The sequence below is a fragment of the Lathyrus oleraceus genome, chromosome 2 (assembly GCF_024323335.1).
Source record: "Lathyrus oleraceus cultivar Zhongwan6 chromosome 2, CAAS_Psat_ZW6_1.0, whole genome shotgun sequence".
In the NCBI taxonomy this organism is placed as follows: domain Eukaryota; kingdom Viridiplantae; phylum Streptophyta; class Magnoliopsida; order Fabales; family Fabaceae; genus Lathyrus; species Lathyrus oleraceus.
Window position 1 is genome coordinate 2,457,442 of NC_066580.1, and position 108,829 is coordinate 2,566,270.

A 108,829-nucleotide genomic window follows, 5' to 3' on the forward strand; every position below is an offset into this window, starting at 1 on the left:
CGAGTCAAATGCTCTGGTCATGTGACACCGGGGTTATGGGATTCGATAGATAATTATATTTTATTTACGTTGTTCATGAGGATTAAAATGTTGAGATGTTTTGTCGAGACAATGTTGAAACATTTTTATGAATTATTATATGATGAAAAATAATAATTATGTTGTTGTCCGCTGCGAAGTTTTAAATATAATAAATAATGTGTTATGTGTTGTGATGCGATAAGTGTATGTTGTAAGAAATGTAAACTCTTCTACATGTGGTACTCTGATAACTTATTTAAATATGTCGATTGGGTAGAAGGGTGTTACAATTACCATCAACTACCTTCAACGAGCGGGCAATTACTATAGTCACTAAGCAGTTAAAGAATGTGGGATAATGATTTTAGTACTTTCAAATCCCTAACGACGTGGCAATACGTTGGGGCAGGAGTTGCATGTATTCGAAGACGTGTCAATTATTTAGGTGTAAATTGTCGAAGACAGTTATTCTTAGTTTAGAATATATAACAGGCTCATATGTTGTAATCAAGATCACAAATCTCTTATACATTCTCTGTAGAACTTGAGTACCCAAGTCAAAGAATGAAACAGTTTGTGAACAATATGTGAGTCTGTGTCCTCTTTTCTTTGTACCTTTTATGTTTTCTTAATTAAAACATCATTTTATTTGGTCTTTTACTACATTTATTTAATGTTGTTCATTCTAAATTTTTGCTCTTTAATTCAAGTTTGATTGTCTTTAAAGTTTACTTTTGCATTGTCTGCATTCAGACATTTATAGTCACATCCTACACGTATGTTCTTGTAAAAGTTTTTGCACAAAACCAATCCCAAATTTTTTTCTAGTTAATCTCAAAGAATTTCAAACTCGTTATAGTTCGCTAAAAACACTTGCGAACAATAAGAAACAAAATAAAAATAGGAAAATATAGAGAAACAACAAATAACAATGTTGTCAAGTCAACAGTGGCGCAATTGAACCCAACAGTTGATAGAGGTGCTGAAGGAGTAAGAGTGACACTATTTTGAGCTATTGTCAAATGAAATACTAGCACTTCCCAAAGATGTTGCAACTCAATTTCCATGATTGCAAATTGCTGAGTTAGTAAAATTACAAAATAGCAGTGCGACTAGGGTTGATAGCGACACAATTTAATGGTTTCGGGATTTTTCTGTATACTATTGAACATATTTAGTCCTCAGGGTTATGAATTTTCATGAGAAAAAGACATATTTTATAGAAAGAGAATGGAGTATGAGAAACAAAATTCATCAAAATCATCCACTATTGTTCTAAGTTAATTCTTTATTTTTATTGTAATATCCAAGGATCCGCTAAGAATTAGTGAGTAGTTATCCAAGATTAGGTCCCCTTAGATTAATTTTCTCCTATAGTATGAACCATGTGATTCACTTGGTTTTGTTCTCTCTAAATGAATCTTATGTTATAATTGTTCAACTTTTTTTTTTGTTTAATACTTTTCTTACGTCTACAAAATTGGTAGAAATTATCCAAGTAACAATAAGAACTAGTTGTAGATTTGCATACCATTATTAAATAGGATTGTGGGATTGTTTGTGATTTCTAGAAATAAGGCATATTCAGTTGTGACATTAGATGTTTTATGTGGGATAAACCTTCTTGCGATTTTGTTAGTGTCATTATGGTAGTGGCAATAACGAAGAGGGTTACACACTAATTAAATCATTGGTAACTATTTTGTAACTTAGTCATGATTTAAGAAGAACCATTATAAGTTCAGTCGAGGATATACTACAGGTAGGGGTGAGAATAGGCTGGGTCAAGTTAGGCTTTGCCAAGCCTAAGTATAAGCTATTAAAAAATTCAAAGCATAAGCCTAACTTGTAACCTATCATAGGCTTATTCTTTGGCCTGAGTATGGCCTTTTCAAATGCCTGATTAGTCTATTAGCTCGCTTAAAAAGCCTATATCATTTAACATTTATAAAAAAGCAATTCAACTAATATTTAAATATACTAGAGAATCAAAAGTGTTATGAGACTAAATGTTTGTTTACATTGACTTATTTGAGCTTACACAATAGCATAAATTCGTGAGATTATTTGTTTGGGAGAACTTATGAAAACAACTTATGACATTATTCATAAGATTTTTTCAACTTATTTTCACAAGTTCTTCATGATAACTAAACCTTACTTTTGTATTTTAATATAAAGTGCACAATACAATATAAAAAATAATAAATTTATTCATATTTATTAAAATAGATCAATCTGATAGGCTTAAAAGACTTTTTTTAAAAGGCTTTTTTATATGGTTTGTGGCTTAGCCTATTTAACTTAATAGACTTATAAAGAAACCTATGAATTTTCTACTTAAAAAAATATGGTCTGTGTAGGCTAGGCCGTAGGCCCTATTAATTGGTTTGACCTATCCAACCCTAACAAAAGGAAAGGGATTGGTTTGACCTATCCAACCCTAACAAAAGGAAAGGGATAGAGGATTCAAAGGTGGAGTTAATCATTTCCATCATATAATATTTCAATTGGTAGTTTAGTCTAGATATTTTCATAGTTATAGCATAACCAAAACAATCACACTTTGCGTACCCTCCATTACGATTACGTCTTTTATGATTATGATAATAAGTAAACTCTCCCTAGCCTTATTGAATTAAGACAATCACTATAGATAAGATTTAAATATACTTACACTTTGTGATTTTTATTGGTCCAAAACTATACTATAATTGACATTATTTTTTTTCATAAACAAGCCTCTCCCGAGCTTCTACGCTTTATCAAACGAGAGTCATAGACATCGGTTGAAGAAAAACCATAACCCTTTCCAAGCTCTTACACTTGAATGAGAAAGAATCCCGACATTCTCTAACACACCCACTTCTTTCCTAGCAATCAGGCCGTGAAGGCTAAGACGCCATGTCCACGTCAGCCAATAACTACTCCTCGCGTCAGAGAAGTTTACATGGCTAAGACGCCATGTCCACGTCAGCCAATAACTACTCCTCGCGTCAGAGAAGTTTACATTTACGATCTTCATGATGATTTATTATTAAAGAAACTAAATTTATATATATTATTATTAAAATACAAAATAACATGAACTGATTTACTTTTCAAAGTATGAAATAATTCTTAAAAAGGATAAAATTAAATTTATAAATATTATTAGAAAAAAAACTAACAAAAAAATAAACCGTTGCATTACATCATATTAACAATATATTGCCTCAAAAAATCATAGTAATAAATCAAGGTTGATGGGTGGTGGAGCTTGGTTGGCTGGCCTAAAATAGTACAATTTGGAACAAACTATAAGCTCCACCCACAAATTTAGAGGGAAAAAATTAAAATGGCATTGTGATTCTATTCAAGTTAAACAATACATCTTTCTCTTCTTCTGCCGGATTTGTCATTGTTATTTTGACAAATCCATGGCGGTATGTTAGCATTTGCAATTTCATCCCTTTCCTTTACATACATGTATGAATCTATTAATGATTATTTTGAATGTGAATATGGTTTTGTACAGGAAAAGGGTGTGCCATTGCCAAAGTTTGGAGAATGGGATCTAAACGATCCAGCATCAGCTGAGGGATATACTGTGATATTCAACAAAGCCAGGAATGAGAAGAAGACTGGTGTTAAGATTGATTCACCATCCAAGGATTATCACAAAACCAAATATAAACAAGTTGTTCTTGGCAAACCTCAATCTGTATGTTCTTTCTTTTTCGACAATTTCACTTATATACGCGTACTTTGTAGGTTAAAAAACATAGATATAAACATAATTTTTCTGTATTGCAGAAAAAATGGTTTTGCTGCGTAAGTCCGTCTGGCAGAGAATCATAAGGCTTTCGAAATCAACATAATTTCCAGAAATCTAGAGCTCAATTAAAGCTAGGATGGTGTACTTCTGGAATCTTTGAGCTTGGAATAATAATAATAATAATTAGTAGATAATACATTATATATATATATATATTTATGATTTCTGGTGAATGAATTATCACAGGCATTTTTACCTCAATACTTGTTGGATTCAAACTTTTTATGAGCTGTATTCTCTATATTGTTTAACACTGCTGCTTGTGTATCTATCTACCTAATTTTGAAGCCTTATAATTTACATTTCATGTTGGTATAATTGTTTTATAATGAAGGCTCTTTCACATGCGCTATTCGACACATACAATGTGCTCCGATTAATCAGACCGATCCGCGCAATCTGTTTTAACGTCCCTCGTATGAAGGGAGGAAATAATCTAATGATATATAAACGTGCTCCGTTTTTTAATCGGAAATAAACTGTAATTAACAATAAATAGCATTTTTCCAGAAATATATTGTGAGTAAAGTAAACCAGAAGTATAAATATGAATGTCATGACAGTGAATAAACAAAAAGTTTAAAATAACATTGGGATTCATAATGTTACAGATTCTCAGAACATGTTCTAACTCTAAACTCTAGAGTTTCCCAACTTTCGCTCAAATAAACGTCGGAGAAGAAAGACTTGCAATGCACTAGCTCCAATCAGTGCCGCCGATTCAAAGATTGCCTTGTGTACTGCTCTTCGGCTCATCCCATCGTTCACTGCATTTCACACGAGACACGTGATATTATTGCTTTTGCATTCACACAAAAAAATGTTAACCGATCGGTCTTGATTAAAACCAGGTCGCATACACAAAACTACGGGTTTATCTTAGAATGAGCAAAATAAATAAGGACACAACTCGGATGCATTACTATAAGCACTATTTTTTCCATTCTTCTTACTGAGACACATTTTCACGACTTTTGGTGACAGTTATATTGTTTTTTAGTAGAGAAAAGAAGGAAAAATGCCTACGAAACTATACCAAAGTTTTGTCCTAATAATAATTGGTATGTAGAGAGGATTTTATGTACAGAAAAATGTAAATTTTTAGATAAACAGAAAGTAAACTTCATGTAATACCTATTGCTTGGCGATCAGTCTGCGCTTCTAACCAATGTTGTTCGAACTGAATATTGTAAAGAGCTTCTTCCAACTTCGCTATTTGCTCTAACAAAGGGTTGAAATGCTCTGCATTCAATCACAAAAGTTTCAATGACTGTTATTTCATGCAACTCGAAGAGCTTTATAGTAGACAACAAAAGTAAGAAGAAATGACAAGAGACATTACCGTCTTTTGCGTGTTGCTCGAAGTAAGAGAAGTGGCCAACGTGCACATCAAAATCGATAGTCTCATGATAAGGAGATTTGTTAGTGAAACAGAACTTATGCACCCCTGATTTGTGAGCCACAAACTCAAACTTTTCACTGGTCTTGTCGCGGAAATCTTGAATTTGATCACCAACAGGTCCTTTTACCTGAAATTCCCACATTTTCATGAAATGAGATTCAAAATCCAACATGATCGGAGATATTAAGGAAAAAGATAAACTCTAAGAAAGATTATTAATTCTAGCATTGTTTGGTAGAGATGTGGATTTGTATGTATGTCAAAAGATTTGAAAAGTAGCACACAATTACATAAATTGATACCTAAATGTAAAGATAGTATGCAACATATAAACTTTTAGACATACAAGCACTCTCTTCCTAAAAACAACGTTAATTGTTCTAAACCATGAAGTTATCTCCTAACTATCAATAATAACATTGGCATGATAATGGTTAGAAAGACAAGCAATAGTTTCTTCTGTCCCTCTTAGGTTTGATTTACTAGCAGTTCATACTTCATAGTAGGGAGCTTCCAGATTTCGAGTATCGGTGGGATTCAAGTAAAGTGGTCAAACACGAGAAAATGTGTTCGGACAATCATCGTACTTTCATAGCATTTGCATTTGACACTTTTGGTTTCCGAGAGTTCAAAGACTCATTCATAAAATAACTTAGAATTTTAGTCAATTATATCACATAGGGTTGAATTCATACTTTTATCATAATCACTTCTAAACTCTATGATGTGAACAGTGCTAAATGGAATGAAATTGAGAATTCAGAAAACATAACATACCACAAGATCAACACCTTCATCACCATAATGCCAAGGAGAATCAGCCTTAATAACAACGAAAGAAACATGAACAGTGTCACCCTCGTACTTAACCTCATGTGAGAAACACTCATCTCTATCTATCACAAATCTGATCCCTTCTGTTACTTTCAACAACGCCACTATCAAAACAAACACCAACATATTTTCCCCCAATCCCATCTACAAAAAAAAAACAATTATTAATTCAAATTAAATCTCATCGCTTCTCTAAAAGCTTCTCTAAAACCCTAAAAAAAAAACAATTTCAAGAAAAAAATCAAGAAAAAGATTCTACCTTTCTTTCTTGGATTCACTTCTCTGAGATTAATTAGAAGAAGAAAAAGAAGAAGAATTCGGAAAGAAGGAGAGACAGAACAACGATGAAGAGGTGAACGGAGAGTTTTTTATTTCAACGAAAGTGTTGTGTTTTTTTTGTTTTTGTTTATTATGGTTTTCTGATTTTTTGTAAACTGGAAACGGCGTCGTTGGCAATAGTTATATGTCGATGTGTGATTGGACTGGGCAGCTCATTCAACCAATTAAAAGTTGACACGTAGGATCAGGTTTTGAAACACCGTTGTAATTCATGTGCAAGTGCAAACTACAAATAACTGTTATGGAGTTGTCTTTGGATTGTGGATAACCCGGTTTCATGATTTATTTTTGGAAAATTTTCATATATTTTTTTAATATAAATATATATATTTAATCAATTTATATATATGATAATGTATGTAATTTACTATATTACATTGAATATTCAACAAAAGTATAATATTTCAAAAATAATAGTAATATTTTATTATATCATGTTAATTTAATATATAACAAAAGTATGATATAATTAAATTTATAAGATTAAAAATCATTAAAAAAAATTTGACCAAAATATCTATAAATGGACATGGTTTATTTTGCGGGATATATATAGATATGATTGTATAGTATAATTATATTTTAATTGTATTTTTAATCTTTTAGTAAACACTTTTAAAATATATTGTACTATAATATTTTAACCATAAATAAATTATTGATAGTCATAAATCAATACTTTTAAAAATAACAATTTTAAAATTTATTTTATATGTGTTACTTTGCTTCGAATGTGAAATTATTGATTTTAAAATTTATTTTTAAATTTATTTTTATAAATCTTTGAGTTGGGAGGTTCCATAGAATTATAATTGATGGCAAAATTTTCTTAAAAAGTTTAACACTTGATGCATGTTGAGAAATCTTTTTGAAGTTAAAAGAGACTTAAGATTGTTTCAGCCCAATTTTTTTATTGACTTATCTTTTACTTGTGAGATCAAATAATATTTAAAAAAAACTCTTATAAAAAAGTGACTTTTCTTTTAAAAATAAAAATACAATTTAAAAAACTTATACTAAAATAATATAAAATAAAATTTATAAAAAACTTCAAACATCTACGTATACATAACTATATATGTCTTTGAATTCCCGTAAACACAATTTATATTATCAAGTCATTATAAATTATTTTTCAATTCTTTACTGCAGCATACATTTTCATAGTTCTTCTTATATTACTTTATTTTATCTAATTTTAAAAAAAATAATTCATTCATGAATCATGTGTCAATATTATCGTTATTGTTTATGCAGTATTTATCTACGATTGATTATTATAGAATTTGTTGAAAAAAATTATTTTAAAAATGTAAACTTTTTCCATAATGTCATTTTTTTTAATTAGTGATTTATTCATTCACATAGACATTTTTAAATATTTATATAAAAAAATATTTATTTAATTTTTTTATAACATATTTCATATCTTTTAATAAGATAGTAGTATTTTATATTAATTTGTATTTATTTTTGTGTAAAAAAATTCTACATCTATATCTAATATTTTATTATTTTTATAAGTATGAATCAAAGTCATTACTTTCACTCGCAAATATTATACATCAAACACTTACACTAAATTTAGAGAAAAATCATATTTTATCATTTTCTCACTTTCTTACGTTAATTCATCCATATATCAAATAATTTTTTTTAGATATATATCAAACGATTTTTAGTTTAGATTTCTTTTTAAAGATAAAAAAATATTAGTATTATCAATCGGTTTAACTTTATTTATAAAACTCTTATTTTCAATTTTAACTTAAAAGTAACTTTTACAATTGAAAAAAACTCGGCAAAATGATATCTTAAAAAAAGTAATAATAGTATTTATTAGGCTTTTAAAAAAAATGATTTTTCAAATTATTTTTAAATTCGGCCCAAAGTTATACAGTTTAAATAAAAGCATATATAAAAAATATTAAAAAAAAGTATGAAAATATCACACATAATAGTGAATTTGATCTAAGGTAATAAATAAAATCAACCAAAATAAAAAGGATTTATGGTAATATAAATTAATTTCATTATGATTGATTTTATAATCAATAATAACATTAATTAGTTAATTGTACTCAATATCGATTCAATTTCAATTGTAAAATCTATAACCTGTTAAGTATAAAAATTGAGGAGATTGAAATTGCTCTACCTTATAAAACTTACTTTGATTTATGTTAAAGTTGGTCTTTTAGTTTGTTGGTTGTAAATGAGCTTCTTGAAATACTCGTGCATACTATGATTAAGTGCTAAATCCTTTTTCCGCATGTATAAATCGGACTATTTGCTTAAAATCGACAAAATATAGTTCTAGTTAATTAGTAAGAGATTTGAATCACGAAACACATTAAAGCATGATTTAAATCGTACCAAGTCTCTATTCTAATAAGCACTTTATATTTCTTAAAATTTGAACATTTTGAAGTGTGATTCTTCTGAGAATTGACTTACTCAAATCAAAAATTGATAATGTATTTCAGATTCGCATCATGAAAAAGCTTGACTCGAATCAAAAATTGAATATGAAAATAGGATTTTGCGTATGTAGTTCTGATTCAAATCATACAAAAGTTTGACTCGAATTATGGAGATCTTGATTTAAATCACATAATAACATGCAAATTTTGGATTTTAGTTATATATTTCTGATTTAAATCATGGACTTGTATGACTCGAATCATGGATTTATACGATTTGTATCAAACATGCAAATCTCTATGTTTTTATGTCTTGATTCAAGTCATCCATTCACTCGACTTTAACCATACCATTTGCTCTTGACTCAAATTAAATGAGTATTTTATCTCATTTTTGTGAATTATATCCAACACATATATAAATCATTTTCTCTCCGTCTTTCTCATAACATAACATACATGTGATTTTAGAATCATAGATCATACAACACATTTTTCTCTAAAACTTTTAATCATTTTGACTTTTTATTTTAAGAATAAATCTGAAATTTCACTTCATCTTCAACCTCTAGCGTATACCATTTTCATTTAGGTTTAACTTTTAGACCGATCTTGTGCATGTGATGATTATAATAAATTCAAATGCCTTAATTTGATTGTCTAAATGAAAAGGGAAGGAAAAATTGGAAAATGAGACTTAAGTACAAAACTTAGTTGAAGCGATATCTGAAAGGGAGACTTGGATCCATAGTCTCACTATGGTTAGTATCCTTGTAAATACCTTTGGTGTCAAATGATTACCGAGAGAACTGAATCTTAGCTAATTTGAATGAAAATTCACGTATGAGTATCACGGGCTATGTACGGGTCTTTCTTGGTTGAATTACAAAAATAGAGCTTTTTATGTCATGAGTTGATGTTGATTTGAAATCACGGGCTAGGTAGATGTCACAGATGATGAATTGTTTTCTTACTTATGTAACTCTATTTTTCTTTTTGTCCGTCCATAATAATTGATTCATGAATCAATTGTTTTCAATTGTATCTTTCAAGTGGTATTTTTGTGTGCTTATTTTCCTATTTTTATCTAAAAAAATGGAAACTTAGGAAAGTGCTTTATAAACATATGTATAGAAAGAATATATTTCATCTAGCTTCCTTATGCCCACTATAACCAGTTATTTCGATTTTCTACTGACAGTTTTAACTATAACCGCATGTATTTTTATCAATCTGAATAAGATACAACTTATTTGATTTGAAGTTTTGAGATGAATTGGAAATTTTAGAATATTTTGGATATTCTCCTTATCATATTTCCAATTCTTGGTCATTGAGATTCATGGTCAATATAAATTCATATTTTAGGATCGATATTATCACCAACTTTTTTACTTTCAACCAAACTCAAATGATTGAAGTTTTTCTATTTGGAATCGTGTTAGGTCTAATTCCTATTACTTTGGCTGAATTATTTGTAAGAGCCTATTTACAATACCGATGTGGCGATCAGTTGGATATTTGATTTAGTACAGTCTCTTTTGTTTATTGACCTCTTTTTTTTTTAAAATCCTAATTGCCAGGAGATCAAATTAACACTTTGGATTAGACTTAGACTATTATCCCATTATTTTAGCCTCAATTTTAGAAGAATGATATCACTCTATGTAGGATTTGAACCTACGACATCAGGTTTTGGAGACCCACGTTCTACTGAACTAAATTGCTCACAATTGATCTCTTGTTACTGCTGATACAATAACTAATAGTTAGGGATAGGGATGACATGATTTGAATCTGTGACATTTTATACCCAAAATAAACACGCTACCAAGCTGCGCTACACCCATTTACATCAGTTTCCAGTGTCATTCTAAAAAAATTTGTTCTTGTTTTCCACATTCTTCCATTATATATAGAATATATCCTACCATTTTATCTCGTTTGTTTTTTACTTTCTTATATCGATCGTATAAAAAACAAATATTCTTATAGAATATTTATAGTCAATTAATTAAAAACAGAGAATAGATAACATCTATAAATAATAAGATACAAAGAGTCTAATAACAAGAACAAAGAACATACAAATAATAATAATATATATATATATAATAGAATTTATATATGAAAAATAGAATAGTTAAAAATATTATTTTAATATTTAATTATAATATAATTATTTGAATAAAAGAAATAAAATAATAGTATTTAAATATTAAAATAGTACTCTATAAAAAAATATCTAGATAATTGTTGTACAATTCAATTTGGATTCAGGCTTCCCCCGACAAATCCAAATGGTTTTATTAATAAAAAAACATTGAATCATATTCTTATATTCTATATTATTATGTATTACAAATTACAAGAAAAAACGAAGGAGGATTTGAAATGCAAGATCTAAAAAATATCTCTCTGTGGCACCGGTGGCAAGTACTTTATGGTTTGCGGCTCTAGCAGGTCTCTTGATCGAAATCAATCGTTTATTCCCATATGCATTGACATTCCCTTTTTTTTTTTATTCTAGTTATTGGCACGTGAAAGGGTGACGGAGATTAGAGATCCAATAAAATATATGTGATTCAATCCCTCTTCGTTAGTTTTTTCTAATTATACTAGAATAAAAAAAGGAAATTAAAAAGGTGAATTTGGCCTCAGTGGAATTTGGAATTTCCTCCGGTTTCGTTTCAATGCAATTGAAGTAATACTTTGATTCCATTGCTATTAATAATTATTATTAATAGTCAGACCATAAATTGTCTTGTTAGGGTAGCTAGGGACAGTAATATCATACATAATATTTTAATAAAAACTGAAATACTATAATGTGATTCGAAATCTATTTCGAAAGCATTGTAGTAGTGAATTATTACTCTACTATATAAAATTAATTGGAACAAAATATTTCAGAATTTGATTTTGAATTATCAACTTATATTTTTTTTCGTTCCTTGTTTCTTCTTCCCTTCAAATCTTAAAATCGAAGAGTTAAGTGAATAAAAAAAACCAAAGGAGGTTCATGGCTAAGGGTAAAGATATCTGAATAACTGGTATTTTAGAATGTACTAGTTGTGATAAAAAGAGTGTTAATAAGGAATTTAGAGGAATTTCTCGATATATTACTCAAAAAAATCGACACAATCCGCCAAATCGATTGAAATTGAGAAAATTATCTCCCTTTTATTGCAAACATACGATTCATGCATAGATAAAAATATAGAGAAAATAGATTACTTGTGTGTCACCTTTAGGAGGTAAATTAATTTTTTTTATAAATAACATAGAAATAAATTATATAGATACCAGAGAAATTATCTTTTATATATATATATATATATATATATATATATATATATATATATATATATATATATATATATATATATATATATATATATATATATATATTTATATATATATATATATATATCATCGAATTTCTTACATAACAAATATATTTTAAAAAAAGAATATAACTAAAACAAATCTTTTTTTATAACAAACGGGATTTTCGGTATAAGAGTAAACAAACCATGGATAAATCTAAGCGATTGTTTGTTAAATCAAGCAATTAATTCGTAGGAGTTCGACAACCTTAATACATTATCATGTGGAGCTTCATGCTCTGGCAACCCCCTTTCTTGTAGGTCTTGATCTCCCGGATCTAGGCAAAACCCTACAACTCTGCATAGGCCACACCATCTATTGGATAACGCCACACACTCTTTGGTTCAGATACACCTACCTGTGAATCCAACAACACAATCTTTGGTCCAAACAATATTTTCAACATCCAAACAACACTTTTCTCATTCCCCAATTTCTTTAGCTTCAAGTAATTCTTTTTTCATTCAAACAAGTCTTTATTTTTTATTTCAATTCAATCAGCTTTTTCTTTTTCTTTTATCACACAAATATTTTTCAAAATAATTTTCTTTCTTTTCATAAAAGAACTGTCATAATTCGTTCCTTAGTAATTAGACTAAAAACTTAGAGCACCCGGACGATGGTCAGAATCAGCTAACGTCTACACACTTCTAAGATAGGATTATAATTGTTCCTAAAATTAACCAACAAATATGTATTCTCTACCATGAACTAAGAAGCTCTGATTTTCTCATTGCACTATGAGAATACGTAGGTATGAGGGTTCGAATCCTTTGCAAACACACTAATTAATAAACTTTCTCCCCTTTTACTATTTGCAGGTAACCTTTAAATAATAACATTTATTTACGCAAAGAAGAATCAAAATGGTTCTTGATAAGCACAACCAATGTGATTTTATAAACAATGTAATTTGATATTCTATGTATATTTGATTATGTTCTATTATAAAATAAAATATTCTTATTTTATCACAAAATTTGTATATAAAAAATACAGGTCAAATTAAAATTTAAAGTAAATTATAATTGAAAAAAAATATATTTTATCCTTATCCTTATTTTAAAAATTTACTTTTTTTCTTAAATAATAATTGAAACGAAGAAATATGTAGCGTGTATTTTTTAGTTTTAAAAATACGAAAATAAGAATCAAACTAATAATTAATATAATTTTTTCGTCAATCAATTTACAAGTAAAAGAAAAAGTGACAAATTTTTATAATACTGTATTATCTTTCATGTGAAACCAAGATAAAATATCTTAGGTTTACAAAATTTGTTTTATTACTTCTCTCAAATATTCAATCCAACATGTAATATATACATGCGTCAGAGAAAAAAAGACACATGTATACCTAATATGAAGTGGTGTTTGGGAGAGAAAGAGACACATGCATGATACTATTGGGATATGCACCTGTATGAAGTGGTGTTTATGGATCATAATGTTTTATAAAAAATCGTTAACTTCTCTAACTCGGCACCGTCAGATTATTTATCATGGTGTTTAATTTTATACGTCTAAATTTTGAAAGATGAACCTCACTATCATTTATATATATGGAAGCAAAAGGAAAGCACATCATCATAATATTATATGATATTGAGAAAATGGAGAAAGTATCAGATGAAGAAGCTTTCCTTTTTGCTATGGAACTAGCATGTGCTTCTTCTGTTCCAATGGTTCTAAAAACAGCTTTGGAACTTGGCATCATTGAAATTATAGCCAAATCTGGTCCTAATGCATACCTTTCATCTTCTCAAATTGCTTCTCAAATTTCTGGTATAAAAAATCCAGATGCACCTTCTATGTTGGATAGATTGTTGCGTCTTTTGTCTAGCTACAAAATTCTGACATGTTCCATTGAACAAGTTGATGGAGATTGTAATGAAGAAAGATTGTATGGTGTTCACCCTTTAGCTAAATACTTTGTCGAAAATAATAATGAAGATGAAGATGGTGCCTCCATGATTTCTTTCTTTCTCATGCTACACGACAAAGTTCTCAAAGATGTGTGGTATGTACTACTTTCATGTTTCATTTCCTAACACAAGTTAATTTTTTATTATTTTTTAGTAACATTTCATAAATATATATAAAAAAATTATGTTAGAAGTTTGAACATTTAGTTTTTTTAAAATTATGGAAATTACATTTTAAAGTGACTTGTAATATATCTCATGAAATATGACATATTTTTGTAATAATAGGTACCACAAAATAGTATTTGATATGAGATATAAATTTTTCATATGATTATATTTTGTAATTATAGGTACCACGTAACAGATTCCATTAAAGAGGGTGGTCTTCCATTTAACAATGCTTTTGGAATGACTGTTTTCGAGTTTAATGGCACAAATCCAAGGTTTAACAGCCTTTTCAATAAGGGCATGTCTGATTCCTCTAATATCATAATGAAGAAAATTCTTGAGACATATTCAGGTTTCGAGGGTGTTAGTTCATTTGTTGATGTTGGTGGTGGCATTGGAACTGTTACTAACATGATTGTCTCTAAATATCCCAACATTAAAGCCATTAACTTTGACTTGCCACATGTCATTAAGGAAGCTCCATCTTATCCAGGTGCATTTTTTATTTACTAACAAATGTGAGCAATAACAGTTTAGTAATTTAAATTGAATAATGCTTGTAGGTGTGGAACATGTTGGTGGAGACATGTTTGTGAGTGTTCCAAAAGGTGATGCCATTTTCATGAAGGTGATAATGATGTTATTGATTTGAAGTTCATTACTTTGTTTTCCATCATGTTTCCAAGATATAATATATATTTTGAGAACAAAAAATTGAAAATATATTTTGAATGCAGTGGTTATGTCATGATTGGAATGATGAGCAATGCTTGAAAATATTGAAGAATTGTTATGATTCACTTCCTGTCACTGGGAAGGTGATAGTATTTGAATCCATAGTTCCAGTAGTTCCAAATTCAAGTTTGGCCTCAAAACATGTCCTTCAAATGGATGTTATGATGTTATGTCATAGTTCAGGTGGAAAAGAGAGAACACAGAAAGAATTTGAGGTTTTGGCTAAGGGAGCTGGATTTCAAAGTTTCCAAATTGCATGTCGTGCTTTCAATATGCATGTTATGGAATTTTTTAAGAATGCTTAACACTATTATTTTCTGACATTTGTATCTTATATCAATTAATAAATTATTTGTATTGACTTTTTGTCTAAAAATAAAATTTCTAGTATTTATTGAGCTCTACTTCCATTCAACTAAGCATATTATATTTGTAGAGTGTAATTTTATTTTCGCAAGTTTGTCTTTACAAACATTGGTTATGAATTTTGTTGGTTGAGTTGGGTAGAGTAAGTTTTTTTTTTTTTTTTACTTTGTTAAGAAATTATTCTGTATAATTAGTTTAGTTATTATTGTGAAGATTTCAAGTCGAAGATATAATATTAAAAGAGTTTATACCCTTCCTCTTTTATGGTATCATAGTCTATTGATCGAACCATGGGTCTCTCGCCGTTTAAATTTACGTACCAAGTTTAAAAAAGTGTTGGGTGTGAAGGGATGCATTAGAAAGATTTCAAGTCCTTCATTGGTTCTTCATTGGTTGGAGATAGAGTATTGAAATAGTTTATATAGAGTGACACCTTTCATTTTATAAGTTGGATTTTGTATGGATGAATTAGGGTAAACTCCTAAATCATAGTCCTGAGTATTAGACTCAGCCGTAATAGATTGCAAGTCACAAATACTAATCTTCAAACCCTAAAACTTACTCAACATATCAAACTTATTTTCTAACCCCCGTGCAATCAAAAATCTTTTAAAAATGAATATCGTTTAGTCCGTTCTACCACGATACAAATAAGCGCTTAAGCCTCTTCCGTGAACTTACAAGCCAACGTTTAACCGCTCGAGCATGATCTAAACACTTATTCGATAAAACAAACCAACCAAGACGTAGTTTTTTATGCAGAACTATGTAGTTTTAAATTTCTCATTGTAATACGTAGGAGAGAGACCCGCAATCTCGTCAAGCACCCTAATAAAAACCTTTTTGCGACCCATTTTTCTTTTCCTCTTCAATCTTTTATCACATGAAGAAAACAATTGAAATAATCTAACATTCAATCAAAAATATAACTAAAAAGTTCTCATTTAGTACAACGAACAAGAGGGATGTTAATACATTCCCCTTGCATAATCGACTTCTGAACTCTAATTTGGTTGCGACGACCATTTTCTCTTTATTTTAAGGGTTCTATCGATATTTTCCATTTTCTTATTTGGAATAAATAAATTTTGGTGGAAAATATGTTCAATCATTTATGCTAGCGCACGAATTCTCGTGAGATCATATTTTTCGAGATGCGACACATGTCACACTCTATCTAGAAAAGAAAAAAATGTTTTTGTGAGTGTTTGGATGGTTACAAAGTTTCCAATGATACTCATCAAATAGCAAAAAACTTGTATTAATGAAATATATCAAGTTAAATAGCTTATAATCTAATGATTGTCATGTATTGATGCAATAACTTCCACCAATGACTATCTGTTGCATCTTAACAAAAAAAATATAAGGGTAACTATAAGTATTTTTTTGACATTATAGTTCACTTAATTATTCATCTAGTTATGGAAATCAAATTTTGTGGTCCCATTTATTTAAGATGGATATATTCAATAGATAGATACATGTAGATCTTTAAAGGGTATACGAAAAATCATAATTGTCCAAAAGCTTCAATCATTGAATGATACATCATAGAAGAAGCTGTTGAGTTATGTTCAAACTAGTATTTATTAAAAGGAGAATCTATAGAAATTCCAAAGACTCGTCATGATGGAAAATATGAAGGCAGAGGTACTCAGGATTTAAATGTTAAGTCAATGGCTAGAGATGTAGTTTTTCAAGAATATTTGTATATATTTCATAATTTTGATGAAGTTCAACCTTACCCATCTTCTAATAAAATACTTATAAAGGAAAAGTTTCCCCAAATGAGTGACAAGTGATTACTCAAAAAGTATAACAAGAGTTTTATAAATTGGTTTAATAAAAGAATTTCTAATGATGGAAGTGTATCTGAGACAATTAAATGAGTGTAATACATGCCTAAATTTAATATAGTAACAGACTTCATACAACATTAGTAAATTATTCTTTTATACAAAATCAAAGGATGATTATATTAAAATGCAAAATAGTGGAGTTTATACGAAGGAACCATTCGTCATGGCATCCCAAGTAAAATAAGTATTTTATGTCACTCACATTTCTGATAAAAGATGGTCGATTATTCTCCAAGAAAAACACATTCTTCATAGTGATAAAAATCAAGATTTAAAGTTTGATATTCCTGAGATCCCTTCTTTCGGAACACATGTGCCTCTTCATATGAAGACGTTGATACATATGATGTCATGTTATTCGTTATGGTAATGATCATCATAGTTGTCATTTTGGTTTAAATTCTCATATGTTATGTTGTTGTGTTTCTATATATCTGTTTTGATTCATAAAAATACAAGTTATAATGAGATTTATGTAAAATAAAAATATATATATTTAAAAAATATATATTTCACCACGGTTTTTTTTTCTAACTAACATCTAAAAAACGTCATATAAAAAAACGCTAAAATGATGTTGTTGGATATCGAACATGACCTTTCCACATTTCACTACTTTCAACAACGCCACTATCAAAATAAAGACCAACATATTTTTTCCTAATCCCATCTACATAAAAAAAACAATTATTAATTCAAATTAAATCTCATCGATTCTCTAAAACTCTAAAAAAACCCAAAGGATTCTACCTTTCTTTCTCTAATTCACTTCTTTGAGATTAATTAGATGAAGAAAAAGAAGAAGAATTCTGAAAGAAAGAGAGACCGAACAACGATGAAGAGGTGAACGGAGAGTTTTTTTTATTTCAACGAAAGTGTTGTTTTATTTTATTTTATTATGTTTTTGTGATTTTTTGTAAACTGGAAACGGCGTCGTTAGTAATAGTTATATGTCAATGTGTGATTGGACTGGGCAGCTCATTCAACCAATAAAAGGTTGACATGTAGGATGAGGTTTTGAAACACCGTTGTAATTCGTGTGTAAGTGCAAACTACAACTAACTGTTATGGGGTTGTCTTGACTGTGGATAACCTGGTTTGATGATTTATTTTTGAAAGTTTTTTATATACTTTTTTATGATAAAATATGCATATTTTAAATCTTTATATTCAACCAATTTCAAAAAAGAAATTATATATATGATAATGTATGTAATTGACTATATTGCATTGAATATTAAAAAAGATATAATATTTCAAAAATAATAGTAATATTTTACTATAGCATGTTGATTAAAAATATATAACAAAAATATGATATTACTAAATTTATAAAATTAAAAATCATAAAAAAAATTTGACCAAAATATCTATAAATGGACATGGTTTATTTTGAAGGATTAGATATAAGTATGATTGTATAATATAATTTTATTTTAATTGTATTCTTAATCGTTTAGCAAACACTTCTAAAATATATTATACATTATTTATAATATTTTAATAATAAATAAATTATTGATAGTCATAAATTAATAATTTTGAAAATAACAATTTAAATTTGTTTTATATGTGTCAACTTTGCTTCGAATGTGAAATTATTAATTTTAAAATTTATTTTTATAAATCTTTGAGCACAGAGGTTGCAGAGAATTATAATTGATGATAAAAAAAATTCAGAATATTTAACCATTGATGCATTTTAGAAAAAATTTAAACTCAGGGTTTATGTTAAGGAGAAAATTTATATACAATTTTTTAGGTGTGATTTTTATTATTTTTTAAATAAAAATATGATAAATGTATAAGTTTATCTTACACAAATATAATTTTCTCTTATTTTTACTCTTTAAATGTACACGTAACATTTTTATTAAAAAAATAATAAAAAACACACTTAAGAAATTGTAGGTAAATTTTTTCTTTCCGTTAAAGTTAAAAGAGACTCAGAAAAAGTAATAATAGTATTTGTTAGGCTTTTAAAAAAATTGAATTTTTAAATTATTTTTAAATTCAACATGAGTCCAAAGTTATAAACTTTTAATAAAAGCATATAAAAAAAAAGATAAAAAAAGTATGAAAATATCACACATACTAAAAACACTCTAGAATGAATTTGATCTAACATAATAAATAAAATCAACCAAATTAAAAAGGATTTACGGTAATATGAATTAATTTCATTATAATTGATTTTATAATCAATAATAGTAAGTTAATTGTTGCTCAATATCGATTCAATTTCTATTGCAAATTTGTAACTTGTCATGTAACACCCACATATAATATATGTCTAGAATACATATTATACATAGTGTAATACTGGTACTGAAATACATAAGCGTCTAGCGGCAACAGTGTACATATTACATGCCCAAAAGAAAACACTACATGACACTAAATATACACAAAGGTGCCCAAAATAAAACTAGGAACTAGATCATTGTAGAATGATCTCAAAAAATATCTACACAGCGGAGAAGCCATCCAAAACATCAGGTAAGCAAAACATCACTCTATCTTGTCCTTACCCTTCGCCTGCTCGGAACTACCTTAAAAATAATCAACAACATGGGGCGAGATAATAATCCCAGTGGATTCCCTATCTTATGGGTCCACTCGGCTCTACAGGGTTTTCTAATCAATATCCAACTTAAGTCGACAAAGGGAGGAAGACTTAAGCGATGGGGAAAAGTCTCGCAATGTATGACAACATGCTCCTGAGTTCTCAAAACTCAAATAAGTCACTATTCAGATTCATGAAACATCAATCCCTGAGTGGACCTACGTTTAGGGAAAGCTCAATTCATGCATGCTCGTATGATTCTACTTTCGCGGTGGATATCAGGTCCTCTATGAGTTCCACACTCAATCCAAGCGACCGTCACCCGTATGGGACTCTAACCCACTTAGGGAATCTTTCACCGTATAGGCCTCTAACCCACTTCGGTGTCCACCATGGTTGGGGCTCAAACCCAATTGAGGCACGAATCATTGGAGTCACATCCCATTGCTTACTCATCTAAGCATCTCAAATAGGGATGTACACCATCAAGGATAAAATATTATGAATACGTGATTAGTTCCATAAAGCATAACTAGATTCATCAATCACTGGTGACTTCATTCACCAACATCATACAACCGCAACACATATTCCATACAAAGTGTCTCACTCTCAAGTATATCAATCATTCATTCACGACCTTCACATAGACAACGTACAAACAAATGTCACTTTCTAACGTTATCTAAGTTGTGAGTCTAACTTATAGCCTAAAATGATCACTAGGTTAACTCACTTGAATCAACATGTAATTCTCGCATTTAATATTGATTCAATACAAGTATAACATGACAAATAATTAATAGTTGATGCAATACATTTAGGAACGTCAAAGAAATGAAATTTGAAGGTTTAGGCATGAGCCAATGATTGGTTAGGGAGGCCTAATCGATTGGTCTATCTCACATTTCTGTTTTTCAAAGAATGCAAATGATCAATTGACTGATGTTGTGTGTCAATCGATTGACAGCTGAACGAATTTCCAATTTCAAAGTCAGTAAATTCATGCAATCGATTGGTCTCCACTATCAATCGATTGTCCCTGCAAAAATTTCATTTTCTTCAAAATAGAAAAACCATACAATCAATTATTACTAAGGACCAATCGATTGGTCCCAAACATTTTCACTTCTCCATGACTCAGAAACTCCATTCAATCGATTGGTCTGGAAAGGAATCCAGAACCAATCGATTGGTCCCTGCACAAAACACAGTTTCTTCTGCACAACAACATAGTTTTCAACCTGCATAACATTTGTTTCATTTCTAGCAACCAATCTCTTGGTCTGGAAAGGGATCTGGGATGTGTTGAAGCATACCGAACTACAATTTAACACGAACACTATTGTGCATCTCCATAGTGGTGAATCTTATGATCGGTGTGCATGCAGTCCAAACGGCTGCCTCTTGTTCGTTGATTTCATGGTCATGATCCAAACGGTTGCGTCTTGTATATATTAGATTATAAATTTGTTAGAAGAAATTATAAAATTAATACGAATTAATTAGGTTAATGACAATACATCTGTCGGTCGAAGGTGATCCAAGAGATTGCGATACTGGGTAATACAATATCTAGGACATCTCTTATAACTCATACCACGTATCGACCATCTGCACCATAAAAGTAAAAATATTATTTAGAGATAATAATCGGTAAAGTAAGTAAATATAGTCCATTTTTAAGAACTTACTTTTGTGCATACGGGAATGTGAACGGGTTGTTATTGACAGGCACTAGGGACGGTAGTCTGGACCAACCCCATGTTTGGAACAAAACAGCACATCCAGAAAATTTATATATGTCTTTGTGTGTATTTTTACACAAAGAGCTATAAAGATAAGCCAAACAAGCGGGCCCATAACTGTAACTTCTTATTCTATCTACATGTCTTAGTAAAGGTAAATACGTAACATGCATACTAGAACCACTACATTCGGGAAATAAAAATAAACCAATTAAAAGCATAATATAACACCTAGTTTTTATTATTCGAGCGTCTTTGGTAGAATTTTCATCTAACTGTAAGTTGTTGTAATATGCCTTAAGGCGTGAAAGGAGTATACCTTGACCTCTCGAGTTATCATCTAACAAGTCAGCATCCAAGAGGTCCATGCAAATTGAACTCGCATAGTTGGTTTTACCATTTACCGTCTTACCTTCGATAGGCAGTCCCAATAACATCTAGACATCTTCTAACGTCACGGTACATTCACCGGTTGGAAACCAGAATGCGTGTGTCTCAGGACGCCATATTTCACATAATGCAAGAATAAATTTAGTATCAACCAACCAAGACATTATTTTGCTTACATGTTTAAAACCGACGAGTTCGACATAAGGTTGAATCATCGCGTCCATGTGAACAAATTCGTGGACACGAGTTCGAAACCTAGAAACATCCTAAAAAATAAACAACAAAATAAGTTACTTTATAAAAAATTGTGTTAGAAAAATAATACAAGAAGTAAACGCTTACATAAGTTGCTATGTTTGCAACTATGCCTCTATGCGATTCACCCATAGTGATCAGAGATATCTTGTCGTAGTGTTGCAGATGAAACAGTGGTTATTGTAGATGAAATAGTGGTTGTTGCAAATGTAGAAGTGATTGTTGGTGATGAAGAAGTGATTATTGAATGACTATTTATAATGAGAGACATGCAAAAGTTTGCATGCATGGAGAAATGGGTTTGCAAGCTAGCGCCAATTGGTTTGGCGTGCACATGCAAAATTTCAATGCTAGCGCCATATGGACTGACTCCTCCTAGGTCGTGGCAGTTGGCATGCATGGTCTTGACATAGGTTGCATGGCTATTTGTATGCAATGCAAAATCTCGAGGTCTTCAAGGCGCCATATAGACTGGTGCCCATGTACAGATGAAAATACTTAACCACAATATTTAAAAATAACATTTCTAACTGATTACATTAATCAAATTGATGTCATCTGGTCCAAACATCATTTCTTAGCATCCTTATCAGTTTTTACTCGCACCCAACCAAATATACTATCGAGTCTCTCAATACTTCTAATTTTTCCCCTTCTGGTATTTTTCCATCTAACCAACGAACCAACTCCCTCTTTAGTTGATCGAAATGACAGATGTTCCAGAAGAGCATCAATATTGGAGGCTTGTCTCTCGAATAAATCACTATTCCATAGCGGCGACGAACACCAAACATGTTTGCAATATGGCAAAAAGAGATGTGGAAAAATGAATCACACAACACCTTTATTTATTAAAAAAAACTGCACATTACACTGAGGCGCTAGACCAATTGGCGTCTCCTCTCACTTTATACACATGAGAACCAATTGGATTGGCAACACCATGTGTTGTTGCCAATTCAATTGACGCTCCCTCTTTAAAATTAAGGATAGGTGTCAATTGATCTGACGCTTATGCTTTAAGATTTTTTTTTTTGAAACTAGGGTAGATTGAGAATTTGTTTGAAAACTGAGTTATTTTGGAAAATTTTATAAAATTGTGAGATATTTGAGTAAAAAATTCTGTATTTTTTAATTTTGAAAATAAAAAAATATTGTTGTTAAGAATCGAACCAATAACTAATATAATTTTTTCTTTAATGAATTTACAACCTAAAAGAAAAAATGACAAGTTTTTAAAACATCATTTATTATTTTTCATGTGAAACCGAAATAAAATATATTTTTAAGGATTCAATTAAAATATACTAACAATGTAAAAGGATTTTACATCGTTAGTTAATCTTAGACGTTGGATATTGAAATAAATTTGACTTTTATTTTAAAAACCTATAAAATAATGCAAACAGATGATAGAAATGAATCGACAGTGTAAATTTTTTTACACTGGCAGTGTATAATAATTAATCCCTACTTTTAATTGTTGGAAAAAACCAGAAATGGAGTGGTGAAAAATAGTGTGTTTGGGAAAGATGAAGATGATAATGTGAATAGAGAGAGATAGAGAAATAGAGAAAGATTGAGAGAATTAAATCATATGGCATTAACCTTTCAACTATGACATACAATGTCTATTTATAGGGTACAAATTGGAACCACAAACAGGCCCAAGAATAACAGAAAAAAAACAGAATTGCAAAAACAACTTATTTCCAAAACAACTTATCCAATAAGCTGTTTTCACTGCAGTGCTTTTTAAAGCTTCTATCAAGCATTTGAATTATTAAGGACTTCCAATACACCACCTTAATTCAAATGCTCCACACTTATCATGCTCAACTTCTTCACAAGTCTCTTGAACACATCACTTGTCACGCCTTTCATTAACAAGTCCGCGACTTGTTCTTCGCTTCTGCAGTACCCTAAACGCAACTGTCCGGAGCTCACCAATTCTCTCAAATAGTGGAATCGCATTTCAATATGCTTGCTCCTCCCATGTGCTATGGGATTCTTAGCAAGGTTTATCGCTGAAATGTTGTCCACAAGTAGCAAAACAACCCCATTTCTACTGCTGTCCAACTCCTTACATAGATTCACCAGCCACACAGCTTGGCATGCACACATCGACGCTGCTATATACTCGGCCTCGCAAGAAGAGAGGGCTACAACCGGTTCCTTTTTCGAACACCAAGAGATTGGTGCCTTACCGAACATAAAGAGATACCCCGCCGTAGACTTTCGATCATCCTTATCTCCGCACCAATTGGAATCGGTGTATCCGAGTAACTCATAACTTCTGCCCATGTCGCTTGCCGGAAACAAAATTCCACAACCAAGAGTACCTTTCACATATCTAAGGATCCTCTTAACTGCTGCCAAGTGTGATACCTTCGGCCTCTCCATGAATCTACTCGCAATACCGACACTAAACGCCAAATCTGGCCGCGTATTGCACAAGTAACGCAATGATCCTATCAATCTCCGGTATTGAGTAGAATCCACATCTTGTTCTTCTTCACTCTTGGACAGCTGTAATCGTGTCTTGGCTGGTGTTGTGGCAGCATTGCAATGCTCCATATCACACCTCTTCAGAATTTCCATGGCATACCTTCTTTGGTGCATGAGCAGTCCCAATTTTGTCCTTTGGAACTCTATGCCTAAGAAGTATTTCATGATACCAAGATCACTCATTTCAAATTCCTTCATAAGCTCTCCTTTGAACTTTGAAATGTTCTTTTCACAGTTGTCGGTAATCAACAAATCGTCCACATAAAGACAAAGAATGATTACTCCCTCACTTGCATCCGGTTTCACATAAACTCCATGTTCGGATACGCATTTCTTGAAACCAACATCGCTAAGAAATCCATCTATGCGTTTGTTCCAAGCTCTTGGAGCTTGTTTCAAACCATAAAGTGCCTTCCTCAACTTATAGACCTTTGCCTCTTGATTTTTGATCACAAAACCAGGTGGCTGTCTCACATATACCTCCTCATCAAGTGGACCATTCAAAAACGCAGATTTGACGTCCATTTGATACAACGGCCAGCTGTTGTTATTTGCCATCGCAACAACTAACCGAATGGTTTCATGCCTTGCAACTGGAGCAAACACTTCATCGAAGTCTATCCCTTCCTTTTGCAAAAATCCCTTCGCTACTAATCGAGCTTTATGCTTGATTATCTCGCCTTTCGGATTCGCTTTCACTTTGTAGACCCACTTCACACCTATCGCCTTTTTACCTTTCAGTAAATCAACCAACATCCAAGTACTGTTCTTCTCAATCGAATTCAGTTCTTCTTTCATCGCACACATCCACTTTGGATCGCTTAATGCCTCCTCCGTATTCACCGGTTCGGATTCGGCCATTAGAGCGAAGTGAATAAGATCACCCTCATTGTTGATCTCGCTATCTCGGAATAATTCACAATCACTGAGTCTTTGAGGCAATCCTCTTTGCCTTGTTGGTCGTCTACTTGATTCACCTGTTTCGGTTACAAAAGGTTGTTGTACAGTACCTTCAGCAGGCTGAGAATTCAAATTTTCCTGCATGAAATCGATTTCACCTTGAGGCAAATCGATTTCAACCTCACCAGAACCAGTTCCAGCAGCTCCAGAATGCTGATTTTCCTGCATGAAATCGATTTCATCTTGAGGCAAATCGATTTCCTGAATTGATATGGCAGATTTTCTGCTGTCAAACTGTCGAAACTCGTCCACGATCACATCTCGACTTATCACAATCTTCTTGTTACTCATATCAAACAGCTTGTAGCCTTCGGTAGGATGATAACCAACCAACAACATCATTTCACCCTTGTCATCTAATTTCTTTCGAATCTGACCCGGAATATGTCGAAACGCTACCGAACCGAAAACACGCAAGTGACTCAAACTTGGCTTGTGTCCACACCATACCTCTTCTGGAGTAACCTTGTCCAGCTTCTTTGTAGGACACCTGTTTATCAAATAGGCAGTTGTAGAAACAGCTTCTCCCCACAACTCTTTCGGAAGATTTTTCGCTTTCAACATGCTACGCACCATGTTCATAATCGTCCGATTTTTTCTCTCGGCAACACCATTTTGCTGAGGCGTATAGGGTGGTACAACCTCACGCACAATACCCTCATCGTCACAATAACTCCCAAATTCCCTCGAAGTAAATTCTCCTCCTCCATCGGTTTTGAGAATTTTGAGTTTGTGACTACTTTGTCGCTCAACCATGGATTTAAATCGTTTGAACATATCAAACACCTCATCCTTCCTCTTGATTAGATAAATCCACAACTTCCTACTGAAATCATCAATAAACGTGACAAAGTATCGGTTACCTCCATACGAATTGACTTGCATCGGCCCACACACGTCCGAATACACCACCTCAAGAAGATGCTTGGTCCTATGACCTGTATCCTTGCTGAAAACACTCTTGTGTTGCTTCCCTTGAACACATTCAACATACAACTCAGCTGGAACCACGATTCTTGGCAGCCCGGTCACCATACCATGTCTATGCAACGCGTCGAGGTCTCGAAAATTGAGATGACCAAGACGGTAATGCCACAACCACTCCTCACGACTTGCCGCTGTAGCTAAACATCGATGCTCCATTACTTTCAATGCTATCTTGAAAGTTCGATTGACAGCCATCGGTGCTTTAAGTACCAAAACTCCCTTTCGGTCCAAAACGCGCAATACCTTGTTTTCCATGCGATTAATGTAATCTTTCTCGAGTAGTTAGCCAATGCTCAAGAGATTACATTTGATTCCTGGAATGTACAACACATCCTTGATCAATGAACGACCACCATCTTTCTTCACGATCAAGACATCTCCAACGCCATCGGCGGATAACGTCGTATCATCGATAAATCTCACTTTATTCTTCGTGGCTTGATTGATCTTGACAAACCAATCCTTTCTTCCCGTCATATGAGTCGAACAACCAGAATCCAAGTACCACTCATCGCTACTTTGAATTCCATCTCGAACCGTTACCATTGCGTTTTTCTCCGAACGCGTTTCTGCAGAATTGTCTGCACTGCTGCCACTGCTGTCCAGCCCTTCTCTCATGCCATAATTCTCTTCCGTGATCATCACAAGAAGCGTATTATCGTCATTCGCTTCTTCCCTAGCAAACTTCGCCTCATCCGCGCGATTTTCTCTTCGTTTCGCGTGGCAATACTTTGCGAAATGCCCAAGCTTTTGACAATTGTAACACTTCACGTTACTTTTGTTGAATGGCTTGTGGGTTCCTTGATCACCCTCCTTGGAGCTTCCCTCACCTTTTTCCCCTTTGAATTTTGTGAATCTCTACCACCAAAATTCTGGAAATTGGACTTCCCTCTCGGATGCTCTTTCCTCTCCGATCGTTTACTCTTCTCATGAAGTCGCGCTTGCAATGCTATTTCTGACTTCGCTTTATCGTTTCCCCTCTCATCCGTTCGTTGTTCATGAGCTTCTAGTGAGCTTTGAAGCTCCTCCTTCGACAACGATGATAAATCCTTAGATTCTTCAAGCGCAACGACAATGTTGTCGAATCTTGGCGTTAAAGAACGCAAGATCTTCGACACAACATTCTGCTCTACCGTAGTTTCCCCGCACGACTTGATTTGATTCACCACACGCGTAATACGCGTCACATAATCGTTTATCGACTCCTTATCCTCCATTTGCATTAACTCGAACTGTCGCTTGTGAGTTTGTAACCTCACCACTTTGGCTTTGGCAGCCCCTGTGTAACACCCCGATAAAATATGATAATTATTTAAATTAAGTTAATAGTATATTTATTAATTTAATTAAATAATTGGATTATTATTGGAATATTATTTGGAATTATTATTATTGGAATAATAAGTTGGAATATATATAAAGAGTTCCATTTGGTAAAGAGGGGTTTTCACGTGAAAAACAAAAAAGCGATTGAGAAGTGGAGAAAAGGCAAAAGAGGAAGAGCAAGAGAGCAAAGGTTGAAGAAGGGAAAAGCTTGAAGCTTTAGGATTGCCGGATTAACTCAGGTAAGGGGGGTTTATCGTCGTTTAATGTGTATTATGGGTTAACATGTAATGGGTAGTAATAAGCCATTGATTTGACCCTAATTGGGATGTTGAACGCTGAAAAATTGAGATGAATAAGTTATGTTAAAGCTGTAATTGAATCTATAATTGGATGAGTCTTGATTTTCCGAAAGTGTAGCTTTTTACGGAATTGGAATCGGAGGTCCGGAAGCCCTCCAACGGCGGAAAATGCGGAGAATTCTGCATTCTGCTTCGTGTTAGCGCAGGAACAGCTTTCTGTCTTGAGTTAACCGGTTAACCCAGGGTGTTAACCGGTTAACACTGTTATGAATTGTGAAATATGGCTGTTTGTCTTGCGTTAACCGGTTAACCCAGGGCGTCAACCGGTTAACACTGTTAAAATGTGCCAGGAAGCGTGTTCTGTTTGCGTTAACCGGTTAACCCAGGGCGTTAACCGGTTAACACTGTTGGAAAAGTGGAAATTTGATATTTAATTATTGTGGACATATTTGATGATTGGCCTATGTTGGTGTATGATATAGTAGGGATAATTTCCCATTGTTTTGAGCTGTATAGGTATTAGTAGAGTGTGCTAATACTGTGATTTATGATTTGGCATAACATGATATGATTTTGTGATAAATATGCATAATGCTGTGAATGTGTATGTTATGTATGCAATTGTGGATGGACTGTTTATGGCTTAGAGTGTGAGCATATGTTCATTGTGAGTTGTTGTTGATGTTTGCATTGCTAGATGATTTAGCGTGCGTAATGTGGCCTTTATGGTGGTAGCTAATTCCCATGGTGAGGAATTAGTGAGTGAATTATGGTGGATTGTTGTTGATGTTTGCATGCTAGGTGATTAGCGTGCATAGCATAGCCCTTGGGGTGGTAGCTAATTCCCATGGTGAGGAATTAGTGAGTGAGTCACTAGGTCTCAAATGAGTGGGACTAGTGAGCTTGGTAGCCGTATCTGGGTTTGATCGGTGAGGTTGAACTATATGTTCACGAATAGTCGGTACCGCATGCATGGAGTCTCATCGCATAATGTATGTATGGCGTATAATATGAATGGATGTATTCCAATATTATACGTGTGTTTTATGGTTATGTTGAGTATGAGTATGAGTATGAGTATGAGTATGAGTATGAGTATGAGTATGAGTATGAGTATGAGTATGAGTATGAGTATGATTATGAGTTGATGTTGCCGTTGCTGAATGTGTGATCTGATTAGGGTGATGAAATGTGTTAATTTACTTAGCATTACATGATATTTTATAATGCTTATTATATCGATTGAGGAACTCACCCTTACAACTATGTTTTCAGGTAACGAGCAGTGATTGAGTAGAAGCTAGTCCTTGGAGTCTAGTGTAGTTCCTTAGTGGGTCATGCTCTGGTAGATGTAACATCGGGACGGGATGTTTTACTTGTTTTTCATTGATGATTGTTGAATAAGTTTACATGTAATGTGTTACATGTTTTGCATGTTGTTGTTAATTTCTATCCGCTGCGAATTATGAAAAATGTTTATTTTGATGAATAAATGAGCATGACGAGTTAAATTGGAACATGGTGTGAAGTGTCAAGTGTGACACCCTTAAATTGCATATATACTCTGATTTATGTTTGGTTGAATTAATTATGTATTGGGGGTATTTTAGAAGGGTGTTACATTAGTGGTATCAGAGCATAGTCGGTCGAGTCGAGTCGTAATTATTCTGTTTCCCTGTACGGGATAGGTGTTGTGTAACCCTATCAGTACTTATTGTTTAGCTTGTTGGGCTTTCAGAATAGAGATGGCTGGAAGAGGTAGAGACGATGCTGCGATTGCTGAGGCTCTGGGTATGCTAGCTGGAGTACTTGGAGGGAATCCGAATGTTGTGGGAATGGGAGCTGCTCGTCAACTGAGTGAGTTCCAGAAGAACAATCCTCCAATGTTCAAGGGAGCATACGATCCAGATGGCGCTCAGAAGTGGTTGAAGGAGATCGAGAGGATCTTCCGAGTGACTGAGTGTGCCGATAACCAGAAGGTCAGGTTCGGTACGCATATGCTGTCAGAGGAAGCAGATGATTGGTGGGTTGCTACCCGCACTGAGTTGGAAACTGTTGGGAGTGCTGAGATCACTTGGGCGGTGTTCAGAGAAAGATTCCTGAGGAAGTACTTTCCAGAGGATGTCAGAGGAAAGAAAGAGATAGAGTTCTTAGAATTGAAGCAGGGCAATCGGTCTGTTACTGAGTATGCTGCTAAGTTCACAGAGCTGTCGAAGTATTACACTCCCTATGATGAGGCTACTGGGGAATTTTCAAAATGTGTGAAGTTTGAGAACGGGTTACGTCCCGAGATCAAGCAGGCTATTGGGTATCAGCGGATTAGAGTGTTTTCTGACTTGGTTGACTGTTGCAGGATTTTTGAACAAGATACCAAGGCCAGAGCGGAGAGCTATCAGCAGAGGGTTGATAGGAAAGGCAAGAATCAGAATGATCGTGGGAAGCCGTATGCAGTTGGCAAAAGTTTCCAGAGACAGAGTGGGATGAGGAGACCTAGTGGGGGAGACTCCAGTGCCCCTGCTAAGTGTTACAGATATGGTCAGGCTGGACATCGTATCCATGAGTGTACCAGTACTGAGAAGAAGTGTTTCAAGTGTGGAAAAGGTGGTCACTTGGCTGCAGAGTGCCGGTTGAAGACTGTGACTTGTTTCAACTGTGGAGAGGTGGGTCATATCAGTCCACAGTGTCCTAAGCCGAAGAAAGAGAACCAGTCGGGAGGCAAGGTCTTTGCTTTATCGGGTTCTGAGACTTCTGCAGATGATCGTTTGATCTGAGGTATGTGTTATATTAATGGCTTTCCTCTTGTAGCTATTATTGACACAGGTGCGACTCATTCCTTTATATCTTTGGATTGTGCTGTGAAACTTAAATTAGAGATATCTGAGATGCATGGGAGTATGGTGATTGATACTCCTGCGAAGGGTTCAGTGACTACTACTTCAGTTTGTTTAAATTGTCCTTTGAGTATTTTTGGTAGAGACTTTGGGATGGACCTCGTGTGTCTTCCACTAGTGCAGATTGATGTTATCCTGGGTATGAACTGGTTGGTGTTTAACCGAGTTTATATCAACTGTTTTGATAAGACTGTGATCTTTCCTGAGATTGAGGAAGGAAAGAGTTTGTTCCTATCAGCAAAGCAGGTGAATGAGGCAGTAGCAGATGGGGCAGAGTTGTTTATGTTGTTAGCGACTTTGGAGGCTAAAGATAAACTGGTGATTTGCGATCTAGCCGTGGTGTGTGATTTTCCTGATGTGTTTCCTGAAGAAGTGAATGAATTACCGCCAGAGCGTGAAGTTGAGTTCTCGATTGATTTAGTACCTGGTACTAGGCCGATATCGATGGCTCCGTACCGTATGTCTGCTGTTGAGTTAACTGAATTGAAGAGTCAGCTGGAAGATCTGTTGGATAAGGAATTTATTCGTCCGAGTGTGTCACCGTGGGGCGCACCAGTGTTATTGGTTAAGAAGAAAGAAGGTACTATGAGGTTGTGTGTGGACTACAGGCAACTGAATAAAGTGACGATCAAGAATCGGTATCCTTTGCCGAGGATTGATGATTTGATGGATCAGTTGGTTGGTGCGAGTGTGTTCAGCAAAATAGATTTGAGATCGGGGTATCATCAGATACGTGTGAAAACTGAGGATATTCAGAAGACTACTTTCAGAACAAGGTATGGACATTATGAGTATTCTGTAATGCCTTTTGGTGTGACTAATGCGCCTGGGGTATTTATGGAGTATATGAATAGGATTTTCCATCCGTACCTAGACAAGTTTGTTGTGGTGTTTATTGACGATATTTTGGTGTATTCGAAATCGGAAGAAGAGCATGCTGAGCATTTGAGAGTGGTTTTAGGAGTTCTACGAGAAAAGAAGTTATTTGCTAAGCTGTCTAAGTGTGAATTTTGGTTAGAAGAGGTTAGTTTTCTTGGTCATGTAATTTCAAGAGGTGGTGTTGCTGTTGATCCTTCTAAGATAGAAGCGGCATCTAAGTGGGAAGCTCCGAAGTCAGTTTCTGAGATAAGGAGTTTTCTTGGACTTGCAGGTTATTATAGGAAATTCATTGAGGGATTTTCTAAGTTGGCGTTACCGTTGACGATGTTGACTAGAAAGGGGCAAGCGTTTGTTTGGGACTCAAAATGTGAAGAAGGTTTCCAAGAGTTAAAAAGAAGGTTAACTACTGCTCCTATTCTGATATTACCGAGTCCGTCGGAACCATTTGAGGTTTACTGTGATGCTTCATTGTTGGGTTTGGGTGGTGTTTTGATGCAGAATAAGCAGGTTGTAGCTTATGCTTCGAGACAACTGAAGGTTTATGAGAGGAACTATCCGACGCACGATTTAGAGTTGGCAGCTGTGGTGTTTGTCCTGAAGTTATGGAGGCATTACTTGTACGGTTCAAGATTTGAGGTTTTCAGTGACCATAAAAGTTTAAAGTATTTGTTTGATCAGAAAGAGCTGAATATGAGACATAGGAGATGGTTAGAGTTTCTGAAGGATTATGACTTTGGTTTGAATTACCATCCGGGTAAAGCAAACGTAGTGGCTGATGCATTGAGTCGGAAATCATTGCATATGTCTATGTTAATGGTTAAGGAATTGGATTTAATTGAGCAGTTTAGAGACTTGAGTTTGGTGTGTGAGAGTACTCACAATAGTGTTAAATTGGGAATGTTGAAGTTAACGAGTGGTATTCTGGATGAGATTAGAGAAGGTCAGAAATCCGATGTGCTTTTGGTTGATAAGTTAACTCTAGTGAATCAAGGTCAAGGTGGTGAATTCAGAGTTGATGAGAATGGTGTTTTGAAATTTGGTAATCGGGTGTGTATTCCGGATGTTACCGAGCTTAAGAAGAGTATTCTTGAGGAAGGACATCGTAGTGGCTTGAGTATTCATCCTGGAGCTACGAAGATGTATCATGATTTGAAAAAGTTATTTTGGTGGCCGGGAATGAAAAGAGAAATTGCGAGTTTTGTTTATTCTTGTTTGACTTGTCAGAAGTCAAAGATTGAGCATCAGAAGTCGTCTGGGCTAATGCAACCGTTGGCTATTCCAGAGTGGAAGTGGGATAGTATTAGTATGGATTTTGTTTCTGGTTTACCAAGGACAATTAAGAATTTTGAAGCTATTTGGGTGATTGTTGACAGATTGACAAAATCGGCTCATTTCATTCCGATCAGAATGGATTATCCGTTAGAGAGATTAGCTGAGTTGTATATTGAGAAAATTGTAAGTTTGCATGGTATTCCGTCGAGTATTGTTTCGGACAGAGATCCTAGATTTACATCGAAGTTCTGGGAAGGTTTGCAGAGGGCTTTGGGAACTAAGCTGAGATTGAGTTCTGCATATCATCCGCAGACTGATGGTCAGACTGAGAGGACGATTCAGTCACTGGAGGATCTTTTGAGGGCTTGTGTTTTGGAAAAGGGAGGTGCTTGGGATTGTTATTTACCTTTGATTGAGTTTACCTACAACAATAGTTTTCATTCGAGCATTGGTATGGCACCGTTTGAAGCTTTGTATGGTAGGAGATGTCGGACACCTTTATGTTGGTATGAGTCCGGTGAGAGTGTTGTGGTTGGACCGGAGATTGTTCAACAAACTACGGAAAAGATTAAGATGATTCAGGAGAAGATGAGGATTGCTCAGAGTCGTCAGAAGAGTTATCACGACAAGAGGAGGAAGTCACTTGAGTTTCAAGAGGGAGATCATGTGTTTCTTCGTGTTACTCCGATAACTGGGGTTGGTCGAGCTTTGAAGTCGAAGAAGTTGACACCTCGATTTATTGGTCCTTATCAGATTTTGGAGAGGATAGGGGAGGTAGCCTATCGTATCGCTTTACCGCCGTCACTTGCGAATTTGCATGAGGTTTTTCATGTGTCTCAGTTGAGGAGGTACATTCCTGATCCGTCGCATGTGGTCCAAGTAGATGATGTACAGGTGAGAGATAACCTGACTGTTGAAACATCACCTATGAGGATCGAGGATCGAGAGTTGAAGCAGTTGTGGGGTAAAGATATTGCTTTGGTAAAGGTAGCTTGGGGAGGACCAGCAGGTGGCAATGTGACTTGGGAACTTGAGAGTCAGATGAAGGAGTTTTATCCGGAGTTATTCCCTTGAGGTATGTTTTCGAGGACGAAAACTCTTTTAGTGGGGGAGAGTTGTAACACCCCGATAAAATATGATAATTATTTAAATTAAGTTAATAGTATATTTATTAATTTAATTAAATAATTGGATTATTATTGGAATATTATTTGGAATTATTATTATTGGAATAATAAGTTGGAATATATATAAAGAGTTCCATTTGGTAAAGAGGGGTTTTCACGTGAAAAACAGAAAAGCGATTGAGAAGTGGAGAAAAGGCAAAAGAGGAAGAGCAAGAGAGCAAAGGTTGAAGAAGGGAAAAGCTTGAAGCTTTAGGATTGCCGGATTAACTCAGGTAAGGGGGTTTATCGTCGTTTAATGGGTATTATGGGTTAACATGTAATGGGTAGTAATAAGCCATTGATTTGACCCTAATTGGGATGTTGAACGCTGAAAAATTGAGATGAATAAGTTATGTTAAAGCTGTAATTGAATCTATAATTGGATGAGTCTTGATTTTCCGAAAGTGTAGCTTTTTACGGAATTGGAATCGGAGGTCCGGAAGCCCTCCAACGGCGGAAAATGCGGAGAATTCTGCATTCTGCTTCGTGTTAGCGCAGGAACAGCTTTCTGTCTTGCGTTAACCGGTTAACCCAGGGTGTTAACCGGTTAACACTGTTATGAATTATGAAATATGGCTGTTTGTCTTGCGTTAACCGGTTAACCCAGGGCGTCAACCGGTTAACACTGTTAAAATGTGCCAGGAAGCGTGTTCTGTTTGCGTTAACCGGTTAACCCAGGGCGTTAACCGGTTAACACTGTTGGAAAAGTGAAAATTTGATATTTAATTATTGTGGACATATTTGATGATTGGCCTATGTTGGTGTATGATATAGTAGGGATAATTTCCCATTGTTTTGAGCTGTATAGGTATTAGTAGAGTGTGCTAATACTGTGATTTATGATTTGGCATGACATGATATGATTTTGTGATAAATATGCATAATGCTGTGAATGTATATGTTATGTATGCAATTGTGGATGGACTGTTTATGGCTTAGAGTGTGAGCATATGTCCATTGTGAGTTGTTGTTGATGTTTGCATTGCTAGGTGATTTAGCGCGCGTAATGTGGCCTTTATGGTGGTAGCTAATTCCCATGGTGAGGAATTAGTGAGTTAATTATGGTGGATTGTTGTTGATGTTTGCATGCTAGGTGATTAGCGTGCATAACATAGCCCTTGGGGTGGTAGCTAATTCCCATGGTGAGGAATTAGTGAGTGAGTCACTAGGTCTCAAATGAGTGGGACTAGTGAGCTTGGTAGCCGTATCTGGGTTTGATCGGTGAGGTTGAACTATATGTTCACGAATAGTCGGTACCGCATGCATGGAGTCTCATCGCATAATGTATGTATGACGTATAATATGAATGGATGTATTCCAATATTATACGTGTGTTTTGTGGTTGTGTTGAGTATGAGTATGAGTATGAGTATGAGTATGAGTATGAGTATGAGTATGATTATGAGTTGATGTTGCCGTTGCTGAATGTGTGATCTGATTAGGGTGATGAAATGTGTTAATTTACTTAGCATTACATGATATTTTATAATGCTTATTATATCGATTGAGGAACTCACCCTTACAACTATGTTTTCAGGTAACGAGCAGTGATTGAGTAGAAGTTAGTCCTTGGAGTCTAGTGTAGTTCCTTAGTGGGTCATGCTCTGGTAGATGTAACATCGGGACGGGATGTTTTACTTGTTTTTCATTGATGATTGTTGAATAAGTTTACATGTAATGTGTTACATGTTTTGCATGTTGTTGTTAATTTCTATCCGCTGCGAATTATGCAAAATGTTTATTTTGATGAATAAATGAGCATGACGAGTTAAATTGGAATATGGTGTGAAGTGTCAAGTGTGACACCCTTAAATTGCATATATACTCTGATTTATGTTTGGTTGAATTAATTATGTATTGGGGGTATTTTAGAAGGGTGTTACACCCTGCATAAGCCTTCTCAAGAATCTCCCACGCTTGCTTTGCGGAATCGCAATCGCCTACTTTTTCAAAGTTGTCACCATCGACACAAGAATGGATCAAGAACATCGCTTTGTAATCCTTCTTCTTCTCTTCTTTGAACGTAGCCTTTTGAGCATCCGTAGCTCCTTCGACGAGAGACGTAACACCATCTTTGATCACCTCAAGAACGTCTTGATAGCCGAACAAAACCTTCATTTGCTTCGCCTATTTGTCGTAGTTTTTCGAGTCAAGGATTGGAAGATTGGTAGGTATTTTATCGTTTGAAACGGACATGATTGCAGCGGAATTGGATCAGAACCAGGCTCTGATACCAAATGTTGGAAAAAACCAGAAATGGAGTGGTGAAAAACAGTGTGTTTGGGAAAGATGAAGATGATAATGTGAATAGAGAGAGATAGAGAAATAGAGAAAGATTGAGAGAATTGAATCATATGGCATTAACCTTTCAACTATGACATACAATGTCTATTTATATGGTACAAATTGGAACCACAAACAGGCCCAAGAATAACAGAAAAAAAAACAGAATTACAAAAACAGCTTATTTCCAAAACAACTTATCCAATAAATTGTTTTCACTGCAGTGCTTTTTAAAGCTTCTATCAAACATTTGAATTATTAAGGACTTCCAATATTAATGAGGTAAAAGATATCTTTTTAACCGTGTATGATTTTGAATTCCGATCATAAATGTTAAAGATATTTTAAAATTTGTTTGATTACATCTCTCAAATATTCAAATCCAACATGTAATATATACCTGCGTCAGAGAGAAAGAGACACATGTATGACAATTTGGATATGTACCTAATATGAAGAGGTGTTTGTGGCTCATAATGTACACCTAACCAACGCTTTGATACGCCAAAGATTATCCCAACTGCTATCACCAATGAAGAGGAGTATATATTTGATTCTAATTTTGTTTTGAATTCTTGCAAGAGTGTTATTATTAAAATTTCTTCCGGTTAGAAATTTAGAAATGATGATATATTGACAAATTGTGATTTGTAAATAGTGTATCATCCTATGCAAGTTGTCACCATGTCATATGCATTATTCTTATCCTGAAACCAACTGCCATGGTATTAATCATTCATCCAACTGCCATGGTCCTAAAAGTAAATGGAAAAAAGTTGTTGAGTGCTAGGAAACATGCATGCAACTTTAATATCTGAGTTTTCAACAAAAAGCAAAAGCCATGTTAAAGCAAAAGTAATATCGATCCACTTCCCCAAAGTATTAATTGAAAAAAAAAATTCAAAGAGCAAACAAATTTGAATTCAAGATAATTTCAATTATCAAGCTTATATTTCTGAACCTTTTGATTTTGATCGAATGGTTAATATTATATGCCTCTTTCAAATCTTACATTTTAAAGTTTTTTTTTCTTTAACTCAAATTATAACAAAACTAAATGAACAATCACAGTCATGTCCTCAATATTATTGGACTAGGTGAATTTTTTTTATCAAAAAGATGAAAATGATAAAAAAAATATCATCTCTCACTTTGCAGATAGTCTATACAAAATTTAAATGCAGATATGCATTTAAGCAAAATTTAAAAAATAAATTAGAAAAAAGTCCAAGTTGTATATGTATGAACCTTGTTGAATTCAAGTTAAACAATTTCAATTTTTCGCATTACAAATCAATATTGTAGCAGTTGTAACTTATAAGAGTTGATTATGTAAATATGATAGATATTGCTGTCAAATATAACAAAGTTTAATTTAATATAAATAAAAAATAATTTAATATCTTAATAAAATATATAAAAATTAACTTTTTACAAAACTAAAATATTTATTAATGAAAATTTAAGTGTATCATATGGAAGTTAGAATATATTTTGTGATATATATAACATTGCCAGTGGGGAGATGGAGAAAATGACTTTCTTGATTTATTTCTAAAGTGGCAAATATGTCGGCTAGTCATAAAGTGGCAAATACGAGACTCTGATTTAAAAATCCAATAAAATATACATGTTTTGAATGAATAACCAAGTGGCAACAAAAGGGTAAAATCCAATAAAATTCCTATAAATGGTAAATATAAGGAAGCGGAAAGCACATCATCATAGCATATGCATATAATTGAGAAAATGGAGAAAGTATCAGATGAAGAAGCATTCCTTTTTGCTATGGAACTATCATTTGCTTCTTCTGTTCCAATGGTTCTAAAAACAGCTTTGGAACTTGGAATCATTGAAATTATAGCGAAAGCTGGTCCTAATGCTTACCTTTCATCTTCTCAAATTGCTACTCAAATTCCTGGTATAAAAAATCCAGACGCAGCTTCTATGTTGGATAGATTGTTGCGTCTTTTGGCTAGCTACAAAATTCTGACATGTTCCATTGAACAAGTTGATGGAGATTGTAATGAAGAAAGATTGTATGGTGTTCACCCTTTAGCTAAATACTTTGTCGAAAATAATAATGAAGATGGCGCCTCCATGGTTTCCTTCTTTCTCATGCAGCACGACCAGATCCTCCAAGACATGTGGTATGTCTATACTACTTTCTGTTTCATTTTCCTAACCCAAGTTAATAGGATTACATTCAAATTTTTTAAAGTATTTTTAAGGTATATTTAGTTTTTTTAAAGGACATGATTAAAAGAAATGAAGTTTTTTTAAAACCCTTGTGCCTTTATGCTACTCTCTATCTACTATGAAAGGTATTTTCTCGTGACAAAGAATCAATTTTAAATAAGTTATCTAAAAATAAATTAAATATAAAGTTTTATATTTAATGTTGTCGGCTTTTTTAAAAGAAGATCGTTGATGGATGGAGTTGTCGCCATTATGAGGTGATTGATTTGGTGAGGAGCACCAAAAGGTTTATATGATTTTTAAAATTGATTTTGATAAAGTTTAAGACTTGGTTAGTTGAAGTTTCCTTAATTATATGTTGGTCAGATTCGACCTTAATGCGAAGTGGTGCTTCTGGATTCATGTATGTGTGACTTTGGGCAGTAAGGCTATGTTGGTCAATGGCTCCTCAACGCAAGAGTTTAAGATGAAAAGTGGGTTAAAGCAAGGAGATCCCATGGACCTCTTTCTCTTTCTTCTGCAAGGAGATCCCATGGACCTCTTTCTCTTTCTTCTAGTTGCTAAAGGTATTAGTGGGCTAGTTAAGAGGCTTTCTGATCTTAGTTTTTTTTCTGGATTTAATGTTGGTTCATCTCGTTTGGAGATTTTCTACTTATAGAGAGACACATACCTTTCTCCCCTTTCTGAGGGTCAGTTATCTAGGGAGACCTTACGTATTGCGTTCATTTGGGATAGTTGGATTTCTCCTAAAATGGTGGCTTTTTTTTACAAATATTATGAGATACGTTCTCATCTAAAGAGAATTTATTCAAGTAGAAGGTCATTGTTATTCAATTGGTTGAATTTTCCTCACATATATTTGTTACTTGTAATCTAGCCTCTAGTGTTTGATATAACATTTTTAAGTGGTTGGGGGTGCAGTCAGCTCTTCCTAAGGATCCTAATTTGCTTTGAGTTTTTCTTATCTTTAGAAGGGAATTTTAAGTTAAGGAGAGGTTTCATTATGATTTGGCATGTGATAGCGTGGTCTAATTGGTCAATGTATAATGATAAGCTATTTTTTACGGTGTCAACAATAGTGAAAGAAGTGGAGAGTATTTTTTGGTTTGGAAACGGGTTCTTAACCAGACATCATTGAACTTCTCTCCCTCACCGATTGATTTCAGAATCCTACCCAATGTCTAAATCTTTAGTGAATCAAGAGTTCTAATATTCTCTGAAGATATTAAATGCTTTTGGTTTTGCTTACGATTATCTGGTCCGTTAGAGGTAGGTTTGGTGGTCTAAGTTCTAGTTGGGTCTTCGGTCGGGCAGTGCATCGTAGAGTGAGTGTCTGTTTCTAAAGTTTGTTCTCCTCTTCAGGAGTTTCCTGACCGTTGAGTTTTGGTGTTTGCTTCATTTGTTTTTTATTATTGTAGTTGGGTTTTTACATGTCTATCATTGTTGTTATTGTCGATTGTTTTTTGGAATTTCTTGTGTCAGTATGACTTTGTGTTTTCTTGTTGCAGGATCAATCACTCTTTATATATATATTGAAATTCTTTAACTAGTAAGTAAATATATGAAAATGTGTTATTCGACTCAAAACGGATCGATTTCCATATACTTCCGACTTTTTAGAGTTAAGTGAAAAATCTCTCTTGTAAGATGAGCTCCAAATATTCTACTTAAGTATAAAGCTAGACAGATTGCGGAAATTGATCTAAGTGGACAATTTATTTATATTTTCATAAAAAGAAGTAAAATAAAAAATCGTAAAATATCTATTCTATAAAGTATATTACTTAAATTATAATATATTTTTAAATAGTATATTAAATTTAAAAAATAATCTAATGTCCTTTTAAATAGAATACAAGTTTTAAATTGTTTAAAATTATACACAATTATCCAACATAAAATACAAGTTTTAAATTGTTCAAAATTATATATAAATATTCAAACATAACACAAATTAATAAAATAAAAAAATTGTAAAATAAAATATGAAATACTTATATATTAATTTAATTATATTAATATACAATATTTAATATTAAAAGATTGAATATTATATATGAGATAAGTTTAATAGAGCGTGGCAACTCCTATATTTTTTATGATTGAAAAACATAAAATATAATGTTTAAATTTTTTTAATTATGCAGGTTAAAAAGACTATTCGTCGTCAATATAAAATAACAGACTTTTTAGGGTCGACTTAAAAAAATTCTTATGAAATTTAGGCACTAATTTTAAAATCAAATTCTATCTTTTATTGGTTTTTTTGGAACGACTCGTATGAATTAGTCTATTTTAACGAGTCTATTTATAAGTTTGTTAGCGATATTCTTTTAAAGACAATATATAAAAAAAATCATGTTGAAGTTTGAACATTTAATTTTTTTAAAAATATGAAAACTACATTTTTAAAGTGACTTATAATATATCTCATGTAATATGACATGTTTTTGTAATAGTAGGTACCACAAAAGAGTATTTGATATGAGATATAGATTTTTCATATGACTATATTTTGTAATTATAGGTACCACATAACAAATTCCATTAAAGAGGGTGGACTTCCATTTAACAATGCTTTTGGAATGACTGTTTTTGAGTTTCATGGCACAAATCCAAGGTTTAACAACCTTTTCAACAAGGGCATGTCTGATTCCTCTAGTATCATAATGAAGAAAATTCTTGAGACATATTCAGGTTTTGAGGGTGTTAGTTCTTTTGTTGATGTTGGTGGTGGTATTGGAACTGTTACTAACATGATTGTCTCTAAATATCCCAACATTAAAGCCATTAACTTTGACTTGCCACATGTCATTAGTGAAGCTCCATCTTATTCAGGTGCATTTTTTATTTACCGATAAATTTGAGCAATAACAATTTAGTAATTTAAATTGAATAATGCTTGTAGGTGTGGAACATGTTGGTGGAGACATGTTTGTGAGTGTTCCAAAAGGTGATGCTATTTTCATGAAGGTGATAATGATGTTATTGATTTGAAGTTCATTACTTTGTTTTCTATCATGTTTCCAAGATATAATATATATTTTGAGAACAAAAAATTGAAAATATGTTTTGAATGCAGTGGTTATGTCATGATTGGAATGATGAGCAATGCTTGAAAATATTGAAGAATTGTTATGATTCACTTCCTGTCATTGGGAAGGTGATAGTATTTGAATCCATAGTTCCAGTAGTTCCAAACTCAAACTTGGCCTCAAAACATGTCCTTCAAATGGATGTTATAATGTTGTGTCATAGTTCAGGTGGAAAAGAGAGAACACAGAAAGAGTTTGAGGCTTTGGCTAAGGGAGCTGGATTTCAAGGTTTTCAAATTGCATGTTGTGTTTTCAATATGTATGTTATGGAATTTCTTAAGAATGCTTAACACTATTATTTTTTGACATTTGTATATTATGTCAATTAGTAAATTGCTTAAAAATAAAATGGTTTGTATTTATTGAGCTCTACTTCCATTCAACTAAGCATATTATATTTATAGAGTTGTAATTTTGTTTTCGCAAGTTTGTCTTTACAAACATTGGTTATGAATTCTGTTGGTTGAGTTGGTTAGAGTAAGTTATGTTTGGTTTGAGTTTGTTAAGAAATTATTTGTGTATAATCAATTTAGTTATTATCGGAAAGATTTCAAGTGGAAGATAAAATATTGAAAATGTTTATATATAGTGGTATCCTTATTCTTTTATGGTATCATAGCCTGTTGATCGAACCATGGGTCACGCATCGTTTAAATCTACAAACCAAACTTAAAAAAGTGTTGGGTGTGAAGGGATGTATTAGAAAAATTTCAAGTCCTACATTGATTGGAAATGGAGCATTGAAATAGTTTATATAGAGTGACACCTCTCACCTTAGAAGTTGGGTTTTGTAAGGATGAATTAGGGTAAACTCCTAGATCATAGTCTCGGGTATTAGATCCAGCCGTAATAGGTTGCAAGTCACAAATATTAATCTTCCAACCCTAAAACATACTCAACATATCAAACTTATTTTCTAACCCCTGCACAATCGAAAATATTTTGAAAATGAACATTGTTTAGTCCATTCCACCGCAATACAAGCAAGCGCTTAAGCCTCCCCCGTGAGCATACAAGCCATGTTTAACCGCTAGAGCATGATCTAAATACTTGTTCGATAAAACAAAATAACCAATACGTAGTTTTTTATGCAGAACTACATAGCTTTGAATTCCTCGTTGTACCTGAGGATACGTAGGAGAGAGATCCACAATCTCGTCAAACACCTTAATAAAAAGTTTTTTGCGAACCCTTTTCTTTCCCTCTTTAATATTTTATCACTAGAAGAAAACAATTGAAATAAGCTAACATTCAATCGCAAATATAACTAAAAAGTTCTCATTTAGTACAACGGACGAGAGGGGTGCTAATACATTCCCTTTGCATAATCGACTCCCAAACTCGAATTTGGTTGCGACAACCATTTTCTCTTTATTTTAAGGGTTCTATCGAAACTTTCCATTTCCTTATTTTGAATAAATAAAGTTCGGTGACAACTATATTCAATCATTTTTACGAGTGCGCGAGCACTCGTGAGCTCGTATTTTTCGAGATTCGACACATATCACACTCTATCTAGAAAAAAAACGTTTTTTGAATGTTTGTATGGTTATAAAGTTTCCAGTGATACTCATCAAATACCAAGAATCTTGTATCAATGAAATATATCAAGTAAAATGACTTATAATCTAATGATTGTCATGTATTGATGCAATAACTCCACCAATGACTATTCGTGACATCTTAACAAAAAAATGTAAGGATAACTATAACCAGATTATACTTATTCTTTAATATTATATGTAATGAAGTATTTGATCCAAAAAAATAGATGAGTTGGAATATGATGTTACAATAATATCGTGTCAATTGGAGATATATTTCCCTCCATCATATTTTGACATTATAGTTCACTTAATTATTCATCTAGTTATGGAAATCAGATTTTGTGGTCCCGTTTATTTAAGATGGATATATCCAATAGAGAGATACTTGAAGATCTTTAAAGGGTATACGAAGAATCATCATTGTCCAGAAGTTCCAATCACTGAACGATACATCATAGAAGAAGCTGTTGAGATATGTTCAAACTATTTATTAAAAATAGACTCTATAGAAATTTCAAAGTCTCGTCATGATGGAAAATATGAAGGCAGAAGTACTCAGTGTTTAAATGTTAAGTCAATGGCAAACTATGTAGTTCTTCAAGAACATTTGTATATATTTAATAATTTTGATGAAGTTCAACTTTACTCATCTTCTCACAAAAGACTTATAAAGGAAAAGTTTTCCCAAATGAGTGACAAGTGGTTACTGAAAGAGCATAACAAGAGTTTTATAAATTGGTTCAGTAAAAGAATTTATAATGATGGAAGTGCATCTGAGACAATTAAATGGATTTATACATGCCTAAATTTAATGTAGTAACAGACTTCATACGACATTAGTAAAATTTTATTTTATACAAAATCAAAGGATGATTATAGTGCAATGCAAAATAATGGAGTTATGGTTGAGACTGAATTAATGTATTTCTCTAGTTTCAAAGTTGATAATCCTATAATGACATCTAAACCGTGCTTTGGGGTCATTTAGGAGATTTGAGAGATTGGTTATGTTCTATTCAAAGTGCCTTTGTTTAAACGCAAGTGGATTGACAGTAACACTGGTGTAAAAAGTGACGAGTTAAGATTCACATGAGTTAATCTTCGTAAGACAGTTTATACGAAGGAACCATTCATCATGGCATCCCAAGTAAAACAAGTATTTTATGTCACTGAAATTTCTAACAAAAGATGGTCAACTATTCTCTAAGGAAAATACATTCCTCATAGTGATGAAAATCAAGATTTAAATTTTGATATTTCTGATACCCCTTCTTTCACACACATGTACCTCTTCATATGAAGAAATTGATACATATGATGGACATGTTATTCATTATGGTAATGATCATAATAATTGTCATTTTGGTTTTGATTCTATATGTTATGTTGTTGTGTTTCTATATATCTGTTTTTATTCATAAAAATATAGGTTATAATGAGATTTATGTAAAATAAAATAAAAAATTTAAAAACAATATATTTCACCACAGTTTTTTCTTCCACTGCGGAGAAACATCTAAAAAGCACCATTTAAAAAAAATGTAAAAATTATGGTGTTGGGTATCGAACATGACCTTTCCATATTTCACTACGGTTGGGTAATCCAACTGTCGTGTAAAGCGGCTTGCTATCGAGTTTTTTTTACCACGGTTAATGGTGGAAATTAATTCACTTTCTATGACACCCTTCGTTATCATAGACCATCAACCATTGTGAAATCATTATTAGTATTGATCTAATCTTACTCTGAGATAGCATCTTCAACTACAAGCAAGGAGTTCACATTAGCTTTGATCCTAAGAACATACTCAGTAATGGGTCTAATTGCCTTTCTTCATCAATTTCAACTCAACTCTAAGTTGTCTAACTTACGCGCATTAAAGTATCTGTCAATTTTGTTCCATACATCAAAGATATACTTGCATGACAAGAATCTAGCTAGCATTGATTCTGAAATTATAGAAAGAAACCATATGAACACAACTTCATCCTGCATTATTCAAGACTTGTACTTCTTAGAGCTTTTACTTCGTATTGATCTTGATTTTTGTTGAACTTTTCTAGAATTTAAGGATTCAAAACCTTACACCTCATGCTCATTTCTTACACAAGATGTACTCTAACCAACAAGCTTCCTAACCAATATATGCTAAGACAAAAAATTTAAAACAAAGTTACAATTCAAAAAACATGACATACTTAGTAAAAATGATATAAGAGTTCTACAAACACTGGCAATTTTATTTTTGAGAAAACATAAATACAAACAATTTATTCATTGACATAAAGTACAAATGACAGAACATGATAACATGTTAAGCATTCTTTAAGAATTCCATAACATACACGTTGAACACACAACATGCAATTTGGAATCCTTGAAATCCTGCCCCCTTAGCCAAAGCCTCATACTCTTTCTTTGTTTTCTCTTTTCCACCAGAGGTATAAGATAACATGGTAACATCCATTTGAAGCACAGATTTTGAGGATAAGTTTGAGTTTGGAACTATTGGAACTATGGATTCAACTACTATCACCTTCCCAATGACCGGAAGTGAATCATAACAATTCTTCAAAATTTTCAAACATTGCTCTTCATTCCAATCATGACAAATCGACTGCATTCCAAACATATTTTTAGTTTTTTTCTTCTCAAGATACTTATATCTTAGAAACATGATAGAAAACAAAATAACAAGCTTTAAAATAATAAGATCATCACCTTCATGAAAATGGCATCAGCTTTTGGAACACTCACAAACATGTCTCCACTAACATGCTCCACACCTTCATTAAACACCCATCACTTATTAACTATAATAGAGACATGAATTAAAATGCTAAAGAGAAAAAAATATTGTTGGTGAATTTCCAAAAATCTCATTAACTCAGTACTTTTTTTATCTCAATCTCTTTATATTTTGTTGAGATCTTTATTCTCCTTGTTGTCATGATTCATGAAAAAAAAATTATATCAAAATTATTCTTTTATTTTCTAATGGACGAGAATAAATAAAAGAATTGTATTCTATAAATTATAGTTGATCAATATGATCAGGGACGAAGATAGATATATAGAAATATGGGTAAATGCCTCCACTAAAAGTTTAACTATATCCATATATATAATATATTATTAGGCTTGCTATTTAAATAATATGGTATCTTTCTTTAAATTAAATCAAGATATATTAAGTAATTTTCACCTCAACATCATATGGCAGGATATATAATATATTATTTTATAATATAATAAATTATTAATGAAGATTTATTTTATAAAAAGTTTCATAATATTTTTTTATTATATAACTATTATCATTTTTTTAATATATATAAAAAGTTTAAAAAACTTATATTAAAAACAAAAGGGAATATAATATATAATTAAAATATAATAGATTGTTTATATCGGTAAGAGTATAATTGGTTAATATGGTGTAAAAATATTATACTATATATATAAAATAGTATAATATTTAAATATAATTTCAATTATACGTAAAATTATTGGGAAAAATTCAGATTTCACATTCGATTTAAAGTCAGTTTCGGAGGGATGACTTAGGATAAAATTCTAATTCTATAAGAAATTATAAAATGACAACGTATATTAATTAATTTAATTTTTAATATTATTTATACTGTACGCACGGTAAAAAAAATTTCGCTCCGTCCCTGAATATAATTAAATATGGTTGTATGATTTATATCAATATTTTCAAAGTATTCTTAATGGAATTCGCAAATTTACTCATTTTGCATCCAATATATGCAAGTTAGAGGAGAAGAACTGAACCTAAAACTTTTTATTACCTTACCTTTTTCATATATTTTCTAAACACCTAGTGCTTGCAATCATGATTTTAAATTGCAGTCTGCGACTGTAATATTGTTGATTCAGAAGCTTCAAGTAGTTTCCGCAATTGCATGTTTGGACCATTATTAGAAATCACATCAGAAACTTTATTCATGTTTCTTTAAATATTTTTGTTAAAACTCAAAATTTCAGAATTCAAAATTCAATTTTCTTCCTATATAATAAAATATCTTAACATCAATAATTTTTAACGATGTATTTCAAATATCTTTTAATAAAAACTTCACACATGTGCTTTTCAATAACCACAATCACAATATTTACAACTGCTATTGTAATCACATTTTAAAATCATTCTTGCAATTTTAAGGATGAAAATGCAGATAGACTCAAATTTGTTTGGTCAACACTATGAATGTATAACCTTCATCTATATTTTCAAATAAAGACGAACCTGGATGAGAAGGAGCTTCATTGATAACATGTGGCAAGTCAAAGTTAATGGCTTTAATGTTGGGATACTTAGAGACAATCATATTAGCAATAGTTCCAATCCCACCACCAACATCAACAATAGATCCAAGACCCTCAAAACCTGAATATGTCACCAGAATATTTTTCATTATGATGCAAGAGCGATCAGACATGGCATTATTGAAAAGCTTGTTGATCCTTGGATTTATGCCATGAAACTCAAAAATATTCATTCCAAAAGTGTTGTCAAATAGAATTCCACCCTCTTTAATTGAATTTGTTAAGTGGTACCTACAATTACAAAAATATAATATAAAAAAATCTACATTAAAAGGATACATTACAGGAGATATATGTTTTAAGTCACTTTTAAAATATAGTTTTATAGTTATTAAAAGTTAAGTACTTCAACATAATTTGTTAATATGTGATATCTTTGTCTCAAATCATAATTCTTTAGTGAATAATTTTTTTGCAACTAAGATTGTGTTAGCTCGAGAGATTAAGCAAATGAGGTGAACTCCTCCTCCTTCAAGTTAGGTGAGATTAAACACAGATGGAGTTAGTACAAATGACTTGAAAGCTGGATGTGGTAGTCTTGTAAGAGATTGTACGCTTGAATAGCTTGGAGACTTCGAGAGATATTTAGGTTCTTGTCGTTCATATAGTGATGAAGAGCTTCATATATATTCCAAAGTAGTTGTTCAAAATATTTTAGATTCTGAACATGATAGTATAATTGAAATGCAATTGGTACAACAAATTTAATAGTTGTTCAAACTAGATTGGGAGGTGCGTGTTTGTCATATTTATTATGAGTCGAATACTTGTGTAAATACATTTGTCAACATGAGGTGTGATCTAGGACTTAATTTGATGATTTATGAATAATTTTCTGTTTAAATTTTTCATACATTCTTAACTGATTGTATTGGAGTCTTCATTCCTATGTTAATTGTTGTGTAATTTTTTTCTTTGAGTTTCAACCCTCTTTTTTCTCAAAATAAAATAAAATAGATGTTATTATTAAATTAACATTTTATTATTAGAGTTTGATTTATTTTAAATATACCAATTTGTAAAGGAAAAGATGTGACTCCATTTTTAACTTTAATTTTAGGACTTAAGTATTCAAAAAGAGACCTATTTTTTATACAATACACTTGGATTAACACATCATAGACTAATTTGTTCTCTAGAATCTAGAAGAATGATGAATGTGGGTTCTAGAAATTTCAAGTCGTGGGGCGTCGTATTAATTTATGAATTTATAGCATAAAATATTTATCTTTTATTTTTTTAAAATAAAAATATATATCGTATTTATTTTTTATGAGATATACTTTTTATAATATTTAATAATTTTATCGATTTTTTATTTCTATAATTTTCACAATTTTTTTATTAATAAAAAAACTTATTTATATATAAATAACTAATGATATTTGTCGGCGATGATAATATTTTAGTGTCTAAACTAAAATATATGAAATAATTTTAATAAAAAAATTAATTTTAAATTAAATACAAAATCAATTTAACTATAATTTAACTGAATATATTTTAATTTTAAAATAAACCTTTAAAATTAAAAATTCACAAACATTTTGAAGGAACCATAAACAAGAATAAAACCATAAAAAGAATATTTTCAATTAATTAATAGACTTTAAGACAAATATATTTTTATCAATTTTTATATAAATTTATGATGATAGTATTTAAGTATATTTTTGAAAGTATAGTGGGGGGTATGCCCCATACCCAACCACATGACCTTGTCCCTGTGTGAAACATATGATCAAATTAAAGAATATTTTAGAGTGTCTCGTCATAAACACAACTATATCACTAAACTTGAAATTACTTACAACATTATACATATTAAATTCATCACTTCTAAACATCTGGAGTATCATATAAATGGCTGACACATGAATGTAGGGTCAGTCATAAATTATGTTTTCATTTGGCATTCTAGACTATGTCAAGCTAATGACAGAGTTATTCATTAAAACTATGTCAAGCTCCATGACAAATTTTCACTGAATCAACATCCTAAGTATTTTCTTGGCATTCAGGTGCATTATCAATCAAATGGCTATGGATTGAATCACTCTTAATTGAGTTGCACGCCAACTTAATTTTTTACACCAACTTTGATGCGCGACAATTTCAATGCAGTCATGTTGTCTCACAATCCCATATTACATGCTAGGAAAAAACACATAGAACTTGAAATCCACTTTATTTGTGAGAGGGTTGTTACTAGCATGTTTAATATTCAGCATGCACCAAGAATTTGTGGGAGAGTTTTAGAGATAATTCTTAGAGATAAGGTTTTTCATAACCACTTTTATAATCTATTATTTAAGTTGTTATTTCTTTTCCCCTTTTATCTCTTATATTAGTTAGTTTGTTATTATTTCTTAGATCCAATAGCTTATATAAACAACCAATTGTAACCTTTATTTATGAGTAATATAGATGAATAAATCACTGTAGTTAATCTTCAATATGGCATCAGAGCACGGAGATTCTGATGATGATCAATCTGAGCAAGAACCTCAATCCACCATCATCCTACCCAACCCTACATACACTCTAAATAATTCGGATAATCCAAGAACCCCTCTTGTTTCTTCAACCTTGAATGGTAATAATTACCGTACATGGCTTCGAACCATGAAAACCGCTCAGTTTCGTTGATGGTTCTATCAAGAAACCTGCCCGTAATTCTGTAGATTTTTTCAGTTGGGAGAAAGCAAATTACATGATCATGGCATGGATTATCAATGCGATCGATCCAAATCTGCATGGAAGCATCTCACACGCATCAACTGCCTGCGAAATTTGGATTGATCTTGAAGAAAGATTTGCCCAGATCAACGCACCATGCATTCATCAGTTATGGCGCACCATATGTCTTCTGCAGAAAGATTCTAACATGAGTATAACAAAATATTAATATTACACCAAATTCAAGAGCCTTTTCGATGAACTTGATGAACTCCAACCGATATCGGAGTGCAACTGTGAAGCCTCCAAATCTTTAACCAAAAGAGACGATGAACAATGTGTGCATCTATTTCTTGGTGGTCTTGTCAACGATCAATTTGTTCAAATCAATGGCATCATCCTTAACTCCGATCCCCTCCCACCGTTGCGATGCGTTTTCAATATTATACAACGAGAGGAATCACGGTTAACAACTGATACAACAAGAAGCGTTAACACCAATACAGGTTCATCTTTTCACTCTTCCAAACATGACAAATGAAAATGGCGCGAATACCCGAAAGTCAAGTGTGATCATTGTGGTAAAAATGGCCATGTCAAAGAAAAATTCTTTGAAATTGTCGATTATCCTACACATTGGGAAACCAGAAGAACTCCAAGAAGAGGCCACAGAGCATTAGTTGAAAAACATGATGTTGCAGAAGGTTCACCATCAGGGCATGCTTTACATGACACTCGCAAACAAATATCCAGTTCCTCCTCTCGATAACATGAGCGGTAATGTACATGCAACTCATACATGGATACTTGATAGTGGTGCATCTCATCACATGACTTATTTATCATCTATTTTGCATAATATTAAGCAAATGTCAAAATATTTCCAAATCATTACTCCCACTGGAACATCCAGCCTTGTTGATTGCATAGATGTATTTTGTTTCCCTAATTTCATACTACACAATATGCTTATGGTTCCTTCATTCAACTGCAACTTAATTTCCATTCATAGATTGACTCGTGATCTATCTTGTACGGTAACTTATGACCAAAATTGTTGCATAATCTAGGACCCTCTAACAAAGAAGAAGATTGGATTCGGTAGCATTTATGAAGGTGTCTATTTGTTCACAAAGTCATCTCAACATGGATTCTTAAGGGCAGCTAAGAAAGATTTAACTACTTTGTGGTACACTAGAATGAGACACCATTCTCCTCAAGCTTTACAACAAATTTCGCATCACCTTAAATATACTTTTGACTCACATAAATCAGTCTGATGTGATATATGTCATAAAGCAAAACAATGTAGAAACTCATTTCCTTCTAGTAATAATAAAGCTACTGCAACTTTTGATTTGATCCATTGTGATCTTTGGGGTAAATACAATACCGCTACACATAATTGAGCACAATATTTTATCACAATTATTGATGATTACACTATATACCTAATGAAATAAAAAACTGAAACACTGCATCACTTGACTACTTTCTATAATCTGTTCAAGCGACAATTCAATAAAACTATCAAGAAAATCCGCAACGACAATGGTACAAAATTTGTTAACTCCAAATTCTTAAATTTCATTCACCAAGAGAGAATAATTCACGAAACTTCTTGTGTTTATGCCCCACAACAAAATGGACGCGTAGAACGTAAATATAGACATATATTGAATATAGCGTGAGCATTACGTTTTCAAACCAACCTTCCCCTACACTTTTGGGGTGACTGCATTTTGACTGCAACATACTTAATCAATCGTACCCCTACTGTTGCTAATAAGGTCTCACTCCCTATGAGCTTCTTTGCGAAAAGGCACCCCAGTATGATCATCTATGCAATTTTGGATGTTTATGTTGCATGAAGAATATCTCCAAACAACTAGACGAATTTGATCCACGAGCTGACAAATGTTCATTCCTTGGATATCCACAAGGAAAAAAAGGCCGGAAAGTTTATAATCTTCAAACTCATACTTTCCATATATCACGAGACATCTTATTCTATGAGGATACTTATCCCTTCCTTCAAGCATCAAACCCATCTTCCACCAACATTGTTCACAATTCTGCAGAATTCGATAGTGATGAAGAACCACAAACTGATTGGGTTCCATCTCTTGCAGATATTCCTCCTATCAGTTCACAAGAACTTAACACTGCATCGATAAATCTTGACACTCCTTATGTTGACAATTTGCACCAGGACCATGCAAATCACTCACCAGAATCACCTAGTAACACTCCTGCACAAGATGATCATAACCCAACCAACCCAATTTCAGCTTCGCAAATTTCATCCAATGAGCATGATGCGATTGAGGAGGAGCACAATGAGGACCATAATCATGCTGCAATAGAATTACCACCAAGAAAACAACTCATCACAACACCTCAAGACTTCTATTGCTACAATGTGCATCCTAATATCAAATGTCCTATTTCAGATTTTGTCCACTATGACAACTTCTCCCAGAATCACAAAGCTTATCTTGCAGCAATTAGTAACACTGAAGAACCTACATCATACACTCAGGCAAGTAAACTGCAAGTGTGGAGAGATGCCATGGCTCAATAACTTCAAGCATTGGCAGGCAATCAAACATGGGAACTAACCACTCTTCCACCTGACAAAAAGTTAATAGACTGTCGATGGGTGTACAAGATTAAGCACAAAGTTACGGGAGAAATTGAGAAGCATAAAGCTTGTTTGGTTGCAAAAGGATTTACTCAAACTGAAGGAGAGGACTTCCATGAAACCTTTGAACCCGTTGCAAAAATGATAATCGTTTGATGCTTACTAACTGTTGCAACCACCAAACAATGGATCCTCCATCAAATGGATGTTATCAATGTTTTCCTTCATGGCAATTTAGATGAAGATGTCTATATGAAACCTTCAGAAGGCACAAAACTATACATCCTAACATGGTGTGCCGGTTGAAGAAGTTATTATACGGGTTACGCCAAGCCTCTCGAAACTGGTATTCCAAATTATCAAAAGCTTTGATTGACTATGGTTTCCAGGAGAACCATGTTGATTATAGCCTCTTCACGTACGCCAAACCATCCATTTTCATAGTTGTCGTCATTTACGTTGATGACTTAATCATTGTTGGAAACCATGAAGAAGCGTGTGCTAAATTCAAGCACCACTTAAGTCAATGTTTTCATATGAAAAATCTTGGAAAACTTAAGAACTTCCTCGGTATCGAACTAGCACACGTCCAAGAAGGTTCATTTATCTGTCAGCGAAAATATACATTTGATATTCTCATTGAATGTGGCATACTTGGTTCCAAGCCCTCCCTATTCCCCATGGAGGCCAATCACAAACTTGCTTTGGCTAATGGATCACCGTACTCTGATCCGTTAAAATATAGACAACTCATTGGTCGCCTCATTTACCTCACAATCACAAGGCCATAATTAACATACTTTGTCCATGTGTTAAGCTAGTTCATGCAAACACCCCTCCAAGATCATTGGGACGCAACCATGAGAGTCCTTTGATACCTTAAATCCTCCCCAGGTGAAGGCATCGTCTTACCTAAAAATAATGACCTCCAACTAGTTGTATTTTGTGATTCGGATTGAGCATCATATCCCATAACATGAAAATTTGCATCAGGATATTTGTTGAAACTTGGAAACGCCCCCATTTCATGAAAAACAAAGAAACAAGTGACCATCTCTTGCTCCTTCAGTGAAGCTGAATATAGAGCCATGACACATGTTACAAGTGAAATTATTTGGCTTCGCAACTTATTGCATACTCTTCAAGTCCCTTGCACACATCCTACTCCATTATATTGTGATAATCAAGCAGTCATTCATTTAGCCGCCAATCCTGTCTTTCACGAAAGAACTAAACACCTTCAATTCGATTGCCATTTCATCAGTGATCGTATCCAATCAGGCACCATCAGTACGACTCATGTTTCAACTCAACACCGATAAGCTGACATATTCACCAAATCTTTAGGAACTAAGATTTTCCATGACTTGTTGTCCAAGTTAGGAGTTCATAATCCTCAATATCCAACTTGAGGGGAAGTATTAGAGATAAGGTTTATCATAACCACTTTTATAGGCTATTATTTAGGTTGTTATTTCTTTTCCCATTTTATCTCTTATGTTAGTCAGTTTGTTACTATTTCTTAGATCCAATAGCTTATATAAACAAGCAATTGTAATGTTTATTTCATGAATAATATAGATGAATAAATGTCTATAGTTAATCTTCAATAATAATAATAAAAGAAGTGAAACTACTTTAAAATATTAGTTAGGATTAATTAAAAGTTAATAGAAAAGTTAGTTAAAATAACTAACTCTTCACACTATATATACATATTAACCAATTTACTTGGTTAGGGGTGGACAAAAACCTGAAAAACCATTTCAATTTGCAAAAACCAAATTTAATATTGGTTAAATGGGCGGGTCAGGTTGGTCTGTGGGTAATTAGGTTGTCTAAATCGGTTTCAAAGAGATTAAAACAGATGGGTGCGGATTCAAATCTTAGACCCAATGGTAGCCAAAGCGATTCAGGAATGCATATATATTCATTACTCACTTCATCTCGCAATAAGTGTTTTATTTGAGTTCTGCGTGATTCTTAAGAAAATGATTAAATATATTTATTTTAACGATAAAATTAATATTATTTATTAAAATATTCTTATTTAAAATAGTTAGTAAAATAATTAAAAAGCATGATAAATAAAGATGTAGTAATAAAAAAAATTAATAAATATTATATTCATATTCTAAAAAAAATATTTATTTCAAAATATAGAAAATATATAACTAAAACACTTTTTATAAAACGGAAAAAAAACTTTCATAGTTAGATGTCCATAAAGTCTCAATATTCAAGAAATGATAAATTATTTGAGTATTTACTTCTCATAATCAATCACCATGCTTTTTCTTTATATAACAGTTTTATGGTGACCATTCCCATCAGCTAATATATTTATTTTTTAATAAGTAATAATTTAATTGTATTGGATAGGATAGTTTAGCTGATACTTTTATCTTTAAATAATATAATAATTAATGTCTATAAAACATTTATGAGAAGTAATCAGTTTAAAATGAATATTTAATGATAATGTTAGTAATAATAAATCGTTAATAAATGAAACATGAAAGTAGTACATACCACACGTCTTTGAGAACTTGGTCGTGTTGCATGAGAAAGAAAGAAATCATGGAGGCACCATCTTCATCTTTATTATTATTTTCGACAAAGTATTTAGCTAAAGGGTGAACACCATACAATCTTTCTTCATTACAATTTCCATCAACTTCTTCAACGGAGCATGTCAGAATTTTATAGCTAGACAAAAGACGCAACATTCTGTCCAACATAGAAGCTGCATCTGGATTTTTTATACCAGGAATTTGAGAAGCAATTTGAGAAGATGAAAGGTATGCATTAGGACCAGCTTTTGCTATAACTTCAATGATGCCAAGTTCCAAAACTGTTTTTAGAACCATTGGAACAGAAGAAGCAAATGATAGTTCCATAGCAAAAAGGAAAGCTTCTTCATCTGATACTTTCTCCATTTTCTCAATTACTCCTATATGCATATGATATGATATACTGTGATGATGTGCTTTCCTCTACTTTTTAATATATATATATATATATATATATATATATATATATATATATATATATATATATATATATATATATATATATATATATATATATATCACATACTTGATATGGCTACTCCTATCAATTCAATTCACTGCTATCTATTACTATCATATATATATATATATATATATATATATATATATATATATATATATATATATATATATAGATATATATCACATACTTGATATGGCTACTCCTATCAATTCAATTCACTGCTATCTATTACTATTAGAACCTACTTATTTAATTCATAGCACTCAACCACTTTTTTCCATTTACTTTTAGGAGCATGGCAGTTGGATGAATGATTAATACCATGGCAGTTGGTCATATGACATGGTAACAACTTGCATAGGATGTTACAATATTTACAAATGACAATTTGTCAATATATCATCATTTCTAAATTTCTAACCGGAAGAAATTTTAATAATAATACTCTTTCAAGAATTCAAAACAAAATTAGAATCAAATATATACTCCATCATCCTCATAAAAAATCTTTTATTTGAATAATATGTTATTTTAAAAAAAATATTAATTGTGTTGATTTTAATGATAAAATTAATATTATTTATTAAAATATTTTTACTAATGATAATTAATAAAATAGTTGAATAAAGTAAAAATTAATTATATATATATATATAGAGAGAGAGAGTAATGGAAACATAAATAGACATTTTAACAGAAAAAAAATGTAAATAAGACAATTAACTAAAATAATAATTATTGCTATTACAAGTAAGAAATAAAGGGTAAGAGTAGCTTGATGAATTCATGATAAGATTAATCAAAGAAGTGAGATGTGACTTATCTATATCTGTGACAAGAAAATCACACCGTTGCTACATATGAAATCAGATATTCAAGTAACATATTAGTATTATTTTATTTTTTAAGAAGGTGGTCCAAGACCACCATAAAATATATTAGAAAAAAAATATAGATGCAGAAATAAAAATAAGGGGATCAAACCAAAATCTTTAAGTGTCAAACTCTATAGTAAGCAAGATTTATGGAATTCTTAGAAAATCCATAAGAATGTATACATGAACTTCATCCCATCAAGTAAAATCATGTACATGTAAATCTATGTTAGCAAGTTTGTCCGTGCAATTATTACCTTCCCTAAAGATATGAGTTACCAAAAAATGAATGGACTTAATATGATGCAAAATATTTTGTCACTTGTTTTGAAGTCTCCACAAAACTATAGAAGATTTTTCGAACGCAAGAATAACCAACTTCGAGTCAGTTTCTAATCAAAGATGATTCTAGTTTTTCTATTTCACAATCTCAATAGCCATCATATCAGCCATAAGTTATGCCATGAGGGAATTCCCTACCCCAATATTCATTGAGAAGCTACCAAGATGATTACCACTATGATCCCTGTAAATATCACCACAGGAAGCAACATCCAAAACTCCCACAGAGGCACCATCAGTATTACATTTCACTCAGTTCAGAATATGAGGGTGCCATATAAACTATTTAACTATACAAGACTTAGGAGGATTCAACTTCACATTGAAGTCATTACGAATATTGAAATCCAACATAGAGATAGAACCAGTTTTGAGAGAAGCATTACTAGCGCGAGAGAAACCTCCGCAATAATGGAATTGAATGTCGTCTTCCAATGAGTTCTGATGTTGTTAAACCTGAGTATGTTCCTAGCTTGCCAAATAACATTAAAAATATTTATAATAACTGCCAACACAACCAACTTGCCCTGAGCTTAAAAATGGTCGTTCAACGCCGCCTACCAATTATCAATGGTCCGGATATCATGAGACAAGATAGAAAAATATATGATCAGAACTCTCTATGTGAACTGATTCGCTGTCGCACGCGGATCAAAACGAGTAGTTTTTCAAAAATGTAGTTTAACGATAAATTGACTCAAATATCGTTCTCAAGGATTCTTGTTTAATTAATCTACCGATAGAAAAAAAAAAGGGGGGGGGGTTGGTTTAGATTCGAAAAAGTGATTTTTAAAAGTGATTATAAAATAAGCTGACACGAACCAACCTACTGCATCATCTTCCGACTTATCATTGATTCTTATAAAACTCCAAATCCCTAACGGGTCTGCTCCTATTCGATTACAATTACCATTAACAAGCGTAAAGGAAATTATGCGAGTAATATTCTCAAATTCTGAATTAAGCAAACGGATTAAAAACTATTGCGAATTAAGCAGACGCAACTTGATCGTTCGTGATAAAATAAAAGCTATGTTAACACGAAATTGATTCGTGAGCTCGTTTTTTTCGAGATGCGACACATATCACACTCTATCTAGAAAAAAAATGTTTTTTGAGTGTATGTATGGTTACAAAGTTTCCAGTGATACTCATCAAATACCAAGAATCTTGTATCAATGAAATATATCAAGTTAAATGACTTATAATCTAATGATTGTCATGTATTGATGCAATAACTCCACTAGTAACTATCTGTGACATCTTAACAAAAAAAATGTAAGGATAACTATAACCAGATTGTACTTATTCTTTAATATTATATGTAATGAAGTATTTGATCCCAAAAAATAGATGAGTTGGAATATGATGTTACAATAATATCATGTCAATTGGAGATATATTTCCCTCCATCATATTTTGACATTATAGTTCACTTAATTATTCATCTAGTTATGGAAATCAGATTTTGTGGTCCCGTTTATTTAAGATGGATATATCCAATAGAGAGATACATGAAGATCTTTAAAGGGTATATGAAGAATCATCATTGTCCAGAAGTTTCAATCACTGAACGATACATCATAGAAGAAGCTGTTGAGTTATGTTCAAACTATTTATTAAAAATAGACTCTATAGAAATTTCAAAGTCTCGTCATGATGGAAAATATGAAGGCAGAAGTACTCAGTGTTTAAATGTTAAGTCAATGGAAAAATATGTAGTTCTTCAAGAACATTTGTATATATTTAATAATTTTGATGAAGTTCAACCTTCCTCATCTTCTCACAAAAGACTTATAAAGGAAAAAATTTCTCAAATGAGTGACAAGTGGTTACTGAAAGAGCATAACAAGAGTTTTATAAATTGGTTCAGTAAAAGAATTTCTAATGATGGAAGTGCATTTGAGACAATTAAATGGATGTTATACATGCCTAAATTTAATGTAGTAACAGACTTCATACGACATTAGTAAACTTTTATTTTATACAAAATCAAAGAATGATTATAATGCAATGCAAAATAGTGGAGTTATGGTTGAGGTTGAATTAATGTACTTCTCTAGTTTCAAAGTTGATAATCCTATAATGACATCTAAACCGTGCTTTGGGGTCATTTAGGAGATTTGAGAGATTGATTATGTTCTATTCAAAGTGCCTTTGTTTAAACGCAAGTGGATTGACAGTAACACCGGTGTAAAAAGTGACGAGTTAAGATTCACATGGGTTGATCTTCGTAAGACAGTTTATACGAAGGAACCATTCATCATGGCATCCCAAGTAAAACAAGTATTTTATGTCACTGAAATTTCTGACAAAAGATGGTCAACTATTCTCCAAGGAAAATACATTCCTCATAGTGATAAAAATCAAGATTTAAATTTTGATATTTCTGATACCCCTTCTTTCGCAACACATGTACCTCTTCATATGAAGAAATTGATACATATGAAGTACATGTTATTCGTTATGGTAATGATCATAATAATTGTCATTTTGGTTTTGATTCTATATGTTATGTTGTTGTGTTTCTATATATCTGTTTTTATTCATAAAAATATAGGTTATAATGAGATTTATGTAAAATAAAAAAAATATTTTAAAAATAATATATTTCACCACAGTTTTTTCTTCCACCGTAGAGAAGCATCTAAAAAGCACCATTTAAAAAAATGTAAAAATTATGATGTTGGGTATCGAACATGACCTTTCCATATTTCACTACGGTTGGGTAATCCAACTGTCGTGTAAAGTTGTTTGCTATCTAGTTTTTTTTACCACGGTTAATGCTGGAAATTAATTCACTTTCTATGACACCCTTCGTTATCATAGACCATCAACCATTGTGAAATCATTATTAGTATTGATCTAATCTTGCTCTGAGATAGCATCTTCAACTACAAGCAAGGAGTTCACATTAGCTTTGATCCTAAGAACATACTCAGTAATGGGTCTAATCGCCTTTCTTCATCACTTTCAACTCAATTCTAAATTGTCTAACTTACGCCTTTATATGAGCATTAAAGTATCTGTCAATTTTGTTCCATACATCAAATATATACTTGCATGACAAGAATCTAGCTAGCATTGATTCTGAAATTACAGAAAGAAACCATATGAACACAACTTCATCCTGCATTATCCAAGACTTGTACTTCTTAGAGCTTTTACTTCGTATTGATCTTGATTTTTGTTGAACTTAGAATTTGAGGATTCAAAACCTTACACCTCATGCTCATTTCTTACACAAGATGTACTCTAACCAACAAGCTTCCTAATCAATATATGCTAAGACAAAAATTTTAAAACAAAGTTACAATTCAAAAAACATGGCATACTTAGTAAAAATGATATAAGAGTTCTACAAACACTAGCAATTTTGTTTTTGAGAAAACATAAATACAAACAATTTATTCATTGACATAAAGTACAAATGACAGAACATGATAACATGTTAAGCATTCTTTAAGAATTCCATAACATAAACGTTGAACACACAACATGCAATTTGGAATCCTTGAAATCCTGCCCCCTTAGCCAAAGCCTCATACTCTTTCTTTGTTTTCTCTTTTCCACCAGAGGTATAAGATAACATGGTAACATCCATTTGAAGCACAGATTTTGAGGATAAGTTTGAGTTTGGAACTATTGGAACTATGGATTCAACTACTATCACCTTCCCAATGACCGGAAGTGAATCATAACAATTCTTCAAAATTTTCAAACATTGCTCTTCATTCCAATCATGACAAATCGACTGCATTCCAAACATATTTTTAGTTTTTTTCTTCTCAAGATACTTATATCTTAGAAACATGATAGAAAACAAAATAACAAGCTTTAAAATAATAAGATCATCACCTTCATGAAAATGGCATCAGCTTTTGGAACACTCACAAACATGTCTCCACCAACATGCTCCACACCTTCATTAAACACCCATCACTTATTAACAATAATACAGACATGAATTCAAATGCTAAAGAGAAAAAATATTGTTGGTGAATTTCCAAAAATCTCATTAACTCTGTACTTTTATAAAAAGTTTCATAATATTTTTTTATTATATAATTATTATCATTTTTTTAATATATATAAAAAGTTTAAAAAATTTATATTAAAAACAAAAGGGAATATAATATATAATTAAAATATAATAGATTGTTTATATCGGTAAGAGTATAATTGGTTAATATGGTGTAAAAATATTATAATATATATAAAATAGTATAATATTTAAATAAAATTTCAATTATACGTAAAATTATTGGGAAAAATCCAAATTTCACATTTGATTTAAAGTCGATTTCGAATGAGTTAGGGTAAAATTCTAATTCTATAAGAAATTATAAAATGACGACGTATATTAATTAATTAATTTTTAATATTATTTATACTGTCTCCACAGTAAAATATAATTGAATATGGTTGTATGATTTATGTCAATATTTTCAAAGTATTCTTAATGGAATTCGCAAATTTACTCATTTTGCATCCAATATATGCAAGTTAGAGGAGAAGAACTGAACCTAAAACTTTTTATTACCTTACCTTTTTCATATATTTTCTAAACACCTAGTGCTTGCAATCATGATTTTAAATTGCAGTCTGCGACTGTAATATTGTTGATTCAGAAGCTTCAAGTAGTTTCCGCAATTGCATGTTTGGACCATTATTAGAAATCACATCAGAAACTTTATTCATGTTTCTTTAAATATTTTTGTTAAAACTCAAAATTTCAGAATTCAAAATTCAATTTTCTTCCTATATAATAAAATATCTTAACATCAATAATTTTTAACGATGTATTTCAAATATCTTTTAATAAAAACTTCACACATGTGCTTTTCAATAACCACAATCACAATATTTACAACTGCTATTGTAATCACATTTTAAAATCATTCTTGCAATTTTAAGGATGAAAATGCAGATAGACTCAAATTTGTTTGGTCAACACTATGAATGTATAACCTTCATCTATATTTTCAAATAAAGACGAACCTGGATGAGAAGGAGCTTCATTGATAACATGTGGCAAGTCAAAGTTAATGGCTTTAATGTTGGGATACTTAGAGACAATCATATTAGCAATAGTTCCAATCCCACCACCAACATCAACAATAGATCCAAGACCCTCAAAACCTGAATATGTCACCAGAATATTTTTCATTATGATGCAAGAGCGATCAGACATGGCATTATTGAAAAGCTTGTTGATCCTTGGATTTATGCCATGAAACTCAAAAGTATTCATTCCAAAAGTGTTGTTAAATGGAATTCCACCCTCTTTAATTGAATTTGTTAAGTGGTACCTACAATTACAAAAATATAATATAAAAAGATCTATGTTAAAAGGATACATTACGGGAGATATATGTTTTAAGTAGGGGTGGCAAACGGGCATACCCGCCCCGCAAAAACCCGCAAAAAAACGGGGCAGGGCGGGGCGGTCATAGTTGAGGATGCGGGCCTAAAACTTAGACCCGCCCCGCAAAAAAGTGAGGGCGGGGCGGGGAAAGCCCGCGGGCACTGCACTCTTTAAGCCTAAAAACGCAAAAATTTATGTAAATACACGTGCCCGCAAAAGCCCGCGAAAAAAACGGGGCGGGGCGGGGCAGACACATTTGAGGGTGGGGGCCTAAATCCTTGGCCCTCCCCGCACAAAAGTGCGGGCAAAACGGGCATGCCCCGCGGGCCGAGCCCGTTTTGCCACCCCTAGTTTTAAGTCACTTTTAAAAAATAGTTTTATAGTTATTAAAAATTAAGTACTTCAACATAATTTGTTAATATGTGATATCTTTGTCTAAAATCATAATTTTTTAGTGAATAATTTTTTGCAACTAAGAATGTGTTAGCTCGAGAGACTAAGGAAATGAGGTGGACTCCTCCTTCGAGTTAGGTGAGACTAAACACAGATGGAGTTAGTACGAATGACTTGAAAGCTGGATGTGGTAGTCTTGTAAGAGATTGTACGCTTGAATAGCTTGGAGGCTTCGAGAAATATTTAGGTTCTTGTCGTGCATATAGTGATGAACTTTGGGGTGTGCTAGAAAGATTAAGATTGAGAAAAGAGCTTGAGTTTCGAACTATTGAGCTTCATATATATTCCAAAGTAGTTGTTCAAAATATTTTAGATTCTGAACAGGATAGTATAATTGAAATGCAATTGGTACAACAAATTTAATAGTTGTTCAAACTAGGTTGGGAGGTGCGTGTTTGTCATATTTATTATGAGTCGAATACTTGTGTAAATACATTTGTCAACATGAGGTGTGATCTAGGACTTAATTTGATGATTTATGAGCAATTTTCTGTTTAAATTTTTCATACATTCTTAACTGATTGTATTGGAGTCTTCATTGTTATGTTAATTGTTGTGTAATTTTTTTCTTTGAGTTTCAACCCTCTTTCTCTCAAAATAAAAAAAATAGATGTTATTATTAAATTTACATTTTATTATTAGAGTTTGATTTATTTTAAATATACCAATTTGTAAAGGAAAAGATGTGACTCAATTTTTAACTTTAATTTTAGGACTTAAGTATTCAAAAAGAGACCTATTTTTTATACAATACACTTGGATTAACACATTATAGACTAATTTGTTCTCTAGAATCTAGAAGAATGATGAATGTGGGTTCTAGAAATTTTAAGTTGTGGAGGCGTCGTATTAATTTATGAATTTATAGCATAAAATATTTATCTTTTATTTTTTTAAAACAAAAATATATATCGTATTTATTTTTTATGAGATATACTTTTTATAATATTTAATAATTTTATCGATTTTTAATTTCTATAATTATCACAATTTTTTTATAATGTCTCTGTGTGGAACATATGATCAAATTAAAGAATATTTTAGAGTGTCTCGTCATAAACACAACTATATCACTAAATTTGAAATTACTTACAACATTATACATATCAAATTCATCACTTCTAAACATCTAGAGTATCATATCAATGGCTGACACATGAATGTAGGGTCAGTCATAAATTATGTTTTCATTTGGCATTCTAGACTATGTCAAGCTAATGACAGAGTTATTCATTAAAACTATGTCAAGCTCCATGACAAGTTTTCACTGAATCAACACCCTAAGTATTTTCTTGGCATTCAGGTGCATTATCAATCAAATGGCTATGGATTGAATCACTCTTAACTGAGTTGCACGCCAACTTAATTTCTTACACCAACTTTGATGCGCGACAATTTCAATGCAGTCATGTTGTCTCACAATCCCATATTACATGCTAGGAAAAAATACATAGAACTTAAATCCACTTTATTTGTGAGAGGGTTGTTACTAGCATGTTTAATATTCAGCATGCACCAAGAATTTGTGGGAGAGTTTTAGAGATAATTATTAGAGATAAGGTTTATCATAACCACTTTTATAATCTATTATTTAAGCTGTTATTTCTTTTTCCATTTTATCTCTTATATTAGTTAGTTTGTTATTATTTCTTAGATCCAATAGCTTATATAAACAACCAATTGTAACCTTTATTTATGAGTAATATAGATGAATAAATCTCTATAGTTAATCTTCAATATGGCATCAGAGCACGAAGATTCTGATGATGATCAATCTGAGCAAGAACCTCAATCCACCATCATCCTACCCAACCCTACATACACTCTAAATAATTCGGATAACCCAGGAACCCCTCTTGTTTCTTCAACCTTGAATGGCAATAATTACCGTACATGGCTTCGAACCATGAAAACTGCTCGGTTTCGTTGATGGTTCTATCAAGAAACCTACCTGTAATTCTGCAGATTTTTTCAGTTGGGAGAAAGCAGATTACATGATCATGGCATGGATTATCAATGCGATCGATCCAAATCTGCATGGAAGCATCTCACACGCATCAACTGCCTGCGAAATTTGGATTGATCTTGAAGAAAGATTTGTCCAGATCAACGCACCACACATTCATCAGTTATGGCGCACCATATGGCTTCTGCAGAAAGATTCTGACATGAGTATAACAAAATATTACACCAAATTCAAGAGCCTTTTCGATGAACTTGATGAACTCCAACCAATATCGGAGTGCAATTGTGGAGCCTCCAAACCTTTAACCAAAAGAGACGATGAACAATGTGTGCATCTATTTCTTGGTGGTCTTGTCAACGATCAATTTGTTCAAATCAATGGCATCATCCTCAACTCCGATCCTCTCCCACCGTTGCGATGCGTTTTCAATATTATACAACGATAGGAATCACGGTTAACAACTGATACAACAAGAAGCGTTAACACCAATACAGATTCATCTTTTCACTCTTCCAAACATGACAAATCAAAATGGCGCGAATACCCGAAAGTCAAGTGTGATCATTATGGTAAAAATGGTCATGTCAAAGAAAAATTCTTTGAAATTGTCGACTATCCTGCACATTGGGAAGCCAGAAGAACTCCAAGAAGAGGTCATAGAGCATTAGTTGAAAAACGTGATGTTGCAGAAGGTTCAACATCAGGGCATGCTTTACATGGCACTCGCAAACAAATACCCAGTTCCTCCTCTCGGTAACATGAGCGGTAAGGTACATGCAACTCATACATGGATACTTGATAGTGGTGCATCTTATCACATGACTTATTTACCATCTATTTTGCATAATATTTAGAAACTTCCAAAGTCTTTCCAAATCATTACTCCCACTGGAACATCCAGCCTTGTTGATTGCATAGATGTATTTTGTTTCCCTAATTTCATACTACATAATGTGCTTATGGTTCCTTCATTCAACTGCAACTTAATTTCCATTCATAGATTGAGTCGTGATCTATCTTATACGGTAACTTATGACCAAAATTGTTGCATAATCCAGGACCCTCTAACAAAGAAGAAGATTGGATTCGGTAGCATTTATGAAGGTGTCTATTTGTTGACAAAGTCATCTCAACATGGATTCTTAGGGGCAGCTAAGAAATACTTAACTACTTTGTGGTACACTAGAATGGGACACCATTCTCCTCAAGCTTTACAACAAATTTCGCATCACCTTAAATGTACTTTTGACTCACATAAATCAGTCTGTTGTGATATATGTCATAAAGCAAAACAATGTAGAAACTCATTTCCTTCTAGTAATAATAAAGCTACTGCAACTTTTGATTTGATCCATTGTGATCTTTGGGGTAAATACAATACTGCTACACATAATGGAGCACAATATTTTCTCACAATTATTGATGATTACACTATATACCTAATGAAATAAAAAACTGAAACACTGCATCACTTGACTACTTTCTATAATCTGATCAAGTGATAATTCAATAAAACTATCAAGAAAATCCGCAGCGACAATGGTACAAAATTTGTTAACTCCAAATTCTTAAATTTCATTCACCAAGAGGGCATAATTCATGAAACTTCTTGTGTTTATGCCCCACAAAAAAATGGACGCGTAGAACGTAAATATAGACATATATTGAATATAGCGTGAGCATTACATTTTCAAGCTAACCTTCCACTACACTTTTGGGGTGACTGCATTTTGACTGCAACATACTTAATCAATCGTACCCCTACTGTTGCTAATAAAGGTCTCACTCCCTATGAGCTTCTTTGCGAAAAGGCACCCAATATGATCATCTACGCAATTTTGGATGTTTATGCTACATGAAGAATATCTCCAAACAACTAGACAAATTTGATCCACGAGCTGACAAATGTTTATTCCTTGGATATCCACAAGGACAAAAAGGCTGGAAAGTTTATAATCTTCAAACTCATACTTTCCATATATCACAAGACATCTTATTCTATGAGGATACTTATCCCTTCCTTCAAGCATCAAACCCATCTTCCACCAACCTGTTCACAATTCTGCAAAATACGATAGTGATGAAGAACCACAAATTAATTTGGTTCCATCTCTTGCAGATATTCCTCCTATCAGTTCACAAGAACTTAACAATGCATCGATAAATCCTGACACTCCTTCTGTTGACAATTTGCACCAGGACCATGCAAATCACTCACCAGAATCATCTAGTAACACTCATGTACAAGATGATCATAATCCAACCAACCCAATTTCAGCTTCGCAAATTTCATCCAATGAGCATGATGCGACTGAGGAGGAGCAGAATGAGGACCATAATCATGCTGCAATAGAATTACCACCAAGAATACAACAACCATCACAACACCTCAAAGAATTCTATTGCTACAATGTGCATCCTAATATCAAATGTCCTATTTCAGATTTTGTCCAATATGACAACTTTTCCCAGAATCACAAAGCTTATCTTGCAGCAATTAGTAACACTGAAGAACCTTCATCATACATTCAGGCAAGTAAACTGCAAGTGTGGAGAGATGTCATGGCTCAATAACTTCAAGCATTGGCAGGCAATCAAACATGGGAACTGACCACTCTTCCACCTAACAAAAAATTAATAGACTGCCGATGGGTGTACAAGATTAAGCACAAAGTTATGGGAGAAATTGAGAAGCATAAAACTTGTTTGGTTGCAAAAGGATTTACTCAAACTGAAGGAGAGGACATCCATGAAACCTTTGAACCCGTTGCAAAAATGACAATCGTTTGATGCTTACTAACTGTTGCAGCCACCAAACAATGGATCCTCCATCAAATGGATGTTAGCAATCCTTTCCTTCATGGAAATTTAGATGAAGATGTCTATATGAAATCTTCAGAAGGCACAAAACTACACATCCTAATATGGTGTGCCAGTTGAAGAAGTCATTGTACGGGTTACGCCAAGCCTCTCAAAACTGGTATTCCAAATTATCAAAAGCTTTGATTGACTATGGTTTCCAGGAGAGCCATGTTGATCACAGCCTCTTCACGTACGCCAAACCATCCATTTTCATAGATGTCTTCGTTTACGTTGATGACTTAATCATTGCTGGAAACCATGAAGAAGCTTGTGCTAAATTCAAGCACCACTTAAGTCAATATTTTCATATGAAAGATCTTGGAAAACTTAAGTACTTCCTCGGTATCGAACTAGCACACGTCCAAGAAGGTTTGTTTATTTGTCAACGAAAATATACATTTGATATTCTCATTGAATGTGGCATGCTTGGTTCCAAGCCTTCTTCATTCCCCATGGAGGCCAATCACAAACTTGCCTTGGCTAATGGATCACCGTACTCTGATCCGTTAAAATATAGACAACTCATTGGTCGCCTCACTTACCTCACAGTCACAAGGCCAGAATTAACATACTTTGTCCATGTGCTAAGCTAATTCATGCAAACACCCCTCCAAGATCATTAGGACGCAACCATGAGAGTCCTTTGATACCTTAAATCCTCCCTAGGTGAAGGCATCGTCTTACCTAAAAATAATGACCTCCAACTAGTTGTCTTTTGTGATTCGGATTGGGTATCATATCCCATAACATGAAAATCTACATCAGGATATTTGTTGAAACTTGGAAACGCCCCCATTTCATAAAAAACAAAGAAACAAGTGATTATCTCTTGCTCCTTTAGTGAAGCTGAATATAGAGCCATGACACATGCTACAAGTGAAATTATTTGGCTTCGCAACTTATTGCATACTCTTCAAGTCCCTTGCACACATCCTACTCCCTTATATTGTGATAATCAAGCAGTCATTCATTTAGCCGCCAATCCTATCTTTCACGAAAGAACTAAACACATTGAAGTCGATTTCCATTTCATCAGAGATCGTATCCAATCAGGCACCATCAGTACGACTCATGTTTCAACTCAGCACCAATAAGCTGACATATTCACCAAATCTTTAGGAACTAAGATTTTCCATGACTTGTTGTCCAAGTTAGGAGTTCATAATCCTCAATATCCAACTTGAGGGGGAGTATTAGAGATAAGGTTTATCATAACCACTTTTATAGACTATTATTTAGGGTGTTATTTCTTTTCCTCATTTATCTCTTATGTTAGTCAGTTTCTTACTATTTCTTAGGTCCAATAGCTTATATAAACAAGCAATTGTAACGTTTATTTCATGAGTAATATAGATGAATAAATCTCTATAGTTAATCTTCAATAATAATAAAAGAAGTGAAACTACTTTAAAATATTAGTTAGGATTAATTAAAAGTTAATAGAAAAGTTAGTTAAAATAACTAACTCTTCACACCATATATACATATTAACCAATCTACTTGGTTAGGGGTGGACAAAAAACCTGAAAAATCATTTAAATTCACAAAAACCAAATTTAATATTGGTTAAATGGGCGGGTCGGGTCGGTCTGTGGGTAATTAGGTTGTCTAAATCGGTTTCAAATAGATTAAAACAGATGGGTGCGGATTCAAATCTTAGACCCAATGGTAGCCAAAGCCATTCGGAAATGCATACATATTCATTACTCACTTTATCTCATAATAAGTGTTTTATTTGAGTTCTACGTGATTCTTAAGAAAATGATTAAATATATTTATTTTAATGATAAAATTAATATTATTTATTAAAATATTCTTATTTAATATAATTAGTAAAATAATTAAAAAGCATGATAAATAAAGATGTAATAATAAAAAAATTAATAAATATTATATTCATATTCTAAAAAAATATTTATTTTAATATATAAAAAATAATATAAATAAAACACTTTTTTATAAGACCGAAAAATACTTTCATAATTAGATGTCCATAAATTCTCAATATTCAAGAAATGATAAATTATTGGAGTATTTACTTCTCAGAATCAATCACCATGCTTTTTCTTTATATAACAGTTTTACGGTGACCATTCCCATCCGCTAATATATTTATTTTTTAATAAGTAATAATTTAATTGTATTGGATAGGATAGTTTAGCTGATACTTTTATCTTTAAATAATATAATAATTAATGTATATAAAACATTTATGAGAAGTAATCAATTTAAAATGGATATTTAATGATAATGTTAGTAATAATAATATCGTTAATAATAATAAAAACTTAAATCAAAATAAATAATGGAATACTTTCTTAGAAAAACTCTTTCAATTGTCAACACACCTTCACTACTTTATTTATGAGGATTGCTATTCTAACTCAAAAACTTTTACACCATATAAAATACAATCAGACATGTGTTCATTTGTATTTGAAGAAGTAAAAAATAATTATTTTAAATATAACAAAAAGAATCAAACGGAATGAAAGTAAGTGTAAAAATATCATTCCTTCTTATTTTATTCCTCTCTATATCTCTATTCATTTCCCCTCTCACCTTCTTCATGTTACTTTCTCAGATTTCGTGTAATAATATATTTATGAAATGTTACTAAAAAATAATAAAAAAGTTAACTTGTGTTAGTAAATGAAACATGAAAGTAGTACATACCACACGTCTTTGAGAACTTTGTCGTGTTGCATGAGAAAGAAGGAAATCATGGAGGCACCATCTTCATCTTCATCTTCATTATTATTTTCGACAAAGTATTTAGCTAAAGGGTGAACACCATACAATCTTTCTTCGTTACAATCTCCATCAACTTGTTGAACGGAGCATGTCAGAATTTTATAGCTAGATAAAAGACGCAACAATCTGTCCAACATAGAAGGTGCATCTGGATTTTTTATACCAGGAATTTGAGAAGCAATTTGAGAAGATGAAAGGTATGCATTAGGACCAGATTTGGCTATAATTTCAATGATGCCAAGTTCCAAAGCTGTTTTGAGAACCATTGGAACAGAAGAAGCAAATGATAGTTCCAAAGCGAAAAGGAAAGCTTCTTCATCTGATACTTTCTCCATTTTCTCAATTACTCCTATATGCATATGAGGTGTGCTATGTTTACACTCAATTTTCTTACACCTTATTTACACCATAACTTTTTCTAAAGCATTTAACCATTGACACAAAAATCAAAGCAAAAGAAAATTATTAAAAAAACAAATGTATATACGGTGTTGGTGTATCTTTCTGGTGTCATTTTAGTAATAATTACTGCATTGAATTGGTAAAATGTAATATCCATCCACTTCCACCAAAGTATTAATTGAAAAAAAGAAAAAGGAAATTCAAAACAGCAAACAAATTTCAGGCTCAAGATATAAAATACAAACATAAGCATAATTTTCAATTTCTATTTTATAATTTCAATTATCAAGCTTATATTTCTGAATCTTTCGATTTTGATCGAATGGTTACTAACTTTGTTGCCGAACTCTTTTAAGATCCTTATATATTAATCAGGGACTAAGAATAATTCTTTTATAAAATGGTTCTATTTAATACTTCTAGTTATATAAAAAATATTTTATTTTTTTTAATTCATTAAATAACTAATGTATCAAATTAATAAATTAAATAAAATTTATATTTTATCGACTATCATTTTTTAAAAAATATTTTAAAATAGTGTTATTTTCACTTTTTAATATAAAAATAATTATTATTTTTTCAATTATATTTTTTAATTATTATTCTATAGATTACTTTTAATATATTTATAAAATAATTTAATAAAAATACAATATCTTATAAATATATTATTGCAAAAATACAAAAATCTTAAAGGATAGTACATGTTTTGAACCTTTTGACATTTGCATGTGCCTAGCCTGCAAGATAAAGTGGACCCGACCGCTATAATTGTGTAAATACGGTGTAAGAAAATTGAGTGTAAACATAGCACACCTCTTTGCTTTAACATGGCTTTTGCTTTTTGTTGAAAACTCAGATATTAAAGTTGCATGCATGTTTCCTAGCACTCAACAACTTTTTTCCATTTACTTTTAGGACCATGGCAGTTGGATGAATGATTAATACCATGGCAGTTGGTTTCAGGATAAGAATAATGCATATGACATGGTGACAACTTGCATAGGATGTTACACTATTTACAAATCACAATTTGTCAATATATCATCATTTCTAAATTTCTAACCGGAAGAAATTTTAATCCTACTACTCTTGCAAGAATTCAAAACAAAATTAGAATCAAATATATACTCCATCATTCTCATAAAAAGTTTTTTATTTGAATAATATATTGTTCTTAAAATAATATTAGATATATATTGATTTTAATGATAAAATTAATATTATTTATTAAAATACTCTTAATAATTATAATTATAGAATAATTAAATAAAATAAAAATTAATTAAAATATATAATAATGAAAAAATAATAATAAATATTATATTAATATTATAAATAAACAATTATTTTAAGATAAAAAAATATAAATAAGACACTTAACTAAAATAATAATTATTACTCTTACAAGTAAGAAGTAAAGGGCAAGAGTAGGTTGATGAATTCATGATAACATTAATCAAAGGAGTGACATGTGACTTATCCATATCTGTCGCAATAAAATCACATCACACACATATGCTACATATGAAATCAAAGATTCAAATAACATACGAGTACTCCTTCCGTCTCATAAAAAATATTCAATTTGAACAATTCACGATTTTTAAAAAAATATTAGACGTGTTGATTTTGATGATAAAACTAATATCATTTACTAGAATACCCCTATTAATTATAGTTAAAAGAATGGTTGAATAAAGTAAAGCTAATAAATAAGGGTATAATAGTGAAAAAATAATAATAAATGTTGTATTGATATTGTAAAAGGATAATTATTTTGAAACATAAAAAAATACAAATTAGACACTTTTTATACGACGGAGGGAGTATTATTTATTTTTTTAAGGTGACCCAAGACCACCACAAAATATATTTTAAAAAAATGTAGGTTCAGACACAAAAATAAGGGGATCAAATCAAAACCCCTTAATGTCAAACTCTATAGTAAGAAAGACCTATGGAATTCCTAGCAAATCCATAAGAATGTTCATATGAACTACATTCCACCAAGTAAAATCATGTACATGTAAATCTATGTTAGCAAGTTTGTCCGCACAATGATTATCTTCCTTTAAAATATGAGTTACCAAAAAATAATGTATCTAGTATGATGCAAATATTCTGCCACCTGTTTCGAAGTCTCCATGGAACCATAGAAAGTTTCTTGAACGCAAGAATAACCAACTTCGAGTCAGTTTCTAACCAAAGATGATTCTAGTTTTTGTCATTCACAATCTCAATAGCCATCATAGCAGCCGTAAGCTCTGCCATGAGGATATTCCCTACCCCAATAATCATTGATAAGCTACCAAAATTATTATCATTATGATCCCTGTAAATATCACCATAGGCAGCAACACCTGAAACTCCCATAAAGGCACCATCAGTATTACATTTCACCCAGTTCGGAATAGGATGACGCCATAGAAACTCTTTCACTATACAAGACTTGGGAGGATTCAACTTCACATTGAAGTCATTAAGAATATTAGAATCCAACATAGAGATAGAACCAATTTTGACAGAAGCATTACCAACGCGAGAAACCTCCGCAATAATGGAATTGAATGTCGTCTTCTAATGAGTTTTGATGTTGTTAACCTGAGTATGTTCCTAGCCTTCCAGATAACATTAAAAAATATTTGTAATAGCTGCCAACACAACCAACTTTCCCTGAGCAGAAAAGTGGTCGTTCAACGCCGCCCAACAGTCATCAACGGTCTGGATATCATGAGACAAGATAGAAGAAATATGTCCCCAAAGTTTATCGGCAAAATTGCACTTGAAAAATATATGATCAAGACTCTATATGTGAACCAAGCAAAAACTACACATAGAAGGAATGTTCATCCCTCTAGTGACAAGATTTTCATCAGTGGGAATTTTTTGATGAAGAAATCTCCAAAATAAGAGAGATCTAGAAGGTGGAATAAGAATGTTCCATATTAATTCACCCTAATTCTGAATTGGAGCAGCAGCCTGTTTGAACTTATAAGTGTAGCGGTAAAAATTTTGAGATTAAGGTATTGATTAACTTAACTCACAAAGCAAGAGTGGCCATCGCGCTTTTATTATTTCCAAAGGAAAAGGGAAAAAGTACGAACAAAACCTAGAGAAGTTTTTTAAAACAAAACTAATAAAAAGAGATAAGGGTATGGGGGTTAGTTATGCAAAAGGAATGTATTAACACCCTAAACATCCATGGTACTCCATGGGAACCTCTTTGAAAATATGTACATTTTAGTTTGAAAAAAATGGTGTTGTTTGCAAAATATTGGATATATGGGAACATAAATACTTTCTTTAATTGTTGTGTTTGCCAAGACTTTTGAAGTCTCATGCCTACATATCAACAAAGTGCAATGGAGGATCAAAACCTCGTAGTAAGTGGTAGAAATATCAAAAATGTTAGTTTTGATTCATTTTTAATGAAAAGGCATTTTGTCATTTTAAGGAGAATACTCAACTAGTCACTCATAAGTATGAGAACTTTGAATCATCATGAGAAGGGCTCCAACTCGAATAAAAATCCACAAGTATACCACTAACTCTCTTAGATGAAAAAGAATTATCATCAGTACTATGGGGATAGGAGAATTATATCTCAACTATTGAAATGATTCATATCTAAACCCGAGAAAAGTTTTAAAAGGAAAAAGTGCACAAAGGGCACAAAATGATTTGAGTGAGTTATGCATTTTTAAGTCTTTTGAAATTGGTATGAATGTGTTTAAGATGGATTAGCATTTATTAGGAAAAAGTTTTGAAAATCACTTGACAAAAGTCAAGGTTTATTGAGAAAATGGTCCAAGTTAAAAACAAGAAGGTTTTAAAAAAAGAGGGATGATTTTGAAAATTAAAGAAGGAAAGGAGAAGAAGAGACTATCCTAGAGCATAAAGTAAAAGCTAGGGAGGAAGGATCCGACCAAAAGATAACGAGCTTTATGACATAAGTCAAGCAAGAATTCCCTCCTTTGGATTAAGCCTCAAGCCGAATAAGCAAAGAATATTCATGTAGCAGATGAAACTAAAGTAATCAAACCATGTCTTCAAAGAGAAGTCCAAAGTCAAAGGTATCAGATGAATCCCAAGGTCTCAAATCACAATCTCCCAAAGCAAAGGTCAAAGTTCTAGCTCTAAGTCCATAACTCCATAACAATGCAAAGGATATTAACCTCTAGTTCATAGAATTAAGAGAACCAAAAATTTTAGGGGTCTTTCTTTATTAATTTCTTTTACAAGGGATGAAAGTCCAAATGGATAAAGTAAAAAGAGCATAAACATAAACAAAGGTCCAAGTGAACAAAGGCCAAATATGATATGAGATACTAAAATAAAAACATAAAGTAAATAGTAAAAAATAAAGAGCATATGATAAATGACATTAAAGTAAAGTTAAGATGTTAGTAATAAAAAAAAGGAATTGCAATTTGTCATTTTTTGGAGAACACTCAACTATTCACTCATAATCTTGAAAAACATGGACCTTTACATCATATATGAGAAGGGCTCCAACTTGGATAAAATCGACAAGTATGCCACTAGCTCTCATAAATGAAAAGAGAGCAATATTTTCATACAATGACATGAGGAGTAGGAGACTTACAATCTCACTTATGAAAATGACTTACTTTTGGGACAAATTTAACGTTATGTTAATGTCGCTACGCGAAAAATAAAGAGTCGCCATCGATTTTTATTTATTTCAAAGGAAAGGGAAAATATCGAGAAAACCCCAAAGAACGATCGTCGTAACCACGAACAGGTTCGGAAGTCGGTTATGCAAGGGGAAGGTATTACCACCCATCACATCTATGGTACTCCATGGGAGCCATCTAGGATGTTTGCGCTTAAATGGGTGTCATTTATCGAATGTTTGATTGCCAAAGGCTTGCGGAGTGGAGGTAGGTTTTAAATTAGTGTGCTCGCCAAGGATTTGGGTCCTCGTGCCTACGTATGCCCACTTGTTGAAGTGAGAAATCAGAGCCCCGTAGTTCGTGGGTAAAAAATATTGTTTGTTTTGTTGATTTTATTACCTTGAAGAAGGGTTTTTGATCGTGTCGCCCTAAGGCTCAAACAAAAGGTTTGAATACATTGAATTATTTTTTGGTTTTGAGAAATGTGTTCTTGATTTCGGATTGCACTAAAGACTATGGATAAAGGTGAGTATCTCGAACTATCAAGCCAAATGTCTTGTGTTCAAGATACTTAGAACAAGTGTAGGAAAGCTCTATTCTCATCCCTTATTTACCACTTAAGGCTCGTGACATACAATCCTAATCGTATTTATTGTGTTTTTGAGTTTGATTTGAAAAAAGACCGCTTGACGTTAGATCAAGGGTTTGCTTATTGATTTTGAAAGAGTGATTGCTCCTAATGCCTAGGGAATAGTTATCAAGCAATAAAAGATAAAGCAAGTAAAAGCATACATCTGAAAGGGGAGGGGGTACATGTAAAGTACAAGGGAGTACATAAATAAAATGTCTCATTGTCAGGTAGCCCAAGAGAAAACCTTGTGTGTGCATGGTGTCCTAAACTAGAAAGCGAGTAAAAGATTACAAGTCTTCTTGAGTGTGGATGAGATTAGGTCCCCCACTTTGCATATTCTTTTTGTGTGTGGTATGTTTCATGAGCATAGTTCATCATACTATGTCTCTGACATGCATTAACACCAAAATTCTATTGCCCGGCCTCAAATAATTGTGACTTCTACATAAGTCCAATTACGATTACTTAACATAGCGCTAAGTTTTGACACAAAAGGCATAGCATTCTAGTTAGTGAGATTGTAAGTCTCCCCTCTTTCATGGTATTATGTGGAAACTTCGTCTTTTTTCCTTCCTTTGGAAGATGTCTTGGTTCAAGGATCCATGCTTGTGATAAGTGGGTTGAGTGTTCTCCAAAGAATGACTTAAACAAACAAAAAAGCAAAAGCAATACTAACTTCTAACTCATTAACAACTAACGTTTAATTTCAAGTCAGTTATCTTTAATGCACTTTATTTTTTAAGCATTATTCATACCATTCAAGTTGTTTATGTTAATGTCATTTTCACTTTGTCCATTTGGACCATATTTTGTGATATATCTTGTTTGTGTATATTGTGTTTATTTGTGTGGCCTTGACCATTAATGTATATAATAAGAACAAAAACCCTAAAAAATATCTTGTGTGGACTGTTGGTTTGATCTGAGACAATTGGACTTAGAATTTAGGCAAAACTCCCTATGAAAAGGACTTCCCCTTAAGGCATGAATCTCTTTCTGCATAGCTTGAAATTGATCTTGAAACTCGTCTAACCTTTCATAGACACCAACTATTTCACTCTGGTCAGCATGGAAAATAGGTTCTTCAACATAAGGAGCATCGTAGATCACAGGAGAAGGTACAAACATGAACGGTTGAGCCATAGGAACTTCAATAGCAGGTTGATACCCTTCAGGACGAAAGTTAGGAGACATGCCCCAAGGGAAACCAGAAGGCACATGGTGTTGCGGAGCACTGAATGGAGCCACGGAGATGGGCGTAGAGACAATTTCAGAAATCACAGTCCTCTGAAGAGGAGTCCGAGGAGGAGGAGGAGGAGGCTGATTATGAGCAGACACTAGAGTTTCCATCATAGCAGTGAGCCTTTCATAACTGTCCCTCAAAGTAGTCACCTCTTCATGGAGTTCACGATTCTCTTACTCTAGACGATCCATCTTCTTCAGTTGATTAGCACGAGTGTTATACTGGTGAGACAAATTATCTTGTCCAAGACCAAGAAAGGAAGAAATAAGACCCCTGGAAAACTTACTCAAAGCAAGACCAAGATGCAACATGATGCATGATATACAAATGTGAAGTTTTCAAGGAACTTTAAGACATGAAACAAATTGCAAACATCGTAAAGGGAATAACATGTTTTGAAGTATTGAAAATCTCATTTTATTAATAATGTGAAGGGTTACAATCAGAAATACAATTTCAATGATCGTAAATGGAAAGAAACTAGATTTATGGAATCATATCCGATGACCACCCAACTCCAAGCTGATACTTATTGCGAAGTCTTTTGATCCTTCTTTCATAGCTGCTTTTTATGGCGTCCTTCTCACAAGTTGGTCTATAATGCCTTTCCAAACACCAGAAGTAAGAGGATGAGTAGATGATGAATTGTTATAGGAAAATAAATTCTCTTGGTCCCTTGACCTCTTCATATCACGTTGCTCAAACAACTCTCTCAAGTCGTCATTTTGTTTCAAATGCTTATGCAATTCTACCTTCTCAAGGTGTGTGGTGTGAAATTTGTCTTTCCAATTATCCCTCTCTTGCTTCATCTTATCCAAAGCCCCTTTCAACTCCTCCATGCCTTTAATAGTGGGCGATTTGACCACTACTAAAGACATAGGTCTTTCATAAGCGTATGACATCTTGAATTCTTTTGCTCTCCTCTTCACCTAACTAGTGTAAGGCTCCAAAGCTATACCATTCTTAAATTCAAGCTCACTTTTTCCTTTCCTATGAATATTGTGTTGGTGTAAGCCCTAGAGGCCAACACTTTTGGTACTTGTATCGAATTATTTATTAATAATAAAAGGCTTTTTCTTTATTATGTTTGTTTAATAAAGTCCCTAGAATAACTAGTCCGTTTAATGTATCAAGTTTGACTTAATCATGAGATCACATTAAACATAAGGACATTATTCTTAAAGTATCTGTAGTCGAGCTTTATTGTGAAGTGGGATAACATTAAAGCATTAAGACTATTATGTATATAGACTGATGATCACATCGCATGGATCATGGATAAGGAGTTATCAAGTCTTAAACATAGGTATGAATATTAAGAGTAATATTTATACTGGATTGACCCGCTATGAGAATACTATATAGAATGTTATGCAAAGTGTCATAAGTTATTCTCATGGTGATAATGGTGTATACCACCCTTCGACCTGAAACCACTATGGACCCTAGATGTAGAGTCGAGTGCCTTATTGCTGATCAAACATTGTCCGTAACTGGATGACCATAAAGACAGTTAGTGGGTACTCCACGAAGCATGCTAAGGGACATGAGTGACCTAGATGGAATTTGTCCATCCTGCGTAACAGGATAAATGTCTATGGGCCCAATATTGAACTGGACAAGGATGACACGGTCTATGCCTTGTGTTCAATATAGACATAAGGGTAATTGTACACATAAGTATTATCACAAAAAGGATTTGTCAAATCACATGGCATTTTCGTGTCTTAGGTAGCAGTGATGTGTTGCTAGATACCACTCACTATTTATTATGTTAAATACGTGATTTAATATAATTGTCAATGCCGCGAAAACCTACATGGTCACACACAAAAGGACAGATTGATGAGAGATAGAGTAACTAAAGAATATTGTAATGTACGGTGCACTTAAGTGAATTGTAGAACATCGTAAGGTACGGTGTACTTAAGTAGAATACGAAATATGGTAAGATATGAGCCACATACACTTGAGTGGGCTTTTTAGCTTGCAGCCCACACAAGTGGTTCTATAAATAGAACCCTTGTGTAGAAGCATTTGTGCAGTTGCAATTTCGTTTCTCTCTCTCTCTCTCTCACTCAAAGCCTTCATTCGTAGCAGCTAGCGCTGAGATTGGAGGAATTCGTTCGTGTGGACTGAGTATAGGCGTTGTTATCGTTCAACATTCGTGATCGCTCCATAGATCTGCATCAAAGGTTACAATCGCCACAAGAGGTAATGATTTTATCACTGATCATGCCCATTCGTAAGGATCACTAAATGAGACATTTTAAAATTCCGCTGTGTTTTGGACCGCTCTTCTCCTTCAGTGGTATCAGAGCCACTTACGAAACCATGCATCTGATAGTTGTTTATTTTCTGTATTTTCTGTATTAATACGATTAAAACCCAAAATGAATCAAAGAATAAATGAGTAATTAAATTTGGCATCATGTGTGTACGATTTGGATGATTGATGTTGACTATGCTTCGGAATCCGACATTAGTATGGTGAAGCAGCGATACATCGATCGTCCATAGGTTATGCAATTGAGATCGATCAAGTTATCTATATGATATGAGTAATCCTGATGCAAAATACGGTATATATGATATACTGTTTCTGTTTCGTTCATTCAAACACTTAATGGTTGTTTTCCTTTGAGCGATCAATGGTCGTTTGCTTCTTGATTCAACATTAGTATGGTGAAGCAATGACGTGTTAATCAATCATACTGAATCAACAATTGAGGTGTGTTTGACGGTCTGAAATTGGTGCATTAGGGTTATGATGGCACAAGGGTTGTGTTGTCAAAGAGTTATGCGATTAGGGTTGTGACTGCGCAAGAGTTGTGCTTTAAAGTATCAAGTGTTGATGCGAAAAACGACGTCGATTTCAAATGAATTATTCATTAAAAAATTTGGCCAGGGGTGCTGCCCCTTGACCCCCGTCCGCTGACCGGGCAGCGGACCCCCGGCTAACTATGCGTAGTGTGATCGGTCGCCAAAATTTAATTTGGTTTTAATTAATTAAAAGAATTAAAATTAATAATAATAATGTGTTTATTATTATTGTCTTTGTGGTGATCGGTTATGGCCTTAGTTTTTCTTTATCTTGTTTTGGGTTTTTAAAATACGACCTGCGTGTCGTGCCTCTCTTTTAATCTCTTAATGTAACTTCTTTTCTCATCTCACTCCCTCGTATGTGAAACGAGTTTCTTTTATGTAATGTAATGTTATGAAGAAAGAGAAGAATTCAATATCAAAGGAGGACAACCTTGAAGATCTTGCTTAGAGAAGCTTATATCGTTATTAGGTTAGCTTAGGTTCTCTCATTGGCTTGGGAGAACAATTGCGCTAGGGGCCATAACTGTTTCATTATGTATGTTGATGCATGTGAATGTATGTTGATGCATGTGAATGTATGTTGATGCATGTGAGAGACGATTTATATGATAAATAAGCCGGTGAGATCAGAATAATTGCAAATTCCCTCAAATTAAATATTAAGTTTATGCTTTCCAAGTTTTAGCACTCATCAAGACTAGTATCGGATAATGTAGGTTTCACCTACGCGAGATGCATGTTCTATATTAGTAAGGTGCGATGGGATAATTATAATATCCAATTGCTAAAATAATGGGCCAAACTTAACTAAACAAATTATAATAAGATTATATATGTTTAGAAGCAAGAGTTGGAAATGATCCATGTGATGGATTGGAATAAGGAGTTATTCACCCAACTAAAATATTTGAGAGTTGTATTAGATACAATTGGAAGGAGTTCCTACCTAAATAACCTAGTTTTTTGTAATCCGCCTACGCGGACTTAAAACAAAGTGAAATGTGGATCTCGACCCACTAGAAAATCTTCCAACGGGATTTTCCGAATCAAATGATGAGGGTCATTTGTTTTGAGTAAAATTGTGGGAGCATATTTAATTAAAGGCCTAATTAAATATGTTATTGATACTTATATTTTCATTATTTTCATGTAGATTACCATGACAACAAACACCTCTAACAACATTTTGCGATCAATCCTTGACAAGGAAAAATTGTCTGGGACAAATTTTCTGGATTGGCACCGAAATCTGAGGATTGTCCTCAAACATGATAGAAAGTTGTATGTCTTGGACAAACCTGTTCCTGAAGAGGAACCTCCTAGTTCTGCACCTAAGGCAGAAAGAGATGCTTATAAGAAGCATGTCGATGATGCCAATGAAACTGCTTGTCTCATGCTAGCTACCATGAACTCAGAGTTGCAAAAGCAACATGAGAACATGGCAGCGTTCGATATGATCGAACACCTGAAGATGCTCTATCAAGAGCAATCAAGGCATGAAAGGTTTGAAGTTTCAAAAGCCCTTTTTCAAGGCAAGTTAGCTGAGGGAGCCCCTGTAGGTCCCCATGTGCTCAAGATGATTGGGTATGTGGAAAACCTTGAGAGGTTGGGTTTTCCCCTCGGAAAGGAACTTGCGACTGATTTGGTCTTGCAATCGTTGCCAGATAGATTCAGTCAATTTGTCCTAAATTTCAATATGAATGATATGGACAAATCTCTTCCTGAACTGCTAGCCATGTTAAGAACTGCTGAGCAGAATCTGAAGTCAAAAGGGAAGTCCATTCTGATGATCGGAAATGGAAAGAGACAGAACAAAAGACCCATCAAGCAGGGTAATAAAGGGAAAGGCAAGGAAGTTGCCAAGCCCAAACCCGTTGTTGCTGCTTTGAAGCCTAGTGGAGGCATAGCAAAGGAAGGCACCTGCTTTCATTACGGTAAGACCGGACACTGGAAGAGAAACTGTCCAAAGTACCTAGAAGATAAGAAGAATGAAGTAGAGACTTCAACTTCAGGTATTTTTGTTATTGAAATTAATTTATCTACTTCTGCATCATGGATATTAGATACTGGATGTGGTTCTCACATTTGTACCAATGTGCAGGGACTAAAAAGGAGTAGAGATTTGGCAAAAGGTGAAGTTGACCAACGAGTTGGCAATGGAGCAAAGGTTGCTGCTTTAGTCGTAGGAACTTATGTATTGACTTTACCTAGTGGTTTAATAATTCAGTTAGAGAACTGTTATTATGTACTTGCAATTAGCAGGAATATTATTTCTGTTTCTTGTTTGGACAAGTTTGGTTTTTCATTTATAATAAAGAACAATTGTTGCTCAATTTATTTGAATGATATATTTTATGCTACTGCACAAATGAACAATGGACTATATGTCCTTGATCTTGAAATGCCTATTTATAACATTGTCATACCCCAAAATTTGCCCGTTAATCTTGCAAGACATTTTTCAAGGCACTCCAACTCATTTTTCAAGACATTGATCTTAAAGGAACAAAGACCCAGCACACAGGTGGCCAAATCCAGAAAATGACTTAAACTGGCTTGCTCGCTAGGCGAGCAAAATCCTTCGCCTAGCGAACCCTTCGCTGCACCACTCGCCTAGCGAAGCTTGCGAATACCAAAAATTTTGGGCTTCATTCTGAGCCCATTAGGTCACAAAAACTATTATAAATACCAAGACCTCATTCAGGAAAAGGGGACAGAGGGATAGAGAAAGAAAAAGGGAGAAACACAAACCCACACAGACAGCAAACCCTGGAGGCTAACCAAGAGAATTCAGAGCAACCCTAAAGGAAACCCTGAAGGAAACTCATCTGCACAAAGGTTACCTCCGCCCAACTCAATCCGGCACCAACCCTAAGAGTGATCTGCCAATTCAACATTGCAATTTAATTGCAAACAGGTTTGCACTACCACTACCGCTTTATGCTCCCAATTTACATGTGACATTATGATTGAATTTATAAATATATCTTAGGTTTTGCATGTGGATCTAAGTATGCATGGATGTCTTGAATGTTTAACCATGTAATTTCTGTAATGGATGCCATAGGGTTTGGAGCTTGCTGAAATCGTACTGTTATTAAAATCATAACCCGCAGCCGTTCGCTAGCACATCGCTAAGCGAACATGTAGCGAGTGTTCGCCAAGCCTTCGCCAAGCCTTCGCCAGGCGAGGCAGTAGCGAACATGACAGTCGCTGATTTTTTTTTCTGTTTTGTTCTGTGTTTATCTGACATGTCCTATCATAGCTGTGTATTATTTGCCTGACATTATTACTGCTGTGATTCCTTTGTTCGGTGGAACTATTGATTGCACCCCATTTGGTATTCTGACCTGTTTGCTGAATTTTGTGAGGGCTCACATATTCCCGAAGAAGGTAGCTTGCTAGGTATTCCACTTTATTTGTGGGATACCCTTGTGGAGATTCATCCTAATTACCTAACTGATTACAAATGTTGCCTTTGAATATATGATCTTGGCCCTCTCTTTGTTGCCTTACGATATTACGGCCATGTCCCGCGAATGTAAAGATACCCTTAGCAAAGACCCTTCGGTTAAATCATCATAGTCCCTCGAATGTTGCCTTCGAATACGTGACTTTGTCCCTCGATGACCCTTCGTGGTAGCCTACGGTTAAATGATGATCGTCCCTTCAAATGTTAAGGTATCCTTACAAATGTTGCCTTCAATGACCAATCGATGACCCTACGATGTCCCTTTACATCCAAAGGATAAGACTACTTACTTCTCAATAGTAAGGACAGTTTTACCCTCCTAAGGATAGGAAATGCCCATAAAGACCTTGGGTAGGTATAACTCTTAAATGCTGACTCACAACTTAAAATACTTTTCACACCTTACGCTTTGCAAAACATCTATTAGAAAATCACCACTTGGTATACATTCGTACTAGAATCATTGTCAAGTCATATTTTTCTAAAACAACTTTCAAAATTAAACGAGATAAATATTTTGTATACATTCGTACAAGAATCATTACAAAGTTAAAATCTCTTTTCAAAACATTTTCTAAACAGTTCTCAAACACTTTTTTTCGGACAAGAAAAACATAAGTGATTAAGCAATTAAGAGCCCATGGATAACCATGGATACAAAGGGTGCTAACACCTTCCCTTTGTATAATGTACCTCCCGAACCCAAAATCTAATCAAGGTCTTTCCTGTTCTTTTCCGCCTTTCCTTATTGGATAAAAGAAAAGTCGGTGGCGACTCTTGCTATCCGCGACATTTGCTTTCCAAAGCAAAAACACACAAAGTCAGTTCACCATATGACAGAACTGGCGACTCTGCTGGGGACTTAAAAGGAGAGGTTACCTTAAAAAAAAAATAAGGTCATTTATGTTTTAAGGGATTGTTTGGGTATTCTATGCTTGAGTGAAAGATCCTACACCCGGATCTAGTGTACCTTAGGTAAGTAGCAAGAGATCATCGCGACTGTCCGGCGTATACTGGAATGGTTAAAATGATGGCTACGGTTAATGTGACACTTTGGATGTCCTGATGTTCCTCATGTTTACTTGAGGAAAAATTTGGCGTCCGCGTGGTGTCATCAAAGCGTTAACCAGACCTTTAGAACCCTAATTGACTCATCCTAGCCATTAGAAAGTAGTGAGATAACTGACTTCGGTTCCGACTGGGGTTGGTTGATACTCGATACTACACTCTTTGAGATTGGACTTTAGGGAAACTTCGGTCAACCGCTTGGTGTTGCACTGAAGTGGACTTAAGGAAAGGTCGATGATTTGAGATCCTTCTAGAACCCGGTTTACTATTCTAGGACAGGTGGAACCAACCAAACTTCAGTGGGGAGGGTACTTACCTATGGAACTCATGCAAGCCTTAAAACCTAGGAATGATTGCGGTGTGACTTGTTTGTGTTTGTTACTTACTTAACATCATAACATCATAACATCATAACATCATAACATCATAACATCATAACATCATAACATCATAACATCATGACATCATGACATTGTACTAACCATTTCAAGGACTTAGGGATTTAACTTTGCTCTGTTAAACATGCTATGGCTTCCAGGAAAACCATCCGGATCAATCTTGTAGCAATCTCTCCTCAACTCAAGAATTTAGTGTCAGAGCTTCCCGATCATGCTCAGTTCATCAAGAAACATGGTTCTCTCCTCAATTTAGTTACCACTGGTTTCAAAGAAGATATGATGAGAGTTCTATTCCAGTTCTTCGATCCTAAACATCATTGCTTCGCCTTCCCAGATTATCAGTTGGTACCCACATTAGAAGAATTCTCCAGGCTGCTTGGGATACCTATCCTTGATCAAACACCTTTCAGTGGTTTAGAAAAGATTCCGAAGTCTGAAGAAGTTGCCGCGGTTTTACACATGACAAAGTCCGACATTGAAACTAATTGGGTAACAAGAAGTGGAATGAAGGGTTTACTTGCCAAATTCCTGATAAATAAGGCCCGAGAATTCCTAAAAGTTATGAATGTCCATGCTTTCGAAGATGTTCTAGCACTACTAATCTATGGTTTGGTGCTATTTCCTAACCCGGATCAATTCATAGACATGAATGCTCTTAGGATATTTCTCGCTCATAACCCTGTGCCCACCTTGCTTGGAGACATTTTGCATTCCCTTCACACTCGTACTATGAAAAGGCAAGGGACTCTCATGTGTTGCGTACCTTTATTATCTAGGTGGTTTATTTCGCACCTTCCTCAATCAGTCTTGAAGAATGAGCAAAATTTGAAATGGTCTCAAAGGATAATGTCGCTCTCACATTCAGACATCCATTGGTGTCCCCAACCCAAAGAAAATGTTATCATCATTGACCGTTGTGGGGAATTCTCTAACGTACCACTCCTGGGAATAAGAGGAGGTATTACTTATAACCCAGCTTTAGCCCTACGTCAGTTTGGTTATGCTAGAAGAGATGGTCCACATGAAATAATTATCCAAGGCACTGTGTTTGACTATGACAACGATTCCCAAGGTCTCCGTCAAAGATTTGTACGAGCTTGGGGCATGGTGAAAAGAAGCACTTTAGGACAGAAAAACTCTATTCCTATGGAACCTTATCTCAGATGGGTACGCGCAAGAGCTCGTGAACTTGTCATGCCATATCCTGCAGTCGGACCGCTGATTGTTGAACCAGGAGTTGAAGGAGGTACTCCTCGGATCATTCCTTATCAAGATATGCCTACCAATGTTGAAGAATTGAAGAGATCCTGGATCCAGTTGAGAGAGGAAAGGGATACTTTTGAAGCTCAGTTCTGTGCTGAAAGGAAGAAAGTGTTAGAACTTACCAGCCAGCTTAATGAGGAACGAAGACTCAATGCATATCTTCGCCCAAAAAGAAGTCGTCCCTGGGAGACTTGAACTTTCATTGTATTTTATTATTTTTTGTTGTAATAAACGTTGATTAAAAAAATTATTAATAAAAGTTCCTTTCTTGGTGGTTTACGCAAAGTTAAATTCCAAAAGTCCTTGAAAACATTTCATACATTGCATAGCATAACATAACATTGCATAACAGGTATTCTAAAGGATCAATGTTCTCACGGTCTTCCTTCTAAACAACAGATGGCTCTCGAACAAACTGTCAAAGATCTCCAGGCTCAGAATGCTCAATTCCAGGAGATGATCTTGAACTTATCCAAGGGGCAGGAGGAGCTGAAGGCTCTCTTGCTCGAGAAGAAGAAAGACAAGAAAGCTGTGAGTTACATTAACTCGGGAAGAAGGCTTAAAGGACAGGCTGCAGGAGTCAAGATTAGAGTTCCGAAGGATCAAGAAGAGGAGACAGAAAATGATTCGGAAGATGAGAATGCCGATCCTTTCAACCATGAGGACGACGATGAAGATTATGAAAATGAACAGTACTCTCCAAAAGATGATAAGTATAAGTTGCTGGAAGAGCGTATGCTAGCTATGGAGGGTCAGAAGGCGCCCTGGATTTCGAAAGCTTAGGTCTGGTCTCTGATGTAGTCATTCCCCGCAAGTTCAAGGTCCCCGCTTTCACTAAGTATGATGGTGCGTCTTGTCCTCAGATGCATCTGAGAGCTTATGTGAGAAAGATTCAGCCGTATACGACTGATAGGAAGCTATGGATCCATTTCTTCCAAGAGAGTCTGTTTGGCACACAGTTGGAGTGGTATTATCAGCTCGAGAGCTCTAACATCCACACCTGGACTGATTTAGCGACAGCTTTCTACAAGCATTACCAGTATAATTCCGAATTAGCGCCTACTCGACTACAGTTGCAGAATATGACTATGGGCTCTAAAGAAAGCTTCAAAGAATATGCTCAAAAATGGAGAGATTTGGCTGGCAGAGTCAAACCCCCTATGACTGATCGAGAATTAGTGGATATGTTCATGGGTACACTGACTGGCCCATTCTACAGCCATCTACTGGGAAGTTCTTCATCGGGTTTCACTGAACTTATATTGACAGGTGAACATGTTGAAAGCGGCATTCGAAGTGGAAAGATACAGGCGGCTACCTCTGCAAGTACCAAAAAGCCCCATCAGGGAAAGAATGAATCAAATGCTGTGTACGGTGAAAGGGGTCATAACAAGAAAAACTGTGACCATACCATTGGAGCAGTTACGATTGCAGCACCGCCATCTCAAAACTTCCAGCACAGACAAGACAGGCCAAGAAGGCAGTTTACCAAGATCAATATGACTTTAGCACAAGCACTGCAGGGTATGCTAAAGGCAAATTTAATTACCCTCAGAGGCCCTCCTACAAATCTCAACACTACTTCTCCTCGTTATAATCTCAATGCCAGGTGTGCATATCACTCCGATAGCCCCGGGCATGATACAAACGATTGCTGGTTGTTGAAGAATAAGATTCAGGATATGATCGACGCTGGAGAAATTGAATTTGATCCTCCAGAGACTCCTAATGTCATCACTGCACCTATGCCTAATCATGACAAGACTGTTAATGTTGTGGATGACAATTCTCACATTACTAGTGTAGCGGGCTTAACATCTCCTCTCCTGATCATCAAGAAGAACTTATTGCGAGCTGGTTTATTTCCAGGTTGTGCTGAAAATTGCGATCTCTGTATACTCTGACCCAATGATTGCTTAAAGTTGAGGAATGGTATTCAATGGCTGATGGATGATCGTACAATTCTCTTTGAAAAGATTCCTAAGGTGGAAAACCCTGTTGAAGAAATATCTGTGATTGCTAGGTCCAAAGTTCCAGTGAAGATTACCGCTACTAGAGTACCTGTGAAGATTACTGTTGAGCCCAAGGTAGCTCCCCTAATTATTACTGCACCTGGCCCAGTACCGTATTCCTCAAGCAAAGCCATTCCGTGGAATTATGGAGGTGATGTTTACATCCATGGCGTAAGGCAAGTTGATAATTCTGCTAATCCTAATGGCATTGTTGGGACTAGTAAAATTACTCGAAGTGGAAGGATCTTCTCTCCATAAATCTCACCTCCCGCCCCTGAAACTCGAGGAAAGGAACCAGTAATCAATCCTTCTCAGTCAAAGACACCAGTCGAAGTTACTACCGAAGATGTTGCCAAACAGGAAATGGAAGAAATGTTGAAAATCATCCGCAAGAGTGATTTTGATGTGGTAGAACAGTTGGGGCATACTCCGTCTAAAATTTCGATGTTATCCTTGTTGTTATCTTCTGAATCTCATGCCAATGCATTGATAAAATTCTTGAGGACCGCTCATGTACCTCAGGAGACATCTGTCGATCAGTTCGAAAATTATGTTGCTAACTTGGCTGTTGACAATGGCCTAGGCTTTTCCGATGCTGACCTGACACCAGCAGGAAAGAATCACAATAAAGCTCTGCATATCTCCATTGAGTGTAAGGGGATCACCTTGTCTCATGTGTTGATCGATAATGGCTCTTCTTTGAATGTGCTACCGAAAGCTGTGCTCGATAAACTTGACTGTAAAAGCATTGAACTGAAACCTAGTGACGTTGTGGTACGTGCTTACGATGGTGCGAAGAGCGTTGTCCATGGTGAAGTGGTTCTCCCTATCAAGATAGGACCTCAAGTCTTCAACACTACCTTTCACGTGATGAACATTCGTCCTGCCTATTCCTGCTTGCTGGGACGCCCTTGGATTCATGGGGCAAGTGTTGTAGCTTCGTCTCTCCATCAGAAGCTGAGGTATCCAATAGAGGGTAAGATTGTCACTGTGTGTGGAGAAGAAGAGTACATTGTCAGTAGTGTGCATACCTTCAGATACGTTGAGATGGATGGTGAATTCTTTGAGACTCCTTCTCAGTCATTTGAAGTAGTTCCTCCGACCAGTCCTGTCCTTAAGCTAACTTCCCGTGTGCCCAAGGTTATTCGTGCTCCTCCTGCTATGATTTCTCTGAAAGACGCTCAAGCCGTGGTCGAAGATGGTGGTCGTACTGGCTGGGGTCAACTGATCGATGTACCGTACAAGTCTGATAAATTTGGCCTGGGGTTTAGCTCTGAAAAGGTAGTCAAAGATCAGATTAATGCTATAGAAGATGCTGATAGCGATTGCGACCTGGATAGCTGGATCTTCCCAACGATTGGTGACAGACTCAATAATTGCAAGGCTGAAGACACTATCTTGATTTCCTTTAGTCAGGAGTAATTGTTATTGCCTATTTTAGTGTTGCAAATTTTTAATTTTTTACAATTGAACTTCTTAAAGCATTGTGTCTATGCCCGGGGCACAATAGCTAATTTGTTAAGGGTTTTGTCATTTTCATAAGCATATCCACATTCAATAAATCAATGGACTTTTGCATTCAAATATTGCGCTCTTTATCTTTCCTGTCATCTTTTAAACAAGCTATGCTTTCTTACACACACTCACGTAACAAATTGCAGATCCATACCCACTCTGGATCCTGTCGATAATAATTCTGCTACTGTTCATTATGACTTTGAAAATTCGATCTACCAAGCCGAGGATGGAAGTGAGGAAGATTGTGAAGTACCTAGAGAGCTTGCCAGACTGTTACTGCAAGAAGAAAAGACTATACAGCCGCATGAGGAATCAATGGAAATTGTAAATCTGGGTACTGAAGTAGACAAGAAAGAAGTCAAAATAGGAGCAGGCTTGGGAAACAGTGTCAAAGAAAGATTGATTCAGATGTTACATGACTATATAGAGATTTTTGCTTGGTCTTATGAAGACATGCCAGGACTGGATACTGATATAGTAGTGCATCGTTTGCCAATGAAGGGAGATTGTCATCCTGTTAAGCAAAAGGTTCGTCGCATGCGTCCTGAAATGTCTGAGAAAATCAAAGCCGAGGTCATGAAACAATTTGATGCGGGTTTTCTGGCTGTTACTTCTTATCCTCAATGGGTTGCTAATGTGGTACCAGTGCCAAAGAAGGATGGTAAGGTGCGAATGTGTGTAGATTACAGAGATTTGAATAAAGCAAGTCCCAAAGATGACTTTCCACTTCCGCACATTGATGTTCTGGTAGATAACACCGCTCAACACAAGGTATTCTCCTTCATGGATGGATTCTCGGGTTATAATCAGATTAAGATGGCACCTGAGGACATGGAGAAAACTACGTTTGTGACGCAATGGGGCACTTTCTGTTACAAAGTAATGCCATTCGGTTTAAAGAATGCAGGGGCAACATACCAGCGTGCTATGGTAGTTTTGTTCCATGATATGATCCATCATGAAATAGAGGTATATGTGGATGACATGATAGCCAGATCTCATACTGAAGAAGAACATCTCGAGCATTTATACAAACTGTTTGAGAGGTTGAAGAGGTACAAGTTGAGATTGAACCCGAACAAATGCACCTTTGGAGTAAGATCCGGTAAACTCTTGGGCTTTATTGTCAGTAGTAAAGGAATTGAGGTTGACCCGACTAAGGTGAGAGCTATTCAAGAAATGCCAGTTCCCCGTACAGATAAAGAAGTCAGAGGTTTCTTGGGACGCTTGAATTACATTGCCCGATTTATCTCCCATTTGACTGCTACTTGCAAACCCATCTTCAAATTATTGAGGAAAAATCAAGAGATGATATGGAATGATGAATGTCATGAGGCTTTTGACAAAATCAAGAAGTATCTCCAAGAACCTCCAATTCTGATGCCACCAGTTGAAGGAAGACCTCTAATTATGTATTTGACCGTGTTAGAAAATTCGATGGGGTGTGTGTTGGGGCAACATGACGAGTCTGGTCGAAAAGAGCATACCATATACTACCTTAGCAAAAAGTTTACCGACTGTGAAACAAGATACTCATTGCTCGAGAAAACTTGTTGTGCTTTGGCTTGGGCTGCTCGCCGACTGAGACAGTATATGTTGAATCATACCACTTTATTGATTTCTAAGATGGATCCTATCAAATATATATTCGAGAAACCTGCTCTCTCCGGAAGAATAGCAAGATGGCAGATGATTTTAACAGAGTATGATATCCAATATACTACCCAGAAAGCAATCAAAGGAAGCGTGTTAGCTGATCATTTGGCTCATCAAGCGGTTGATGATTACCAATCTATGAATTTTGAGTTCCCTGATGAGGATGTCATGCTTGTTACTGATCATGGAGAACCTGGACCAGATGAAGGACTCGAACTGGGATCCCGATGGACTATGGTTTTTGATGGATCTTCTAATGCATTGGGCAATGGTGTTGGTGTTGTAATTATTTCTCCCAGTGGTTTCCATACGCCTTTCACTGCTAGACTATGTTTTGATTGCACCAACAATATGGCTGAATATGAAGCATGTATTTTGGGACTCAAGGCTGCTATAGACCTGAGAATCAAGTTTTTGAGTGTGTATGGAGACTCAGCCTTAGTAATCAGTCAGATCAAAGGAGAATGGGACACTAAACATCTAAATCCCATCCCTTATCGAGAGAGGGTGTTGACATTAATCCCGTACTTTGAAGAGATTACATTCGAACATATTCCACGAGAAGAGAATCAGTTGGCAGACGCATTGGCTACCATGTCATCTATGTTCAGAGTCAGATGAGACAATGAAGCTCCCATGATCACCATTGAACGATTAGACGAACCAGCATATTGTTATGAACTTAATACAGATGAAGTAGAAGAGAAACCTTGGTTCCACGAAGTAAAAAGATATTTAGAAACTCAGGAATACCCTGAAGGGGCATCCATCAATGACAGAAAATTTCTGAGGAAGTTCTCCGCTAAATTCTTTTTGAGTAATGGAGTATTATACAAACGTAATCATGATTCGACCTTGCTGCGCTGTGTGGATAAAAGGGAAGCAGAAAAGATTATGGAAGACATACACGACGGTATTTTTGGGACTCATTCTAGTGGACATATGATGGCCAAGAAGATTCTGAGATCAGGGTATTATTGGTCTACCATGGAAGCTGATTGCCACCATCACCCCAGGACTTGTCACAAATGCCAAATCTATGCGGACAAAGTACATGTGCCTCCTACTCCATTGAACGTGTTGACAACACCTTGGCCCTTTGCAATGTGGGGCATTGATATGATTGGGGAGATTAAACCTACTGCTTCTAATGGACATCGTTTCATTCTTGTTGCTATCGATTACTTTACGAAGTGGGTGGAGGCAGCCTCATTTGCTTCTGTCACCAAAAATGTGGTGGCACGATTTATCAAGAATAGTCTTATTTGTCGATATGGCATCCCTGAAAGAGTTATCACTGATAATGGTACCAATTTGAACAACAAGATGATTAGTGAACTCTGCACGCAGTTCAAAATAAAACACCATAACTCTTCTCCGTACCGGCCAAAGATGAACGGCACCGTGGAGGCTGCTAATAAGAATATTAAGAAGATTATACAAAAGATGACAGTAACATACAAAGACTGGCATGAGATGTTACCATTTTCTCTACATGGTTATCGCACTTCAGTACGAACTTCGACAGGGGCAACTCCTTTCTCTTTAGTCTATGGAATAGAAGCCGTCTTACCAGTGGAAGTTCAGATTCCCTCTCTAAGAATTATGAAAGAGGCAGGCTTAGATGAAGATGAATGGATTCAGACTCGACTCGATCAGATAAATTTGATTGATGAAAAGAGACTTGCGGCTGTTTGTCATGGGCAGATATATCAGAAGCGCATGACCCAGGCATTTAACAAAAAGGTCAAGAGACAGGTGTACCAGATTGGCGACTTGGTGATCAAGCGTATCACTCTACCACAAGGTGATTCTAGAGGCAAATGGACTCCCACATACGAAGGGCCATTTGTAGTCAAGAAGGTATTCTCTGGTGGAGCCATGATGCTTGCTACAATGGATGGCGAAGACTTCCCACATCCTGTGAACGCGGACATAGTTAAAAAATACTACGCATAAAAGAGACCCGCTAGGTCGACGTATCTAGGCAAAAGTAAGGGCATTCCGGCGAACCAAAAGGGTTCGGGCAAAAATTAGGGATAAACATATAAAAATGTACACCCGGCAAGTCGAAAACCTGAAAAGGCGGCTTGGGCAAAAAAGGGTATCCTGGTGGACTGAAAACCTGAAAAGGCGGTCCAGGCAAAAATTAGGGATTAAAGCGTATGACTATGTCCCGTTCTCGGTCAGCTTCACCCAAGTTCAAGGGACTGAACAAGCCAATCACTTCTATCCGACAGCAGGAGATGAGAGGCTTGAAGACATAATGACAGCAGTGGAATTAAAATCAATAGGACTTTTTCTGCATGGCCTTTTCTTTGTTTTCTTGACAATTTCCTCTTACTAGGATTTCTGTCTCCTTGTACTCAGATTGCCTGTTTATAGGCCCTCTTTCAAAATCAATACAATTTTATTTCCAAAAAGATGCTTTTGTTTTACTTTCTCTGTTTTGTTTGCATAAACGTCCATTGATTTAATTCGAATTAATATATATGTTTGAACATGATTGATGTTTACCGAAAATACATGCATAAAATGGAAATAGCAATCACTAAAAGACTTTAGGGTCGAGGAGAAGGTCTAACCATGCTTTACAATGAATCCGGTTGCTAATTCTATTCCCCAACAAAAACCAGTTATTTCCCAGAAGAAATTGACATCACTAGACAGACTGGTCATCTCTTCCATCCCCAGTCAGGCTCTGTTGAATGTTTCTACCATCAGACAGAAATCAAGTATCCCCAGCTAAGAAAGGGTCATCAATACAAATGTCTCCAACCAGAATATTGGGATTTATTTTCCCCTGGAAAAACTTTTCAGACGCATAATTCATTCATTACATCATTTCACAGCATACGCATGCATACAATGTTCGCATTTATTTTTGAAAGCATAAAACATCTCATGCATCATGACATGGCATGAAGCTAACTTTATTTTTCAGGTTAATTATCCTTCTGATACAGTCAAAATAAATATCCATTCAGACGGATATCTTTATCGATTACATTCAAGATTCAAATACATCTTTCAGATATAATCCATATGAACATCCATTTTGACAAGCACTCTGATATCCTCCTAATGGTGGCATCTTTAAGCCCATCCCAGACATTTATTGCAAATACAACATATACCAATATTATCAGATATAGCCTAACGTACGGTTCATTCTGATTCATCCCAACATATGATTCCTTCAACTATTCCAATACGGTCTAGCGTACGACCCATCTGGATGTTCATTTCCTCAGATACTACCTAGCGTACGGTACATTCCGAGGTGTAGTCTAGCGTACGACTACTTTTTGTCAGATACAGTCTAATGTACGGCTCATTCTGCAACTCAGATACGATCTAGCGTACGATCTATTCTGATTCTTACTTCGTCAGATACAGCCTAACGTACGGCTCATTCTGCAACTCAGATACGATCTAGCGTACGATCCATTCTGATTCTTACTTCGTCAAATACAGCCTAACGTACGGCTCATTCTGCAACTCAGATACGATCTAGCGTACGATCCATTCTGATTCTTACTTCGTCAGATACAGCCTAACGTACGGCTTATTCTGCAACTCAGATACGATCTAGCGTACGATCCATTCTGATTCTTACTTCGTCAGATACAGCCTAACGTACGGCTCATTCTGCAACTCAGATACGATCTAGCGTACGATCCATTCTGATTCTTACTTCGTCAGATACAACCTAACGTACGGCTCATTCTGCAACTCAGATACGATCTAGCGTACGATCCATTCTGATTCTTACTTCGTCAGATACAGCCTAACGCACGGCTCATTCTGCAACTCAGATATGATCTAGCGTATGATCCATTCTGATCCTTTATCCCCAGTGAAGTCGACAGCCTAATGAATGACTCACTATACGGTCTAGCGTACGACCCGGTGTGGCAGCCATGTTTTCAAATTGGTCTGATATACGACGCACTCTGAAGCTCTCATCATCAAACTTCCTGGATGGCATCTTTAAGCCCATCTCCATCAAGACTAACTTTTAATTAACAAGTGCAAATTTTTGGGGCATTCTAAGTGTTCAATAATCTTCCACCTCCAGACCACGAATGGCATACATACCATTCTAACTCTCTCGGTTTAAGAATATTGAACAGGGGCAGCTGTCATACCCCAAAATTTGCCCGTTAATCTTGCAAGACATTTTTCAAGGCACTCCAACTCATTTTTCAAGACATTGATCTTAAAGGAACAAAGACCCAGCACACAAGTGGCCAAATCCAGAAAATGACTTAAACTGGCTTGCTCGCTAGGCGAGCAAAATCCTTCGCCTAGCGAACCCTTCGCTGCACCACTCGCCTAGCGAAGCTTGCAAATACCAGAAATTTTGGGCTTCATTCTGAGCCCATTAGGTCACAAATACTATTATAAATACCAAGACCTCATTCAGGAAAAGGGGACAAAGGGACAGAGAAAGGAAAAGGGAGAAACACAAACCCACACAGACAGCAAACCCTGGAGGCTAACCAAGAGAATTCAGAGCAACCCTAAAGGAAACCCTGAAGGAAACTCATCTGCACAAAGGTTACCTCCGCCCAACTCAATCCGGCACCAACCCTAAGAGTGATCTGCCAATTCAACATTGCAATTCAATTGCAAACAGGTTTGCACTACCACTACCGCTTTATGCTCCCAATTTACATGTGACATTATGATTGAATTTATAAATATATCTTAGGTTTTGCATGTGGATCTAAGTATGCATGGATGTCTTGAATGTTTAACCATGTAATTTCTGTAATGGATGCCATAGGGTTTGGAGCTTGCTGAAATCGTACTGTTATTAAAATCAAAACCCGCAGCCGTTCGCTAGCACATCGCTAAGCGAACATGTAGCGAGTGTTCGCTAAGCCTTCGCCAGGCGAGGCAGTAGCGAACATGACAGTCGCTGATTTTTTTTCTGTTCTGTTCTGTGTTTATCTGACATGTCCTATCATAGTTGTGTATTATTTGCCTGACATTATTACTGCTGCGATTCCTTTGTTCGGTGCAACTATTGATTGCACCCCATTTGGTATTCTGACCTGTTTGCTGAATTTTGTGAGGGCTCACATATTCCCGAAGAAGGTAGCTTGCTAGGTATTCCACTTTATTTGTGGGATACCCTTGTGGAGATTCATCCTAATTACCTAACTGATTACAAATGTTGTCTTTGAATATATGATATTGGCCCTCTCTTTGTTGCCTTACGATATTACGGCCATGTCCCGCGAATGTAAAGATACCCTTAGCAAAGACCCTTCGGTTAAATCATCATAGTCCCTCGAATGTTGCCTTCGAATACATGACTTTGTCCCTCGATGACCCTTCGTGGTAGCCTACGGTTAAATGATGATCGTCCCTTCGAATGCTAAGGTATCCTTACAAATGTTGCCTTCAATGACCAATCGATGACCCTACGATGTCCCTTTACATCCAAAGGATAAGACTACTTACTTCTCAATAGTAAGGACAGTTTTACCCTTCTAAGGATAGGAAATACCCATAAAGACCTTGGGTAGGTATAACTCTTAAATGCTTACTCACAACTTAAAATACTTTTCACACCTCACACTTTGCAAAACATCTATTAGAAAATCACCACTTGGTATACATTCGTACTAGAATCATTGCCAAGTCATATTTTTCTAAAACAGCTTTCAAAATTAAACGAGATAAATATTTTGTATACATTCGTACAAGAATCATTACAAAGTTAAACTCTCTTTTCAAAACATTTTCTAAACAGTTCTCAAACACTTTTTTTCGGACAAGAAAAACATAAGTGATTAAGCAATTAAGAGCCCATGGATAACCATGGATACAAAGGGTGCTAACACCTTCCCTTTGTATAATGTACCTCCCGAACCCAAAATCTAATCAAGGTCTTTCCTGTTCTTTTCCGCCTTTCCTTATTGGATAAAAGAAAAGTCGGTGGCGACTCTTGCTATCCGCGACATTTGCTTTCCAAAGCAAAAACACACAAAGTCAGTTCACCGTATGACAAACATTAATACTAAAAGGATGAAACCTAATGAGTTAAATCCAATTTACCTTTGGCATTGTCGATTAGGCCACATAAATGAGAAACGCATTTCCAAACTCCATAAAGATGGACTCTTGGACTCTTTTGATTATGAATCATATGAGACATGCAGATCTTGTTTAATTGGAAAGATGACAAAGTCTCCATTCACAGGAAAAGGTGAAAGAGCTAATGATCTTTTGGCCCTCATACATACTGATGTATGTGGACCACTAAACATACCAACCAGAGGAGGTTTTCAGTACTTCATCACATTTACTGATGATTTCAGTAGATATGGTTATGTGTATTTAATGAAACACAAATCAGAGTCCTTTGAAAAGTTCAAGGAATTCAGGAATGAAGTACAAAACAACTAGGTAAGAATATTAAAACTCTTCAATCAGATCGAGGTGGTGAGTATTTTAGCCTAGAGTTTGATGACCATCTGAAAGAGTGTGGGATCCTATCCCAACTTACTCCTCCTGGAACACCCCCATGGAATGGTGTATTTGAGAGAAGAAATCGAACCCTGTTAGACATGGTCCGATCCATGATGAGTCACGCCGATCTTCCAAACTCCTTTTGGGGACATGCACTATTGACAGCAGCTTACACACTTAACCGTGTTCCATCCAAAAAGGTTGAGAAGACACCATATGAGATATGGAGTGGTAAGAAACCACATATGTCTTACATGAAGATTCCGGGTTGCGAAGTTTATGTGAAACGACAAATTTCAACTAAGCTTGAGCCCAAATCTGACAAATGCTTATTTGTGGGGTATCCTAAAGAAACAAGAGGGTATTACTTCTACAATCCTTTTGAGGGCAAAGTGTTTGTCGCTCGAACTGGAGTTTTCCTAGAAAAGGATTTTATTTCCAAAGAAATCAGTGGGAGGAAAGTAGAGCTTGAAGTAATTCAAGAATCACAAAGCATTGATACACCTATGGAGGAATTAGAGCAGGAAACACAAGTAGTTGTGGAAGAGAAACCTGCTCAAGTAGAACAAGACCAGCGTAGGTCGAGCAGGATACGTCACCTACCTGAGAGATATGGATATCTCATAACTGATCAAGGTGATGTATTACTCATGGATCAAGATGAGCATGTGACCTACCAAGAGGCCATTACTGGTCCCGAGCCTGAGAAGTGGCTAGAAGCCATGAAATCTGAAATGCATTCCATGTACACAAACCATGTTTGGACCTTGGTAGAGCCTCCTGTAGGAGTTAACCCTATAGGATGCAAGTGGGTCTTCAAAAAGAAGACTGGCATGGATGGTAAGGTACATACCTATAAGGCAAGACTGGTTGCAAAAGGATATAAACAAATTCATGAGGTTGACTATGATGAAACCTTTTCACTAATTGCAATGCTTAAATCTGTTCGGATTTTACTTGCTATCGCTGCATATCATGATTATGAAATATGGCAGATGGATGTCAAAACTGCTTTCCTTAATGGGAATCTTCTTGAGGATGTGTACATGACACAGCCTGAAGGATTTGACATACCAAAAGAAGCCCAAAAGATATGTAAGTTACAAAGATCAATTTATGGATTGAAGCAAGCTTCTAGAAGCTGGAATCTTCGTTTTAATGAAACAATAAAACAGTATGGATTCATCAAGAACGAAGATGAGCCTTGTGTCTACAAGAAGGTTAGTAGGAGCATGATCACTTTCCTGGTATTATATGTAGATGACATATTACTCATTGGAAACAATGTCCCTACCCTACAACAAGTAAAGTCTTGGTTGGGGAAATGCTTTTCTATGAAGGACCTAGGTGAAGCAGCCTATATATTAGGAATCAGAATCTATAGAGATAGATCACAAAAACTACTTGGCCTAAGTCAGAGTACGTACATAGACAAAGTGCTGAGACGCTTTAATATGCACGATTCCAAGAAAGGATTCATACCTATGCAACATGGCCTGTGTCTATCAAAAACACAATCCCCTTCAACTAAGGAAGAAAGGGATCGCATGAATAAGATTCCATATGCATCTGCAATAGGATCTATCATGTATGCCATGTTATGTACTCGACCAGATGTCTCGTATGCTTTAAGTGCAACTAGTAAGTACCAATCTGATCCTGGTGATGCTCATTGGGTAGCTGTCAAGAATATCCTTAAGTATTTGAGAAGGACTAAGGACTCATTCTTGATATATGGAGGTCAGGAAGAGTTGGCTGTAATTGGATACACCGATGCTAGCTTCCAGATAGATAAGGATGACTTTAGATCGCAATCTGGTTATGTGTTTTGCTTAAACGATGGCGTTGTGAGTTGGAAAAGTTGAAAGCAAGATACAGTTGCTGATTCTACAACCGAGGCCGAGTATATTGTTGTCTCAAGTGCAGCAAAGGAAGCTGTTTGGATCAAAAAGTTCATTAGTGAACTTGGCATAGTTCCTAGCATTGTGGATCCTATTGGTCTCTATTGAGATAACAATGGTGCTATCGCACAAGCTAAGGAGCCTAGATCTCACCAACGATCCAAACACATACTTAGGCGTTATCACCTCATTTGAGAGATAATAGATAGATGAGATGTGAAAATATGCAGAGTACCTACACTTGACAATATTGCTGACCCACTGATAAAGCCTCTTGCGCAGCAGAAGCATGATGGCCATACTAGATCTATGGGCATTAGGGGTATGCCTGATTGGCTCTAGTGATAGTGGGAGATTGTTGGTGTAAGCCCTAGAGGCCAACACTTTTGGTACTTGTATCGAATTATTTATTAATAATAAAAGGTTTTTTCTTTATTATGTTTGTTTAATAAAGTCCCTAGAATAACTAGTCCGTTTAATGTATCAAGTGTGACTTAATCATGAGATCACATTAAACATAAGGACATTATTCTTAAAGTATCCGTAGTCAAGCTTTATTGTGAAGTGGGATAACATTAAAGCATTAAGACTATTATGTATATAGACTGATGATCACATCTCATGGATCATGGATAAGGAGTTATCAAGTCTTAAACATAGGTATGAATATTAAGAGTAATATTTATACTGGATTGACCCGCTATGAGAATACTATATAGAATGTTATGCAAAGTGTCATAAGTTATTCTCATGGTGATAATGGTGTATACCACCCTTCGACCTGAAACCACTATGGACCCTAGATGTAGAGTCGAGTGCCTTATTGTTGATTAAACGTTGTCCGTAACTGGATGACCATAAAGACAGTTGATGGGTACTCCACGAAGCATGCTAAGGGACATGAGTGACCTAGATGGAATTTGCCCATCCTGCGTAACAGGATAAGTGTCTATGGGCCCAACATTGAACTGGACAAGGATGACACGGTCTATGCCTTGTGTTCAATATAGACATAAGGGTAAAAGGGTAATTGTACACATAAGTATTATCACAAAAAGGATTTGTCATATCACATGACATTTTCGTGTCTTGGGTAGCAGTGATGTGTTGCTAGATACCGCTCACTGTTTATTATGTTAAATACGTGATTTAATATAATTGTCAATGCCGCGAAAACCTACAGGGTCACACACAAAAGGACGGATTGATGAGAGATAGAGTAACTAAGGAATACTGTAATGTACGGTGCACTTAAGTGAATTGTAGAACATCGTAAGGTACGGTGTACTTAAGTAGAATACGAAATATGGTAAGGTACCACGCGCTTAAGTGATTTTGGCATATTATAAGATATGGGCCACATACACTTGAGTGGGCTTTTTAGCTTGCATCCCACACAAGTGGTTCTATAAATAGAACCCTTGTGTAGAAGCATTTGTGTAGTTGAAATTTTGTTTCTCTCTCTCTCACTCAAAGCCTTCATTCGTAGCAGCTAACACTGAGATTGAAGGAATCCGTTCGTGTGGACTGAGTAGAGGCGTTGTTATCTTTCAACGTTCATGACCGCTCCGTAGATCTGCATAAATGGTTACAATTTCCACAAGAGGTAATGATTCTATCACTGATCATGCCCATTCGTAAGGATCACTAAAGGAGAAATTTTAAATTCTGTTGCACTTTGAATCGCTCTTCTCCTTCATATTGTGCCAAGCATGCACCATCCGAGCTTTCAATCCTTGAGTGTCCTTCCCTTCCTGAAAAAATAAACGTTCTAACAAGGTGTTATTAGGTTTTTCTTTCATAGCGAACCCAAGTTCACATCTTTCCAAAGCCGGATTGTAGTTGATTCCTTCTTGTGTACCAAGAAGTGGCACATTATAGAACTCCTCACGACTATTAATAATCTTGACGTCATCGTAAATAGAAGAATACCAAGTTATGCCATCATTGGTGAGAGACATAAGTCTTTGAGACCACCTTAAACAACCCCTATTTTCTTTGAAGATAGGAGATTGCGGCAAGTGAGAAATAAACCACTTGTACAGTAAAGGTGCACAACAGACAATAGTTCCACCCCCTTAGAAGTCCTATGATGAATGGAGAAATAAGTGTCACCAAGCAAAGTTGGAACAGGATTCCCAACCAAGAAGATCCTAATAGCATTAACATCAACAAAATGGTCAATGTTGGGAAACAAGACCAAACCATAGATGAGCAAGGCAAGAATAGCTTCAAAGGCCATTATGCTACCAGTATTAGCAAAAGAAAAAGCTTTCTCAATCAAAAAATTTAAAGTCATCCCTCTGATACCTCCTTTGGCAGTGAGATTATCATCCACGTCAGATTTCCTCAGGTGAATAACTTCAGCAATAACTCGAGATTCAAGAATTCCTTCCACCTCACTAAAAGGAACTCTATCGGAAATCGGTATACCCAAAAGATAAGCATACTCCTCCATGGTAGTCAACAACTGATAATTAGGGAAAGTGGAACACCGGTAAACGGGATCATAGAACTGAACTAGGGTACAAAGAATACCATCCTCAACGTCAATAAATAGAACAAACAAAAGTCTTCCAAAACAGTCTCTGAAATCCTAAGGATCATCCACAAAAGATGTTATCTTCCTTAATTCCATGAGATCGGGACATCTAAAACTGTATTTCCGAGTGTTTCTTCTTCCAATATCCATAGTCAAAATATATGTGATATTTGCAAAGATAATCTCTAAGTTCCTTGAAAACTAAAAAAATGCTCATGAATGCAATAAGTGCATGATGCAACAACCATAAACAAGATCACACAAGGCACACAGACAAGGTCCAAAGGTCTGAAGTCACAAGCATGGAGCCAATTGTAAGAACCAACCTACAATGTATGTACTAAGGTGTAGCGGTAAATTCATGATCATCAAGCTATGGATAAGCAAGACATCAAATAACAAGAGTCACCACCGTGCTTTTATTGTTTCCAAGGGAAAGGAAAAAGTACGAACAAAACCCAAAATTAGGAAGTTTTAAAATCAAAACTAATAAAATTCCAGAGATTACAGGTAAGGGGGTTGGTTACACAGAGGGAAGGTGTTAGCACCCAATGTGTCATAGGTACTCCTAGGGAGCCCTTTCTTGTGTGCATATGTGTTTTTGTACAAATAATGTTAGCAAGCAAATAGAATGGGGGATGAGAAAAGAATTCATTAATTATATTTTTGTGTTTGACAAGACCTTCGGACTTGTGCCTACGTACCAACATACAAATGAGAGATCAAAACCTCGTAGTTCGTGGTATAAATTTCAAAGTGGATGCATTGCTTTTAACAAAAATTTAAGTTTGAAAGGCATAAAGGCCTAAAAATGGTTTGAATGAGTTAGTTCTTTTTGGCTTTTGAAAATTTTAAGTCAAGTATAATAAAGTATATTTATAAATTTGATTAAGAAAATGAGTTTAAAAATGCAATGTCATAAGGCCAAAGTTTCTAATTTACAAAATGGTCTAAGTTTAGAAAACAAGCACAAGCAAAGAAGTTTTTTTTTAAAAGGAGGGAGAGATTTTGAAATTAAAGAAATGGGGAGGAGATGGAGATACTAATCCTAAGCATAAATTTAAAAGTTGAGAGTTGAAAAGATCTGACCAATGGGCTGCAATCCAATGGACAAAAATGTAATATAGAAACCAAATTCCCTTGGACATTAGAATCAGGCAACAAATAATGCACAAAATATCAACTTGAAGAGCAAGACATCAAATAAATATAGCCACATCCAATCTTATCAACTCCATGATCTTTCTTCAAATTTGCCCATGTAGAAGATGAATTTCACAATGCATAAGTCACAGGTTCAAAATAACAGCTTCACAATGATCATGTTGCAAATGAACTCAAATGGATCTCCAATGATGTATCAGATGAAGTTTCAAATCATAAGCACTTGGTTATATGAAATTTGGCATTGGCCAAGTCCTTTGCATAGGGAGTGTTGCCTAAATTCTAAGTCTAAAAGTCTCAGATCAAACCAACAGTCCACACAAGATATTTTTTAGGGTTTTTGTTCTTATTATGTACATTAATGGTCAAATACCACACAAACAAACATAATATAAATAAAGTATAACACAAAATATGGTCCAAGTGGACAAAGTGAAAATGACATTAACATAAACAATTAGAATGGTATGAATAATGGCAAATGAATAAGGCTTAAAAAATAAAGTGCATTAGAAGTAAATGACTTGAAATTAAATGTTAGTTGTTAATAAGTTAGAAGTTAGTATTGCTTTTGCTTTTGCTTTTTTGTTTAAGTAATTCTTTGGAGAACACTCAACCCACTTATCACAAGCATGGATCATTGAACCAAGACATCTCCCAAAGGAAGGAAAAAAGACCAAGTTTCCACACAATACCATGAAAGGGGGGAGACTTACAATCTCACTAACTAGAATGCTATGCCTTTTGTGTCAAAATTTAGCTCTATGTTAAGCAATCGTAATTGCACTTATATAGAAGTCATAACTATTTGAGGTCGGGCAATAGAATTTTGGTGTTAATGCATGTTAGAGACATAGTATGATAAACTATGCTCATGAAACATACGACACACAAAAAGAATATGCAAAAGTGGTGGCCTAATCTCATCCATACTTATGTTGATTTTGCAATCACTTAGCCTTAGGATATAGAGATATCATAGGTCTATGACATGAATGCATAAAGAAGGGGAATGCGATGAAGAGGAGGGGAAATGGATAAAACTCAAATTGGACAAAAGAGGACTTTTACCAAATTAAGATCATTCATTCATTTTGGGAGATGGAATATACATTCCATCAATCTCCTAAATCCAATGATCTTAACTTAACAAAGTCAAATCAACCTTGACCGAGGCCCAACAACACAAGTCAAACTTCCAAAGTCAATCAAAATGGCTCTACACAATTTATTTGGCATTTGTTCAATTAAAAATACTAAAAATAATACATTAAATTAAATATGGTTGGTCAATTTCCTAAAACCTCATCAAAACCCCAAAGAAATGGCCATGAGATTTATCATAGGTCAAACAAGGACAAAGGACCTTGGAGAAAAAATTTCAGAATTTTTGGAAACTTAAAACTATTTTTAAACAATTAAAAAATATTCACAAAATCAATTAAATCATGAAAAATATTAATAATGATCCAAAAAATAATTTTAATTCAAAATATGAAAGAGGATTTTATTTAAAAAATTTTTTGGTGAAACTCTCATATTTTTTGAATCAATATTAAAATTAATATGAATTAATGAAAATCAAAGGAATAAAAATTAAAATAAAAAAATCAAAAAAACGTGGACCACTTGATCTCCCTCATTAATTGAGGTGGCTGATCAAGTGGTCTGAAACGCGCGTTCCACCAAACACACGAGTCAGCGCGTTGTACCAATGGTAATCACAATGGGTGCTCAGGATTAAAACATTTCAAACTCATCTAATGGCTCTGAACGCTTCCAGCTCATCGTCGGAGCCAAAGGTCGATCATCTTCTCCAATGACTCTGGCCGGACTGGTTCAATCATCACCACATCATAAATGAAAAAAGAGGACATGATCTGAAAGATAAAATGGCGTAGATCACGAATATCACCTCAATTTTAACTAACTCCAAATATATATAGAGATATGTGGAGTTGAATTTTGAGGTGTGTCAACTGAGTTGCTTCGATTTGACCTCAAAGCAACTCAATCTTCTTGCCTACATTGGTAGGACTTCAGACAACCAAAGATCCAAGAGAATTGATGAGAATTGAGTGAGAATCGAAGAAAAGAAAAAATCTAGAAAATACCTTCAATATTGTGCAGAACTTGATCTTTCTTGCTTCAATTCGTGTTTGATCTTGCTCAAGTAGCTTGCAGAAGTGGCTTGGGATTGGTACAAAGCTTTGGATCCTGAGTTTTTGAATCTCCAAATAGTGGGATTCAAACTCAATTTTCAAATGAAAATTCTCAAGTTTTCCTTTCAAATGTGAGGGTTTGAAGTGTGGAGGCAAAGTTGACGCACAAAGGTCCCTTGAAATGAGCACAAAGAGTCTCTATTTATAGCAAAATGGAATGTTATTTGCACACTTGAAAATTTGTCCAATTTTAGAAATGCCATGTTCATGCTTGCATGGGCGTGTACAGGCCCATGAAGCAACTCAATGAAGTCCAAAACCAACTATGTTGAGGTCTGAATGAAGCTTGAATGACAAGGCAAAGTTAAATGATCATTTGAAGTTTGAATCTTGCCAACTGATATAGCTGTGTTTACACCATGCACAGACCCCTCAAACTTCATCCAAAATGAATGAATTAGGACTCTTTGGAAAGCTTAATCAAGAGGAACAACTATTATGTTGAACACTTTTCCATTTGGAACTTGTATCATGGTGAATTTTGAGGTGGAAGTTTGGAAATTTCAACATGTTGAAAAATTTCTAAGTGTCAAGTCATATACTTCATTATTCCACCTTGCTTAACTTTCTATGTGAGCTCCAAATGAGAAAAGTGTCTTCATTAAAGTCGTATACCTTTCAAAGACCTTCAAAATGGTCACCAATTTGACATCATTTGGTTTTAGGATGAGTTAGTTATGCATTTTTGAAGTTGAGGAAAATCAATTGTTCAATGGTATTGGTCCAAAATGACCTATAATGTATCCTCATATCACATGCTCATAAAAGTTGAATTAGCTCTCACTAAAAACATAAAATTTTAAGTATACATCTTGAATTTTATTATGAAACTTGGAAATCTTTCATCTCATAAAAATTGAGCAAGTTATGGTCTTGGGAAGTTGACTTTAAAATTAGGGTTTAGACAAAATGACCTATAATGTTTCAACATAGAAAATGGCTTTCCAAGAAACATTAGCTCTAGACCTCAACATGAAAGTTGCTTGGAGTGTCATTTAGAGTAACTTTTGTTTTGGATTCATTTTCATATGATGCAAATTGTAGGAGATAGGGTCTAGGGAGACCCAATTTTGATCAGATGAATTCATCTGGCCAACCACCATCAACCAACTTGCTAGCTTGAAATTCTCTTGACTTTTTAGGCTCATGGTAGATCATATATGCATAATATGATGGAATTTTGAAGTGTCCCTTGAGAAGTTTGATCAATAAGTGAGGAAGCTTGTTGAAGAAGTTACTCAAGATACCCAGACAAACTAGGGTTTCCAAGGCAAACCAACTCCAAACTCTTGAAGAAATCTTGATCAAAATAACATGTAAAGATCATTGGGACTCATATATGATGCTTAGAGACATTGTGGATTATTCCTTGGTTGTGCTCTTAGCCATGAGGGTCTTAAACCCTAGATGTGATCTTGATGGATCAATGGTGATCATGTCCTACCTACAAAAGAGTTAGGCAAATGCAAAGACATATTTTTGATATTTTGGTTAGTAAAATGATAATATATAAGTATGATACAATCATATAGTGCTTGGTGATCTCTCCCAAAACAACCCCAATGAAAGAGGGGTAAGGAGGATGCCAAGGTATGATCCCAATGCTTATGCATATGATGAAATTGCATGAGGGATCTTAGGGTCAAAATTGGGGTCCTACAGCTGCCCCTATTTAAGGACATTCTAACTGAGGAGGTGAAGGTTAAAATCTTCATATCGACTCAGTAGAATGGGCTTAAATAACAACATATAGAAACAAATTTTGGTCCCTAAGAGACCTCATGATGTATATGACATGCACTACGCCAAAAACTGGAATAGACAGCGCACCTTAGAGGGCGCTTTATTACAAAAGCGCACTCTAAAGTGAAGCGAAAAAATAAGGAGCGAACAACTGGAATAGACAACGCACTTTAGAGGGCGCTTTTGTAATAAAGCGCCTTCTAAGGTGAAGCGAAAAAATAAGGAGGAGATAGAGGGACAACAATACAGGGCGCTTTTTAGAAAGCGACCTCTAAGGTTACCCTTAGAGGGCGCTTTTAAAAAAGCGCTCTATAAGTCCATGTGCATTTCTAGTTTATAAAGCGCTTTTGGAAAGCCTTAGAGAGCGCTTTCATAAGCGCCCTCTTAGGCCCCCTTTAGAGGGCGCTTTTTTTCCACAAGCGCCCTCTAAGGTCCCCTTTAGTAAACATTAAAATTATAACATACTGCGCGTTTTGTTATTTCACTCTCTGTTATTTTCGTTCTTTTTCACGTTAGGGTTCTCACTGCTACGATTTTCGCTACTTCTAAGGCGTTCTCCTTCCACCTCTGTTAGATCTACGACGTTTCCTCCTTCTATTAATTCGTTGTTAGCTGTTTGATTTTGACACCATAGGTATTTTTCTAATCTT

The 108,829-nt window shown here is 34.4% G+C and overlaps 5 protein-coding genes across 9 annotated transcripts; 2 read left to right on the top strand and 3 right to left on the bottom strand.

Annotated features, from left to right (window-relative positions):
* The first annotated feature begins 3,261 nt into the window (after positions 1–3,261).
* LOC127117486 (protein NOI4) lies at positions 3,262–4,041 on the top strand. Its single transcript, XM_051047511.1, has 3 exons — positions 3,262–3,446; positions 3,539–3,724; positions 3,817–4,041. Exons 1-3 carry the CDS (start codon positions 3,441–3,443, stop codon positions 3,859–3,861), a joined length of 237 nt encoding a protein of 78 aa, XP_050903468.1. The 5' UTR covers positions 3,262–3,440; the 3' UTR covers positions 3,862–4,041.
* Positions 4,042–4,323: 282 nt separating this feature from the next.
* Positions 4,324–6,524, bottom strand: LOC127117485 (transmembrane emp24 domain-containing protein p24beta2). Its single transcript, XM_051047510.1, has 5 exons — positions 6,334–6,524; positions 6,018–6,218; positions 5,181–5,367; positions 4,973–5,080; positions 4,324–4,605 (listed from the first exon to the last, which is right to left on the bottom strand). Exons 2-5 carry the CDS (start codon positions 6,216–6,218, stop codon positions 4,472–4,474), a joined length of 630 nt encoding a protein of 209 aa, XP_050903467.1. The 5' UTR covers positions 6,334–6,524; the 3' UTR covers positions 4,324–4,471.
* A 7,177-nt stretch (positions 6,525–13,701) lies between these two features.
* Positions 13,702–42,528, top strand: LOC127117487 (caffeic acid 3-O-methyltransferase 1). Of its 5 annotated transcripts, none has more exons than XR_007801981.1 (5): positions 13,702–14,246; positions 14,505–14,815; positions 14,886–14,930; positions 15,060–15,140; positions 42,178–42,296. XR_007801981.1 is itself a non-coding variant. In XM_051047514.1 (5 exons), the coding sequence occupies exons 1-5, from the start codon at positions 13,789–13,791 to the stop codon at positions 42,397–42,399; spliced, it is 1,137 nt and encodes a 378-aa protein (XP_050903471.1). In that variant the 5' UTR covers positions 13,702–13,788; the 3' UTR covers positions 42,400–42,528. The 5 variants fall into 5 exon arrangements, 4 of the variants coding, with proteins under 4 accessions (XP_050903471.1, XP_050903470.1, XP_050903473.1 ...); XM_051047514.1 differs by lacking the exon at positions 42,178–42,296 and adding an exon at positions 42,310–42,528 and having other exon boundaries at positions 14,886–14,950; positions 15,060–15,272; XM_051047513.1 differs by having other exon boundaries at positions 14,886–14,950; positions 42,178–42,528.
* A 3,308-nt stretch (positions 42,529–45,836) lies between these two features.
* Positions 45,837–56,334, bottom strand: LOC127117489 (caffeic acid 3-O-methyltransferase 1). The gene is made up of 4 exons (XM_051047518.1): positions 55,866–56,334; positions 47,931–48,241; positions 46,379–46,443; positions 45,837–46,274 (listed from the first exon to the last, which is right to left on the bottom strand). The coding sequence occupies exons 1-4, from the start codon at positions 56,294–56,296 to the stop codon at positions 45,972–45,974; spliced, it is 1,110 nt and encodes a 369-aa protein (XP_050903475.1). The 5' UTR covers positions 56,297–56,334; the 3' UTR covers positions 45,837–45,971.
* A 4,568-nt stretch (positions 56,335–60,902) lies between these two features.
* LOC127117488 (caffeic acid 3-O-methyltransferase 1) lies at positions 60,903–71,429 on the bottom strand. Its single transcript, XM_051047517.1, has 4 exons — positions 70,912–71,429; positions 62,588–62,898; positions 61,445–61,509; positions 60,903–61,340 (listed from the first exon to the last, which is right to left on the bottom strand). The coding sequence occupies exons 1-4, from the start codon at positions 71,346–71,348 to the stop codon at positions 61,038–61,040; spliced, it is 1,116 nt and encodes a 371-aa protein (XP_050903474.1). The 5' UTR covers positions 71,349–71,429; the 3' UTR covers positions 60,903–61,037.
* Between the last annotated feature and the right edge of the window lie 37,400 nt (positions 71,430–108,829).

Bases quoted from the DNA above. Each gene is read 5' to 3' on its own strand.
- LOC127117486 (XM_051047511.1), top strand. The intron at 3,725-3,816 runs GTATGTTCTTTC...TCTGTATTGCAG, and splicing joins TTCTTGGCAAACCTCAATCT to AAAAAATGGTTTTGCTGCGT.
- LOC127117485 (XM_051047510.1), bottom strand. From the start codon at position 6,218: ATGGGATTGGGGGAAAATATGTTGGTGTTTGTTTTGATAGTGGCGTTG. The intron at 5,368-6,017 runs GTATGTTATGTT...TGGGAATTTCAG, and splicing joins ATGAAGGTGTTGATCTTGTG to GTAAAAGGACCTGTTGGTGA. The intron at 4,606-4,972 runs GTATTACATGAA...TGTGAAATGCAG, and splicing joins GACTGATCGCCAAGCAATAG to TGAACGATGGGATGAGCCGA.
- LOC127117487 (XM_051047514.1), top strand. From the start codon at position 13,789: ATGGAAGCAAAAGGAAAGCACATCATCATAATATTATATGATATTGAG. The intron at 14,247-14,504 runs GTATGTACTACT...TTGTAATTATAG, and splicing joins AAAGTTCTCAAAGATGTGTG to GTACCACGTAACAGATTCCA. The intron at 14,816-14,885 runs GTGCATTTTTTA...TAATGCTTGTAG, and splicing joins GGAAGCTCCATCTTATCCAG to GTGTGGAACATGTTGGTGGA.
- LOC127117489 (XM_051047518.1), bottom strand. From the start codon at position 56,296: ATGCATATAGGAGTAATTGAGAAAATGGAGAAAGTATCAGATGAAGAA. The intron at 48,242-55,865 runs GTATGTACTACT...TTGTAATTGTAG, and splicing joins CAAGTTCTCAAAGACGTGTG to GTACCACTTAACAAATTCAA. The intron at 46,444-47,930 runs GTTCGTCTTTAT...TGTTTAATGAAG, and splicing joins TGAAGCTCCTTCTCATCCAG to GTGTGGAGCATGTTAGTGGA.
- LOC127117488 (XM_051047517.1), bottom strand. From the start codon at position 71,348: ATGCATATAGGAGTAATTGAGAAAATGGAGAAAGTATCAGATGAAGAA. The intron at 62,899-70,911 runs GTATGTACTACT...TTGTAATTGTAG, and splicing joins AAAGTTCTCAAAGACGTGTG to GTACCACTTAACAAATTCAA. The intron at 61,341-61,444 runs GTGATGATCTTA...TTTGGAATGCAG, and splicing joins CTGATGCCATTTTCATGAAG to TCGATTTGTCATGATTGGAA.